Raw genomic sequence first — 144,179 nt, 5'->3', positions numbered from 1 at the left:
CTCTGATCTATAGGTGGTCCCTGTCCCACTAGCTCCCTTCATGGCTTAGTGCTCATTTGCCTGCATTAAGGGACACTGTTCTTAGTGCAGCTTAGAGTTGGGCGGTGTTTTGGGGGTGGGTATGTCCTGGGTTCTCTGAGTCTCTGGCTTATGTCTTTCATGTGCGATTATTGTGGCACATTTTATTTCTTGTGCTGTCTTAGTGTTTCTATTCATTCCAGTCTGATTATGAGCTGAAGAGCCAGGTTTTAAGTGATTTTCTGAATTTGACGTGGTCCTTTGTGTTACGTATTTCTTTTGAAAGTGTGTTCCATGTTTTGCCTGCCAGGTGAGAGGGTGACAATCTTCCAAGATTTTTTCTTGTCTTGTGTATGGTCTTGGTTCCAGGCAGATATCATTGATTGATATGAGGTTTCTTGTGGGTAGGTAAATGATTATCTTCTTTTGTAGGAATTCTGCTCCTTCACCATGAATAGCTCTGTGCGTAATGCACATTCATTTGAATGTAATTCACTGTTTGATTAGCAGCCAATGTAGCATTGTTAGCGCTGAGATGATGTGGTATCTTCACGATAGTTTGAGGAGAAGTCTAACTTTTTTGTTTTGGATACTTTGAAGGTTCTTCAGTAGATTTGATGGCATTCCGAGGTAAAGGTTGTTGGCATAGTCTATCCTGGACAGGATGAGTTGGATGATGGTCAGTATTTTATGAGTGAACAAGAGGAATGGTAGGATTATTTTTAATATGTGTAGGAGGAAGAAGAATTCTTGATAATTGTTTTTACTTGAGGTTCTCGTGTCAGCGCGTTGTCCATTTGGACCCTCAGGTTTTTGACTATTTTGGATAGTGTGGGTGCTGTTCCTAGTTCTCCAGGGCAGGGGAGGTACTGGCTATTTTCCTAGTTTTTGGAGACACTCATGATTTCTGTCTTGCCTGGATTGAGTTTGAGGATGTTTATGTTCATACATTTGTAGAGTTATTTTAGGTAATCCTCTAGTGCTGTGTTCTCTTCTTGTGGGTCTTTGATTTTATACATTATCTGTGTGCCATCAGCATAGTTGTCGCAGGTGAGGATGTGCCTTTTGATGAGCTGGATTAGTGGGGTCAGGTAGATATTAAAGACTAACAGGGATTGGAACGATCCTTGTGGTACTCCACAGTCAGTGACTCATGAAGGGTGACATGCAGACTGTTTCCATTCTATCAGTTAGGAATGATTCAATTCAGAGCAGGGCTAATTTGGCTATTCCTATTTCTTCTAGCCGTTTGAAGAGAATTTCATGGCTGACTGTGTCGAACGCTGCAAACAGGTTGAGTAGTATCAGGGCAGTGGTTGTGTCGGAGCCTGCATTGTTTTTTTAAGTCATTCCATATTGATAAGAGAGCTGTCTCTGTTCCCCCACGTGGGTCTAAAGCCGACTTGAGCTTGGTCCAGGTGTTGGAATGTGATAGTTTGTAGATGTAGGTTTCTAGCTGTTTCGGAGAGGTCTTCCACGTCGCCTATCGTGTCCTTGAGGAGAGGTTTAATGTATCCCGAATGGAAGGATTGTGGTACGTCCCATGTTGCAAGTGACAAGTTAAAGAGGTTTCAGAAGGTTCCAATTGTGTGCCCTGTGTGATGATTGATTTGTATATGTCTGGAGGGCATGGATGCACAGGGCAGCATGCTGTATTGTTATGTTGTACCATCCTGATGAAAGTCTCTAATGATTTTTGTTGGAAATATTTAAGTTTATTCTGTCGTTTCACTGTCGGTGGCATGGGTTGTGCAATTTGGTTGGCTGGTCTGCTTTGTATGATCCAGTGGATGACGCCAATTTTATTCTTGAAGAGGTCTGCAAGGTCATTGCATAGGTTCTGTGAGTGTTCTGGTGCTTTTTTGCAGCAGGGTGGGTTCCTCATTTCATTTATAATGTTGAATAGATCTTTTTGGGAGTTGGTGGCTTTGGTTATTAAGTTGTAGTATTTCTTTTTTGCTTTTTGAATTTCCTTTTCGCAGGACCTGATTTGTCGTTGGTAGTGCAATTTTTTTGTCTCTTCGTATTCTTTCCTCCATTCAATTTCAAGTTTCTTGTTCTTTTTCATTGTGCTGAGGAGGGAGTTTGCAATTGTTCTTTTTCGTGAGGGGGTGAAAATCTATTATGGGAAGATGCTGTTGATTGTTTCAGTGATCCATCTATGTTATATATCTGTTTTTCTGTTGAGGTCACTTTCTTCTAAGCTGTTGATCAGTGGTTTTGTCATTTCAAGTTGTTCTGTTAAGTTGCTAGCTTTTATGATCTTCCAGTTTCTTTTGACGATGGTCGGGAGTTTTCTGGGATGTTGGGCCAATTTGGTTGATGATAAGGTGGTCGCTCCAGTGTATCTGTATTGACTGTGTAGTGTGATAAGGTTTTTGTTGTTGAAGATTGCGACAAGAGTGTGTCCTGCTGTGTGTGTTGCTCCTTTAACCAGCTGGCGTAGTTTCATTGTGGTGAGTTGCTTGGTTAGAGATTTCTGCATCTTAGCTTTTTTCTCTTCAAACCAGATGTTGAAGGCCCCCAGTATTATCAGGTGTTCATGTCCGATGGCTAGGTTGGTGATTGCTTCTATGAAGGTATAGAGGAGCAGGCAAATGCCTCTGCAGTAAATCCTGCCCCTCTCCTTCCTATAGGCTGGAAGCCAGTAATCACGCCATGCACAACACCAGTGGTTATGACTACTCTGCAGAGAGTATTTGAGAAAATGTATCTACAAAGAAAACCTCATCTGATGTATCCCTGTAGAGATCATTATCTCCTGCAAGAGGTCCTCATAGGAATATGAAGATGAAAGAAAGAGAAGATGATGACATCACAAGAAGCAAGCGAGACACACTGAGAAGACTAGCTGACAAAGAGAATATTTGGACCTCATAGAAACTGATGATGACGTAAAGAATTGAGTAAACTTTCATATACGAGACAAGGTTTGCACGTGTGAAGAGCACTGCAGAAAATGCAAGTCATTTTATAACTGTACAGATGAAGCAACGTAAGTAGAGTAAGTAATCTTAGAGGCTAGCTATATGTAGTTAATAGACTGCAGGCATTGCCGCCATTATATAGAAACTGGACATAAGTGTCACAATTTAGTATGTTCAAACCCATGGATAAAAGGCTGAAGCTGTGTCGCAGCAAACAACCAGCTAAAATTGTGGAAAGGCAGAGAAGAACTGCCTGGCCTGGTGTCAAGACCGAAGCAGCCAAGAACTGGTTATCTATCCCTGAAGAACAGTGAGCATGAGACGCTGAATCATACCTTGTTAAGGTGCAAAATGGGAACACCATGTGTGCCAAGTTTATTCATTTAATACAATTAAATGCTAGGAAAAGGGTTGAATTGCGGTCTCCTGTCATGTGAGCTAAGGATGGAAATAGAAGTTGGGCATGCAGTCCAGAACCAAGATAGCATGTGCTCACACTCCCATATATTCCCTAGAGCAATGATACTTTGAAAGGACAAGTTAAAACACAATTTGCATGGCAGAAGTCAAAGGTGATGAGAGATGTTGGGCTAATTGGGTGGGGAGACATGGTCAAGTCTACCCCTTGACACCTGATGTACAAGCTTACGTGCTGCTAGAGAGCGGAATGTTCTAGAAGGGCACAAGCATGCCAACCAATCATAGAAAGCTACACATAGAAGACCATTATAGTTTGATAGCCAATGGTGAACCTTGTATCTGTTTACTAATGAAGATGACTTGAACTAGGGATGGCCATGCGTTAACCATCTGACTGTAGAGACACAATCACAACTCGATCCCTTATAGAAAGTATACTTAGATGTTCCCCCTAAGCCAACCACAACCCCCCGTAGGTTTTTCTTATTTGCCACATAGTATGATGTCTCATACTACAAGATTTTGCTATACAAATGTTTTTAATACAATGCTTTGAGAGATATGCTGTGCGACGTCCGTTGATGTCCGTTGTAACTCCCTATTTTAGATAATTGATAATAAAACAGTAAAAAACACACTTTGCCATCTTCCTGAGTTAGTTTGATTATTTGGTGTAAGAGCTACTCTGCATCCCACCTACTGCAATATATGCTACCTATAACGGGCCATAAATTCAAAGGTGTCAACAATTGCTGCATCGTATGTCAGTGGTCTGTAAACCAGTATAAATTTGAGGTTTGTTCTGGGGGGTTATTGTCAGGTGAAGGATTAGGCATTCAAAGCTTTCAATGTTTAAAGGTGTGCCTGTTCTTATTTTCAGATGTTCTTTGTATGCTTCTGATAATCCTCCTCCTCTTTTCTCTTTCCTGTTTGTTTGTGAGCACTTGAAGTTGTTGGGTAGGCAGCTGTGAAGTGTGATTTGTTTGTTGTTACCTAACTATGTTTCAGTGATGAATAAGACGTCTGTACCGCTGTTGCATAACAGGTCATAGATCTCTGTGGCATGCTTAGACATTGATATTCTGTTAATTAGGTTGCAGTGGATTTTATTGGCATGGTTTTGTTTTTTGTTAGTATCAGCTTTGTCTTGGGATGTTGTGGGATGGTCTTTTTCATCGTTGAGTAGGTCTGATAGGTTGTGTGTTGGGTTTGTGATTTCTTCCATTTCTTCTTCTGTATTCTGTTGTATTTGATGGAGATGTCCCTGTGTTTTTGTGATATATGGAGTGAGGGTATTGGTTTTGATGTTATCAGAAAAAAAAACAGAGCTAAGGAAGTATTGAGCCATCTGAGGGGCAGTAGGCAGTTGTGGCATATAAGGAAAATTATGCATTTCTGTCAAGGAATCTATAGTAGCCATAACGGTGGTATGCCCTGAGGAATGTGGTAGGTCTACAATGGAATCTTTACAAATATCCTGCCAAGGAGCGGAGGGTAAAACAGGCTGCTGAAGGAGACCAAAGGGTAGTTGCTTGGCCTCATATTCTTGATTGGAAGACACACAGCACATGCTGACACATAATCAAAGACATCGTTCTCCAAACGAGGCATCCAGACATGCCTGGAAATCAACTCTGTGATAGTCTGTATGCCCCTGTGGCCAGCCATCACAGAGTCATGTCACATACAAAGAACTTCTTTCTGCAGGTCTTTCATAGGAATATATAACCATTGGCCACGAAACAACAAGCCTTTTGTTCAGGTAAGATCATGCTGATCGCCTTTGTGGATGTCTCTACTGACTGCATGTACCCGTTGAAATACATCAGTTACACAAAAGTTAAAGGTAGCTTTAGGAAGTATCTTCTCTGGACTGTTGTACAGTATTTGTGGGACAAAGTAGTCTTCCCAGGAACAAACTACAGCCCAGAAACAGGTAGTATACTGTGCCCCCTGTCTGATTTTCCCTGTGAAGGCCATGAAGAGGAAAAACAGAGTGAAGGAAGTAGTCAGCTATCTGAGGGGCAGTAGGGGGTTGTGGCATGGAAAGCAAATGAGCCATTTTTGTCAAGGAATCTATGGTAGCCATAATGGTGGTGTGTCCTGAGGGATCTGGTGGACCTACAATCAAATCCGTAGAAATATCCTGCCAAGGAGCGGAGGGTAAGACAGGCTGATGAAGGAGCCCAAAGGGTAGTTGGCTCATGTTCTTGGTTTGAAGACATATGGTGCATGCTGACACGTAATCAGTGACATCGTTCTCCAAACAAGGCCACCGGAAATGTCTGGAAATCAACTTCATGGACGTTGTTTCCTCTGTGGCGAGCTACCATGGCGTAATGACACATATGAAGAACTTTTTTCTGCAGCTTTTCGGTAGAAATAATAACCACTGGCCATGAAACAACAAGCCTTTTGTTCAGGAAGGATCATGCTGATCACCTTTGTGGATGTCTCTACTGACTGAAAGCTCCTGCTGAAGGATGTCAGTTACGCAAAAGACAAAGGTAGCCTTAGGAAGTCGTTTCTATGGACTGTTGCCTTAGGGTTTACTATGGTATTTGCGGGACAACGTGTCAGCCAGGATAATAGTCTTACCAGGAATATAGGTAAACAGGAGATCATACTACAAGAAAAAGTAGGTTCAATGGGCCTGACGGCTGTTCTGACATTCTGAATGCAGCAGTACATTAAGGTTTCTATGGCCTGTTCCAATTTCTACCAGGAACCGGGGCCCAACGAAAGGTACCACCAGTCTTTGCATGCTTGTCTCATAGCCAGTAACTCTTTGTCCAGTACCGTATAGTTACCTTCAGAAAATGTCAGAGACCGGCAAAAGTAAGCAATGAGATTTTCCATTCTGTCTTCTTGACGTTGCTTTATTACTGCTCCAATTGTGCTGATGGAGGTGTCTGATACTACGATGTATGGTTTCAGAGGATCTGGTTGTTTTAATAGAGGTGCAGTAGTAAACGCCTTTTTTTGGTCTAAAAAGGCCAGGTTGGCAGCATCATCCCAGAAGAAATGTACTCCTTTCTTTAATAACTTGGCTATGCGCTGAATCTTGTTACAGAAACCCAGAATACATTTCCAGTAAAAGTTGGAGAATCCCAGAAACCTCTAGACCTCTTATACCGCCTTGGGTATAGTCAGTTACCACCCTGATCTTCTTGAGGTTCCTTGAGGTCCATGCTAGTTCCTTCTGCTGAAAGAATATACCCTAGATAGGCAATGCTGCTCTGAGGGTAGGCACATTTCTCCAGTTTAGCTAGTAGGTGGTAGCTTCGTAGGTATTTCAATGACTCTCGGACATGCTGTTTGTGGTCCTACAGAGATTTAGACATTACTAAAATGTCATCTGAGTAGACCACTAGTGTAGAAGGAGATATGAAAAGATGTGGTCCATAAAACGCTATAAGATGGATTGTGCATTTGCCAGTCCGACACAGTACTCATAATGGCCAAAGAGAGTCTGAAAGGCCATTTTCCATTCATCCCCAGGGCGCACTTTAAGTAATTTATATGCGCCTCTTAAGTCCAACTTTGTGAAGAATTTAGCACTGCTAACGGCCTCCAAGATGCCAGGAATAAGAGGTAAGATGTACTTATCCATCACAGTGACCTTATTTTGACCACAGCAGTCAATGCGTGACTGTAATTCAGAACTGTCCGTCTTCAGGACGAAAATAAATAGAGAAGACCCGGCTGGTGATTTTCACTCTGAGATTAAAGCGCTATGTAGATTGATCTGCAGATACTGATGGAGAGGTTGTTTTTCTGGTCCAGAAAGGATATACGTCTTCCCAAAGGGAACATTCGCTTGTGGTATGAGTTCGATAGTGCAATCATTCAGTCGATGAGGGGGCAATTCTTTGTGGTCATAGTCCAAAAACGCATCCTGAAAATTAAGATACTGGTCACATTTTATATGGATGGCGTCCACTCTCATTATGGATGGAGCTTTTTCATCAGTGCAGGTGGGGGAATGCAGCCCAATGGCTTCTTAATGGAGATATTGTGTTGCACAGTGTTCAGACCCTAAGAACAGAGTACCGACAGTCCAGTTGATGAAGGGGTTATGTTTTCTGAGCCAGGGCAATCCTAGTATAAGAGTGTAGTGAGCGGTCTTGTTGAATTGAAAGGACTTCTTGTGGGAAACAATGGCCATGGTTAAGGCAAGTGACTGTTTTTTTTATAGGGCCAGAAAACAAGTGGTTGTCTATCAGCCTCTTCCACGGATATGTCGTGTATGCTAGGTTTTTATGGTATCTCGCAGCATTTGGCTAAAGCATCGTCCAGGAAATTGCCTGCGCTTCTACAGTGTACAGAAGCCAGAATGTTTGATAATATCAAATTTTTTGTTGAATTACGGCACCTTAAGGACTGCTATCATGGCCTTTTCATTGTCTGAGGTATCAAGTAAGGGGCTAGAAGTGGAGTCCCAAATGTTCACCTGTGTTATGACCAGGATGTGGAGTTTCCTGTGCAGTGAGAAAGAATAATTGGGCTATCCCAGAGTATTTGTTGCTGAGATGCGCAATATAAGCTTAGGCCTTGCGCACGTCTGTGATACCATTCTTCTGATGAAAGTGGACCCCGGGTGGCTCTAACTTGCATGGGTTATGGTTCATTCGAAAATTTCCCTAAGGCGTGCACTGTTTCAGGGACTGGTCCTGAGGCACAGTTCTTCTTTCTCTCAGTGTGCTGTTCCTGAATGCGGTATTCCATTTGCATGATGACAGAAATCAATTCTGGCAGGTTGGTGGGACAGAGACCTTGTGCCATGTCATCTTTCAATTCATCGGTGAAGGTCCTTCTGAACAGAGCCATCAGGGTGTCATCAGGCCAAGCAGTATCTGCTGCCATCTGGTTAAATAGCGTTACATAGGACAAATGTCTCGAGTTCCTTGTTTTAAATCCAAAAGGGCTTCCTGTGAAGAGATAGTCAATTCCATTCGACAATACATTTCCTTAATGCTGTACACAAATCCTTTATTACTATCGAGGACCTGGTTATTGGTCATAACGAAGGTAGTAGCCCTAGCCAAGGCACTCCCTGAGAGGTTGTAGATCATGTTTCACACCTTAGTACGGTCTGAAGGGAAGACAGTTGGTATGAAGGTGAATTGTTCCATACAGGCATCAAGGAATTCCTTCAATTTTTTAGGGTTTCCATCACACTTCCCTCCATGAAGTGGGCCAGGAATTACCTCATGTGGAGGTGCATTGCGATGAGCAACCATCTGTCATAAGGCTGTGTTTTCCATTTTGAAGGTTTTGACCTCAACGGTCATGGCTTGAACAACTAACTGCCGTAATTGGTTCATAGCACAGGATGTGCTTACTGTTGGACAGGCACTGAGCTGTGACAGCTGAACTGGAAGACAGCAGAGAAGAATGGGTAGAACGGCAGGATCCACTGATGATTAGGAGGTCACCTAATCAGAACATGCTGACATACATGGACTAGGCAGGTTGTGTTCCCAAAAGGGGACTCCCAAGGGAAACCACTGAGGGGGACGAAAACCCTGAGGAGAAGACAGTGTAATTTTAGCAGGATCCGGATGGACGATCCAGGTGGAGGGAGTCATGAGGAGGCAATCCACAAGCAGCATGTCCCAGAAGAGCAACACATAGAGGAGGAAGACATAGAAGGCAAGAAAAGAAAAGGGAGATAAAGAAAGGGCCGGAACCAAGAATGGATGGGCAGAAAGGAGAACACAGAGAAGCATCAGGCTCACCTGAGCAAACCAAATGCAGAAACCAGCATTTCACAGGGCTTAAATGCTTTTGACTCATGGCGGCCATGTTCCCAACTGATCCGTCAGTGGCTGCCATCTTTTGTAGCTCAACATCATGAGGAACGTTGAGCAGGTAGTCTGTGCGAGGCCCATCTTGGTTTGGGCAAAGACAGTTGGGGAAGTGACACGAGCACCAGCATTACCAGAGGGACCAGGACCATGTCAGGACTCTGACAGTGATACCTGGTGAAGGTTATGACAGGTCCAGTTCAGGCATAAGAGCTATCTCATTCATTAAGAAAACACATGCAATAGATCCACTAAAACATGATAGTAGTCACAATGTCAACCATCCAACCTAGATGGCAGTCACCATTAGACTACAAAACCCCCAAAATTCTTATGTCTGCAAATAAAAAATGTTTTCAAACAAACTTCCTTACCTACTGCACAGAACCAAGTACCTCTACAACATGTTTTTACTTTCACATTTTACACACCGTACTTACACCATCCCACACACCCATGTGTAATTTAAGCCCCATGCAAATTCAGAGAATACAACCAAAGTGTTACTCGAGATGTGTGTCAACCATTAGCACTGCCACCTCACTGACTCACCCACAAAGCAGAGAATACACTCTCCAGACACACCCCAAAATCATGGACAAGCCAACAGACAGGATCTACGTGATCCGACCACGGCTGATTTTCCTGCAGCCGGAAAGCTTGCATGAGAAATGTGCGAAGCACAAAAGGTTTGCACATTTCCCATGCAAACACACGGACACAACCCCTACATACCCATACCCCCCCCACACCCACAACACACCCATGACACCCCCCCACCCCCACCCATACCCTCAACACACGCCCACCGACATCCCCAACATAAACATACCCTACTTACCTTTTGCTTCACGCTGAGTCCCCCGCGGCACCAGTTCCCTTTCACTTCCGTGATCGTGAACCAGCACCACAGGGTCCTTTTCTTTCTTTCTTTTTTATACGGGGGCTGCAGGGGTTTCCCCACAATCCCCACTCACTATACTCAAAAGTATAGTGAGCGGGGTGTTGAGGGGGACAACCCTGCAGCCTTTTTTCCTTTTTTAGGGTGTGCTGCGGCGGTGTCCCCCGCAACGCCCCACACACTATACTGTAAAGTATAGTGAATGGGGTGTTTCGGAAGGACACCCCAATAGCCCCCACAGTCTTTTTTTTGTTACTACCTACCTACAATGCTACCACCAAAGGTTCAAACATTTGGTGTTCGGACCTTTGGTGGTAGAATGTTTAGGACTTTTTGTACATGCAACCTTTTGGATACGGTCAAATCGTACAATACCAACAGACAAACATGGAAAATCAAGGGCACACTCACACTTACACCCTTTCTGGGTGATTGACAACACCAACAGCACAGGGGAATCCTAATTTGCTGAAAGGAAAACGTGCCTTTTCACACTAACGGGCATACATTAACCAAATAGGTCAACACCTGTTTCAAGTATATTTCCTAGATAATGCAATTCTCTAAAGCTAACCTGTACGATCCATGCACAGCCCAACAAGCATACCATCAAACATTCACACTTTATGACTCCAACGCTACAGAAGCCACAAGTTAGAGCAACTGCTTCTGTGATTCTGTGATGGCTAGTGAACAGGATTCACCAAAAGCACTCCCAGGTGAAACAGAATCGTACTACGGCTGAGCAGGACAGCCTAGTCAAGTTTTACCTGGAGAACAACACATAACTCTGCAATCTGCTAGGACACTGACCAATCGTCAAGCACAGGGTAACTGACGAGGTCAATGTCATGGGGGACTCCAGACCCTTGCACTCCAATCTGGAGAGGCTCATCACCAGGGAGCAAGACGTCATGGCTCTAATTCTGGATGAATCCAGATTGAGGATAAGAGGCACTGACAGCAGCAAGCAGTTCAAAGGAAAGCAAACATAACTGTTGCATGACCTTCACCACCACTAGTCTTGTTACTGTGACCATGCCATAATGCTTGTACATATTTCACACAGAAGCACACATACAGATATGGGATTACGGAAGACATTGAGTTGAGGACCTGTCACCTTTGCATGCACATCAAGTACAGCTGTATGCGTTCTTCAATGTGTGTGTGTGGGGGGGGGCGGTCAACAAGGCACATAACCACATAGCAAAATCATGGTTTATGGCATGCCACTCCTCCTTACACCTCTGCATGCAAAGTTCAACCACGAGATCAAATGAGACAGATACAAATCAGGCACAATACCAGACATTCGCAAATTGAAAGGCAATTTAGTATAGAAAGGCCCCTAACATGTAGTGTGAAGGTTAACTTTAGCAAATCGACCAACTGTGCAAGTGCTACAAGGCCTACTCACACCACATGGGTGAAAATGAAATCTTGTATTCACACAATCATGCTACACACAAACTAGCTTTCAGGCCTTCAGTGGAGCAGAGACCTGAAGTCCCAGTACACAATGTCTGACAACCCCACCAGTCAGTTTGTTACAGGAGACTCGTAAACCAAAGCGATATGTGCACAACATGACAGCTTCACATTCTCCATCCACTCCTACTTCTAAGTTCTGTCGCACAATGTGCAATATATCGCCTTCTCACAAGTCTCTCAGTTCAGTGTCTAAATGCCACTGTTCCTATTGTTCCAGCAACTCAACACTCCCTCAATGCCAAAGGTAGCTTCCTGTCTTTTCTCTGCAACCTCAGTGACCTTTGTCCTCTTGCGACATGCACACACAACAAATACATTTTCACAATGATCAACAGAACTAACTCGGCCTGGCCTCCACCAAACCCCCTGATCATACAAGTATGCAAGATGTGCGCCTGGTAGCGTCTGCTTCACGGTGCAGGATCATGTACCACATTTGTAAGGCCAGGTTGGAAATAAAAGGGTTGCAAGGACATGGCGCCACTAGACAATAATTGATGTCACATTGGTGTTCTCACTAGAAATGGATGCATCTAACTAAGTTCACCACAGAGTGGAGTGTTCAGTTAGAAAATAATGTGAAACCATGAAAGGCACAGATTGTATTCATCTGATACAACACTAACAACATACCCACAGGTATACATGCAGGGATCTAGTGTGACACTCAAAGCCTACTCGGACACTGGTCCAAGCCACAAAATAAGAAATGAGTCATGTTAACTTTAGCTCATGGAATATGATTGCATTTGCAAAAATGATAGCCCAGCCCTGCACAACAATCCAGAGGCATCAATGTAATCAGATATAGAATAAAATTGAGAGGCAGTTTCAACATAAAACACACACCCACATGCACCACACACACACACAAATAGGATAATAGAGAATACACTGGGATTTAGGACAATAAGGGGTGATGACCTGTTACCTTTATAGTTACATGAAATACATGTTCACACATTCCGCAATGTCTGTGAGCGTGGGTGAAAAAGGGGCATCAAAATCATAGGTTTTGACACACCACTCTCCCTTACACCTTTTCGGCCAAATTGCAATCCTGGGGTCAACTGAGCCAGATACAAATACAGGCACAATACCAGACATTTACAAATGGGAAGGCAATTTATTATATTAAGGGCCCTTACATGTAGTGTGTAGGTTGGCTCCAGTGATGCCATCAACTGCTCAAGTGCTACAAGGACTGCTCTTACCAACTCCTATTCCACAGTCCATCCTACATAGAAACGAGCCGTCAGACCTTAAGTGGGGCAGGGCCCTGAAGTCCCAGCACAAAATGTGTGGCAACCTCTGCCAGTCAGTCTGTTACAGAATGCAACTGTTGAACTGGGAGCCAGATGAATGCATACAATCTCCAGCCATTACCTGTCTCTCCATTTTTGTCTGGACACTCTACCTTTCTGTTCAGGCACTGATTCACAAAGCGTTTTCCAGTGAGATTGTGCCATTATAAAACACATCTGTGATTCAGGCCCTTAATGTTTTTGTTTGCATAGATCCAGACTGGTGCGTAGGCAGCATCTTGACATCTGGATGTGGAGAGTTGTGTCCTGGGATATTGTGAGTGACACCCTCACTTCCTTATGCTTGTAGCAGGTTACTGCTGATTTAAGCATCGCATCTCCCTCATCACTTCAAGGCTGTCTGGCAAGGGCCAATGAAGAGATGTAGAGCTGGCAATAGGGTTGCTTGTTCGTTCACAATGGAGCTGGGTGCACATCAGAGCTGGGATGTGTGTGTGTGTTTCATGTTGCTTCTATGAGAGAGGGTTGGTGGAGGTCAGGCCGAAGAAGCTCTGTTACTCATTGTGAAAGTGTCTTTATTGTGTCTCTGTACTGCAAGCGCACAAGGCTCACTTAGGTTCCAGAGGGCTGAACGGAAGTGACATCTGGTACTGAGGGAGTGTTCAGTTCATGGAAAAATTGGAATGGTGGTATGTGGACAAGAAAGTGAGAGACATGTGAAAGGGAGATGGGTGGCACATTGTGAGACAGAATGGGGAAACAGGAGTGAATGGAGAATGTGGAGTTTGCAGGTTTTGCAAGTTTTGCTATGATATGATATGATATGATATGGCATTTGTAACGCACCTATACACAAGTGTTTCAAGGTGCGACGAGACAAGTGAGGGTTAACAAAGGGAGGATGGATAAACGATCCTACTTTCCAGGCGTCATTTAGATTGTGTAAAGTGCATGGGAAGGGGGCAGGGACAGTGCAGTACAATGGTATAAAACAATAAGTAAGTAACGGCCAGCAAGTGGCAAGTGCATGGGTAAGGGCGGACAACAGGTGTCGAGGGCAGGTAGGGGGACTGTAGGGATAAAGAAACAAGCCCCAAGTGCGGGTGTTGCCTGGTGGGCAGTGCAGGTGTGAGATGCTGGCGGGGGAGGACATGGGACCGAGATCGAGAGGGGGGTTCCAGTAAGCCAGTGCAGTTCCGGTTACAGCCAGGAGGTCAGCAGAGGAGAGAAGGAGAAAAAGCAAAAGCAAAGAGAAAGGTTTTGAGGTGCTTCCGGAACCGGAGATGGTTCTCAAATTTAAGGGAGGCAGGGAGGCTGTTCCAGAGGTAGGCACCAGCTGAAGAAAGAGATCTACCACCAGCTCGTTGCTTGGAGAAGCGACTGACCCTGAGGGAGTTGGATGCGGAGGAGCGAAAAGCTCGAGAAGTAAGATATTTAGGAAGAGAGAGTTAAAGGTATTGAGGCCCCAGGCCCCAGAAGGCCTTGTGGACGATGCAGAGGGTTTTGAACTTAATCCTTGCAGCCACTGGGAGCCAGTGCAGAGATTTCAGTCCTGGAGAGATACAATCCCTGGGCTTGAGGCCAAGGACAAGTGTCGCAGTCTTGTTCTGAATAAGTTGCAGAGGGCAGAGAGTAGAAGCAGCTAGATTTAGAAAGAGGCTGTTGCAGTAGTCCAGCCCAGAGAGAACCAGGGCTCTGGAAACAGTAAGCTTCTGGGGGAAGGAGAGGAAAGGAAGAATACCTCTGAGGAGGTGCAGCTGGTAATGTGACTTCTTAGAAACTTCAGAGATGTGAGGAGAGAAGGAGAGTGTGGAGTCAAAGATGACCCCAAGATTTTTAGCCTTGCAGGTGGGAGCAGGAAGAGGTCCAGGAAGCAGAATGTCACCTGCTCGTCAGACTTCTGTCTGTGCTCCAGGTTGACACAATAGATTCTGGGACGCCTACGTGTGACTTTTCGAAAATCACCTCCCTTCAACTTCTACTGGGGAGCTTCAAATCCAACTCCAGGGCAGCTCTGGGAAAAACTGACATTTGGTGGTAGCCTGGAAAAAAATAGTCCCAGTTGGAGGACAATTGGCCGAGACACGGATGCCCCTTCATTTACTGTGAGCAAAGCTTTCCAGTATGTCTTTCATTTGCATGGACCTAAGAACGATTAATCTAGGTCTAAATCCATCGCATTAAGAGGATCTGGAAACCATGGCAGGACTCAATTCACATTTCGTTTAACACTATGCGATATTTAGGGCGCTAGATATAACTATGCACAATCTAAGAACATGCATCTTTTAGCACATCATTAAGCAATGGGGCATACAACTCCCATACTGAGCACAGACAGCACTTGTATGCAGCAAGTTTCTTGACAAAAAACAAGCCCTATATACAGAATATATCCAAAAAGACTGCAAGATGCCTTCACATAGCTATATGGAAGCATGGAATATTGTCTCTAGCGCTGTTGTCCACGACAAACATCATTAGCACATCGGCATATCCCCATTGCAACATTTCCTAAGGCCACTTTTTGCCGATTCATCGAAACAGTGCCTCATAGCCTGACTAGTAATACCATGTGTCCATGTGGAAAATCTGAAACGAATTGCAGTGTTCAGGCACCAGTCAAAACATATCATTGTTGTCTCATACACATAGTGATAAACTCACTTGTACCCTTCTTCATGGAGTACTTCCCATGACTGCATAACCGGCCACACTTTGATTGGGTCCATCCTTCCCAAAAAACACCACACACATAACACATTGCATCAGGACTATGTGACACACCGGTCTGGAAGGTAGGGTGGAGGACTGTCCAGATATGACCTTGGTCCCACCCCCTGAGCCCATATTATTCCAATGAACCTTCCCAGGAGCTTACCACAACCATTCCTGGATCACTCAAAGGTTTAAGCCCTCAGAGTAAACATATGCCTGAGGAGAGCGGACTAGAGCATGAATGCATTCAGTCTCAGTTACTGGTTGTGAGTTGCAGGTGCCGAGGTCTCAACTTTCAAGAAGGCTGTAGACTGGATACTGGTGGTAAAAGTTGAGGCTGCAGAGATGGCAGAGGCTAGAGAGGTGGAAGGGGATGGGGAGGTGGTGGCAGCAGAAAGAGTGGATAGGACAGGTCTCCTAGAACATTCTTGGAAAGGTTGCCATACCACTCCATTGATGAATATCTCAAATCCACATACCACACACACACACACCAAACAATAGAACAGTGCTTTCTGTGCGTAATTCACTTAATAAAAGTCCTCAATAGCATACTGCCATGGATGATCGACTTCGCACAGCTGCAACATGGATGTGTGAGCATTTGTACATAATAAAATAACTGCAGACCTGCAGGTTCATTTGATTCATGCACTTTTACTTATGCAAACACCTTCTGCATTCGCATGACAGTTCACAACATTTAATACAGAGGTCGCATCCCTTCCAGAAATACTGCTCTCATGCATTTTACTACGTCCATGACAAGCACTGTCAGTGTTGATAGTACTCTTTCCTTAAAGTTCTGTGTTAACCCAGAATGCAATGTCCCGCCAGGTTCCCCTTCCCCTGGGACGATGCTCTATACTATATGGCCTACATTTTGAGTATATCATTCACATGATAATGCAATATCTGCAGTGAAAATTTACTCTTCTCAGGTCCTCCACATTATGCATGAATAGGAATGCCAGAAACATAGAGCCAGGTGCATGAGCGTGCTTGTGGCTCTAAAATGTTGTAGCCGTCTCACAGTACCGCCCTGTAAGACCACACATTGCATCATGTAAAATTGGATTGGCTTGCTCTGTGAATTTGTGGCTATGCCAGTGCCAAGTGGCTATCAATCACTACGAGCTGCAGACAAAGTGGCTGCTCATTATACACCATTTTCATCTATTGCATCTCCTTGCAGGTTGGACCAACATGGCCCCATGTGCAACTTTGTGGCAGAGCAATGCCACATCATGCCCGATTGAGGATATCAATGATTGGTGGTTAACACATTTCTATCAAAAATACCAGCTGAACATGAATGAAAGTCACGTCTATACTATGCATGCCCACTGTCATAGACTACTACAGGGAGATCAGTGAATGTGAGTGCCAGTGAATTCGAGGTAAACTATACCACACACACAGCCACTAACCCATGGTAGCTACTGACACCCAAGGTTCGAGTGGGGAAGTGACACACCAGCAGAGGCCACGTTCTTTCAGCAGATGAGGGCACAGAGAGTCTTTCGGTCAGCACAGTGCAGCAAACAGAGACCGTGGAAGTCAGAAAGCAACTGAGAAAACACAACCAATGTGCCAATCTAACCAAGACGCAGAGGGATATAATACCACTGGATTATCAGGCCCTGGGCTGGACAGTTCAGCTGCTTGGTTAAAAGCAGGCACCTACTGGAAGCGAAAACACACAATTCTGTATTCATGATCTTCACAAAACCCACCTTCTGAGGAATGTAACCCCACGTTCAGCTACCAGGAGGTTTAACCCATTGGGACAGATTTCATGTACTATAATATTCCTAAAATGGTGGGGCATATGACCCAAAGATGTTGGGGAGTGAGCCAAGACTGGCTGATCCTTGCTAATAAGGTCAACACCATTGTTGTTTATTAAACGCAAGGTCTAGGCATGCAGGAAGAAGTGGACATATCTTTCCTGCAGCCACGGGGGAAGAAAAAGGATATCATTGACTACGGAAGAAAATACCCCATGCAGGGCCACATAATTGCATTCATCAGACCGTTCAAGCTGGAGGTACACACTAATATGGCCTTAGACACATACAACAAGGTTTCAAAAAAGGTAGCAGGCATTCCTCTCCAAAATGAACATGGCATGATAACCTGTTCAGAGATGAGAGTTTGCAGCACACGCTCCCATTTGCATATCAGTCTTTGTCCCGCCCAGGTGGGCAGTCCAGCACTGAAATGCTGTGGCAATTCCTCTCTGAACAAGAATACCAACAGCAATCTCATACACGTGTTTCAGCCTTGTTGGGCCTCATCAGTGAGGTGAAGCTGTGCCCTTCTGAGCATAGAGAGCATGGAGTCCACGTCTAGTTGCCCCCAGGTAACTCAGGGTGACCAACCCCAAGTTTCTTGCAAATATTTCAAAAAAGGTAGCAGGTCCTCCTCTTCAGAAAGAATATGGCATGATAACCTGTTCTGAGATGGGAGTTTGAGGCACTCGAGTTTTGCTCACTGTACCTTTCACAGATGGGAAATATTCATTTGCATATCAGTCTTTGTCCCGCCCAGATAGGTAGTGCCGCACCAAAATGCTACGGCAATTCCTCTCTGAACAAGAGTACCAACAGCAACCTCATACACCATTCACTTGTTTCAGCCTTATTGGGCCTCATCAGTGAGGTGAAGCTGTGCCTCTCTGAGCACAGTGAGCAGGGAGTCCACGTCTGGTTGCCCCCAGGTAACTGAGGGTGACCAACCCCAAGTTACTTGCAAATATTTCATAAAAGGTAGCAGGCGCTCCTCTCCAGAAAGAACATGGCATGATAACCTGTTCTGAGATGAGAGTTTGCAGCACATGCTTTTTGCTCACTGTACCTTTCACAGATGGGGAATATCCATTTGCATATCAGTCTTTGTCCCGCCCACATGGGCAGTCCAGCACCGAAATGCAGTGGCAATTCCTCTCTGAACAAGAATACCATCAGCAACCCCATAAACGTGTTTCAGCCTTATTGGGCCTCATCAGTAAGGTGAAGCTGTGCCTCTCTGAGCACAGTGAGCAGGGAGTCCACGTCTGGTTGCCTCCAGGTAACTCAGGGTGACCAACCCCAAGTTCCTTGCAAATATTTCAAAAACGTTAGCAGGCGCTCCTCTCCAGAAAGAACATGGCATGATAACCTGTTCTGAAATGAGAGTTTGCAGCACACGCTTTTTGCTCACGGTACTTTCACAGATGGGAAATATCCATTTGCATATCAGTCTTTGCCCCGCCCAGATGGGCAGTCCAGCAACGGAATTCTATGGCAATTCCTCTCTGAACAAAAGTACCAACAGCGACCCCATACACATGTTTCAGATTTTTTGGGCCTCATCATTGAGGTGAAGCTGTGCCTCTCTGAGCACAGTGAACAGGGAGTCCACATCTGGTTGCCCCCAGGTAACTCAGGGTTACCAACCCCAAGTTCCTTGCAAATATTTCAAAAAAGGTAGCAAACGCTCATCTCCAGAAAGAAGATTGCATGATAACCTGTTCTGAGATGAGAGTTTGCAGCACCCTCTTTTTGCTCACAGTACATTTCACAGATGGGAAATATCCATTTGCATATCAGTCTTTGTCCCGCCCAGATGGGCAGTCCAGCAACGGAATTCTATGGCAATTCCTCTCTGAACAAAAGTACCAACAGCGACCCCATACACATGTTTCAGATTTTTTGGGCCTCATCATTGAGATGAAGCTGTGCCTCTCTGAGCACAGTGAGCAGGGAGTCACGTCTGGTTGCCCCCAGGTAACTCAGGGTGACCAACCCCAAGTTCCTTGCAAATATTTCAAAAAAGGTTGCAGGTGCTCCTCTCCAGAAAGAACATTGCATGATAACCTGTTCTGAGATGAGAGTTTGCAGCACACACTTTTTGTTCACTGTACCTTTCACAGATGGGAAATAACCATTTGCATATCATTCTTTGTCCCGCCCTGATGGGCAGTCCAACACCGAAATGCTATGGCAATTCCTCTCTGAACAAGAGTACCAACAGCAACCCCATACATGTGTTTCAGCCTTGTTGGACCTCATCAGTGAGATGAAGACGTGCCTCTCTGAGCACAGTGAGCAGGTAGTCCACGTCAGGTTGCCCCCAGTTAACTCAGGGTGACCAACCCCAAGTTTCTTGCAAATATTTCAAAAAAGGTTGCAGGCGCTCCTCTCCAGAAAGAACATTGCATGATAACCTGTTCTGAGATGAGAGTTTGCAGCACACGCTTTTAGTTCACTGTACCTTTCACAGATGGGAAATATCCATTTGCATATCAGTCTTTGTCCCGCCCTGATGGGCAGTCCAACACCGAAATGCTATGGCAATTCCTCTCTGAACAAGAGTACCAACAGCAACCCCATACATGTGTTTCAGCCTTGTTGGACCTCATCAGTGAGATGAAGATGTGCCTCTCTGAGCACAGTGAGCAGGTAGTCCACGTCAGGTTTCCCCCAGTTAACTCAGGGTGACCAACCCCAAGTTTCTTGCAAATATTTCAAAAAAGGTTGCAGGCGCTCCTCTCCAGAAAGAACATTGCATTATAACCTGTTCTGAGATGAGAGTTTGCAGCACACTCTTTTAGTTCACTGTACCTTTCACAGATGGGAAATATCCATTTGCATATCCGTCTTTGTCTCGCCCTGATGGGCAGTCCAGCATTGAAATGCTATGGCAATTCCTCTCTGAACAAGAGTACCAACAGCATCCCATACATTTGTTTCAGCCTTGTTAGGCCTCATCAGTGAGGTGAAGCTGTGCCTCTCTAAGCACAGTGAGCTGGGAGCCCACGTCTGGTTGCTCAAAGGTAACTCAGGGTGACCAACCACAAGTTCCTTGCGAATATTTCAAAAAAGGTTGCAGGCGCTCCTCTCCAGAAAGAACATGGCATGATAACCCGTTCTGAGATGAGAGTTTGCAGCACACGCTTTTTGCTCACTGTACCTTTCACAGATGGGAAATAACCATTTGCATATAAGTCTTTCTCCCGCCCAGATGGGCAGTCCAGCACCGAAATGCTATGGCAATTCCTCTCTGAAGAAGAGTACCAACAGCAACCCCATACATGTGTTTCAGCCTTGTTGGGCCTCATCAGTGAAGTGAAGCTGTGCCTCTCTGAGCACAGTGAGCAGGGAGTCCACGTCTGGTTGCCCCCATGTAACTCAGGGTGACCAACCAAAAGTTCCTTGCAAATATTTCAAAAAAGGTAGCAGGCGCTCCTCTCCAGAAAGAACATGGCATGATAACCTGTTCTGAGATGAGAGTTTGCAGCAAACGCTTTTTGCTCACTGTATCTTTCACAGATGGGAAAAATCCATTTGCATATCAGTCTTTGTCCGCCCATGAGGGCAGTCCAGCACCGAAATGCTGTGGCAATTCCTCTCTGAACAAGAATACCAACACCAACCCCATACACATGTTTCAGCCTTGTTGGGCCTCATCAGTGAGGTGAAGCTGTGCCCTTCTGAGCATAGAGAGCAGGGAGTCCACGTCTAGTTGCCCCCAGGTGACTCAGGGTGACCAACCCCAAGTTCCTTGCAAATATTTCAAAAAAGGTAGCAGGTTCTCCTCTTCAGAAAGAATATGGCATAATAACCTGTTCTGAGATGGGAGTTTGAGGCACACGCGTTTTGCTCACTGTACCTTTCACAGATCGGAAATATCCATGTCCATATCAGTCTTTGTCCCGCCCAGATGGGCAGTGCCACACCAAAATGCTATGGCAATTCTTCTCTGAACAAGAGTACCAACAGCAACCTCATACACCATGCACTTGTTTCAGCCTTATTGGGCCTCATCAGTGAGGTGAAGCTGTGCCTCTCTGAACAAAGTGAGCAGGGAGTCCACGTCTGGTTGCCCCCAGGTAACTGAGGGTGACCAACCCCAAGTTACTTGCAAATATTTCAAAAAAAGTAGCAGGCGCTCCTCTCCAGAAATAACACGGCATGATAACCTGTTCTGAGATGAGAGTTTGCAGCACATGGTTTTTGCTCACCGTACCTTTCACAGATGGGGAATATCCATTTGCATATCAGTCTGTGTCCCCCCCAGATGGGCAGTCCAGCACCGAAATGCTATGGCAATTCCTCTCTGAACAAGAGTACCAACAGCAACCCCATAAACGTGTTTCAGCCTTGTTGGGCCTCATCAGTAAGGTGAAGCTGTGCCTCTCTGAGCACAGTGAGCAGGGAGTCCACGTCTGGTTGCACCCAGGTAACTCAGGGTGACCAACCCCAAGTTCCCTGCAAATATTTCAAAAAAGTTAGCAGGCGCTCCTCTCCAGAAAGAACATGGCATGATAACCTGTTCTGAAATGAGAGTTTGCAGCACACGCTTTTTGCTCACGGTACTTTCACAGATGGGAAATATCCATTTGCATATCAGTCTTTGTCCCGCCCTGATGGGCAGTCCAGCGCCGAAATGCTATGGCAATTCCTCTCTGAACAAGAGTACCAACAGCAACCCCATACAAGTACAACAAGGTTGATTACTTTGAGTGGCCCAAAGCTATTGCTGGTGAGATTCACAACCAAGTCTCAATGTTGTTTCAAAGTCTACTCACTGCTGATCCCCAATGTAGCATTTATGGATTGGTTGGATACGACAGACTCAAGTTTTGATCATGGTAATATAATAGTCAGACAATGATACCTATTGAGTCCTTATATAGTGCTTAATGTCGGACACCTCCAGTTTATAGTGCTAACACAAATGGTATTATTTTCCACATTTTGGATGCCACCTGATTTATTGGCATCAGAAGGATACAATGCTATGTTGGTCATGTCACTAAGGCACTGTGGTGGGGGTGGATTTCCAAAGAGTCCTCTTAAGAAGATCTATATGTGTGTGTGTAAAGGCAAAGCAGGAAGGTGCTGTGATTCAGAGTCAGTACAAGGATACTTATATCAGGAACGGAAACCTAGGATCCTGTGCAGGTTCTGCATGGCCCTCACCCTCACTAGACAAACTGTCTAGGGCTTAAACACATGTGTACAAGATGGTGTACTGGTGACAAATGTCTCTTCTTTCGGGACCTGCCTTGCTACAGGCTCTGCAGCACAGGTGGCATGCTCATGGGTGCTCAGATGTTAGCGAAGAAAAGAGAGAGCATGAAATGTCAGTCTGAATTTGAAGGGCCTATGTTCACAACTTGTCTTGCTGTGCAGATGTAGGAAATATATTTGTGCATGACCTGTACATGGCTACTGTGCGGTACAAGAAGAAAGACTCAGACTACAGTGGGTCATGATTCATGGGTGTTTATTATAATAAAAGAAAAAGGTGAATCTGGCCCTACCACTATAAGGGAAGTGCCCTGTCTAACAAACTAAAACTAATAGTGCTCATCAAGTCCCAAACGAACATAGTCTTCAGTCTGAATCCTAACGACTAACTGGCCCTACCACTTAAGAAAAACTTACAAAGAAGAATGCCATGGAAATTACCTCTGTCATTGGCTTCTGGCTGACCCAGTGCTAGAGATGACTTACCTTCAGTCTCCAAAGATAATGATACAGTTCACAGTCTTTTTATAGATTCTGTTGAGTAAAAAGACAAACATCCTCTGCATTTTTGTATCTTCTCCTTGAAAAAGAAAGGGTCTCCTTAGATAAATGTTCACATTTTTGCAGCTTTTTATCAAGTGTTAAAATCCCTGCAGCATCTCTTGTAACACAGTTCTCTATGCCCAACCTTCGAGGAACTTGGCCTCCCCAAAGGTTTATAATAATTGGTCTTTTATAATGTGCTTAATACCAGAGATTGGTTTCTAAGCATGGGATCGAGGTTCAAAGCTGTGTTGTGCTGCATTGTCTTGCTTCCAATACAAATATGTTGCCCCTGAGTTATCTCCCTTATGACTCCTTGGTAGGCATACTGGGTCTCAGTCAACTTAATACTGTGGGAAGTGTGTCCACTTGGGAGTGCTAGGTTCCAGTAACCTAGTTGGCATTTCCAACCTTGTTGCAGAGTGTTTTTACTCTTAAATGAAAAGAAGACAAATAAAGATTAAAGTCTCCCAAAAGGTTAAATGGAGTGGTAGAAGAGAGAATAAAAGAAAGCAATGTGTCAATATCTCCACAAACAGACGATAAACAAGTAAACGTGATTAGGTGTAAGGCTTAGAAAAGAAATAAACGAGAATTCAAATGGAAGAGACAAAACAGTAAGTGCAAGTACAAAAGAAGAATGGCAAAACATTCTACCACCCCTGCGAAGAGCAGATGGGCACTGAATTTGAGAAAAAGAAGCAAGAGATGTAGAGAAGGAAGCAGGGGTTGCAGTATTAAAGATGTGATCCAGGTGTCAGTAATACAAAGAAAATGCAGGAATAAGTCTACAACATAAGAAAGCTTATTACAAAGAGATCAGGCATTCCATAGAGACAGGTCAATGGAAGGAAAGTGAGAGGTGCAAGGAGGATTGAGAAGATTAGAGTATTTTCGAGAAGAAGCAGAATAAGAACGACTGTCAGAAGAATAGGCAGAAAATGCAGGCGGCATAACATTGATTTGATGAAAAGCAGAATAGACAGAAAAAAGGAAGAACAATGGTGCGAGCACAACAATGGTAAAAAAGTAATAACCTGCAGATTAATATGCTGGATGTGCTGCTACTGAAAGATCTGGTAGAGCTACCAAGCACAGCATAAGGGCTACTAAAAGATGACTAGACAGACAGCTGCAGATAGCAGTGGGAGACTTTGCCGGACTTTGCCAGAACTTCGCCGAGGACCAGACTTTATATAGAAGTCCTGGGCTGTCAGAAAGGCTGTACTAGGGGGTGTGCCAAGACTTCTTGCATTTCTGTCGGCGTTTCCACCCTTGGCATAAGGTTTTCGTATCTCTTTCGCTCTGTTTTGCATAGGGTGTGAGTCTGTTCTCTTCCCTCAATCGCTGGTACTTTTATCGACTTTCCTAGCCATGGTTCTCTACATTCGTGACACTCCAATCTCCGTAAGCTTGTCGGTTTTACAATCTTGAAAAACAAGGTTCGTAGACCTCACTGGCATTTTTACTGTGGGAGCGTTCGCTTCCCTCATGGTTTTCGTATTGGTGGCAAATGGTCTTGCCCTGTGGAGCTCGGGACCCGGTCTCCCTTCGTTCTTCTGGACTTGGCATTGGTTGCCGGTTACCATGCCCACTATTGCCCTCCCATGGTCATTCCACCAGCTAAGACAGTTATGCTTCCGTCTTCATCCTTCTACCGATTGGAGCCTCTCGCTCGGTCAGAACAGCTGCCTTTCATCCTCCAGGTAGCAGCCCTCTCTTCCACTATGCCACCAGTGGTTCCACAGCCGAGTGTAGCACCGCCCCTCCAGCACCATGTCTCTGCAGAGGCTTGTTCCTGCTTAAGGATTTCTCTCCTCCCTTCGTAGGAGTCTTTTCCTGGGTCACAGTCCACTTGCCCCTTATGTACATCATCAGAAATAATATAAAAGTGTCTGTCTTCTTTGATGATGGCTTTCAGAAGACTTTCAGTATTACCTGAAGCCAAAGCAGCGAAAGAATGCTCCTTGTTTGTTAAAGTCATAACGTGAGAAACCAAAGTCTTTCCAAAAACGATATAGGTAGAACTTGTGTTTTGGACTGGAAGTTCTGATTGGAATGGGAGTACTTGTCCCCAAGACAAGAGTCACTACCAGTGAGGTGCAACTTGCCCCTACCCCTGGGGAGGGTCTTGCTTAGTGGTCTCACCTCCCTAGCCTCAAAGGGGGTGTTTCCCATTCGGGGAGAAGGGACGAATTGTCTAGATTCGTCAGACTATGTATCCTAGTGTTTTTGGTCCTCTATTGTGAAGTGTCTGCCCAGACATGCATGAAGTGCTCATTAAAATTTCACTAATGGGCTGACGTGTGATAAGTGGGCATTGTACTGAGTGGCCTATCAAACTCCTTCAAAGGCTGGCTGTCACCATGTTAGAATATATTTAACCCTGGCTAACTTAGATGTATCCCAGGTTCATGTGACATGACAGTGCTGACAGGGGTACAGACAGTTGGAACATCCACTAAGCACATTCTTGCTTACCATAAGTTCACAGGCTTCCAAACTTAAGGTATTCTCAGACGATAATTGCTGAGGAGGATCAAAGGGTATCCTGTGATTTTAACGAAAAATGTGTTAATAAAGTAAGTTTTACCGAAACCAAAATACTGAAAAAATACAGAAGTTAAGTGGTTAAAACAGTTTCGGAGGGGTTGGGATGGGTTAAAGAAAATGGGAAACAGGGATATGGGGATTTGAGCCCCCCAAATAATAAAATCGCTATTTGTTTTTTGTTTTTTTGTCTTTGGTAAAAATGACCTCGATACAACCGGATCAAAGTGGTTGCAACTTTTGTTCCCCACCCATCATGATGGCATAGGGGTGAAGCAGGCATATTTCCCAGCATGCAGCACAAAACTAAATGGTCTATGCATGGTTCTCTACCCTGCTATGTCTAGGATATTCCACCATACCTTATACTGCTGTGCACAAATTTGCACATGGTGTATCTGGCTTGCTTTTCGCAAGCAGGTCTACTAGATATATATGCATTCAACCTGGGGTGTATGATATGATATGATAGATTATTTATAACGTTTCTATGGCTAACCCGGGGATCAAACCTGTGTTGCGCCATGTTGTCTTGCTTGAGCACGTTGCAGCTGAGCTATCCTCCCAATACTGTGCACACTCACACACTTGCAGACACATTTTCAGATGTACAATTCAATGACGAGCATGAATCGGCCAATGTTGCGCCAGAAGTAGTCTTCTAAAATTAACAGGTTGTGTCTTTGGTGTACCTCTGCATAGGCCAGTGGTCTTCAAACTGTGGGGCTAGTCCCCGTGAGGGGGCCCTGAGGATGTCTGCGGGTGGTGGAGGGGGGCGCGAGGCATTTCCAAAATGCAGTATGTTGACTGATTTTAATAGAAAATATAAGCAAGTGGGAGTTCGGCATAAAGAAATAAAGAATATCACTGGCATAGGCTATACCCATGGTTGAGTGCACATCATACACATATCTCATAGCTTCTATGTGCACAGTTATTTTCCATTCCAGAGCTTTGGAAGCATCGGTCTAAAAATGTATGCCTGACAGCAGCTGAGGAACAGCTGAGGAACACCGGATTTGTCTTTTGTGACAAACCCATCCTTGATGTAGAGTGTTGAATGTAAAACTGTCAGGATGTGCCCTTGTGTCACATTCGTGATGTGGAATAGTGTAAGAAGGGATGTGTTGCTGAATGGCAATGTTGCACTGGTTTACATGCGGAAGATACATTTTTCACTTTGATGTTGTAACTGTGATATTGCTAAAATGCCTGTCGTGACTCTGACAATGACGGTGTTGGTTGACATGTTTTTTGGGATTTGGGGTGTAGGTTCAAGACAGACCTTGTTCGGGGTCCACGTGAAGAAGGGATGCATGAATCTGCAGCCAAGCTGACACATCACCCCAAGAGGGGCAAGAGATACAGAGTGGGGGTTTAGCATACATCATCAGAATTAAAGGAGAATTCATGGGATGAGCTTCAGCAGCCATTCCTGTCCACTGCAACATCTGGGTCACCAGTGGATGCCACTGAAGAAAGTAAATCAGCACTTCCTAACATCTCTTCTCTGTGCCTCTTGTTCCCCCGCATACCCACATAGAGTTGTAGAGCAACGGCTCTGATATAGTAGTACATTGCCCTGCCTCTGCACCTGGTGGCCTCATAAACACAGACCCGCATAGACCCCATCATCACAGAGAGGCATAATCGCATGCTTTTGGACACAAATCATCAGGACCTGATGTGGCACCTTCGGATGGAGGTGGACATGAGAAAACCTGATAAAAACAAAACATTCCTGAGCTGGCATGTGCCTCTAGAAGGGACATAGAGCCACTTACTGCCCCAGTGGTAATAGTGGCACCAGCATTCAAAGACTGTCCGCAGGACTCTGCACCATGGGTGCCACCTGGTGATGGCTTTGGTCATCATCTATCATTTGCTGAGATTTTTTTCTGATGCGCCTGTGAAAAGTGGCAATAAATTACGATCAGCCATTTTACCACCAAGTCCAGCGTGAAGGCATTGAGGGAGGGAGTGAGGAAGGCAGGATGTAAAACTGTGGAAACTGTGAAGGAGGCAGGGTGAGAAAGTGCAGTGACAGTGAGGGTGGTGGGGTGAGAAACTGTGGTGAATGCAAGGGAGATAGGGTGAGAAACTGTGGAGGTTGTAAGAGATCACATTTCAAAGCTCTAGTGAATGTGAAGACTGAAGGACAAAACACGGTAGCGGGTATCGCATCCTTTCATCACCAGGATTGTTTACGAAGTCATTTATTTCAGTGAACTTACTTCAAAAAAACTCTTCGAAATATATAAAGGATTAAGGGGGGTGAAAGTGGTCTGGAGGGGGATGGAGTAAGGTTAATAATATATGCAATGGAGGCTTGGGGGCGAACCCCCAAATAGAAAAATAGTTTTAAAGAGTGTTTTCGAAGTAATTGCATTGAAAACAAAATACTTCTGAAAAAATTGATTGGTGAAGCGACATTGAGACGTTGTGTCGGCATCCACCATGGTTGCAAAGCATGAGTTCAGAGGTTTCAGGGAGAGTATTGCAGTGATTAGTGGTGAGGTGGGTGAGGGGGAATGAGGCTATGTGTGGCCTAAAGTCTGGAAGGGCTGGCCACAGGAAAACGGCAGAGTGGTATGAATAGCCCATACTTTATGATGAAAACAATGCCTCTGGTCAATTAACCTATGGAAATATTTTGCCAGCTACATTTGGGAGCTGTCTTTGCCAGCACCTAAACCGGTGGGTCCCTGTGGTGTGATGCTAGGAAGTTTGGAGAAAGGTGGCTGATTGATTCTCCTTCACCCAGTTACAGAACGTAGTCAAAGAAGGGAGATTTACATGTGAACTTCCTGCGCGTATCATAGATTGTCATGGAATTGACTTTCCAAAGATAAGACACTATTGCTGGGATACTTGTCCAACAATTGAACAAACGGTGCTCTGCCATTGTTGGGGGAATCCAAAAGATGCCATTGCATACCCTCTAGTGGGACGTCAAACACTGCCCTTAGTATGTTGGAAATGGCCCCAAACTACCTTCATGATCAACAGAGTACCCCAAAAACCTACACTCTCATTGTCAATTTAAGGACCTTTTGTAATCATATATAATGTGCAGTGTGACCCGAGATTTGAAGCCCTCGCACAGCTCTTTATTAACAATGGTTACACAATGTAAGAATACAGGGAAAGGATCTGTGATGACCACGGGGAATGGGTTTTATTTAACCACATCACAGTTAGTATTTCCATGATACATAACGTGCAAACATTCTATTAACATTATGTGATATATGCAGCATGAAGGGATCTCGTTTTGTGTAAAGTTTCTGGTGAATTGTAAGCCAACATGTATGGCTTTGCACAGATAGCAAGAATTACTTAATGAAACCCGCACATGAAAAATATAAAATGCCTTACCAACTACATTTGCAAATCCAAGCCAATTAAATTTGCCAGTGCGTTTTTAATGTGTACCTGGGGCCTGCACCACACACTTAGTCCAGGCCATATAACAAATGCCAGGGCCCTATCACAGAATCTGCACAGGTTACAGTGTTAATTATCCTCAAGGTTGTTATGGATTAGCACCATTTCTCATCATATATAATGTATAGCCAACCAAAGGTGTAGGCAGTTCCAATTTTGACCTACAATAATTCTTATTTTGTAAATGTTAACCACATTCATTAAAGGTAGCAGGAATGTTATATCATTGTCCAAACATGGCATGTGGGATGTATTGACCCACTCTGCTATACTATGCGGCCTCACCCTGCTACCTATGGGGCAAGAAACATTAACGTGGTTGCAACACCTTTGTGCGTGCCAAAACCTCCAAAACCGCTTTTTCAACACACAAAGAGATGGCTGCACAACCTGCCATTCATGGTGCATGTGTGGTGGAACAGAGCAGACGCTGCAGAAAAAGTGCCAGTGGGCTCCATGACGAGCACATATAGAGTGCAGAGGGAGCAGCAGCACTTTGCAAGTGAAACTCCAAAATGTGCCTATAATGACATTTACTTTGCAAGTAAAACTCCAAAATGCTTGTACATAACACTTCCCACACTCAAAATCTTGCTTGGCGCTAAAATTCATTTAAATTAAGGAAGCACTGTGAATGTACAAAGCCCTGAAAGGTTAAGAGCAAAACATTTTTCAGCAAAACTGGATTGCCTGTGAATGACAGTTCTGTCAAATGGTCTCTCCTGATTAGACTTTAAAGTTATCTAAACTAAAAGCTTGCCAGATTAGCAACTATAAAAGTATGGTTGCTGAAAGAAACACAGATTTCAGTTGTTTTTGATCCCACATGTTTAAATCTAAGAAAGTAATTTATCTATGTCATTTGATGCAACAAGTTTGTTTTCTGCTGGATTTTAAATCAAGAAATTAAGAATAAATTAGCCTGGCTGGGCTGCAAGAAGTGGAAAAACAGGTTACCCCTAAGGGGAGGGCATTCCTCTCAGCAGATACTCACTGACATATGATAATTATGTGGTGGGACAGACTTTTGTCTGCAGCCAGAGACTGAACAATGGCAGATTCTCCAGGCCAGGAAATGGATGTGTGAAGAGGTCATAAACTTGGCTTGTAGAAGGTTCCCAAAGGTGGGGGCTACTCCATGAGCTACAGGGAGAGACAAAAGGCAGACAATTTGCTGCTAAGAACGTATAATGAACAATTTTAGTGACTCATAACTTGTTATCAGGAATGGTGAAAAATATAAAAAGGGCAGATGTGTTAGTCTAATTTTTGGCGCTACATTTCAAGATGCGATGGAGCTGTGTAGCATATTCGGAACAGGAATGGCAATATATGTGGTTTTATGGAAACTGTATTAATGCTAGAATTGTTAAACTTTACACACACATCCCTATGGTAAACACACATGTTTGTGGAAATTTGGAGAAAGTTTAAAAAATGTTTTCATGGAGAAATGGACAAAATGCTGCAGAAAGGCGAAACAAGATCCCACAGCTGCGGGATTTAGATGAACAGATACTCCATAAAATATTGAATCCTTGTGTGTAATTTTCATAGAGGTTACACATATGTATTTAGGACAACATTCCATTTTGATACTAGAGGCTAGGGGAGGTCTCTAAGGATGGTAAAAGCCAAACTATAAATGTGACATCATCTGTCTTGGATCCAATCACTCGAATGCAAGGCGGAGATGAGGCTCTGATCCAATTCCGGTCCATAGGGGCGAGTTTAGTTAAGCCGGCCCATACACCTATTTTTGTGATGTCATTTGAAAGGATAAATAGAGACAGCTGACAACACATAGAAACTCCCTCTTCTGATTCCAGCGAAGCACTCTGATCCAGCATTCAACATCCAGCATTCAACATCCTTCCAGATCCAGATGCCAAGGACCAGGCCAAGCAGTAGCTGAACCATTTTCAGCAAGACCTCAATCCTCAAACAAATTCTTACAACCCAGTGAAGCGTTGTGGTGTGAGAAAGCATCCTGAAACTAGCATCCTGAAACTATTTGGCTTTTTTATCACAAAAGCTTGTCTGATGAACTCGCCATCATGCTGATTTGAAATACCCAGAAATAAGAAGGGCATATCCTGTGCAGTTCCGGTGACGGGCCTTGCTGATCCAGTCCCACGCCTGATGTGCTGTCTTTCCTTGATAGACCTAATCCATTGACCAGAACCGTGACTGTCCAAAAATCTTAAATTCCAGTGGATTGTGAGTATTAACAGGATGCTAGAGAACTATTGTATACCTTGCCTGAGCTTGTTCCAACCCAATCTCTGAATTACTCTTACTTTCATAACCAGTAACAGTGCCAAAATCTTTAGTGCTATCTTATTCTGTCAATTTGCCAAAGCGTCATTTTCATAGTCATTTTTTATTTGTGTACCTCTCATCCAAAAATCCCACTTCGAGTGTGTGGACTGGTTTGGCCGGGGAAGGTGCTGGGGATCTGTTACTGAAGTCATGAATCAATCTCAGGGCTTACTGCGGCCCATCCTTGTTGTCTAGTCTGCACGCTCTAGTGTTGAGTAGAAGCATAAGCCATATTTTCTGGTTTTGAACTGAAGTTTTTGTCCAAATGTGTTTCTTTATTTCTGAAAAAACATGTCTTACTAAAACCTCCATAACTCCCTCAGTTTTAAAGATATCAATTCCCACTAATACTTAACATCCTTAGCTACATCCACAACTCAACACCGCAGTGCACAACTGTGCGATTGACCCATTTTTATCAAAAATCGCATAGTAAAAGTTTGCTGCAAATTTACATTTGCAAAATTTTTAAACGTGTGAATTGTCTTTAAATTATTCCCTACTTTGCATTTGAGATTCCAAATGTTTTTTTTTGATTAAATCATTGCTTGTGCTTGCTTGCATCTGTTCAAAGTGGCTCCCATAAAAATGTATAATAATTTAAGCATGTTTGACCAAATGTAGTGTTTTTGCTCAGCCAGTTTCAAAGCCAACCTGACAGTTGAAAAGTCAAATTTGTTTTTCTCTTGTGTTTAAGGGGAAAAGGTGGGAGTGATATTCTTTTTGTTCTGTATTATTCCATAGTACCTGCTCTCTCCACAAATCTATTTAAATTGTCTATTGGTGGGTTGTGGGGTGTTGCAGGGGGAACCTCTAACCACAGTGCTATCTGTTCCAAACCAACCCAAAAGTAATCTTTTCTGTGCTGCATTCTTTTTGTGTTCATTACCTGATTCCCAGTGCATTTAAGATATTATTGATTTTTCTTGTCACCCATTGGTGATTGTTGTTACCTATTAAACATATATTGTGATTTTAAATTCTAAATAAATCAATATTTACCATTGCATACTAGCCTGATTCCTGGTTCAGTGTGACCATGGGGGTATTTTGAGAAGGGTGTGATATGAGTGGTATATCATTCAGAATACTGAACTTATAGATAAAAATAAATAAGGGTTTCATTTGCGCACTACATGCTGGGTGAGACGTGGGTGTGTACAGCTTAGGGGCTCAGGTCCAGGACCCTGAATTTCACCTACCACTCGTGACAGTCTAACACAGCATACTAGCTGGCAGGGTACATACACCTGGTTGGGTTAGCATGCTGTGCTAAACTGTACAAGCTCCCCTCAAAAGAAATACTCCAAAGAATTGGACCCGTTTGCAAAAGCAAATTAACCCAGAGATAAGTCAGAAGGAAATTTATATTTCTGAGATGGCAACCCCAGTGGAAATTTATATTGCTAGGGAACACTTCCTGCACAAACTGCTTGTCAGTGGGGAGTGGCCAGAACAGGATGAACAGGTATGGTTGCAGGAAATAAAACAACAAGTCACTGCAATCGATCTTGATACTTGGCAGGACAAGGGTCCATTACATCAAGCGCTTAGCGAATTGTATATGGCCACAAAAATAAAAGAGGAGCAGTGTAAAATTGCCAAAATAGCGGCCTACCTGTACCTCCACATAGGAACCATACAGGAAAAGCATGCAGACAATATAGATTTGACAAAGAGGCAAGGGGAAGGGGGGGCGCTGTTGTGCACATCGAAGATGGCTGCCTAGTGTGAGAGCTCCAGCTCGGACATAATCCTTTTTTACCAAAGAATCCTGTCAGGAGCAACCCAGACTCTACTGGAAGCTACAGTCGGGTGACGGAGGTTCCAGCACACATACTGGAAAAAAACAGTGGAAAACCGGGACCGAGGTGCAGAGATATCCTGCTCGGCATTTCCAGTGGCTGGCGGGGTCCTGCGGGGCTGCCTGTGGGATCCGTGGACGCCTGACGGCGAGCCGAGGAGGGTGAGGGGCTCGTAACATCCTGGCCACGAAGAACAAGGAGTTGAGCGACCGCCCGCCTAGGGAGGACTGCAGCTCCGGAGACAGGGGCCTGCGGGAGTGGGAAGGAGAGGCTTCGAGGCCGTGGACTGCTTCCTGGCTGGCGGAGCAGTGGCAGCTGCTTGGCCCCACTCCCGCCCGGCGGCTACTTGCGGTGCTATCCGCGGCTCCACGGAGGCCGCGTGCTGCTCCTCTGCTGAGGGGCCCGTAGCTACTGCTTGGCCCAGCCTCCGGCCCGTGGCTCCTTGCAACGGGGCCTGCAGCTGGCCACGGCCCTAAATGGGGGACGCGGGCTGGCCCCGGGGGCGAGTGGGGCTGGAGCACGCACCCCCTCATCCATCGAGTAAGTGACTTTGGGCTGTGAGGGGGGCCCCATGCTGGAGGGGTGCGAGGCAGATTGAGGTGGCGCACGGCCCACCGGGGATAGCCACAACAGATGGGGCCCTGCATTGTGCACCATAACTACAGATTGGGCCCTCTAAGCTTCGCCCCCATGGGCACGGGGGCAATAAACACTGAACGGGGGCGGCGGCCCGCATCCCTACTACACCCTGGGTGACACCAGCTCATCGTAGAGGCCCACCAAGACATACTTATGTGGAGGTGAAGGGACATACATCCTTAAGTGTGCAATAATCACCCGTGACCTCAGGCCCTGGACCGCGCAGGTGCAGCGGGACTCCCATGTTACTTCTGGGCACAGCTGGACGCTCCGACGAAGCCCTCCAACATATGATCCGGAGTGTTGGTCAGGGGGGTTCCCGCCAGTGCAGAATTGCAAGATTCATTCCTGTACATTGGTAGTGCACCATATGGTAAAGACGGAAAAATAAAAGAACACCCCCTCTCCATACCTGGGCCACCTTGCAGGGCTCTGGGCAACAATACGTGGGAGAACACAATCCATCCTTCTCTGGAAGCTGCAACAGATGGGCCGCACCGAGAGGAAAGGGGCAGGTAGGAAAAAGATTGGCCCAATGGACACCTTCACCAGCTCACAACCGCAGGGGGCGGCTGGGGGGGGAACCACCGATACCTGATGGGCAGGAGACTGACCCAATGGAACGCCTAGCAACGCTGGTGCAGAACGGATTCATGGCTGTGAACGTAAAACTGCATGACATAGTGGCGACGATCGGATCCCTGAAGGCACGTGTGGAAAAGGAAAGCACACGTATTACAGAGGCGGAAAACAGGATAAGTGCAAGTGAAGACACGATATCACAACACAGTCGAGACATAGCCCACCTCCAAACAGAACTACACAAAACTCAAGTGCGAGGACCTTGAATTGAGATCCCGGAGAAACAACATCCGGATTGTTGGGGTATCGGAAAATTTTGGCAAAGGTCCCATGGAGAGACAAGTGGAGTCCCTGTTAAAAGACATCCTAGGTGCCGACTCCTTCTCGGATCACTTTCTGATTGAAAGAGCCCACCGCACCCTAGCACCGCACCTGAAACCAGAGGCTCCCCCTCGTACTATAAGTGCATGCCTCCTTAATTATAGGGACAGGGACACTATACTCCGGCTGTCTGGAGAAAAAGGAACCTTATATCACGAAGAAAACAAAATTCACATATATCCAGACTTCTCAACCAACGTGCAAATGCAAAGGAGATCCTATGAAGGGGTGAAAAGACAGTTACGCATGCGAAATGTGCCCTATGCCCTCATCTTCCCGGCGAAAATGAGAATACCACATGGGGGAAGGGCTCACTTCTTCGAGAATCCCACAGATGCCATGTCATAAGTGGAGACTTGCATCCCATTACCCCCAGGAGACTGAGTGGCGAACCAAAATGCGAGACCACAATCGAGAGATGACAGGAGAGACCCAACAGAGTAAAAAGTGGGGTTGAGGATCGACCAAGTTATGCAACGGAGACGAACTGAACAAAGGCTGTTGGTTTCCGGGCTGTGAGCCTCAGTCTATAGCGCGCAAGATGGCTGCAACTAGTGACCCTCAGGAAAGCTCCACCTGTTTAAGGGAATGTTTTTTGTGGGGCAGCATTGCCAAGTTGGGGTAGATGATGTGGGCGGGGGATTAAAGTATTGCAGGATGTTTAGCTCCGTTGAGCGATGTGGGAATGACCGTGGGGAGTTGGAATGTTGGGACTCAGTTGGAAGAGTCCTACAAGTTTTTAAAAATGTGATGACAGTGCAGTACAAGAAACGTTTATGAGTAACAGTGAGATATGGGGAGTGATGTGGTCCTACAGACATGGCTAATCCCAATGTGACGGCCCGAGGGTCAAGGCTAAATCTCCTTACATGGAATGTACGTGTTCTGAACAACCGGGCCAAGTTAAAAAAGGTGGGGACCTATGTCAGTCGACACCACCCCCAGATAGTAATGCTCCAAGAAACGCATGCACTTCAGAAAGTTAACACTGAGCTTTTGAAAGGATAGGGCCCACAAAGATACTATACTGAATACTCCTCACAGGCGAGAGGAGTGCTCACCCTTATCCACCCCTCAGTTGGGTTTCAACATGAAAAGAGTAAGATAGACCCACTAAGTCGATATGTGATAGTGTGGGGAAACGTAAAAGGGGAAGAATTAGTACTGGTGAACATATACGGCCCAAACTTAGATGATCCGGACTTCTACATGAATGTAATACAAGAGCCGGGCTTCACTGGTGGTGAACACGTGGTGGTGGGGGGGACTTTAACACCATTCTGAATGGTACACTGGACCGCTCCACCTCCAGACACAGAAACCCCACCAAAACCACTATTGTCCTGCACCAAATCCTATCGCAACTCACGCTAGTGGACGCTTGGAGAACTCTTCACCCCCATAAAAGGCAGTACTCCTTCTATTCCTCAGTGCACAGAGTCCTGCATAGATTACTGGCTGGTGTCTGTGTCCCTTATGAACCAGGTTGACAGTAGTGAGATGCTCCCCCGTACTCTACTTGACTACTCCTTATCCTTTTAGACATGACACTGGAAAATGTAAAGCCCCTGGCCAGGAGATGGCATATGCCAACCGATATTCTGAGGGATCCCACGGTGGCAGAGGCAATACACTTAGAGGTGGAACTCTTCCTTGAAACAAACAAGGACTCAGTAAATAGAAATGCAACCCTATGGGAGACGTCTAAGGTTTGGATGAGGGGGATGCTGATCTCCAAGTCCACGGGGCTATTAAGGGCGGCCAGGGTGGAATTGGAGCAACTAGAACAATGGCTGGGCGAGCTGGAAATGCGATATATACGACCGCACATGAGGATAGTGTCCTGGCAGACATTAATAATAACTTACAGGAATTTAACAGACAGTCCACTAGAGAGCTGCTGTACATGGCAACCCCAGTTAGGGTGCGCAGATATGGCGAGGGGAACAGAGCAGGTCACACTCTAGCCAACTTGTTGAAGGCCAAAAGACACTTTACCAGAATTTCTAGCATAATGGCGGGGGATGGTACGGTAACAACAAATGAGGAAGGTATAAATAAAGAATTCACCCAATTCTATACAGACCTGTATGCCAACCATGATATGAAAACACCACTTCAGGTTGGAGACTTAGATAATAACATGCTCCAGAGATTGTCAACAGAACATAAACTGTTGCTTGTTCAGGCCATAACGATCGATGAAATAAAGGAAGCGATAAAATCACTAGCTAACGGGAAGGCACCTGGCTTGGACGGTCTGGGGGCTGAACTATACAAGGAACTTAGTGAGGAGCTAGCCCCGGTGCTCCTGTCTGTGTGGGAGGAGGCCCTGGAATCAGGGACGCTCCTGTCGTCCATGAGAGAGGCTATAATAACGGTGCTCCTTAAACCCAGATGTCCGTCAAACGAGATGTCCTCATACCGGCCCTTATCCCTCATAAATTGCGACGCACACATTTTAGCTAAGATCTTGGCTACGAGACTCCTACACTACATGCCTCAGCTGGTGCATCCGGACCAGTGCAGGTTTATTCCTACCAGGTCCACAGCTCTGAATCTCCGCAGGTTGTTCGGCATCATGGCTCAGATTAAGATGGAGGCCCAGGCAGTGGCTGTGTCACTGGATGCCGAGAAGGCGTTTGATTCAGTGTCATGGAGCTACCTGTTCAGGGTGCTCGAGAAATTTGGACTAGGTCCATACTTCCTACAAAGCTTTAAGCTACTATATACTAATCCTGGGGCTAGGGTATTGACTAATCACACCATGTCTGAATGGTTCGAGCTGGGAAGGGGCACGAGACAGGGCTGCCCGTTTTCCCCGATATTATTCGCTCTCACTGTGGAACCGGTTGCAGCATCAATTAGAGAACACCAAAATAAGAGGGGCATACGGATGTTGGGCTTGACCCAATCCATTTCCCTATATGCAGATGATGCCCTATTATATGTCAGAGAACCAGACACGCACCTGGGGCCTGTGTTGGAAACAGTGCATGAATGTGCAGAATATTCAGGATACAAAACCAACCGCTCCAAGTCAGAGATTTTTCCCTTAACCGCAGCCACCAGATGGCCGATAAATACACACACGGTTTAAAATGGTCCCCTGACGGGATAAGATACCTGGGTGTGATGGTATCGGGAAACAAAGCATCCCTACTCTTGAATAACCATGATTCCCTTTAGACACTATGGCCGCTAAACTTCGTTTTTGGGCCAAACGTCCCATCTCTCTTATTGGCCGGGTAGCCGTACTGAAAATGGTCATACTCCCCAAGTTGTTGTACATATTTACTAATGTCCCGATTTGGTCTGGTAGGCAATTCTTTGATAAACTCAGGTCCATGGCAGTGGAGTTCGTCTGGAGCGGAGGGGCGGTCAGGATGAAGTGGGAAAAAATGGTTGAACCCTATAACAAAGGGGGAATAGCAGCGCCAGATTTTGAATTATACTACCTGGTGGCACAGGCCCAGTTTGTTAAACACTGGTATGATGAGCAAGACTCCTCGCCCCATATTTGCTTAGAACAACATGCAGCACACCCAACCAACCTGAGGTCCATCATCTTTAAAAACAAACATAAGGACGAATGCCCATTTGACCCAGTCAGCACAACAGTACATGCATGGTCCAAGATTTTTCGCAGGATTGGGCTGGAGACAACTTACCACGCAGAGGCCCCGTTCTGGAACTTCCCAGGTATAGCACCCACGTATGATACAGATGTGCAAAAAACATGGGATCCAGAGAAGCAATTCAAAATCAAGGACATATTCCCTATTGGTAAATGTATAACAGTGGAGGAATTCAAAACAGGGATGGGTAGAGATCAATTGATGGTTTTGCAATACTATAGAATGAGAATGGCGTTTAAGTCCAGATGGCCCCCGTTCCATGATGAGCCCCCACCGCACCCGTGCCTGGTGGCCCTGTCTACTCGATCGAGAACCAGTGTTTCGGGACTTTACAAGACTATACAAGCCAATACTCCAACGGTGAACATGATAAGGACTTCCTGGGAATCGGACCTGAGTGCCACCATCACCGATGGGTCCTGGGAGAGATACTGTGAGCTCACTAAGAGGGTATCCATGAATGCAGGTCTCCGGCTGATCCAATTTAAAGTACTGAATAAGCTACACTACACACCTCAAAAAATTGCAAAATTCACACAAAACGACCCAGGCAGATGTCAGAAATGCGGGGACGACCAGGCTGACTCATTCCACATGTTTTGGAGCTGCCCACACATAAAGATATACTGGGGGGAAGTGGCAACAATTCTAGAAGAGGTAACGCAGGTACCGGCAGATCTCACACCATTAGAATACCTATTTGGGGATATAGGAAAGAGATCTGAGGTGACCAGAAGGCTCTTTAACATTGTGTGTGCGATAGCCAAAAAGTGTATCCTGCAAAAATGGAAAAGTGCACAGGCACCACAGGTGAATCACTTTCTCAAGGAACTGATGTACGTAAATGAATGTGAGGAGTATTATATGATGACGCTACCAAGCCCATGTAAACCAAAAGACCTCTGGGCCCCGTTCAGGGCGTACCTAAGTAAAATGGACTCAGCTAACAGTAGCCCGGCAAGGCCTGATAATATTACTGCTCTGTAAATAGCACATGTTATGTTGAAAAGCTGTATCGACTATGCATGACATATGCAAGCTTTAATTGTCATGTTGCTGCACTGTTATGTACCACATCTGTTAAATAAAGTTAAAAAAAAAAGAGGCAAGGGGAAGCACTGCAGAAAATCCAGACTTATCTGGACTCTGCAGAGTAAAGGCTCCAGGAAAGCAAAGAATCAGAAACAGAGGCTAGGCAGTATATCACCAAACTCCAAGAAGATCTGGCTCTCTTGCAGCAAAAAAATGTTGAACAAGATCTCAAATTACAGATATAATCCTTGAAAGAGGAAAATAATAAATTAATTATTAAAGACATCCACTCTCAAGAGGAGTTCCATGAGGAGTGCCAGAAATCTAGTGCATTTAAAAAACCTGACTGAGCAGAGGGGCACTCTAACTCAGGAGAGGGATGCCTTAGGCCAGGAAGACAGCCATTTAAAAACAAAGTTAGAGGAAAGAAAGCTAGCCCTTCAGGAGTTTAGTGAAATCAAAACTGATTATGAAAAGCTACTAGAGCACAACAGGTGTGTGGAGGATTCTCTGCCAAAGAACGATTAGACCAATAAGGACCAAACTCAGGAGGTGAGTCTCCTGCAGCAAAAAGTGGACCAATATTTCCAAAATAGGCAGGAGGCACAGAGAGACAATGAGGCTCTCTGTGAAAAGAATGAAAGGCTCCACAGATAGCTGTGCAGGAACAAATCATTGAGACCAGTAAGGCCTTAATAGAGGAGCAAAAGGGTCAGATTTTGGCATGTTATCAAGGAAAAGGGGCTGAAAGAGTTGAGGTGAGATGGGAAAGAAAAACGCCTGAGCATAACCTCAGGACCCCTGTCATCAGGGACTTTAATCCCTTTAATTTAGGGGACTCTGCCACCCTCATGTCCACTGGCTTATATGAGCCAAGGCCCACGGGGATGGTAGACTTCAGCACAATGGGAAATATGGGACTGACAGATCAGCGCCTCCCAGAAATGGATGGGCGGGCATCACTGTACAGATTCCCAAAAGTGAGGGCTAGCCTGTCTGATCAGGAAGACTCCAGTGAGGGGAGAATTAGAGAAATGAATCCTCAAAAACAGCCATAGTTGATTTCAATATGACAAGTGGACATTTTTCCCTGAATACTCCAGCTTCTTTGTGGGGCTGGAGGATCAGAACCACTCAAGATGGTCCACCTATATGGCGGCCATCTTAAAGCATTTCTCTATACATAGAAACCCTGAGGAGGCCTGCAAGGCGGCCTACAATCGGCAATGTGGGGAAGACCAGGCCCCAAAAGAATTTGTACAAGTGTTGAAACGTGCCTTTGTGCAGACCACCAGGAGGGTGCGCACAGACAGTAGGGAGTTCATCAATACCTTCTTTCATGCACTCCCTAAATACATAATGACCCAGCTGGTGAGGGACTTTCTTGAGAAGAGATCACTAGACTGGGTCATTGAACAGGCAACTCGCAATTTATGAAGTGTAGAAACCAGTAGAAAATAAAAGTACCAATAAAAACCCCAAACCAACCAACACCCCTGCTGCTGCTAAGGTGGCGGAGGTGAAGGTTACCCCTATTCTAGATCTGAAGATGCGGGGGGGGGCATAAAAACATTCCTGTGCCAAATCCTCCTAACCAGAGACCCAGAAGGCCCTCAGGCCAATCCCAAACAGGGAGTCAGGGAGGAAACCCCACAAATGGGACCCCTAACTGTTCTGACTATATCAGCCCCCGTTACAAGGGCAGCAGACTCATCCTGGGCTATGTGTGGACTCCCCCTGCCCAAGAGGGGGGTCAAACCAAGCAGCTGCCCATCCGGGAAACTTCCCTCCTAACTTCCACCAGGAGAGCAGTAATCCCCCAAATGCTGGGTTGAGTTTCTTTCACCGGTACCTGCTAAACATCAACCCTCAAAACAACACTTCTTTCTTTCTCCACTTTCCTGAGCCCAGACAGCCCAATCCGGGAGAGGGGAGGCCAAGGGTAGAGGGGTACCAGAATTATCCCAACCAAGGGTATTATGGGAGAAGGGACAGTTATCCTTCCCATGATAATCCTAGGATGGACCAGAGAACCCCGTACCAGCCAGAGCGGGTGTCCCAACTGGAGCTCCAGGTCCAGAACTTGGTACAGGATCTGGGTCGCATGTTGAGGGCTCAGCAGAACCCTCAGATAAACATGGCGGCCCAGAACTCCTCAAATCAAGGGTCTGGTACTCCAGAACAATGATGGGGAGAGAACCCCGACAACCCACCGGTTCCCAGAGAGGAGGCACAAGTGGAAGGGGGTATAAAGCCTTAGAGGAAGATTCCTTCCCACTTGTGAAAAGCCCCTGGAAAACCATGAACCGGAACCAAAATCTCCTGCCCCCAAAAATCTGCAACCTATGGAACAGAGGGTGGGTAGGAGAAATAAAGGGCCTAAAAAGACCCATTTTGTGGAGGAGGTTAGAATCTTCCAATTTGAAGTATATGGGTCCTCAGAGGATTCTGGGAAAAGGATCTTCTCCTTCAAGGATGGGGGAATGCCTCCCGAAGAAAAAAGGGTCCTGAGAGATCCTAATCCAGACTGGATAAATGTGGGGACTGAGTTAAAGCCGCCCATCATTGAACCCCAGAATGACCAGCCAGAAAATCACCTGGCCCAAACCAATTCTGGTGACTGCCTCCAAAAAGGGGGGGGGGGCAGGTCAGAATCAGAACCAGGGGAGTCCATAACTCCCCTCATATCCAACTGTCACTTTTTTCTTACAGGTTCCCAAGATCCCAAACAAAATCCTGCCCAAACTACCGCCCTGTCAGAATCCAAAGTAAAGAAATTAACCCACCAATTGGCCGAAAATGCGCATTATCTTTGCCCCCTTGAGGAAAAGGAATGAAGATTTTAGGCCCTGATCCAAATACAGGGTTAATGTACATTTTTGGCACTGGTGGACACTGGATCCCAAGCCACCCTTCTGTCAAAAGGGGCCTTTGATCATCTGAATTCGGGAAGGGGGGAGAAATACAAAATCCCTCTCACCCCTCTTCCTGGACAACTTCAGAACTTCAATGGAAAGGAAATTCCTGTTGAGGAGACTGGGGATTTAGACATTAAAATTGGGCAACACAAGGTGAAACACCCGGTCATAGTTGTAACTCCAGAGGACACACCATGTTTACTAGGGAAATACATCCTGCGTAGATTGTCTCCCCTCATAGATTGTGTAAACAAGGTCATCTGGACCCAGACTAACCGACCAATACAATTAAAACATAGTGTCAACCATGTTAGTTCAAATGGCACATGCCACATGGTTGAACGAAAACCTGACCAAATTGAATTCCATTTCCAGAACCACCAAATCCCTGACGTGACATTAATTGCAGTAGGACATAAAACTGGGAATGGGAAGTCCTCTCTATTTCTGAAAATCAGCCTTCCATCCATTCTCATGTGGTATTCCACACTGGACGGGAATACTCTGAAAGTCTACACAAATTCACAATCAGAAAATCCCACTGCTATAGTCGAAACTGATGAGAAACCAGCTCAAACCTTGGCTGACCTTCAGAAAATTGGAGAACAGTTGTTCATCCCTATTCAGTTAAATGAGGGGAAGGACCCTGTTCTCGCCCGAGTGTGCATGAACAATGGTAAGAGCTTCATCAGCGAGGCCATGTTCTGAAAACTCCCAAAAGATCCAGCCATTCCGACATTTAAATTGATAGACAAATGGGAAATGGACCTGGAAACGGTTGTAGGTCAAAGGTTTGAATCAAAAGGATCTAAATACAATAGGGTCGAATCAAAAGGACCTTAAACAAAAGGGTCTAATTTTTTTTTCTTTTTTTTGTGAGGGTCCCCCCGCAACCACTGTTTTTGCTGTAAAAATCACTTTTTTTTCTATACGGAAACCCCCAAAAATATATACATTTAAAATTTTTTTAAAAAAACCTTTTGTTTTAGGTCCTATTGACTCGACCCTATGGCAATCAATCCTTTTGCATTCAAACCTTTGACCGGACACCCCTGGAAACACCCAATTCCAAACATCTCCTGCCTAGCAGGTGTATGCTCAAAATTTCCATAGGCAACAAGAGCATAGTCCATAATTGTTGGGTCGTATAAAATGTCCCTGCTGCATTTAATTTAGGCAGTGACATTCTCAATCACTTTGCCATTAGTTTGGACCTAATAAACTTCAAAGCCTGCTCCCTATTAGCAGGTAATCCCATTGACTTTGATGACCCAGAGAAAGCATTTTGATAATCTCAATTGCTGACATATGCAGTTGAAATTCAGATTGAAGAGGAAGTCACCATCCCAGAATGAACCCGACAATTCACACTTAAAGTAAAAAATTAAAAGAGGACAGAAACTGAACAATCCTGACACATATGTTCACCTCAATGCCCATTTCCAACAGCAAGGGTTGAGGTTAAACCCAACACCACTAGTCAATACAGGACACACACCATTCCAATAGTGGTGGATAACAACAACCTCAGGAGTATCACTCTGAGTGCAGGCACCCTTATTGGAATGGCGGTTGATGACCGACATTTTTCCATAGATTTAGGTAATGAACTGGTAGGACCAATCCCCAATGACTGCTTTGACAGTGATAGCGATAATGACACAACACCAGACAGGATCTTCACCCGGCATGGGGGGAATTTCCTGGTGTACTCTTCCTGCCCCTCTGGTAAGGAAGATGTGACCTGTGGCTTCAGGAGAGATGAGGTGATCTTTCAAGTCCACCAGGACTGCCTTCCCCACCTGAAGCCATCAGTCCAAGTCAATACTTTACCAGGGACCTCTCCACCCAGCTGGAGGAAGCCACTGAGAAGCCACTGAGATAGCCAGACCAGAAGTTTTTCCGGGCTTCAGGCAGATAGTTGAAGGGAGAGTCAACCTAGCTGATGCCTGACGCTGGAGCACAAGAAAAAATTGAAACATGTTTTCTTAGATTTTCAAGATGTCTTTGCGGTGGACTCATATGACTGTGGTTGCACCGACATCCACACAACAATTCCCACGGACCCTGGAATGACTCCAGTGTTTGTGAAGCAATATCGCTTGCCTCTCACATCAATGGAGTCCCTTACAGAAATAATGAAGAATATTGAGTCCAATGGGATAATTCGGCCAGTCCACAGCACTTTCAATAATCTGGTGCTGGGGATTTTGAAACCAAACGGCCAGTGGAGAATCTGTGCTGACTTAAGGGAGCTCAACAAATGGGTCCACACTTCCCAATCGCCTCTTCCCTACATTGACCAAGGGCTGGCCCATATCCAGGGGTCAAAGGTATACACTGCCATTGACCTGACCAATGGGTACTGGACTGTACCTGTTAGTAGGGAGGACCAATACAAGCTGGCCTTTACCTTCGGGGGGCAGTAGTACACTTGGACCCAGACTCCCTTCAGATACATCAATTAATTTAATATCTTTCTGCATAAGGCCATGCCCGACTTTGCTAAAAGGGATAACCTGGCCTATGTAGATGATGTTCTAATCAAAAGCTCAACTGTGGAGATACACATAGCAGTGATCCGTTATGTTCTGACATATTTGAGGGCTGACAGACCAACACTCTCTTTCCAGAAGGCACAATGGTGCAGGACCCGTCTCAACTTCTTGGGGCACAAGATAACCCCTGAGGGCTTCTGTTCCCAGGAAAAGAAAGTAGAAGCACTCCAGAAACTAAAAAACCCCATAACTCTGCGGGAACTAAGAAGTCTCCTTGGACTGACTAATTACAGTAAAATGTTCATTTAGGATTACGCAGAAATCACAAGACCCCTGATCCATCTGTTGAAGGGGGGGTCAAGTGGGAGTGGGGTCCAGAATAAGCAGCAGCAATTAGACAACTCAAAAGAAGCCTCTCACAAGCACCTTGCCTAGCTTACCCTGTCAAAAGCAAGGAGTTCTTCTTGGAGACAGGGTTCTCAATTACATGCTTGACTGCAGTATTATATCAAAAGCATGACAAGGTCAATAAAGTCATCTCCTATGCGACCAAGACTTTGGGCCTCATTACACATTGTGCGGTAGGGGATTAACGTTACCGGTAAGGGAATACGGTATCGTTAAATACCCATGCCAATTACGACCTGGATGACTGCTATTAGCGGCACCGCTAAGTACGGTGCCACTAATAGCGGCTAGTTCGCGGATGCGCAACCCTTCATCCCCTAAATAGCGGCATGGCGCTAATAGCACACCATCACAAGCCATGCGGACATGCAAATAGCGGCATGGCAAAGCCCCAAAAACCCCTTACCGGCATGGTGCTGATACCAGCATCGTGAACCACCCGTTAAGAGAACTGAGCAGTGTTCCCACCTGCCACAGGTGGACACAATCAGCACAGGTGGAGGCAATGGGGACTGTGGCAGCACAAAGGGAGCACACCACACCCCTTCACACACCCCTTCCCACACCAAGATGGTTCCAATACTAGCAGCATTACATGGGCTGGAGGACATGATTGTAGTGCAGCACCAACAACAACAGGCAGCACAGAGGAGAAGCAGGAGGAGGAGGAGGAGGGGGGCAAGACAGGCGCAGCAAGCACCACCAGGGCACCTAGTAATACCACAGAGGCAGCCACCAATCCCCAGGATCAGAGCCAGTTCATTTAACCTAACCCCTGAGCAGATACACACCCTGTACCGTCTGGACGGGGATACCATCACCAGCATCGTGGACATGACACATGACAACATTGTGAGCCTCATAGACATCAGAACTACCGTCCCACCTCTACTGAAGGTGGTGACTGTGCTCCAATTCCTGGCCACAGGCACCTACCAGCATACGGTGGGGCAGATGCATGGCACCTCACAAACAGTATTCTCACGCACGCTGAACCAGGTTCTCGATGCCCTCCTCAAGCATGCACGTGAACACATATTCCTGCCACGGACTGCCCAGGAGATTGCAAACACCAAAGTTGGCTTCTATTCACTGGCAGGCATCCCAAGTTGCATCAGGGCCATCGACTGTACCCATGTGGAATTGGTGGTCCCACATCACAATAAAGTAGTCTACCGAAACAGAAAGCAATTCCACTCTATCAATGTCCAAATGGTATGTGAAGCAAACAAGATAATCACACATTGTTGTGCCCGATTTCCCAGATCAACCCATGATTCAATGGTCCTGCAGAACTCAACCATACCATGCTACATGGAGTGACAAGCCGGACAACATTCGTGGCTACTTGGTGAGTAGCAGGGCGAGCGCATGGCAGTGTGATTGGGGGGGAGATACATACTCCACCTCGGTGTGATTGGTGGGGGGAGAGATACATACTCCACCTGGGTGTGATTGGTGGGGAGAGATACATACTCCACCTGGGTGTGATTGGGGGGAGAGATACATACTCCACCTGGGTGTGATTGGGGGGGGGATACATACTCCACCTGGGTGTGATGGGGGGAGATCCATACTCCACCTGGGTGTGATTGGCGGGGGGAGATACATACTCCACCTGGGTGTGATTGGGGGGGATACATACTCCACCTGGGTGTGATTGGGGGGGGGGAGATACATACTCCACCTGGGTGTTGACTTTCGTCCGTAGGACAAATGTACATACAGATGTTCGCCAATGTCCATCAGGGAAGGCCACAATGTACTTGAGAAGAACCCACATGCAATTTGTAGGTGCACAACATTGAGAACAATCCAGGTTTCCAAATATGACACATCCATCCACATGCACATTGCACATCATGCCACACCACATATTACACAAATCAGCAACATGGCGTCAAGACTGTAATACAGAATTAGCGCAGCCTAACATCAATACAGCTATGCGCCCTTGAATGCATGCAAAGGGATCACCCCTAGCCATAGCACTGACCCACAAACCTATAGCACCACCGAAGTGATGCTTCACAGCATGGCAACATCAATGTCAGAATGGCAGTACACTAGCAGTGTGGTACCAAATTTGTCTGGGCCCAGGGACACCAAAGACCTGGCCTCACCCAGGACATGTCAATTACTGTCGGAGGCATGCATCGGGCATGTCCACTTGCAGGGACGAGCTCACCTTTGCACATTGTAGTCACAGAGATCGTCTGCATGCATGCTGGGAATCGTGGATGTCAATCACAATGCAAATTCGATTAGTGTGATATGTACAGCCGCACTTGAGGTGAACAGTAACAGGTCCCCATTCTTCCACCCATACAGGTGATGCTGGCTATTCCCTGAAGAGGTGGCTCCTTACCCCTATTCGGAACCCACAGAACAGGCACGAAGAGGACTACAATCGTGCACATACCCGTACCCGCGTCGTGATTGAGCAGACATTTGGCCTTTTGAAGACACGGTTCCGGTGCATAAGCAGGTCAGGTGGGGCTCTCCTGTACGGCCATGAGAAGGTAGCCAAGATCACCATGGCATGTGTCATGCTGCACAATATGTGTATCAGACGGAATGTGCCACTGCCCCCTGACGTTGAAATGCAACCACCTGATGAAGATGATGATGGAGATGAGGACGGAGGGGACGGGGATGCTGGTCATGCAAGAGGCGATGCCCAGGAGGGACGCGATGTGCGACAGCGCCTGATCAACCAAATATTCTGAGACACATGGTTCAACTCAGTAGGATGGATATGGGTATTAGTGCACTGGTGTCTGTGGTGAAGCGCACAATGGACCCTGTCCCCAGTAAAGTACATACACACAATGACGAAGTCCAAGCCTTTGTTTTAACTAGTCACCAGTGTATTAAGGTATAATGATATGAAAAAGTGCATGTCCACAATTATCCCACCACCCTTTCCCCCACCCCTCCCTCCACAACACTCCTGAAGCACCCTTTCCCCCCTCCCACCACAACACTCCTGAAACACCCTTTCCCCCCTCCCCCCACAACACTACCGAAACACCCTTTCCCCTCCCCCACAACACTCCCGAAACACCATTTTCCCCCCTCCCCCACAACACTCCCGAAACACCCTTTCCCCCCTCCCCCCACAACACTCCCGTGACACCCTTTCCCCCTCCCCCCACAACACTCCCAAAACACCCTCCCCCCCCACAACTACCCCATGTGTGGCTTGCACAATGTTGGTGTCCTGCTGCACACATGCCAGCTAGACCCTGCTGTCCCTAATTCCCATTGCCACCACCACCATTAGGAGGTTGGGAGGGTCTGCGCCTCGTGGTGCACATGGAGCGGCGGAGGGGCTTGTCTGCCTTGAACTCGCAGATGATGAGGTGGCTGTTTGTCCCTGTGGTGGTGGTGGGAACTGGCGGTCCATCGCGTCCCCTATGCGTGTGAGGACCTGCCCCAGTTGGCCAATCTCCACACACAGCCTGTTGGTACAGGCTTCCATCACCTCCCTCGATTGCCTAGCACTCTCTGTGACCTCCCCCCTGAGACGGGCAACCTCTTCCACATGCTGCCCAACCAGCTATGTAATGTCCTCCTGGCGCTGCCTGATGGTGGGCAGGTCATGGCCACTCTGGCCAGCTCGTGTTGTGGCTGCTGCACCTTCCTCAATGTCCCGGACATCAGGTGAGGCCACCGGTGGGCTCCAGCACCCTGCCGTGTTCTCCTCACCAGACTGGCCATGGATACTGGATCCTGGTGTTGGCCGTGGAGCTACTTCTGGGCTTTCTGGGGGCTGTGGGGGTGTGCATTTGCATTGTGACCTGACTAGGATCCTCCACATCTGACAGCGGCACTGTGGCTGCTGCCTCACCAGTTGAACTTGTGGCAGCGCAGAGTGGGCCCTCCGTGGGTGTAACCTGTGTTGGGGGGTTTACATCAGTTGGTGTGGAAATTGTTGCTGGCGTAGATTGCGGTATTGGTGCAGTGGCGCTCTTGCAATGTTTTCCCCTCTGCACGTGCTCACTCCTCCCTGTGCCCCTTGATGTGGTGGGGGTGTCTCCTGTCTCCTGTGCCCTGGGTTTTTTCTTGGCAGGGGGAGCCTTAGTCGCTGTGGCAGGTTCTTCGCTGTCTGTATGTGAGCCTGTGGGGGACAAAGAGGGGGGTGGCATTGGTGATGGTTCAACGTGCTTCATGCAGATTCAGTTCATCATGCGGTTCTGTGCATTGGGACTTCATTAGTGGGCATTCAGGTGATGGGGCTGTTGAGTGGATCTTCCATGCATGGGTCTGTGTGGTACTTGTCATTGGTGATGTGTGAATGTGTGTGTGCTGGGGTGTGACACTCACATGGGCAGGGTTGTGTGCATGTATGTTTGTGGCCGCATCCATGAGGTGAATCTGGGCTCACATTTGAGGGGTGCCTCACCATTCACAGTGCATTGTTTCATGTGTACACTCACCTCCATCTGATGTCGTGGCCATGCCATGCTCCATGCTCCTGACTCCCTCGATGGATTCCACGCCAATCATGCTGGCGCAGGTCTCCTCCCACTCCTTCAGTTTAATTGGTGAATCAGCGCCACCTCCTGTGGCCATGGCCAGCTTGCGGTTCGCAGACAGTATGCTGCGGACCCGGAGGCGGAGATCGTCCCACCGCTTCCTGCACTCCCTAACGATGTGGGTGGTGGTGCCCACCGCACTCACTTTCAGGGCGACCTCTGCCCAGATGGCCTTTTTCTGGATCAGGGTCTCCCGCCGCATGTCATTGGCAAATACCACATCAGAGTTTGCTGCAAGGGTCTCTGTCAGCATTATGAGTTCCTCATTCATAAATTTCTCTTTACGCTGGCGGTCTGTGTTTTTTTTTTATGGCCTTTGGCATGGTGAGTGGATCCTTGGGGCTTAGGGATGTCGCTGGTGTCGAAACAGTTCCTGGGGGCAGAGGATGGCAATGGATTGTGTTTTTAAAGATGGCCGCCATGCTCTTTCCCATTCCTGTCCGATGACACTATTTCCGGTTCTGCTATTTAACGGTGACCGCTAATAGCGGTGACCGCTATTTACGTGGTGCAGGAGGTCAGTAGTGCTATCAGCGCTTTCGTCGGTGCCGCTAAGGGTTTTTGTTGGGGTCTTTAATGGCATGGCGGTAGGGTCATGGCGCTATGCTTGTGTCTGTGTACTCATAATGGTACGCAATTAGCGACCTCTTGCCAAGGCGGACACGTTAATAGCGCCATGCTGGTAAATGCCGTTTTTTTACCGCGTACCGTGTAATGAGGCCCTTTATCCACTGTGGAGAAAAAATTCAACGATTGTGAGAAAGCACTCCTGGCAATGGTGTGAGCATTGAAGAATTACCACCCGTTTATCCAGGGGAAACACATCATAGTGGGGACTCCACACAAGCCTCTGCAATATCTGCAAAGTGACACAATCTGGGCCAGAAATGTGAGTAATTCCCAAATTACTTCATGGATTCTGTCAATGTAAGGTTTTCCTGTCAAGGTCAGATATGGCCAAAACAAGAAGAGTCCTCTCGCGCAAGGTCTGGCTGACTCGCATGATTGTGCCAGAGAAAACTGCCTCGAGGACGAAAGTCTTAAAATCAGGGACAACATAGAGGCATACCTTAATTCCTCACACAAAGTATATGAAGATGACCAGTGCAAGGGAATGCCCACTGTCTATGTGGATGGGTGCTCCTACCATGTTGACAACAACGGGGAAAAGGAACTTGTGGTTGGTGTGGTAATGCATGGGTGAATGATGCCCCAGAACCCGCTGCTGGGTACAAAATCGGTCCCGTAGTAGTCAAGTGGCAGAGCTGATGGCTGTGCATCAAGCCATCCTCACTGCTGTCCAACACCAACTCCACAAACTGGTCATAATCACTGATTCAGATTATGTACATAACAGGTTCGTGGAGCACCTGGTTAACTGGAAAACCAGAGGCATGCTATGTGCTAGCAATAAACCACTAAAACGTGTACAATTAATGCAAAGTATTGTTGATCTGGTCACCTCGAATGGGATGATCATCTACTGGAAAAAGATTAAGGGTCATTCTAAAGTAGAGGGACCAGATAAAACTGGAAATGACCTAGCTAATCAGCTGGCCAAAACCAGTGCCATCCAAGGGGAGCTACTTGAGATCGAGACACTGTTGGGAGAAATCCAGGTCACTGCTATCACTAGGTCCCAGGCAAATGCTCACAATGAACTCTCAACTGCCCAATGGAGTAAGGAGACCCCAGATGCTGATTTGATTACGGCTCAAAAAAGGGATCCAATAATTGGTAAGTTTTATCAACACATTCAGGACCCTGAGAACTTCCCCTGACAGATACCGATTACGTTGGGAAAGAGGATCTCAGAGTTTTGATGAAATGTACAAAAATGTTCCGAATCTAAGATGGTTTGTTGTTGAGGAGATCCATATCTGGCCATGACCAGTGGGTGGTCCCCACCTCATTCAGAAGCATGATGCTAAGTCACGCCCATGATGCGCCCACAGCTGGTCATCAGGGGTTTCATACAACATTAGAAATCTTACCAGAGGTTGCATACTGGCCACACATGGGGCAAGACCTCGAACAATACTTGAAGGGGTGTCTTGTGTGTGCACAATTTCAGCCAACATCACTCACACACTGTGCTCCCCTACAAAAGAGGGGGATGACACTGTCTTGGTCAGATTTGCAAGCTTATTTTATAGGGCCCATGATTCATTCCTCTAGGGGGAACAAGTACATGTTGACCGTTACATGCTTGTTTACTAAATGGGTGGAATGTCTCCCGGCCCCAAATTGCAAGACAGAAACAGCAGCTGCCCTGATGATCAATCACATTTGCTCGCGTTTTGGACTTTCCCAAATGATTGAGTCAGACCGAGGTCGCCACTTCACTTGCGAAGTGATGACAAAGACGTGGGAGATACTTGGGGTAAAAAGGAAACTACACATTTCCTACCGGTTGTCCTCTAGTGGTGGAGTTGAGAGGTACGATAAAACAACTGTGAGCATATTAAAAGAAGTCTGTGGCATTTTCTGGTCTAAGTTGGAAAATTTTATTACCCCTTGTCCCGATGGCCATCAGATCTACCCCTTCTTCTGCAACAAAAATGTCTCCATTTCAGCTGATGACTGGACGAAGGATGGTGCTACCCCAGCATCTCCTCTACAGAACCCAAGAGCAGACCTTGATAATTGCCTCCACAACTCATGGGTATGTTGAAAATCTGAGAAAACACCTTCAACATGCTTTTGCCTATGCTCAGCGGAATCTAGAAAGATCTGCAGGCAGTATGAAGACCCACAATGACCTTAAAACAACTAAAAAAGAATATCAAGTAGGAGACCGGGTTTACTTGCCAATCCAAAGAGTGCAAATTCCTCCCAACTTGGTGGGGTCCTTTTGAAATTGTGGACCGAATCTCACCAGTCACCTACAGAATCTGCATCCCCATGGGTAGTTTGACAGAAGGGGAAGACAAGTGGGTCCAGCATAAACCAGCTAAAGAGTTGCCACCCCAGGCATACTTTGCAGCAGATATAAGGACTTCCCAGAAACCCAGAGAAGGAATTCCAGACACCTAGGAAAACGATTAAATATTCATTTATTACACCTAAGAAAATGAGTCAATGATCACTGAATAATAGGTGGGGAGTATTGCCACTTGTTAAGGAATGCAAGTGTCTTTCCAACTGCTGACATCCCCCGAAGATGTGTAGACACAGTAGTGGGAAAGTTTCCATAACCATGCTATGTTCTGTTTTCTAGCATTCGAACTAAGAATCATCCCAACAATCACGAAGGAGGACCACTCAGGGACCGGGAGGAAAAACCCAAGGAATCTGGTGTATCGTCCCATGCCAACCTGAACCGCCGAGGAAAGCGTGTCGCCTCAATCACTGACGGGAGAAGCTACTGAATCTCTCCACATAGACAGAATAGAACATCCCAATCACTTGACTCCCTCTTGACTGGAAGTCAAAATAAAGTCATGAGGGGGGATTTGTGTGGATGTATTGACCCACTCTGCTACACTATGCGGCCTCACCCTGCTATCTATGGGGCAAGAAACATTAAAATGGCGGCAAAACCTTTGTGTGCACCAAAACCTCCAAAACCGTGTTTTCAACACACAAAGAGATGAATCCACAACCTGCCATTCATGGTGCATGTTTGGTGGAACAGAGCACACGCTGCAGAAAAAGTACCAGTGGGCTCCATGACAAGCAACCATAGAGTGCAGAGGGAACAGCAGCACTTTGCAAGTGAAACTCCAAAATTTGCCTATAATGTCATTTACTTTGCAAGTAAAACTCCAAAATGCCCGTACATAACACTTCCCAACACTCAAAATCTTGCTTGGCGCTAACATTCATTTAACCTAAGGAAGCACTGTGAATGTACAAAATCCTGAAAGGTTAAGAGCAAAACTTTTTCCAGCAAAACTGGATTGCCTGTGAATGACAGTTCCTGTCAAAAATCTGAGTGCAGCACACTGGGCTACCTGTGAATGACAGTCCTGTCAAATGGGCTCTCCTGATTAGACTTTAAAGTTATCTAAACTAAAAACTTGTCCGATTAGTAACTATAAAAGTATTGTTGCTGAAAGAAACACAGATTTCAGTTGTTTTTGAACCCACAGGTTTAAATCTAAGAAAGTAATTTATCTATGTCATTTGATGCAACAAGTTTGTTTTCTGCTGGATTTTAAGTCAATAAATTAAGAAGAATTGGCCTGGCTGGGCTGCAAGAAGTGGAAAAACAGGTTTCTGCTTAGTGGAGGGCATTCCTCTCAGCAGATACTCACCGACATATGATAATTATGGGGTGGGACAGACTTTTGTCTGCAGACAGAGACTGAACAATGGCAGATTCTCCATGCCAGGAAATGGATGTGTGAAGAGGTCGTAAACTTGGCTTGTAGAAGGTTCCCAAAGGTGGGGGCTACTCCATGAGCTAAAGGGAGAGACAAAAGGCAGACAATTTGCTGCTAAGAACGTATAATGAACAATTTTAGAGACTCACAACTTGTTATCACGAATGGTGAAAAATATAAAAAGGGCAGGTTTGTTAGTCTAATTTTTGGCGCTACATTTCAAGATGTGATGGAGCTGTGTAGCATATTCGGAACAGGAATGACAATATATGTGGTTTTATGGAAACTGTATTAATGCTAGAATTGTTAAACTTTACACGCACATCCCTATGGTAAACACACATATTTGTGGAAATTTGGAGAAAGTTTGAAAAATGTTTTCATGGAGAAATGGACAAAATGCCGCAGAAAGGTGAAACAAGATCCCACAGCTGCGGGATTTCGATGAACACATATTCATAAAATATGGAATCCTTGTTTGTCATTTTCATAGATGTTACAAATGTATAAACATGTATTTAGGACAAAATTCAATTTTGATGCTAGTGGCTAGGGGAGGTTTCTAAGGATGTTAAAAGCCAAACCATAAACGTGACATCATCTGTCTTGGATCCAATCACTCGAATGCAAGGCAGAGATGAGGTTCTGATCGAATCCCGGTCCACAGTGGCGAGTTTAGTTAAGCCGGCCCATACACCTATTTTTGTGATGTCATTTGAAAGGATAAATAGAGACAGCTGACAACACATAGAAACTCCCTCTTCTGATTCCAGCGAAGCACTCTGATCCAGCATTCAACATCCAGCATTCAACATCCTTCCAGATCCAGATGCCAAGGACCAGGCCAAGCAGTAGCTGAACCATTTCCAGCAAGGCCTCAATCCTCAAACAAATTCTTACAACCCAGTGAAGCGTTGTGGTGTGAGAAAGCATCCTGAAACTAGCATCCTGAAACTATTTGGCTTGCTACCACAAAGGCTTGCCTGATGAACTCGCCATCATGCTGATTTGAAATACCCAGAAACAAGAAGGGCAGATCCTGTGCAGTTCCGGTGACCGGCCTAGCTGATCCAGTCTCTTGCCTGATGTGCTATCTTTCCTTGATAGACCCAATCCATTGACCAGAACCGTAACTGTCCAAAAATCTTAAATCCCAGTGGATTGTGAGTATTAACAGGATGATAGAGAACTATTGTATACCTTGCCTGATCTTGTTCCACTCCAATCTCTGAACTACTCTTAGTTTCATAACCAGTAACAGTGTCAAAATCTTAAGTGCTATCTTATTCTGTCTGTTTGCTAAAGCGTCATTTTCATAGTCATTTTTATTCGTGTAACTCTCATTCAAAATCCCACTTCGAGTGTGTGGACTGGTGTGTTTGTGTGGACTGGTTGCACCGGGGAAGGTGCTGGGGATCTGTTATTGAAGTCATGAATTAGTCTCGGAGCTTACTGCGGCCCAACCTTGCTGTCTAGTCTGCATGCTCTAGTCATGAGTATAAGCATAAGCCATATTTTCTGGTTTTGAACTGAAGTTTTAGTCCAAATTCGTGTCTTTATTTATGAAAAACATCTTTCACTAAAACCTCCATAACTCCCTCAGTTTTAACGATAGAAATTACATTTCAATTCCCACTGATACCTAACAATCTTAGCTACAGCCACAACCCAGTACGATTGATCTTCTTTTTTATCAAAAATTGCATAGTAAAAGTTTGCCGCAAATTTACATTTGCAAAAGTTTTACACAACTCAAAACTAGTGCGAAACAGTACGATGGACCTGTTTTTTTATCAAAAATTGCATAGTAAAAGTTTGGCACAAATTTACATTTGCAAAAGTTTTACACGTGTGAATAGTCTTTAAATCATTACCCACTTTGCATTTGAGATTCCAAATGTTTTCTTTTCATTAAATCATTGCTTTTGCTTGCTTGCATCTGTTCAAAGTGGCTCCCATAGAAATTTATAATTATTTAAGCATTTTTGACCAAATTTAGTGTTTTTGCTCAGCTAGTTTCAAAGCCAACCTGACAGTTGAAAAGTCAAATCTGTTTTTCTCTTGTGTTTAAGGGGAAAAGGTGGAAGTGATATTCTGTTTGTTCTGTATTATTCCAGAGTACCTGCTCTCTCCTCACATCTATTTAAATTGCCTATTGGTGGGTTGAGGGGTGTTGCAGGGGGAACCTCGAACCACAGTGCTATCTGTTCCAAACAAACCCAAAAGTATTATTTTCTGTGCTGCATTCTTTTTGTGTTCATCACCTGATTTCCAGTGCATTAAAGATATTATTCATTGTTCTTGTCACCCATTGGTGATTGTTGTTACCTATTAAAAATATATTGTGATTTTAAATTCTAAATAAATAAATATTTACTGTTGCAAACTAGCCTGATTCCTGGTTTCGTGTGACCCGGGGGGTATTTTGAAAAGGGTGTGATATGAGTGGTATGTCATTCAGAATATTGAACTTATAGATACAAATCAATAAGGGTTTCATTTGCGCACTACATGCTGGGTGAGACTTGGGTGTGTACAGCTTAGGGGCTTGGGTCCGGGATGCTGAATTTCACCTACCACTCATGACAGTCTAACACAGCATACAAGCTGGCAGGGTACATACACCTGGTTGGGTTGGCATGCTGTGCTACACTGTACAAGCGCCCCTCAAAAGAAATACTCCAAAGACGAGACTTTGGTGTGTGCCTGATTGAAATCACTTACAGCTACCCCCTGACTCCTTCCTTCCTTCTTTTCCTCCCTCTCTCCCTCCTTCCCTCCCTCCCTCCCTCCCTCGCTCTCTCCCTCCCTCCCCACTCTCAATGACATTTGTGATGTCATCTTTGATGTCCTGGGTGTTAGTGTTAGCAGTGCACGGTGGCGCGAGTTATAGTTGCTTATCTTACCATAACTGCCGAATTTCAGGGGTTTTTCGGTTTTACTTTGAACCATAACGTCCCTTTAACAAAGTTTTTTTACTGAATTTGATAGGTTTTTAGTAGCGCAACTTAACCATAACGTCCCTTTTAACAACGTTTTTTTGATGAATTTCATAGGTTTTAAGTAGCTCAACTTTACCATAACGTCCCTTTTAACAAAGTTTTTTCACTGAATTTCATAGGTTTTTAGTAGCGCAACTTAACCATAACGTCCCTTTAACAAAGTTTTTTTTACTGAATTTCATATGTTTTTAGTAGCACAACTTAACCATAATATCCCTGACTTTATATACATGTAACATAGAACATACTTAACCCCTAGCTAGTGATTTTGATGTCCGCGGACTACCGCCATGTCCGCGGACATATCGAAAATCTGAGCGTGGTGAATGTAAATTTAAATAGTGTGCCCCATTTCCCCTTTGAGGTTGGCTCTGAAAAGAGCCGTTTTTTTTTTTTTTTTTTTTTTGCAGATGCTTGACAGACACCTGTTATTTTGTATTTTTAATTTTTTATTTTTTATTTTTCTTACTTTACTCCTAAAATCTTCACATAACCTTCTCCAAAGAAACCCTTACATTCCAAAACAGAATGGCATTTCCCATAAAAGATAAGGAAATGACATCTTCTTTAAAATAAACAGCATTACTGGAATCAATATTCTCATTATTACAGAAGAACATACCAGCTCTAAGCATGAAGGCACACATGCCTCGGTTGATTACACACCTAGCATTGTTTTGCTGAGGACAAAAAACAGAACTATTGTCCCATATTGCCCTAGGTACTAATCCAGAAAAAATTACTTTGGCATTTGGAAGGATGTTCATTACTGCTTGAACCAAGTGTTCCAAATCTACCAACAAAGTAGGGGCACTGACATAGCCCAAATGGAAAGCACCATAGTGCAAAACTACCACATGGGGACTGTTGATCCAGCCCATATCTTCACAAACTTGTACAATTCCCTGTATATTGCAATCAGGCACAGTGCTCCACACCACCTCCTCTCCTTTAACATCGAAACTCTTTGCAACATGCCTGCATTGAGCATACTGTTGTAAACCATGCACAAACATATCTCCGAGCAGCAACATCCTGACTTTCTCCACTTCTGCCATCTTCACTACGCACAGTCTCTTTGAACACAAATCGACAACCTCAACATCTGATTGGCTGATCCCTACAGTCTTCTTTCCATGCTGGATTTGCTGGAAAACCCCGGATGTAGCACGCCCTATCCGTGGACCGCATAACTCTTAGACAGCCCTTCTACCATTTCCACTTCATTCTCTGTGCCATTCCATCATTGGATACAGCTAAGCAGGCACACAATATGGAGAACGTCCTCAGAACAGCCCCATTTTGTTTATTTTCGAACATTTCAGGACACCGCGAGTGTTCTTAGAACACATTCAACTTGCCAGCGAACAATACGGACAACGTCCTCAGAACACCCCCATTTTCTTTATGTACGAACATTTCAGGACACCGCGAGTGTTATTAGAACACTTTCAGCTTTGCAACGAACAATACAGACAACGTCTTCAGGACACCCCCTGCGAACATTCCAGGACCCCACGAGTCTTCTTAGAACACTTTCAACTTGACACTGAATCCATTCTGTTTATTTACGAACATTTCAGAACAGCCGTGTTGTCCGCAGAAAAATAAAACACAACAAAATTGTCTAGCACATAAAACAACAGGACATTGAACCTATCTCATACTCCCCCACCCTCCCCAAACACTCTTACACACCAACACACTCCACTAAATACAATTTTTAATCCAAGTTTCACCGCGCTGTCCGCGGTCGTCCGCGAATGCAAGATGGCGGCCGCCACAGAAAATCTGACGCGCTTCATGCACCACGCCGTCCAATCAGCGAACACGTCGGATGTCTGCGGACATCGCGCAAGCCGCTCGGCCAATCAGGGCACTGTCCGCGGAGCGAACCAGGAAGTCTGTCCGCAAAGCGAACCGAGATATCACTAATTTTTTTGCCTTACATTTTGGTCATTTAAAAAAAAAACTACTGGACGGATTTACACCAAATTTGCAAAAGCACGCTTTCGGGACCAAGCCCCCACTCCTGCCGCAAATTTGTTGTAAATCCGTCCAGCAGTTTGGGCTGTAGGCGTGCGCAAAGGTTTTTCCCATTATGTCTATGGGAAAAAACAAACGTTTTGGCACCCCCCTATAACTTTGCCCCCCCTGGACCAAACCTCTCCAAACTTTGCAAAAAAATTCAGAGTTGGCCATATACTTTTTTTGCACAGTTTGGTGAGGATTCGCCCAGAGGGAGCGAAGTTATACGCCACCCAAAAAATGCTCTTCCTATGGAAACACCAACTTAACCATAAGTACATGGACGCTACCGCGTCCATGTAATGTGTATGTACATGTACAGTGCACAAGTGCGTGTGCATTTCATATAGGAGATGAATATTCATTCTATGTATGTATGAATGAGATATAGGTACCTTTTAAAGCCTACAATTTTAAAATTGCCCAAGTAATTTCTTAAAATGCACGTGCACATGTAATTCATTCACCTGTTCATATGCTCAAACACTTCATAGATGTACATATAAAAACTCACATCAAATGAGTGTATGTTGCATGGTTAATTAGTGTTTTGTATATGAGTGTCTGTTGTACATACTAGTGTGCAGCATATATGTGTGTGATAGATGTGTGCTTCACATATGAGTGTGTGAAATATCAACATTTGGTGCTTTTATCTCTCCTATAAGTATTACAATTCACATTAAATGCAGTTCTGCTTTTGATGTGAGTTTTCATATATATAGGACACATATATGAGTGTACATTGTGTACGTGTAGAACATGTACAACTCCTAGATGTCTCCAATAGGCATAACAGCTACATTTTGTGGCATGTGAGTTTGTGCTATATGAGTGTATGGTGTATGAGTGTGTTTCAAATTAATGTGTGACATATGAGTGTGTGGTGAGTGAGTGTTTGGCATATGCTGTGTGAGAGTTTGGTGTGCAAATGTATTGCATGTGAGTATATGGCACATTAACATATGAAGTGTGAGTGAATGGTGCATGGTTTGTGCATGGTTTGTATGCCATGTGAGTGTTTGAATGAGTAGTATCATATGAGGGTTTGTTTGAAAACTCATATGAAATGCAAAAGTCCTATAGATCTACTGTACATATCAAAATTCACAACTAAGACTGTCACAATGTATTTCACATTTCATAAACAAGATATACATACATTGTGTGCACGCTTGAGATTTGGATCAATCTTTTAATCTGAATATCTAACAATTGCCAAGCTTGACATGTGAAATGTGCATGTGTATGCACATTTCCTACATGTAGACATACATTTCATCAAGAAGTTGCAATTTTATTTTTTTAAATGCATGATAGATGGATAAACTTTAAAACTTGAATATTCATTGGGCAGCTCAAATGGTTTTGATGATACAGATCCTGATGAGATCAAGGTACATCCCAAAAATCAAAGTTGACAATTTTGAGATATTTGAGCTGAACAAATGTGTCTTTTTCCTATGGGAAAACCCTTGATAAATGGTGTCCTAAATGTAATTATATAATGTATATATATTTTTATGCAACCATCCATGACAAATTAATTTGGCATTTTTCCATGGAGAGTTAATTGCTTCTACCATTTTTTATTTCAATTATTCTGAATTGTATGTGGAATAGTTAAATACATTACTGGCAAATGTTATTTTCTGAAACCCCTTACATAATTCATCAGGCCTTTAACCTATGCCATGAACATATTTGATGAAAAATAATATTTTCGGGAGTAAAACAAGTTTGCTTTTGACCTAATTTTCATACCAACAAAGCCCATGTGATTCTGAATTAATGAACTTGAGGTGAATTTGAACTTGGCAGGTGTGACATATGGCATGTCATAGTTAAGGTTAAGATGATGTTCAGAAAACATATTTTCTTAATAACTCATTCCATAGTAATGCTTTGAGGTAGCAGACACTGAATGGAATTTTGTGCAGATCTTTCATGGATTGCTTCATGTTTAAAAAATGTTATTTTTATTGTGTTTTAACATTATTTGAACATAGAGTTCTCTTAGGCAACAACCACCCACCCACGAAATTCCCTGCATGGATTATTAAGATTTTTAGCATAAACTTAGATATTATCAGCAATTGGTTGCATGAAATGTGCACATTTCAGGGATATAAATCTTTCAAAATGTATCTATATATTATGCATGTACAATGACAATTATGTTTCCAATGAAAATGTATGTTATAACAAATATATTGTTTTATTGTATGCATGGACATGTATTACATCACACGCAACAAAACATGCAGAAAGGACATACATACATACAAACAACTTTAAGAGTTTAAGGATACAGCAACTGCATACACACTACAACACCAACTACCCACAGTCTAAACCACACACAAAATCTACCCAACAATACATAAGTGAGGAAACATGTATAATAAGAAAACATAATCATACTACCAACATCAACTGTGAACAATTTTGAGCACATACAAAATGTCAGCATCTAAAAGACAAACTGATCAATAGCAATTATAGCAAAACCTTCAAATTGCATTCAGTACACAAGTAGTGAATGATGTATAAACATGAATGTGATAAATAATATCTGTGTCCAAAAATACATACTACAGACTATAAATAGCAAACATAAATGTACTACACAGAACACAAAACTATATTACGCAATAGAACAAAAACATGCACAACACATAATTGAAACACACATATTGAAACGTCATGCACCATAAGGGCTTAACATGTTAAGATTACTGCAATACATTACCTATACCTTCAATATGTTTGCATAAAATATTGCCGTCATTGGTTAAATTTACTTTTTCAATTTTGAAAATGCATGAATTGTTACTTTTGTGTAATGTTGAAATATACTAAGTAGTCCATGTTGAAGCAAAAAAAAGTGGGATATGAATATATTTACAGTCATTCTAGCACAATGTGTGCATTTTAATTTAATATGTAGCTACTTTAATTTTATGGCATAGCTACATTTAGTGCATAATGAACCAGCATGTACTTACGTTCATAAGTTAACTTACAACTTAAAAAAATACACTTTCCTCATATGAAAACATGCTCATCAATGCCACAAGCTAACTATGTTTACTGTATGAAAAATACACAGCACATATTTAAAATATGCAATTTAAAACAACAAACCAGTACAATGGCATACATTTATTGTATTAAAGTACACACTCACAATTAATAAAGAACTATGCCATTCATATTTCAAATTACTCATAATGCTTAATGAACACAGACTTAAGTTGTTGTTACACGACAAAATAGGCATTGTCCCTTGTTTATTAGCATATGCAAATAAGAACAAAAACAAGTGCGCATGTACACTGTATACCATTCCCATGCTTCTACATAAAAGAAACAAAATGTACACTGAAATGTACGAACTGTCTATCAAATAAATATGTACACTAGATGCTAAATTATGCTAATACTGTTTAACTAAAACACTGGTGGTCCGATTACACTACAAAGTACTATGCTGCACTTGTTAATCCACATATGCATGTGAAAACAATAAATAACTGCATATGCATTCTGTATGCCTTTATTTATTTATGCATGTATTTATTTGTAAACATTACTGAAAAGCAGTACATTTTTGGTACAAACATTATTAAAACATGTACCATTGACAAAAGAGGAGAGGACATGGGTCCTTTATAATTGGGTTAGAGAATGTGACTTGAAGACCAGATATTGCAGATGAGGGTGCAACATAAACCAGGGGACAGGGACAAGACAAAATGACATAGGAAATGGATGTTGGAGGAAGTGATAAAATAAGGATGGTGGGATGATGCAAAAGGGTTGTAGGGTTGTCTGTGAAGGGTAGGGAGAGGAAACCAGGGCGATGCAGTAGCGTAGAGTGCTAAGCAACAGGTACTTTAGAAAGGAGGGCTTTCAGGTTGGATTTAAATAGTGCTAGAGATGGAGTAGGACAGAGAGGAAGATCATTCCAGAGTATGGGACCGAAGAGAGAGAGAGAGAGCAGAAACGAGAGGGAGCACAGGGGTTCGAGTTGTGGCAAGGAGGTGAGCCGAGCTTGAACGTAATGGGTGAGGCGGAGATTCAGGAGTGAAATGAGCAGATCGGCAGGGTGAGGCAAGTCCATGGATAGTACGGAAGAGGATGAGAAGATGTTTATCCTTAGCCCTTTGTTTCATAAATACCCAACCAATCTGGTGACAAGCAGAGGAGGTTTGGTTGCCTGAGAAAGGTTGAAAAGGGTGCACACTGCGAAGTTGAGGCATTTGTCCAGTGGTGAAATAATTTTTTATTGTTCATTTTTTACAAGACAAACGAGTTGCCCCTCAGATATCCTTCAGCCCCAGAAGGAGGATATTACTTATTTAGCAGTATTGAAAGGAAGAAGATGGCAGATTTTTTTGATATTGAGAGTAAGGAAAGGAAGCAGGCAAGAAGAGAAGAAGAGGGGGAAAGGAAGGGATAAACCGGCTGGGAAGTAGAGAACTATAAACTATGATGTGTTGCTATAGAAACATTAACATACGGTGCTGCAGTGTTTACACTGTAATTTCGAAAACGATAACCTGCAACCTGCTGAAAATGACAACCATTGAAAGGAAGGATTGCTCAGGGGCAACAAGTTTGTCTTGGATGCAAGACATTGCAGTGCAACACAGGTTTGAATCCCAATCCCGTGGTTAGAAACCACTCGTTGGCATTAAGTGCGTAATATATGAAAAATGACAACAATTATACATAAAACGTTATGCAACACTTTTTTTTCAACAATGTATGTGCCATTTATGTGTACAAATATGCCCGCAAAGAAATGTAACAGTTCACTCAAACAGATCATAACGTGCAAATATTACACTGAAAGTGTAAATTCCATATTTCTGTTTAATTGCTGTAAATTTTATATAGGCTTAATTGGAACAGCATACACCTACTTAACAGAATTCATGTACGTATGCTGTTAATTGTGCAATTTTTCATAAATAATGCATACACTTGTGCATGGATATATAAATTGTACATTTCATGACTTCATTAATGTAGGCACTCATTCTGTTTAATGGATGCAATACATATATGATTTATTTTGTATAAGGACAGCTATTTAAGGTTTAATAGAAGCTTTTATTCAACTAAAAAGTCAACTGAAATACAAATATTACTTTTTAATAGGAACAGTTTTCATGTAACCATAAAGGTTGTACATGGTACTTTACAATAAAAACTGTTTTATTCACAAATAAAGAACAACATTTTTACAATTTAGGAATAATATGTGATCCAGCAGGTTGGATCTGATATTATTGCTACTTGCACCCCTGGTTTGTAATCCAGAAACCTGGGGTGCTAAGAGCGAAATAGTAAGATTCAATGATTGCCTTTCCCGTCCCGTTCTTTGAATCAAAAGACTTAATAAAGATGGCCATGATGGATCATGAAGCAAAGCTCCATAGGGAGCTCCTCTTCCATTTCCCTGGCAGCCACGGAGCGGCAGTAGAAGCATCAGTGGTGGTGGTGGGTAGCGATGCTGGTGAAGTAAGCAGGTAAGTGGAGATGGGGTGGGAAGGAAGGGAAATTTCAAGTGAAGGGAAGGGAGGGTGGGGGAAGAGGGCCAGGAGGGGACAGTCGTCACGTTGCATGGAACACAGGCTTGGCACAGACACTGCCCAATGACCTGTTCTTGGGTGCATGGCCCCTGTGAGAGTCTCAACCAAGTCTTTAGCTCACTGTCCCTTTCGAAGAGGAGAAATATACCTGCATATCAGTCTTTTTCCTGCCCAGGGGCAGTCCAGCACCGAAATGCTAGGCAATTCTTCTCTGAACAAGAGTATCAACAGCAACCCCAGACACATGTTATGGCCTTGTCAGGCCTCATCAGTGAGGTGGAGCTGTGCCTCTCCAAGAACAGTGAGCTAGGGGTCCACGTCTGGATTCCCCTGGGAACTTAGGGTGAGTCCCAAAGTTATTTAATATGCAAATCAAAGGGGGGTCTGGGAGTCTCTCTACCAGCACAAACACAGCCCAATGACCTGTTCCTGAGTGGATGGCCCCTAGGAGAGTCTCAACCAAGTCCATAGCTCACTGTGCCTTTCAAAGAGGAGAAATATCCCTGCCTATCAGTCTATGCCCTGCCCAGGGGTAGTCCAGCACCAAAATGCTAGGCAATTATTCTCTGAACAAGAGTACCAACAGCAGCTCCAGACACCTGTTTTGGTCTAGTCAGGCCTCATCAGTGAGGTGGAGCTGTGCCTTTCTAAGAACAGTGAGCAAGGGGTCCACATCTGGATTCTCCTGGTAACTTAGGGTGAGACACAAAGTTACTTAATAGGCAAATCAAAGGGGGGCCTGGGAGTCTCTCTACCAGCACAAACACAGCCCACTGACCTGTTCTTGGGTGAATGGCTCCTGGGAGAGTCTCAACCAAGTCTTTAGTTCACTGTTACTTTCACAGAGGAAAAATATCCCTGCATATCAGTCTTTGTCCTGCCCAGGGGTAGTCCAGCACCGAAATGCTAGGCAATTCTTCTCTGAACAAGAGTACCAACAGCAACCCCAGACACGTGTTTCGGCCTAGTCGGGCCTCATCAGTGAAGTGGAGCTGTGCCTCTCTCAGAACAGTGAGCAAGGGTTCCACGTCTGGATTCCCCTGGTAACTTAGGGTGAGACCAAAAATTACTTAATAATCAAATCAAAGGGGGGTCTAGTAGATTTCAATGGTGAAAAGTTTTGTTGTAAAGGGAAAAAAAAACATAGGGCCTGATTAATAGAAGCATTTTATAATGGTGCAATCCCAAAGGAAAATGCTATGTTATTCAGGCGCATCATTTAGCTACTACAGACAATAGTACCACTTTAACAGTGACATATTAATTGGTTACTACTGTGTCTGGTACTATTTTAATGGTACAAAGTGCTACTAATGCTATTTCAACAGTATTACTCAATTTGATTGAATATTATTGAACGAATGGTACTTCTGACCGAATTCGGCCACTACCATTTGATTGATTTGATTCGATCAAATTGGGTAATAAATACTGCACATAGGGAGCAGGGGTATTTTTGGCCTTGGGGGACTGCAGAGGTGTTATCCTACAAGAAAATCACAAATCAATGGCCTAGTACTGCTATTAGTACTATATGTCAGTGGTTCAGTGCCTGTTTCTGTTATCAGCTATATTCCTACAGTGCAAACTCCTGCTGTGCAAAAGTGAGAAAAGACACATTTCCTTCTACTCCAGTTCAAGTGTTCTTAGCACAAAAAAGTAAGCAAAACTGTTATGCCAACCACTGGCACAATTCCAATCAGAATTTTTGGTGTCAGATTACTTTTAGGCTCTAGAACCAGCTGATGTTAGAAACATGACCAAAGTGTATAGTATAGAAGGTTCTACTATATTGAGTTCAAATGGAAAACATAAAGAAATAAAAAACATATTGAAGCTCATTACAAAATGTACATTACATTGTACATTTAAAGGTAACAAATAAACATATCACGTGGGTGATTCTGTGGCACTTCCAACTTAGTAAATATGAAGAATATGCCAGCTTCTTTTCAGGATACTTAAAATGTGGTACAAATATTGCTGTAGCAGCAACACATTCAGTTACAAGCCTGCAAAAATGTATGTATCACAAATTGAGACTTGTTAACATTAAATTAATAGCTGTGAAAAGCATATTGGGCACTAGACAGTTATCTACTGTTTACAGGTTCATGTGGACACTTTAATTATGTGAAAACAACATAATAGTGTTAAGAACCATTTTCAGGAACATTATCTGTATTTACTGTTTCTCTTCCATTTGCACACATTACCCACATTACCCACTTCAGTTATCTAAAAAGAACATGATTACATTTCCGATAGAACAGACCTCAATGAGCAGACAATGGGCAATATCAATATTAACTTCTGGATTGCAGTGTCAGGACCATTTTATGTGCAGGACACTTTGGGGAAACCAAAACGAATGTTTCTTAAACTTCAACCCCCTGGGCATCAATGTTTAACACTTTACCTGCATGGATGTGCTGCTTGGAAAAGATATGTTCAGTGACTGTGTTTTTAAACAAGTGGATTCAAAGTCAATACTATCTTCAATGTTTGATAACATTTTGTTATACTGGGCATATCTTGGCACTCCCTTGTGCTTCAAGTCCTATGCTTGCCAAAACAGGACTGCTTAGAAATGGGCTTGATGCTGTAATATAATCCAATGTATAAAAGAAAATACATGGGCACCAACTTTTGGATTCAATAGTCATTTAATACGCCTCAACTAGCATGTTTTAATGTATAAACAAACAAAAAATGTGACTGATACCCCTTTCCGATTTTTTCTCATGATCTGGCAGGACATGATAGTCTGTTTATAGTATCGGACTGTAGTACTTCATTGCCACTGAATTGAGACAGTCAAAACTCCTGGGCCCTACCCAGAAAAGCTTCCAGTCTGTTTTATGCACACACAAAAACTCCCGTCCCCTGCACACTATGTAAGGCAGCCATAAACTATTATGTCTAGGTTTCAAAGAAAATGTATACCGTTTTGTGGCTACAATGTCATTTTTAGATAAGCAATTTAAATTATACAACTTCACTAGTAAATTCAAATAGTCAGAAGCAATATTCATTGTTTCTTTTTCTTTTAATGTGTTACCCAACGCATTTGGAGTGAAGCCGCTCTTCATGAGGCGGTCTTTATGTACAGAATTACAAACTGCATTAGGAAATACGAGAAGGGAAAAAAAAACATAAATTTGCTGTTGACTTACCAATAAACATTAATTCATTAATTAGTCAATGACCGTCCATAGTAAAGTGAATCTACTCATAAATGTGCATTCATTTAGTCATTACTATTCTCTTTCACTGACATAATGAAAGACTTACGTTTGCCAGGAGGATGAGCTGGACACTTCAGCCCTTCTATCCTTGTTAGGACATTCACACACAAGATTATAGATGACAGGCTGCCTTTAATTCAGATTTATGAGTAGATTCACTTTACTATGGACGTCCATTGACTAATCAGGAGTTATTTAATTTTTGCAGTCATTAAGACCAATGGTAGAGCACACCTTAGAGGGAATTATTCTGGGATACTCCATAATAGCAATTGACCGAACTCTCCAAAGACAAAAGGTGATCTAACAGGCTTTGGATGACCCTTTCTATGATGTATGGAATTACTGTTCATTGGTATAAGTCAACAGCACATTGACATTTTTTCCCCTTCTCTTCTTTTGTAAGGCAGTTTGGAATTCTGTGCATAAAGAACCCCTGATGAAGAGCGTCTTCACTCGAAACGTGTTGGGTACCAAATTAAAAGAAAACACCCTTTTCAATGAATATTGCTTCTGACTATTTGAATTTACTAGTGAACTTGTACCATCATGACTTGGATACTTTAAAATTGCTTATCAAAAAATACATTGTTGTCACAAAATGTTATACATTTTCTTTGAAACCTAGACATAATAATTTGGCTGCTTTACGGCCTTGGACAGTGTGCAGGACACGGGAGTTCCCACACATTGGGAACTTGACACCTTTTGCTTCGTAACAGGCATTTAGCCAATGTTAATGGAAATGGGAGTCTTGTTTAAATTTCCTTTACAGTGCATATCAATCCGTATTTCTTTTAAAGGATTTGTACGTGGATGAGCTTAATTACAAATGTGATTGAGAGCTGTAATGCTAGGGGCTTTGTTAAAAAGTGTGTTTTAAGTGGAATAGTATTGCATAATGTCCTTAGTTTATTGTTCATTATGTAGTTGTTTACGTTTTCTTATGTTTATTGTAACATATAAACTAAAACGTGCCATTATGTCACCTAAATTATGATACCACCGTGTGAAAAATGCCCACACCTGTGAACAAACACATACAAACTTCATATGTATACATTTAGGGCCTCATTACGACCCAGGCGGTAAGTTACCGCCTGGGTCGTACCTTTACCACCATGGCGTAAACTACGTTTACGCCATGGTGGTTGGCGGACTTACCGCCCCATTCCGAGGTTGGCGGGGCGGTAAGTCCCCAATCCCCATTTACCCTTCCCCATTCCCATTTTTGCCCCATATGGCATAATGGGAGTGGGGAAGGCGTTAATTACGCCACCGTAAATTACGGTGGCGTAATTAACATCAAGGTCCCTTAGCGCCATGGATTTTAACACCTGAAAGCAGGTGTTAAAACCTCCATGGCGCTAAGGGACCTCGGAATCAGGCGGTAAGGGTCAGCGCTGTTTACGCCGCCGTAAACCCCTTACCGCCTGAGTCGTAATGAGGCCCTTACTAGTCAAACATGCAGCATACGGTGCATGTTAAATGGCCTAGATGAACATGTTGTACTTTTGCATTTTCTCTGATATTACACCAAATGATGCTGCTTTTGGTCAGCACACGACAGAAAATAGTTCATGGCCTGTATGTTTGTTAGATGAACAGGGTCGTTTTCAAGGCTTTCCAAAAGGCAGCCAGTGAGGGTTCAGAGCGCAGGGAGCTAAGGAGGGTGTTCCAGTGTATGGCAGCGAGGTACGGGAAGCTGGAGCCCCCTGCTCTGGCTCTTTTTACCCTGGGTACTGAGAGCATGCTGGCATAGGGTGACCTAGTGGGTCTTGCGGAGGAGACCGGGTGGATCCTCTGGGAAAGGTACATTGGGGCGGCAAGATGGACACATTTGTGGGTGATGCTTAGTGCTTTGAATAAGATCCTTTCCTTTATGGGGAGCCAGTGGGATGCTTTTCTGGCAGCGGTGATGTGCTCTCTCTTGGCAATGCCTTGTGCAGCACGCAGGGCACTGTTCTGTATTACTTGGAGCTTCTCAAGGTTTTTGTTGGAGGTCCCTAGGAAGAGAATATTGCAGTAATCAAGCCGCGAGCCAGTTATGGCCCTGGCTATGTTAGTGCATGTTTCTTTTGACAGATAAGGTCTGATTGCGTTAAGGAGTTTTGCATGGTAACCAGCAGAGGAGGCGATGGCGTTTTCTTGTCTGGTCATGGATAGGTTGGAGTCTAAGTAGACGCCTAGTGTTTTTACTGTGTCTAGTACTGGGATCCTGATTGAGTCAATAGTGAAGTGACTAAACTGTGCGTCAAGTTTCTTGATGGTGTCAGGGGAGCCTATGAGTAGGAGCTCAGTTTTGTCGGAGTTAAGGCAGAGGCCGTTGATAGCCATCCACATTTGGATTGTGTTGTAAATGTTGTTGAGGGTAGCAGAGTCCATGTCATAGTCGCCTGTCAGAGTGAGAAGGATCTTTGTATCGTCGGGGTAGTTGGTGTAAGAGATGCCCATGGCATCAAGGATGAGGAAGAGGGGGCGGGTGAAGATGTTATAGAGGGTGGGGGAGAGGCAGGAGCCTTGGGGCACCCCACATAGCATGATGGAGGGTGATGCCGTGGCTAGGTCAGAGAAGACCTGCATGGTCCTGCCTTGGAGGAAGGAGGTGATCCATGTGGTGGCTTCTTGAGAGAAGTTGGCTGTGGAGAAGAGGTGGTGGCAGAGGATGTCGTGGTCTACAAGATCAAAGGCTGCCGACAGATCCAGGAGAAGGAGTAGGACAGGTTTGCCTTGGTCCCTTGCGTCGTCCATTTGGTTTTTGAGGTCGAGTAGGGCAGTCTCTGTCCCGTGCCAGGGGCGAAAGCCGGATTGTCTCAGTCCAAGGAGGTTCTGTTCTTCAAGGAAGTGCTGGACCTGCAGGTAGGCTGCTTTGTCTAGAATCTTGAGGAGGAAAGGGACAGTGGTGATGGGGCGGTAGTTATTAGGGGAGGTGGGGTCAAGTGTGGGTTTCATTATGAGGGGTCGGACCCATGCTTCCTTGAGGCATGCAGGGACTCTCCCTGTGGTGAAGGAGGCGTTGACAAAGGCTGTTAGGAAAGGCGCCAGGGTGTCTGCGCAGTCTTTGATGATGGAGGCAGGACAGGGGTCGCCTTTGCAATTGGAGGGTTTTATGTTTTTCATGATGTTGATCATGTCTTTTTCTTGGATGGTTTTAAACGAGAAGGTGGGTGGGGCCTCTGTGGGTGAGGGGGGCGGTGGTGGCGGGGAGGGTGTAATGTGGGTGGAAAGTGTTGGTTTGGTGTTCACGATTTTGGCTTGGAGGGAGCTGATCTTATTGCGCATGGCTGTTTGGATGTTGTCACACCATGGGTGGGTGTGGGGGTCTCAAGTTCCCTGAATATGGCGAACATTTCCTTGGTGTTCGATTTGGCCTCCGTGATTCTATCTTCAAAAGATTTAGCTTTGGCTTTAATAATGGCTTTCTTGTAATTATTTGCAAGGGATTTGAAGTTGAGTTTGTCTTTATCATCCCGGGATGTTTGCCAAAGAGCTAATGCTGCTCGTTTGTTGATGCGTAGTTTTAGAAGGTCTTGGGTGAACCACGCATTAGCGTGTCTAGTGGGTTTGGTTTTGCGAGGTTTAAGTGGGGCGATGGTATTGATTGCTGCCGTGATGGCAATATCATAGTTTTTGGCCAGGGTTTCTGGGTCGTTGGAGAATGGGGCTCTGAAAGCAGGTCCCTGTAAGAAGGGAAAGAGTCTGTCTTTGGTCAGTTGATGGGCACTCCTTGTAAGGGCTGGAGGTAAGGGTAGAGGGGAGTGGGAAGTGGTTGTCGTGGTGGGGATGTTGAAGGTGATGGTGTGGTGGTCAGACCATGGGGTGGGGGTGTTGCCTGTGACTGTGAGGGGACAATTGTGGTGGGCGATCCAGTCTAGTGATCTGCCTAGGGCGTGTGTGGGGTTAGTGATGGTGTTGACGAATCCTAGGGTGGCTAGGGCTGTGTCAAGAGCTTTGGCCGCGGGGTCTTTGGCGTCATTCAGGCCAAGGTTTATGTCTCCAAGGAAAATGGCTTTGGAAGACTTTTTAAGGTTGTCCACCGGGAGGTGGGTGATGGAGGCCTGGAAGGGTCCCGGTGGTCGATAGATGAGGTGTAGGGTGATGGTGCATTGGTGAGAGATGGTGAGTTTCAATTGAAGGTAGTCGCTGTTATTGTTAATAGTTTTGTCCGCCTTTCTGATGGTGATCAAGTCTTTGGCTATGAGTGCGACACCGCCTCCAGTGGTCAGGAGATCTTGTCTCGTGATGGCATAGCCAGGTGGGAGAGCGAGGGGTAGGGTGGGGCCTGAGGCTTTGTGTAGCCAAGTTTCGGTGACCATTAGAAGATCTAAATCTGGTGTGGTAATGAGGTCGTGGATGTCTAGCGCGTGCGCATTGATGGATCGGGCGTTGATGAGGGCACATTTGAGGTGCGGTTCAGGGGTGACATTGATGGTTGAGGGTGGCACATCCGAACCAGTGGGGTGCGCATTTTCTGGGGTCATAGACACAGTTAAAGTGGCATTTGCATCATTAGGTAGCATGGCAGTGGTAGAAAAATTGCAGATTGCGGTAATTACATACAGACCAGTGGGGGGCATATTTCCTGGGGTCATAGACACAGATAAAGTGGCATTTGCATCATTAGGTAGCATGGCAGTGGTAGAAGAATTGCAGATTGCGGTAATTACATTCAGACCAGTGGGGGGCATATTTTCTGGGGTCATAGACACAGATAAAGTGGCATTTGCATCATTAGGTAGCATGGCAGTGGTAGAAGAATTGCAGATTGCGGTAATTACATTCAGTCCAGTGGGGGGCATATTTTCTGGGGTCATAGACACAGATAAAGTGGCATTTGCATCATTAGGTAGCATGGCAGTGGTAGAAGAATTGCAGGTTGTAGTGATTACATTCAATCGTGTGAGTGACACGTTATCCTGAGTCTTAGACATTGTATCCAATGCAAATGGGTCAAGGCGATCCTTAATTAGTGGGCTCGGTTTCGCTGTGTGGCTAAGTCTACGGGATTTATGCAGTACTGAGGAAGGAGCCTTTAGGTTGGTGTCAGATTTCATGGTTCTTGACTGTAGGCGTGTATTGCGTGCACTTGTGGGGATGGGTAGAGCGAGCATTACGCTCGGGAGAGTACGTGTGCGTAAACGCTGTTGCCTTTTTGCAAGTGAATTGAGTAGTTCAGGAGTGCGGGACGTCTTACCTTGTGATTCCTGCAGGAATACTACAGGGATCACTCGTGCAACACATACCTGGTGTGAATATGCCATTATTCCTTTCAATCATCTTCTTCAGCACTGCCCTTGCATTGCTGAGATATGGCCACCCAGTGGAAGCATGCACCCACATGCCCAAGAGTCCGCTCCAAGACCCTCAATAAACCAGTGCATCTCCATTCAATCTTCCTGTTTTTTTTCTACTGACAAAGGTGACGTGGCTTGGATTGCGAACACTTTCCTGGTGCCTGCCAGAAAGGGATATTTAGGATTTCAAGAACTCTGAAGTAGAGATATGCTATAATAAGCTGCACTGACAATTCATTAATGAATGCATGAGTGATATGTAACAGAAATATAAAAACCATTGAGTAATGGGTACCTAATCACTAATTAGTGTATAATGTGCTCATATCTGCTGGGTGCTGGGGCACTCTATACAGGCTGAGTGATTCACCAGGGTCAAAGAGGAAATCTCACATGGTTGCCTCAAGGTCAAACTGGTAGTCCGCAAATGCCCCCCTTTCGATGTGTATTATGTGTAGCTCAATATAACACAGCATTCGTGTCACCGGCACACTTTGCAGTTGGGAGGTACACAAGATTTAACTGACAGAGTGAAAAGGAATTATTGGAGTCTCAAGAGTATGCTTTTGATTCAACTAAGTGGGAGGACATCTTCAAAACTGGAGAATTACTCATTCTGTATGGAATGACGTCAGAGCCAGTGGTATGCATTAAGCAGTAGCTAGTAATTAGTTATGTGTCAGTATGAGCATCGCTCATAAGGATACAGCCACGCCGTTTTGTAACGGCACGCACACGGCGGATGACAATAAGGAGGCCCACACAGATCGGTCCGGTCTGAACTCCAACTTTATTATAACTCCCCGACCCCTTCCTGTTCTCTGTCACTTCCCCTCCCTTGGGTCCCACCCCCATTCTAACCCAACTTCCACACAACGATGTGGAGAGAACTAAATGTCTGAACATGACAACCTTCCCCCTTTTTAAACACTTAGGGCCTCATCACGAGTTGGGCGGTAGCCCCGGCGCTATTTACGCCGGGGCGATTAGCGCTACCGCCAAACCCCCCGGCGCTATTAGTGCCTGATCACGTGTTTGGCGGAACAGTTGGTTCCTATTCCGAATTGGGCCCATTCGGGAATTCCTCATTCCCCATTGGGCCCCATGGACAATGTTCACGCTATTGCCACTGGCGGATTTCCCGCCGGCGGTGATAGCGCCAAAAATTAGCAAATTTGGAGCGCCCATGATCTGGCGAACCCTTAAATGTGGCAGTAATAGCGCTACCACCGCATTTAAGGGTTACCACCAGACTCGTGATGAGGCCCTTAGTCTGGTACTAGCCCATCTCCTCAATGAGTCTTATGGGTTTAGTCTTTTCCCGCATTGGGTGGCTTGCTCTTGGCAGTTCTGGGCTGTACAAGAGTGGTTATCTGTAAACCAGTCACCATAATCATCTGCGGCCTCACCACCTGAGACTTCCTCAACTCCCCAGTATGGCTCATCAGAATCTTCCCAAGCCCATGTGTCCTCTCAGTCTTCCTGCTCCACCACCAAGGCTTCCCAGGGTGTCACTTCACTGCAGCACTCCTTGAAGTGTGACACATTCCTTGTCATTTCTCGACCTTGCAAGTCCACAGCCGTGACAATGGTGCTTTTCACTTTTGTGACTGTGAGGGGGCTGTGTGCGAAACAGGAGTCTCCCTTCCTTCCTTCTCTGGGTCTGGCGTACCAGCACCCTGTCACCTTCCTCCAAGCTGTGTTCTCTGGCTTCCCTTCATCCGATCTCCTCATCCTCCGGTGTGGTGTTGCTCTCCCGGGGACTTTGCAGCAGTCTTGTCTGGAATGTACGGCCAAACAGGAGGTCTTCTGGGCATTTGCCTGTAGTGCTGTGGGCAGTGTTGTGGTTGTCGCATAGTAGCTGGTACAAAGTTTGTTTGAATGGTTTGTGGGACAGTTGTCCCTCCTGTAGTGCTCTCTTGAGGTTTCCCATGAAGTGCTCAGCAATGCAAATTGCCTTGGCCCCAGCGAGGTGTAATATTCCGGTGTTTGAAACCCATGTACTAGGCAACATTTGCAATGTCCAAACTGGTGAACGGTGGGCCGTTGTCAGATTTGATTGTCTAAGGGATGCCATAGGCCGTGAGTATGCGGTCCAGAATGGGAATGACTGCTGTCGCTGCTGAAGACGATACCATGTGTACCACCAGGTACCTTGAGTACTCATCAATCACTACCAGGTCATACGTGCCCTCTTGGAGGGGTCCAAAAAAGCCAACCGCTAGCTCCTCAAATACATCCCATGGGAATGGGGACATTTGTAGTGGGTTTGGGCGTGGAGCTGGCACTTTGGAGCTGCAAATTGCACTGTTTCTTGGGATGTTCTCAATTCATTTGTCTAGCCCTGGAAACCACATTTTCTGCCTCAAAGGTTTCTTCATCGAGACCACACCTCAGTGTCCCTCATGGGCCAGATCGACCACTTGTTGGTGCAGTGACTTTTTGCAGGACGATTCAACAGCCCTTCATAACTTTTTGATCTTTGGTGTTGGTTGATTCCTCTTGAACCAGCAATACTGCTTCTATGTCATTGTGCAAGGACTCCTCTAGGTGTTTTGCTCTGTCCCTTGCATGTCTCAGTTTACCCTGGCTGAGGCATTGGGTGAGGATGGCTAGCACTGGGTTGTTTGCTGATTCAAGCTGCAGTGTCTTCCATGCTATTGGAAAAGGTTTTAGTTGGTGGATGATGTATTGCAGATATGCATCAGCATTTGAATGTTCTGGGAGTGATGGTCCCGTGGGGTGACGGGAGAGGTAGTTGGCTGTATTGTTGTCCTTGCCCGGCCTGTGGCGAATGGAAAACTAGTAATCCTGGAGAAGGAGTCCCCATCTTTCTATCCGTGGGGGCATCCAAGCCTGGGGGTTGCCATAAATGGTGAGAAGAGCTTGGTGGTCGGTGACCACTGTGAATGCTTTTCCAAATAGAAATAAATGGAAGTGCTTGCAGGCCCAGATGACCGCCAGGCTTTCCTTCTCTGCCTGCAAGTATTTCTGTTCAGTGGTGGAGAGGCTGCGGCTAGCATATGACACCACCTGTGAAGGATTCTGAGGCCCTGTCATCCATCATCACCTCTGTGTCTTTGCCAGAGCTGAAGCAAGCCATGTCAGAGGTCGAGGCAATGCCAGCATGGATGTCTGCGAAAGTAGCCTCGCATTCAGTGGTCAAGAGGAATTCTAGGTTATTCTTAGTTCTCTGAGTGAGGGACTCACTGTTGCAAAGTTTTCCAAGTAGCGCAAACAGCAACTGTCGAGCACAAGGAATGACCTGAAGTCCTACACATCCGTTGGGTGAGGGGCTTCCTGTAGTGCCTTGACCTTCTCTGCGTCTGGCCGCATGCCTTGGTCTGAAAATATGTGGCCAAAGAATTTGAGGGTTTGTTTTCCAAATTCGCACTTGTTCTTGTTGAGTGTGACATTGGCTGCTTCTAGGACCCTGCAAACCTTGTGTAGGTTGTCGTTGTAGCGGTACAGCCCCATGTGAGTCACAAAAGTGGCGATGTACATGTACTCCTGGGCTAGCTCCAGCTGATGATAGCCCTTGTTGAGATTGCGCTTCAAGAATATGGTTGCACCATTGAGGAGACTTGGTGTCGCTCTCGCTGGATGGCCATGTTGTGTTGGCGCATATCCACGCATATCCACGCACAGGCGAATGGAACCTTCCGACGATTTATTGGGAACCAGTACAATCGGGGAGAACCATGGAGTGGACCCCATTGCAGGATTGGTGATGTGTATTGATATTGATATTGATATTTTATTTTTATCGCGCTCATACATAAGTGTTTCAGAGCGTGACAAGGCAAGGGAAGGGGAACAGAGGAGAAACAAAAACAACATCTTACTAGGCCCATTGACATTGAGAACACGCAAGTGCATGGTAGAGGGGGAGAGGGAGAAGTGCATGGAAGGGGGAACAAAAGGAGGAAAAAAACATAAATAATAATAAATAAATTAATAAATAAAAAGTCAACAAACAGAGGGAGTGCAGCCAGCAAGTGGCAGTGCTGGGTTTAAGGCAGCAGGCTGGGTAGGTCTGACAAGTGCAGGAAGAACAAAACAAATGGGTGGGGGCTGTATGGGTACAGATACAGACCCCAGTACAAGGGGTGGCCCGAAGGCAGTGCGTGCGGGTGGCAAGAGGAGCAGGTACCTGGGCCCAGAGGAAAGAGGGTGGCCAGGTGCATGGTGCCGAGGGAGAGTAGAGTCAGCAGGGGGGAGGGAGGCAAAGGCAGAAGCAAAGAGGAAGGTCTTGAGGTGCTTCCGGAACCGGTGTGGGTCTAGTAAGCATCTCAGTTCCTCTTCCACCTGCTTTTGAATGTTTATCAGTATACCCCTGTAGAGTTGGGCAACTGACTTGCCTTCAAGATCGATGTGAAGACTCACTTTGCAGTTGCACAGTTTACTGAGACCTTTGAAGAGGTTCGGATATGTTTTAGTGATGTCTCCTTCAGCGGCCATATATTTGTGGGCCATCATGTTGTATAAGATGTGTACGAGTCAAATGTCAAACGCTGTTTTCAAGCTCAAAAGGCATCTAATTTAGAGTTATGTGGAGAGGACATGTAGTCGTATGTGGGCTGTGTGTGATTTGTGTGCGCAGAACATGGTAAAAGTGCCCTTTCAGAGCAGGGGTGCGTTTGAGCCGTAAGGGAATATGTTGAGCTGTGAAGGCCGCAGTTTTGGCTTGTGAGTGAGGAGATTCTAGGCCTCTTCGCTCAGAACATTGGCGGTTGCACCTGTGTCAATGAGAAACTATGTAGGTGTGTTTTGTACTTGGAGGGTCAAAATGGGGCTGTGTTCCTTTGCTGTCTCATTTCCAAGTGCAACACATATCCCTTTCTCCTTTGACTGTCGTGTGAGGAAGAGGAATCACTCCCTGATGGTGAGCGTATCTCCACATAGTAAATGCTCTGTCGGGGCCTGTGAGTGGTTCTCCTGTCTGGACACTGGAGTGATCTTCTGGCCAGTTGACAGCTGCTCTCGCTTTCTCCGGGGCGGCATTTTCTGTGCTGGTGGCTCTATCTCCTGTCATTTGGTCAGTAATTGGGATGGTGCCTGCTGCTCCTGCAATCTTGCACACTTCTGGCTGAGAGCCGGGCATCTGCCTTCATGGGGAAACTCCTAGCCGCACCTGTAGGACAATTTCATTGACTGAGCGGGTTTTTCAGGCTGTGCTGGCGTTAGTTACTTGACAACCATCTGATCTCTGGTGTCCGATGAGATCTTCACTCGTCCTAGACCGACCACCTGCTGCATGACTGCTGAGTTGGTGCAGGCCATCGCTAATTTTTTTGTTGAGGGTCCTCTGCTTCTGGAGCAATTTCCATTTGAATTCTGTGGATTTGCACCCCATGATGACTTGCAAGTGTAGGGATTCGTCATTTGAGTATTGATGGAAGGGGCAGTGATTCATGCGAATGCCCAGCCATATGACTGTTTCCATGGTTTCCCCTTTCTCCTGCATGGTCGCATGAAAGATATGCCTCTCATAGTCCATGTTGATGTGTGGGGCAAAGTAGGTGTCAAGCTCCTCTCGAATTTCCTGGTAGATCGCCTCTTCCTCGTCAACCAATTCGTAGAGGATGTCTCTCGCAGCGGCCCCCACTGCTAAGGTAAGAATGTTTTGGGGCCCATCGCCTCCATGTACACCTTGAAGTCCATCATCAATCAGACCCATCTGGGTCCCAGGTTACCTGTGTCTCTGAGGTTAAACACCTGGGGTAGTTGCCACGGGGTTGTGTCACCCTGACCATGTGGAAAAACCTCTGAAATTCTTGCAGGCACAGTGGTCGGGATGTCCTCCTCCGACATTGTTTTTCTTACTGCTCTTCCCCCTGCTGTCTGGAATGCTGATATGTGCTGGTAGCACATGTGGGTTGGCTTCACCTCTGGACCTGCTTGCCGTGCCCACAGATGCGTGATCTCCAGGGGCGGGGGTGCTTTGGGCCAAGGCTCTTTGCCTCCCTCTGTTTTGTGTCTTGACGCTTATCCCTGTATGGCCACTGGGGGAACAACATAGGCCATGTTGCATTGCTCCAAGCGGGAGAATGAGGTTTCGGGAGGACCGTGCCGGGTCTGTCTTCCTCGTCGTCAGTGTCATTATAAGCAGCCCTCATATGATACAGCCACGCCGTATCGTAACAGCATGCAAACAGCGGCTGACAATAAGGAGGCTCACACGGATCGGTCCGGTCTCAACTCCAACTTTATTATAACTCCCTGACCCCTTCCCTTCTCTGTCACTTCCCCTCCCATGTGTCCCACCCGAGTTACACATAACGATGCGGAGAGAACTAAATCTCTGAACATGACATGAATTACTGAAGTTTTCGTACACTGTTGCTTAATTATTTATTTGTTAGTAAATGTTTCATACACATTAGTTGTATATTTATTATAAATTCATAAATGCAATGTTTGTGTGCCTTCCTATACAGTGATATCTCTTTTATTTCAAACATGAATGTAGCATATGCCAAGCAGTTTACTGTTAACAAGAGTGTAGATTAGCTGCTGAATGGAGTCATCTTTTATTAGGTCAAGTAGGCTGAGAATATTGAAATTGAAATCCAGGAATTAGACAAACAACCTCGGGTACCTTTCGCCAAATTCTTTGCCAGGAGAAGGTTTACTTTGATGTGACACGGTAAAGTTGATCCAGAGATTATGATGACATGTGATTACTGTCATTTCCAGACCTCTATGTCCTCGTGCGGATTGTTACATTTTTTACACATGTGTATGCATGTTAACATTGTTGCTTTCAGATCATAAGTTAGCCCATCCACCTTTGTTGGTGTTGTGGATATTAAGGGAGAGGCAGGACATGCTGAATTTTAGCTTTCATCCCTGAGACTGTGATTTTATCGTCTCGAGGGTGTCAATATTGCATGCCCAGACAAAGCAGAAGCCACACCATGCCTCAGAAGCAAGAAATAATAAAGCATGGCATTTAGGAGCGTTTGGAAGAATTCCGCGTCTGCATCAGGCAGAGTGGTAGCACGCACTGACCCATAGTCTAGCAAGTCTAGCGAATGGGAAACACGAATCATGATTTCTTCCATGTTTGGGAATTTTACATCAAACTCAGTGACAAAGCGCAGTTTTGGGAAGTGAACTACAATTGCAACTTATATTTGTGCTCCGTGAGTAATTGACTGCCCACGCAATCCTGCATGTGTCTAACACATCTTCTGCTGCACTGCTCTTTTGAAAAGATTGCCTACTTATTCATCTCCTTTCAAACTAGGAGTGATAAACCGGTATGCTGATTTTCCATGACAGGGTATTAAATGGCTTTATACAGCATGTGTGTTCAAACATGCAGAAACCGGATTTTTTTTGCAAGCTTTTGATAACATCTTGGATCTGACATCCTTCACGAATTACTGTACAGCGTGGGAAAATTGAAGGCGCAAATTATAATTAACGTCTTCGAACTTATGCTCATGGAAACGTGAACATGATAAAAGCACCAATCAGGCTCCCTAAGCAGTGGTAAGAAGTATAAAAGCAACCGCGTAAAACAGCTTTCATAAGGAAAAGATGATTTGTGTGCACATCTGGGTTGTGGCAGGCAGAACGAAGCGCTGTAAGAGAGCAGCAAATTCTGCTGTGCCAGGTGGGTCCAGAAATTGAATACTTCCAGGCCGATTCATGGAATAATTAGCACGGCGCAAGTGGCCAAAAACGTGCGATTCGCAGTGGAATAGCGAAAATCGCAGTGCAAGTGCGAAAATTGCACGAAAAGCAGCACACATCGATTCATGGAAGGGCATGCGCGAGAAAACCATTGGATGTGCGTTAAAAAAGTGCGCGGCGCACTTTGGCGCACAGGCCATCTAACGGCGTGCGCCAGGTCACAGCGAAAATCGCACAGGCCACAGCGAAAATCGCACATAGCGCGGCGCACACAACAAAAGTAGGCGGAACACTGGGCGTAACACTCGGAATGGGGAACAACTTGCCAAAATGTGGGCGTCACGGGGAAAGTACAGGGTGCAAGTGCGCGGAACGCCCACACGCTCGCCTACAACACGTATTCATGGAATCGAATAGTGCAAAAAAGCACACGGTCAAACCAGCGCACAGGCACAAACACGACCGCCACAAGAAAGCAGGCGGTAGTGTCTCTGCGCCTGTAATAAATGTGCGCCAAAAGGTGCGCCATCAAATAGCACCTATATACAGCTATGATGAATGTCCTATACTGTGGCCCTCCAGGACAAATGACATGCAAAGGGGTACCCACAAACACGGACACCTGCTGACTGAAAAATAACGTGTGCGTGTATTGCGGGGTGCGCGGGAACTTTCGCACGCGATTTGGCAGGGTACGTGGATTTCAGGGGCGCGCAGGAAGTTCCACACGCGATTTGGCCGTGTACGTGCGTGGGAATTTCGACACGCGACTTGGCTGAGTACGTGGATCTCAGGGGTGCGCGGGAAGTCCCACACGCGATTTGGCAGGGTACGTGGATTTCAGGGGTGCGCGGGAAGTTGCACACGCGATTTGGCCGGGTACGTGCGCGGGAATTTCCACACGCGATTTGGCTGGGTACGTGGATCTCAGAGGTGCGCGGGAAGTCCCACACGCGATTTGGCCGGGTACGTGCGCGGGAATTTCCACACGCGATTTGGCTGGGTACGTGTATTTCAGGGGTACGCGGGAAATTCTACACGCAATTTGGCTGTGTGCTCCCAGGTATTCCCTGTACACCCTCCACGGCCCCTGCAGGCAGCCGACACCACAGGGGACTACCCTGCACACCTGCTCATGAAACCCAGCACCCCCACCCCCCAGCAGTGTGGGGCACCCTCCACCAGGCCCCCACTCATGTCCAACTCATGTCTCCCACCACCCCCACCCCTCAGCAGTGCAGGGGCACCCTCCACCAGGCCCCCACTCATGTCCAACTCATGTCCCCCTGCACCCCCACCCCCCAGCATCCAGGGGCACCCTCCACCAGGCCCCAACTCATGTCTCCCATCACCCCCACCCCCCCAGCAGTGTGGGGCACCCTCCACCAGGCCCCCACTCATGTCCCCTATCACCCCCACCCCCCAGCCACCATGGCCAGCCCCCACCAGGCCCCCACTCATGTCTCCCACCCACCCCCCCAGCCACCATGGGCAGCCCCCACCAGGCTCCCACCCATGTCCCCTATCACCCCCACCCCCCAGCAGTGCAGGGGCAGCCTCCACCAGGCCCCCACTCATGTCTCCCACCACCCCCACCCCCCAGCCACCATGGGCAGCCTCCACCAGGCCCCCACTCATGTCCCCTATCACCCCCACCCCCCAGCCACCATGGGCAGCCCCCACCAGGCCCCCACTCATGTCTCCCACCCACCCCCACCCCCCAGCCACCATGGGCAGCCCCCACCAGGCTCCCACCCATGTCCCCTATCACCCCCACCCCCCAGCAGTGCAGGGGCAGCCTCCACCAGGCCCCCACTCATGTCTCCCACCACCCCCACCCCCCAGCCACCATGGGCAGCCTCCACCAGGCCCCCACTCATGTCCCCTATCACCCCCACCCCCCAGCCACCATGGGCAGCTCCCACCAGGCACTCACTAATGTCTCCCATCCACCCCACCCCCCAGCCACCATGGGCATCCCCCACCAGGACCCCACTCATGTCCCCCTGCACCCCCACCCCCCAGCATCCAGGGGCAGCCTCCACCAGGCCCCCACTCATGTCTCCCACCACCCCCACCCCCAGCAGTGTGGGGCACCCTCCACCAGGCCCCCACTCATGTCCCCTTTCACCCCCACCCCCCAGCCACCATGGCCAGCCCCCACCAGGCCCCCACTCATGTCCAACTCATGTCTCCCACCACCACCACCCCTCAGCAGTGCAAGGGCACCCTCCACCAGGCCCCCACTCATGTCCCCCTGCACCCCCACCCCCCAGGCACCATGGGCATCCCCCACCAGGCCCCCCCTCATGTCCCCCTGCACCCCCACCCCCCAGCATCCAGGGGCACCCTCCACCAGGCCCCCACTCATGTCTCCCACCACCCCCACCCCCCAGCAGTGCAGGGCACCCTCCACCAGGCCCCCACTCATGTCCAACTCATGTCTCCCACCACCCCCACCCCTCAGCAGTGCAGGGGCACCCTCCACCAGGCCCCCACTCATGTCCCCCTGCACCCCCACCCTCCAGCCACCATGGGCATCCCCCACCAGGCCCCCACTCATGTCCCCCTGCACCCACACCCCCCAGCATCCAGGGGCAGCCTCCACCAGGCCCCCACTCATGTCTCCCACCACCCCCAGCCACCATGGCCAGCCCCCACCAGGCCCCCACTCATGTCTCCCACCCACCCCCCCAGCCACCATGGGCAGCCCCCACCAGGCTCCCACCCATGTCCCCTATCACCCCCACCCCCCAGCAGTGCAGGGGCAGCCTCCACCAGGCCCCCACTCATGTCTCCCACCACCCCCACCCCCCAGCCACCATGGGCAGCCTCCACCAGGCCCCCACTCATGTCCCCTATCACCCCCACCCCCCAGCCACCATGGGCAGCCCCCACCAGGCCCCCACTCATGTCTCCCACCCACCCCCACCCCCCAGCCACCATGGGCACCCCCCACCAGGCCCCCACTCATGTCCCCCTGTACCCCCACCCCCCAGCATCCAGGGGCAGCCTCCACCAGGCCCCCACACATGTCTCGCAAAACCCCCACCCCCCCAGCAGTGTGGGGCACCCTCCACCAGGCCCCCACTCATGTCCCCTATCACCACCAGCCACCATGGCCAGCCCCCACCAGGCCCCCACTCATGTCTCCCACCCACCCCCCCAGCCACCATAGGCAGCCCCCACCAGGCTCCCACCCATGTCCCCTATCACCCCCACCCCCCAGCAGTGCAGGGGCAGCCTCCACCAGGCCCCCACTCATGTCTCCCACCACCCTCACCCCCCAGCCACCATGGGCAGCCTCCACCAGGCCCCCACTCATGTCCCCTATCACCCCCACCCCCCAGCCACCATGGGCAGCCCCCACCAGGCCCCCACTCATGTCTCCCACCCACCCCCACCCCCCAGCCACCATGGGCATCCCCCACCAGGCCCCCACTCATGCCCCCCTGCACCCCCACCCCCAGCATCCAGGGGCAGCCTCCACCAGGCCCCCACTCATGTCTCCCACGACCCCCACCCCCCCAGCAGTGTGGGGCACCCTCCACCAGGCCCCCACTCATGTCCCCTATCACCACCAGCCACCATGGCCAGCCCCCACCAGGCCCCCACTCATGTCTCCCACCCACCCCCCCAGCCACCATAGGCAGCCCCCACCAGGCTCCCACCCATGTCCCCTATCACCCCCACCCCCCAGCAGTGCAGGGGCAGCCTCCACCAGGCCCCCACTCATGTCTCCCACCACCCTCACCCCCCAGCCACCATGGGCAGCCTCCACCAGGCCCCCACTCATGTCCCCTATCACCCCCACCCCCCAGCCACCATGGGCAGCCCCCACCAGGCCCCCACTCATGTCTCCCACCCACCCCCACCCCCCAGCCACCATGGGCATCCCCCACCAGGCCCCCACTCATGCCCCCCTGCACCCCCACCCCCAGCATCCAGGGGCAGCCTCCACCAGGCCCCCACTCATGTCTCCCACGACCCCCACCACCCCAGCAGTGTGGGGCACCCTCCACCAGGCCCCCACTCATGTCCCCTATCACCCCCACCCCCCAGCCACCATGGCCAGCCCCCACCAGGCCCCCACCCATGTCCAACTCATGTCTCCCACCAACCCCACCCCTCAGCAGTGCAGGGGCACCCTCCACCAGGCCCCCACTCATGTCCAACTCATGTCCCCCTGCACCCCCACGCCCCAGCATCCAGGGGCACCCTCCACCAGACCCCCACTCATGTCTCCCACCACCCCCACCCCCCAGCAGTGTGGAGCACCCTCCACCAGGCCCCCACTCATGTCCCCTATCACCCCCACCCCCCAGCCACCATGGGCAGCCCCCACCAGGCCCCCACTCATGTCCCCCTGCACCCCCACCCCCAGCATCCAGGGGCAGCCTCCACCAGGCCCCCACTCATGTCTCCCACCATCCCCACCCCCCCAGCAGTGTGGGGCACCCTCCACCAGGCCCCCACTCATGTCCCCTATCACCCCCACCCCCCAGCCACCATGGCCAGCCCCCACCAGGCCCCCACCCATGTCCAACTCATGTCTCCCACCAACCCCACCCCTCAGCAGTGCAGGGGCACCCTCCACCAGGCCCCCACTCATGTCCAACTCATGTCCCCCTGCACCCCCACGCCCCAGCATCCAGGGGCACCCTCCACCAGACCCCCACTCATGTCTCCCACCACCCCCACCCCCCCAGCAGTGTGGGGCACCCTCCACCAGGCCCCCACTCATGTCCAACTCATGTCCCCCTGCACCCCCATGCCCCAGCATCCAGGGGCACCCTCCACCAGGCCCCCACTCATGTCCCCTATCACCCCCACCCCCCAGCCACCATGGCCAGCCCCCACCAGGCCCCCACTCATGTCCAACTCATGTCTCCCACCACCCCCACCCCTCAGCATTGCAGGGGCACCCTCCACCAGGCCCCCACTCATGTCCCCCTGCACCCCCACCCCCCAGCCACCATGGGCATCCCCCACCAGGCCCCCACTCATGTCCCCCTGCACCCCCACCCCCCAGCATCCAGGGGCACCCTCCACCAGGCCCCCACTCATGTCCAACTCATGTCTCCCACCACCCCCACCCCTCAGCAGTGCAGGGGCACCCTCCACCAGGCCCCCACTCATGTCCCCATGCACCCCCACCCCCCAGCATCCAGGGGCACCCTCCACCAAGCCCCCACTCATGTCTCCCACCACCCCCACCCCCCAGCAGTGCAGGGCACCCTCCATCAGGCCCCCACTCATGTCCAACTCATGTCTCCCACCACCCCCACCCCTCAGCAGTGCAGGGGCACCCTCCACCAGGCCCCCACTCATGTCCAACTCATGTCTCCCACCACCCCCACCCCTCAGCAGTGCAGGGGCACCCTCCACCAGGCCCCCACTCATGTCCCCCTGCACCCCCACCCCCAGCCACCATGAGCATCCCCCACCAGGCCCCCACTCATGTCCCCCTGCACCCCCACCCCCCAGTATCCAGGGGCAGCCTCCACCAGGCCCCGACTCATGTCTCCCACCACCCCCACCCCCCAGCAGTGTGGGGCACCCTCCACCAGGCCCCCACTCATGTCCCCTATCACCCCCACCCCCCAGCCACCATGGCCAGCCCCCACCAGGCTCCCACCCATGGCCCCTATCACCCCCACCCCCCAGGAGTGCAGGGGCAGCCTCCACCAGGCCCCCACTCATGTCTCCCACCACCCCCACCCCCCAGCCACCATGGGCAGCCTCCACCAGGCCCCCACTCATGTCCCCTATCACCCCCACCCCCCAGACACCATGGCCAGCCACCACCAGGCCCCCACTCATGTCTCCTACCCACCCCCACCCCCCAGCCACTATGAGCATCCCCCACCAGGCCCCCACTCATGTCCCCCTGCACCCCCACCCCCCAGCAGTGCAGGGGCAGCCTCCACCAGGCCCCCACTCATGTCTCCCACCACCCCCACCCCCCAGCCACCATGGGCAGCCTCCACCAAACCCCCACTCATGTCCCCTATCACCCCCACCCCCCAGCCACCATGGGCAGCCCCCACCAGGCCCCCACTCATGTCTCCCACCCACCCCCCCAGCCACCATGGGCAGCCCCCACCAGGCTCCCACCCATGTCCCCTATCACCTCCACCCCCCAGCAGTGCAGGGGCAGCCTCCACCAGGCCCCCACTCATGTCTCCCACCACCCCCACCCCCCAGCCACCATGAGCAGCCTCCACCAGGCCCCCACTCATGTCCCCTATCACCCCCACCCCCCAGCCACCATGGGCAGCTCCCATCAGGCCCCCACTCATGTCTCCCACCCACCCCCACCCCCCAGCCACCATGGGCATCCCCCACCAGGCCCCCACTCATGTCCCCCTGCACCTCCACCCCCCAGCATCCAGGGGCAGCCTCCACCAGGCCCCCACTCATGTCTCCCACCACCCCCACCCCTCCAGCAGTGTGGGGCACCCTCCACCAGGCCCCCACTCATGTCCCCTATCACCCCCACCCCCCAGCAGTGCAGGGGCAGCCTCCACCAGGCCCCCACTCATGTCTCCCACCACCCCCACCCCCCAGCAGTGCAGGGCACCCTCCACCAGGCCCCCACTCATGTCTCCCACCACCCCCACCCCCCAGCAGTGCAGGGCACCCTCCACCAGGCCCCCACTCATGTCCCCCTGCACCCAGGTCCTCACAATCCCCAATCATGTGCGTTATGGTCAGCCTCCACAGCCAAAAGGCCCTACCAAGTAACCCATTCACCCACATGGAAATGGAAATTACATGTTACACCCCCAATGTTCATAAAGCAAATGAACCCATGTTTGTCACACACAATGGTTGCAATTGAATGGGAAAACACCCAACATGACATGCATGAAACCAATGAGATGATACCACACAGTGAAGTATGAAAACAAAATTGTATTAAAAAAAATTGAATGCAAATGAAATGAAACAAACTACAATGGCAATGAAAAAAAGATAAGCTGCATGTCCATCCAAAAAAATCAAAACTACAAATCCAAATCCAAAAAAATGTTGTCCAAAGTCACATTAAAAATAAAATCAATCCGAGAGAGAAAAATAAATGCAAAGACCATTGCTCCATGGTGAATAAATAAATAAATAAATAAATAAAACAATCCAATGAAGAACTATGGACAAAACATCCAAGGGTCCATGAGCCCAACTGAACAAAGGAAACCTACAAAAAACCCTAACTAAAATGCAACTATATACAAAAAGTGGAGCAGTGTCCGTCGACTCCAAATCATAAGAAGAAACAAAGGAAACCTAAAACTAAAGAACTATATACAAGTCCAGCGGCTCACTCCGTGGTGTTCCGGGCCAGGGCATCATCAAACTCCTCGTCTATGTCCCGGAGGCGGTCCTGTTCCATGGCCCCGAAGGTCCGCAGGGACGCCGCCATCTGCTCCTCCAACCCCCTTAGGATTGCCTCGAGGCACTCGGCCCGCCTCAGGGCCCTCCGCATGGAGTTCTCCGCCCTGACCATCGTGAGCCGCGCCTCTTCCACCCGCCGCCGCTCCGTACCTATCTGCTGGCCCAACCGCAGCCACACGGAAGACACTTCCTGTCCTGGGTCCTCCTGCCCTCCGGCCGATGCCTGCCCCTCCGATGTTGATGGCCCCGAGCCATGATGCCTCCCACGTTGACTCTGCTGCTGCCTCCAACGCAACTGCCTCTGCCAGCACGACGGCATCCAGGCTGATGGAATCCACCGACGCCGTTGTGCACGTGCCCTGCATGATGATGCCGGCACATCCTCCATCTGCTGGGGTACAGTTGCTGTGGTGTCCACCCCTGCTGGACCTCCGACTCCCGATGGTGGCAGGGATGGGATCCCCACCAAGTTGGGTGCATTGGTCAGGGCAGGGCCACAGGGGGCCCTGGTGGCATCTGGGCCAGAAGACGGCAAGGAGAACGACCGGCTTATAGCCTCCACAGAGGAGGAGAGGGCCGCCAGATTGGCCGACACATGCAGGAAACCCCCGAACAGGGAATATCCCAATTGGGCCATTTCGGCACGGTGCTCTTCGTGATGACGTGCGTGCTCCTCCCGGGAAGCACGCACGTCATCACGAATTGCACCCGCGCGCATCGCGACCCCAATCAGGACCTTCTCCATACGGCCACGGGTCCCCTCGTCCACAGGTGGAGGGGAGTCAGGTGACATGGACATCCCCTCTACCTGCGGATGGGCCTGGGACGGGGCATCCCTGCTGGTGCATGGTGGTGCACTCACAGGGTCAGGGACAGCAACATGCACAGGCCCCTCCGCGGTGACCTGTGCTGCCTCCTGCCCCTGCCCCTGGACTGCACCACTTGCACCAGCAGGGATGCCCTCACCAGGCCCCATGTGTGCCTCAGTGGCGGCCTCCTCCTCCTCTGTGGAAACCACCAACCTGGATGGCTCCTCACCGTCTTCCGCCGTATTAGGCCCCTGTGGGGGCTCACCCACCCCTTCCGCTGCAGCCGTGGGGGCATCCCCGCCGCCTTGCTCCACAGCGCCGTCTCCGCCCTCTTCTTCACTAGCCGCTGCGTAGAGGGAGACATAGAACACTGCGTAGAGGGAGACATAGAACACAAGCATCAGGGTACTGTACAATGGTCCCCTAGACAGGAAGCAATAGCAGATGAGTACCACTGTCAAAGTACACTTCCATCATGTCCCTCCACAACACATGGGTCAGTCCAGGAAAAACACACACAGTAACAGGCATGGTGCATGCCATGGACATTTCCATACATGTCCAATGGACTCTTGAGACATACAATGATATGGAACTCACATGCATCATGGGTCATGCCTATCACATGCACACACTTCACCTCAGTCACATCCATCTGGCCTCATACACCCCAAACACAGCGGATACAAGGATAACTAGGCTGCATCAGTGAATCTGTGCATTGTCACACACATGTGGCATGCATCCATGGCCTTCACAAGTCACAGACACGCAGGTCAGGCACACAGACATGGCTACCATATATGTACCTGGCATCAGCACCCATCCCTCACCCCCACCCATGTCCAGGAACAGAGACTGGCATGCTCCCATGTGTAAAATCTGCATAGGGCTCCCCATGTCGCATTTAAACACATGCAACAACCATGTGGTTCACACATCACTGGTCGCACATGCATTACCATGATGTCCCTGCACACATACATGCATATATGGCCTATGTCACTCATACAGGCAAGTATCAGACAACCAGCACACTGCAACATGCCCTGTCTCACCCAGCAATGCTTGGCCACTTACCGCTCAACTCCAGATGGGTCTCCCTCTCAAGGATCTGGGCGTGGACCGCTGGGCGTACGCGTTCCAGGACCCTCATTGGATGGAACTCATGCGGCCCCGGCCCCCCTCCACGAGGCTCCGGGCCTTCACGAGGGTCCTGGACCTCAAGTCCTCCCAGCACTTCTTGATCTTCTGGACGTCGCGGGTTGCCACCCCCTGCGCGTTGATGGCAACCACACAGTCGGCCCAGATCCTCTCCCGTCCTTCCTTGCTGACGCGGGACGATCCAAAGAGGGCATCATACTGCCCCAGGACATGCTCCACCAGGACACCAACTTCGGTGGCAGTGAAGCTGGTGCCCCTCTGCCCCTCTGGCCTGGGGTTGCCACTGGTGTCAGATGTTGAAGTGCACGACATGGCAACCCCAGAGGCAGGAGTGGGTGGGCAACTGGGTCCTGGGGCTGGGCTGTGGAGCGATGTTATCCCAGTCGGGAGTCTTCTGTTCCAGCAGGGGTGGACACAGCAACTGGACCCCTGCAGATGGCTGATGTGCAGGCACCAAATGGCAGGGCACGGTGGCAGCAGGCAGGCAGGCAGGCAGGCAGCAGCAGATGGCACTTGGGAGGCTGCTCGGGGCACTGGGGGGCAGTAATTCTGCCTTCTGGGCAGGAGCGTGGTCTTCCGTGTGTTTTCGTGTGGCCAGCTTGATACGGAGTGATTTGGCATGTGAAAATCATGCATGTCAGCGTGAAATTCGAGGAAAGGCCCTTAGCGCGTAATTGCGTCAGCACGCATACGCGATTCTATTGGACCAAAGGCCCTCAGCGCGTAAGCGCGTCAGCACGCATACGTGATTCTATTGGACCAAAGGACCTCAGCGCGTAAGCGCGTCTGTGATGTGACCCGCACGGGTGTTTCCCTCATAGCATGTGATGCTGGAGCACACGTGGAAAGACTGCACGTCAGAGTGTCATTGCGTGTAATTGGACAAAAGTGCGCGTACACGCGATTGGCCTATGTACGTGTATTTCAGGGGTGCGCGGGCACTTACACACGCAAGTACATCAGTGCATGTGTATTCCGGGGTGCGTGGAAATTTCCACACGCTATTGGCCTGGGTACTGGATTTCAGGGGTGCGCGGGATGTTTCACACGCTCGCCTACAACACGCGCAAAGAAACACGTACGCCAGTAGGAAGCAGGCATACGTCGACCCGCGATGCATAAATTTGCGCGCAAAAAACTAACAAGCTCAGACGCCAGGATGAATATACCGTTCCTAGCAGCAGTGGCCGTGGGCTACCAAAGGAGGAGGAGGAGGATAGTCAGGGCCAGAATTTTCACACCCAGAACCAGCCTTTTTGGGATGCCTGATGACCAGGTGTATGGGAGGTACAGGTTTCCACAACACATAATACTGGACCTGGTGAGTGAGTGGGAGGATGACCTCACATCACCCACCCTGTGCTCCCAAGCACTCAGCCCCTTGGAGAAGGTCCTCAATGTACTGCACTTCTTAGCCACTGGATCATTTCAGCGGACAAGTGCCATAGTGGGTGGGGTGTCACAGGCCACGCAGTCACGCTGCCTACACCAGGTCTTGAACATCATCACTGCACGCCCATCAGTCCGCAGGCACATATACCTGCCCAGAACACCTGCAGAAAGGCATGCTGCCGCCCTGGATTTTTACGGTGTGGCACGATTCCCCAAAGTGCTAGGTGCCATCGACTGCACCCATGTGGCTCTACGTCCCCCCAGGGCATCTGAGCACATCTATAGGAACCGCAAGCACTGGCATTCCATCAATGTGCAGGTAGTATGTAATGCCAAGGGAATCATCACCTCAGTATATGCCAACTATCCCGGGTCCACCCACGACAGCTTCATTTACCAAATGTCCACCCTAAGCCGGGACCTAGAAGCTGGGCGGCATGGCGATACATGGCTGCTTGGTGAGTATGAATGCCACTGCACATGCATGCATGTCAGATACTGAGCAAGGTCACAACCCCAACAATGATACCCATCACCACCTCCACAGGGGACAGTGCCTACCCTCTCAGCCCCCACATGATGACGCCAATTCGGAACCCCACCACGCCACCCGAGGTAAGATATAACACAGCCCACATTGCAACCCGGGGCATAGTGGAGCGCACATTCGGAGTGCTTAAATCACGCTTTCGCTCCCTTGACCGTTCTGGCGGGCAGCTGTTATACGCTCCCCCAGTAGTGTGCAGGATCATAGTGGCAGCATGTGTCCTGCACAACGTTGCAACACGCCGGGGCCTGGCCGTGGACATGGTGGTGCCCCCACATCCCCAACCACATGCACGCCCGCTGTGCATGGGAGGGGAAAGGGCACGGGGGGAGGCAGCCCGTACACAGCTAGTGGCTAATTACTTCACATATAAATCACACCACTGTGGAGTGCACACTGCCCTGGCACATACCATCTTACAATCAATGATGACTCAACCTGACACTGATCCTGAATGTCTGGAGAATCAACCGTCAAAACCATATCAGCCTGAGATTGTTCACCTGGAAGTGTTACAATGTGTGCATCCCTACCTACACAGACACCACCAATGCAGTTTCGTGAAAAAACACATTCATGCAGCTAAAATGAATACCCACTTGCAAAATGCAACATGAGGACAGTGCCATGTCACCCAACCCATCCCCAGCACCGCCACACGACACACTGTGCCATGTCATGCTATGTGCAGGTAAACAAAGTAATCCCCATAACATGACACAAGTGTCACAAAGTACAGTGTCCCTAATTGAAACTCGCTACACCTGAAATGCTCACAGTAATGCAGGACCAACAACACACTTGAGCAGGTATTTAGCAATAACACTTATCAGCTACTGACCCTCAAAACTACCATTAACATGACATTACGAATGTAAGGAATCAGTAGTCTCACCACTTGGAAATGCCTGCACTCCCACCACTTCCAACTGTACAGTGTTGCCGCCATGTAGAGTTGTCGGTGCACTGCTGCCAACATGGACCCCATCTACAAAGTAGAGGGCCTTGTGTAGACATGAGGAAAGAACCTGCAAATTAGGAGGTAGACATGGATGATGAGTTACACATCAATGCAACATGCAGTGTACAACACAACAGCAATATGCACTAGGAATGTATACACAGTATTGACTAGACTACCCACACATGTAGTGGGAGTCCAATGTCACCATGTACGTCAATGTCACTTGGGCACACCCTTTGCAAGCCCATGGAAACGGGAAGCAGGAGGGGTGTGTGTGACAAAAACCCAAGCATCTGAACCAAATACATGACAAGCCTGCATGTGCCCAGCCACAATGCAGCGTATGCCCACGGGAGCCACACAAGGCAACACACTGTCTTAAAAAAATAAATATAAAAAATAAAATAAAATGGCCATTAATGGGCCCGGGGGGGTTGGGGAGGCCACCCAGGAGGTCCGAGGACAGGGTGCACACCAAAACCCACCTGTGTGGATCTTGCGAAAAAAAAACACCTCCATGGGCTCATGGCCCACACGGCTCCCCTATTGTGGGAGTATCACTGCTGTCGCTATTATCACCCTGTGCAGCTGCATCCGGAGGTGGTGGCACTATGGGAGGCAGCCCACGCAAGCCCCTAGTCTGTTCCTCCATGGTTGCAAGCAGCATGCGGATGTGGTAGGTCTCGTTCTGGAGGATGAGTGTGCGGAGGTCCCCATGCAACAACTCACGGGATGCCCGGACCTCCGCCCTAGTTGCCTGCATCTCAGCTGAGAACGTACGGGTGAGACGCTCCAGCTGCTGTTCTGTCCTTTGGTTTGTTGAAGCATCAAGCTCAACAAGAGTCGTCCTGAGCTGAAGGAGTTCCAGCCTCAGGGCTTCCCTGTGGCCCTGGGATTCTATGGAGATGGCTTCCTGCAGAGTCGCCAGTGCAGCCCGCCTCTCCCTGTTGGACGCCAACATGTCCTCCCTGTGTGACTGGCAGATGGAGTCGGTTGCCTGCTGTAGTCGCTCCATCAGCCTTTTGGGGGTACAATGGAAGTGGCCACCCTATCCATGGCCTGAGCCATCATCTCTGATGATGCTGCCTGTTGGGTTGCCATACCGTAAATGGATTGCTCCCATGCGGTATTGCCAGGTAGCGTACGGCCACCACGTCGGCGGGCACCACACCTGTCTGGGGCAAGGCCAACTGCGCCTTGCTGTGCCGGCACTGCCTGAGGCTGCAGGACTGCATTCCCCCTCTGATCTGCTGGCCCAGGAACAGGATCAGATGTCGCGGAGTGTGACCCTGCATCCGTAACCACCAAAGGCGTAGCTGCCAACACTGACATCCCCATTGAGGGTTCTGACCCTGGTGCAGGTGGGTGGGACAGAACAGAATCCCTCCCAGGAACACTCACCTGCGACGGCACGTAGGTCTCATCATCCGAATCAACACCTGAGTACAGCTCGGGGGAGGTGCAGCCAGAGACACCCCTTGAGAGTACGACCTGCAGCAGTTGTGGGTTCTCACCCACCACCACACCACGTCCCTCACTGGTGGTCGGTCGGCCCTCGGACCCCTCCTGGGTCTGCACCACCTCCACAACCCCAGCAGTATCAGGTGCGTCTTCCCCTGCAAAGAGATAAAAGCAAACAAATGGAAACAGGCATTAGCACCATGGCACACAATGAGGGCCGAGAAGCAACAGAACCAGTTCTTGATTGACACATGTCCCACATGACTAAAACCCTCCCATGCATGCACCCTGACTGCGTATGAAGGGTAGGCAAATGGCACACACTGATGACACCAAGATGGAAGATGAACAAATGTTCTGCATGCTGCCTGGCAGTGGCATCACACATTGGCCTGTGATTGCCAGGTGAAATACACATGCTATCACACAGATGGCATGTACCATTGCTATTGAGTGAAGATGGAGAGGAGGGCAGCACTTATTCATTCAGTCCAGTTCCCTCATGTAATAGCTTTTCTAATTCAAACAGGTCTGATTTTTCACCTGGAGCTGCCAGTCCAAAATGGTCCAATTGCACAGGGACATGTCTAAACAAATGATATCCAGGTAACAAAGTCACTCCACTTTACCATAGCCATGTCAGACATGTGACTAGAGGACTGAGAAATGCCTAGTAAAAGTGGTGGAATGCAAACAATCTGCCTGAATAAACAGAGAAAAATAAGCAACAATGTTGTGGCAAGGTGACACTTCAAGGGCAAATGGCGTGCTGTTGGGCTAGATGTCTACTGTTGGCAGATGGGATACTGCTATGGCCAAATGCTGCTGCGCAGAATGTATTGCATGAAGCACATGGGTGACCCAAACGACTCAGGCGCACACACCCTCACCTGGCACACAAACAGAAGCCCTCACACACACACCATGCACATGGATGACACACACATGCATGTGCACTCACCGGACAATGCCTCATAATCAGGCCGATCTCCCACGCCTTGGATCTGTTCCTCCGTGACGTAGGTCCCAGCAACTGACTCATGTGGAGTGAGTTCCATGTCTTCTACTGGAGACCCACCTCCAGTCACTAGAGTTGCGGCATGACTTGAGGCCAGCTTATTCTTTGCCCTGCGCTTTAGGTCATTCCAGCGCTTATAGCAATCATTGGCTGTGCGCCTCACGATTCCAAGGGCACTTACGATGTCTGCAACGGTCTGCCAGTGTGCCTGGCGTTGTGCAGGTGTGGTCTTGGATCCTGCAACAATGATCATTTCGTTATCATATGCGGACACATACTCGACAAGTGCATTTAGTTTGGCATCCGTGAAGCTGGGCTTCCTCGACGGGCCGGACTGTGTAGCCGTGTCTGGGGCATCAGCCTGTGCCGGACGAGCACTCTTCCTCTTCCGCTTGGAAGGTGGTGGTGATCCTGAGTGTCCTACGCCGCTCTGGACACTAGGGGCAGGAGCCCTGGTGGACTCTGTATCAGGAGTGTGGGATTGCACACTCAGCATGGGAGTTGGTGCAGGCATTGGCTCAAGTGTAATGGTGTCAGGGGGAATGTCAGCAGGATGGACTAGGACCGACACTGTCCTGGATGGGTGTGTGAGAGCTGGGGTGGATGAAGCCGCAGCTGCCCCTGCAGCCTCTCCACCCTGCCTACTTGGGGCAGCAGATGACCTTGCTGCGCCTGATCCACGTGGCCTGATGACATCAACGTGCACCAGCGCACGTGTCATATGCCTGCTGACCTGGAAGTCAGCCATGGAGTCAGCCAGGTCTGGTGCCACAATGGGCTGGTCCAACAAGGGCTGAGCATGGATGGTGTCAGCCACATCAGCCTCAACCACGGAGGGTGGGGGGGGGGATTATGGGTGCCCTTGACTGGTCCTCCACACATGGGGGGACAGGGTCACCCTGCAAGTAACGACCACGTCCCCTACCGGATCCACCACGGCCACCACTTGTGGCTCGTCCACCTTTGCCACCTTTACGGATTCCTCGCCTCCCAACCATGGCACTGATGTTAATGTGCGTATGGGAGTGTAAACTATTGTCCTGGGCAATTGGGGGTCAAAGGGGTTGGGTACCAGATGGTAATTGTACCCTAGTGCTCTAGCAAGGCTGAATGTGACCCCTGGGGAAAGATGACGGGTCATGCAACGCACAGGAAGCCCAAAAAAGGGAGATGACGTGCACGCAACCCCTCCTAGACCACGTGTGCTGAAAAAATAACCTGCACTACGCTGTGGCACCCAGTAACACAAGAATGAACGTATGCATGTCACACGCTGCCTAGATTGACCTCTGAAGGGGTAGGCTACACCCGGGGCAAGCACAGATGTTAGATACATGCGTGACTCACCGTCTGCCAGGAAAAAGAGCGTGAAAAAGAAGCACGTGTGCACGTTGGCAACACGCCCGCCAAAAGAAGAATTGTACTCTGTCTGAGGAGACAGGACAACAGTAGAAGGGAACGCTGTTTGAGGGAACAGGCCCAGGAAAACCAGAAAAAGAGAAGAAAGAGAAAAAGCTGTCAGACGTAACAGGGAGTATGAACTTGAAACGCTGTGAAGTAAATCGCGTGTGAAATGACAAGAAGTACGGATTTCACCCACTCGCTCTCCACGAAAAGCATGTACAAGGAAATCGTGTTCTACACGTACCTTTTATGCAGGCCCACACGTCCAGCGTCACTTCCGCGTGTACGCGCTAGGGCCATTTCCACCAATTACACGCTTTGTCACTTCCGCGTGTACGCGCTAGGGCCATTTCCACCAATTACATGCTTTGTCACTTCCACGTGTATGCGCTAAGGCCATTTCCACCAATTACACGCTTTGACACTCGGACGTGTCTTTCATTTTTTTTACACGCAACATTTCAAACGTGTGCCATATTCAACGTGCACGTGACTTCATAGACGCGCATACGCTGGTGGCCTTTGGGCCAATGAATGTACAGACATGTGCTGACGCGCTTACGCGCTAAGGGCCTTTCCTCGAATAACACGCAGACGTGCTGGATTTTCACGTGTAAAATCACTCCGTATCAAGCTGGCCACGCGTTCACACACGGAAGACCACGCTCCCGTCCCAGAAGGCCGAATTACTGCCCCCCAGAGCCCTGAGCACGCTCCCACCTGCCAATTGCTGCTGCCTGACTGCCTGCTGCCCACGTGCCCTGCCATTTGCTACCTGCACATCAACCAGGGGTGCTGTTGCTGTGACCACCCCTGCTGGAACCGAAGACTCCCGACTGCTTTTCCATCGCCCCACAGACCAGCCCCAGGACCCAGTTGCCCACCCACTCCTGCCTCTGGGGTTGCCATGTCGGGCACTGCAACATCTGGCACCAGTGGCAACCCCCGGCCAAGGAGGCAGAGGGGCACCAGCTTCACTGCCACCGAAGTTTGTGTCCTGGTGGAGCATGTCCTGGGGCGGTATGATGCCCTCTTCGGAAGGTTGCGCGCCGACAAGGAAGGACGGACTCGGATCTGGATGGACATCGTGACTGCCATCAACGTGGAGGAGGTGGCAGTCCGCGACTACGAACGTGTCAGCAAGCGCTGGGAGGACTTCAGGTCCAGGACCCTCAACAAGGCCCGGCGCCTCCTGAAGGCAGCGGATGCTAAGGGGCACCGGGGCCACTTGTCGGAAGATCAGATGAGGGTCCTGGAACGCATATCCCCAGCGCTCCACGTCCAGGTCCTTGAGAGGCAGACCCGTCTGGAGTCAAGCGGTAAGTGTACATGCATACTGATTGTAAGCTGTGCGTGTGGTGTGCCAGGAGTGTGCAGGTTGAACATGTATTTTTATGTGGGCAAGTAGGGGGGGGGTGTACAGGGCCGTGAGGGTGACACATGCGAGGGGTCTCATGTGTGACACATGGATGGTGCTTGTGTGTGTGGGCTTGCATGGCACAGGATGTGGAGGAATGATTGTCAGGTGTGACATGGATGTCGATCGGAACACTGCGACAGTTGGCGGAGGTGTACACATGCATGCAAGTTTGGTGGTGTGTGTGCATGTGTAGTGTACTCCCTATGTTGCATGTGATGTGTGGATGACCTTTGGCTGCTCATGCTGTTGTATGTGAATGTATGGTGCTGGCTGTTGCAATATGGCTGTGGTATGGCTCATGTGTGCAAGTTGAAATGACATGTGTGTTGGGGATTGTGATGCCATGTCTGAGGTTTACCAATGCCACTCATGTATGACTGTCATGTGTGTATGAGTCTATTGGACAGTGCCCTGATGCCTGTGTTTTCTTTCTCCCTGTCTGCAGCGTCAACTGATGAAGAGGGCGGAGAAGGTGCTGTGGAGCACAGCGGCAGGGGTCGCACCACCAGCCGGAGACGCAAGGCCCGGATCCCCTCCCAGGTTCTGATCTCGTCGGGGAGTGAGGAGTCCGGTGCTGTGTCCCAGGCCGCAGCTGCCGAGGGGAGGTCCAAGAGGCGGAGGTTGGAGTTGGACTCCTCGGCAGCAGAAGGGGCAGCTGGGACCCCACAGGGCCCAACAGAGGAAGATGGCATGGAGTCATCCAGGTTGGTGGGGGGTTTGGAGGAGGAGGAGACCGTGCAAGCGACAGAGGTGGGGTCTGGAGGTGGGGATTCCACTGGTGCTAGTGGTGCAGTGCAGGATCTGGGACAAGAGGCAGCACAGGCCGCCGCGGAGGTGCCTGTGTGCAGTCCTGTCCCTGCTCCTGTCACTGCATCATCTTGCACCAGCGGGGATGCCTACCTCCAGACCCGTTCTCATGGAGGGGATTGGCTTACAACACCTGGCCTTCCTCTCCCTGCGGATGTGGCTATCCTGCACCAGGTTGAGCCTGTCCAGGGTGGGGTGGCGTTGCGTCAATGGGCCATGCGAGCTGACCTGCAGTCTTTTCATGATGAGTCTGCACGTCTTCTCGCATGGCTCGTTGACTGCGTTGGCCCACTGGGACAGCTCACCAGGGCTGGATTCCTCCGTTTCCTGGACCTTGTTCCGACTCACTCCTCCACTGAACCCCCTATGCCCCAGTCGTCCTCCATGCCATCTTCCCACCCATGTGTCACCTGGGTGCCCTGTGGAGCTGCCTCCGACCGTGCGGCCAGGCTGGTGGACAACAGATCCCTGCCACAGTCGGGAGTCGGACGTCCAGCAGGGGTGGCCACATCAACGACTGCACCCCAGCTGGAGGAGGATGTGCAGGCACCATCGGACAGGGCACATGGACAGCAGCAGCTGCAGCAGCAGGAGGCTGTAGGTGGGAGCCACGATAGCTCGGGGCCTTCAACATCGGAGGGGCAGGCATCGGCCGGAGGGCAGGAGGACCCTGGACGGGAAGTGTCTTCCATGTGGCAGCGGTTGGGCCACGCCATAGATGCGGAGCGGCGGCGGGCGGAAGAGGCGCGGCTCACGATGGTCAGGGCAGAGAACTCCATGCGGAGGGCCCTGAGGCGGGCCGAGTGCCTTGAGGTAATCCGCAGGGAGTTGGAGGTGAACATGTCGGCGTCCCTGTGGACCCTCGGGGCCATGGAACAGGACCGCCTCCGGGACATAGACGAGGAGTTCGATGATGCCCTGGCCTGGAACACCACTAAGTGAGCCGCTGGACTGGCCCGCCGCCATTGTATATAGTTATTTAGTGATAGGTTTCCTTTATAGTTTATTTTTATTTGGAGTCGACGGACACTGCTCCACCTTTTGTATATAGTCCCATTTTAGATAGGTTTTTTGGTAGGTTTCATTTCTTCTGTTGGGATGATGGACCCTGAATACTTTGTACATAGTTGGACTTTTGATTTGGAATTTTCTTTTTACTATGAATATTTTTTCCCATGGAGCAATGGTTTTCTATTTCTTTTTCCCTTCATTTCCTTTTTATGGAGTTGAACTTTGGAAGACATTTTTTTGGATTATCATTTATTGATTTTAATTTGAAAAGGGACAGCCATCTTAATTTTGTTTTTTTTTTACTTGTGTATTTTGTTTAATTTTGTTTGCCATTACTGTTGTTATTAATACATTATTTGGATTTTTTAATTCTTCGATGTGTGGTTTCATCTCATTGTTTTCATGCATGTCATGATATGGGTTTTCAGGTTCACTTGCAACCATTGTGTGTGTGTGTGACACATGTGTTGATTTACATTGTTTCCATTGGAGTAGTATCATGGGCGCATGTAATACTTGGTTGTGTCTTTGGGCTGTGGTAGCTGGCCATGAGGCCCATGCTTGAGGATTGTCAGGGCCTGTGGGCAGGGGGACATGAGTGGGAGCCCGGTGGGGGCTGCCCATGGTGGCTGGGGGGTGGGGGTGATAGGGGACATGAGTGGGGGCCTGGTGGGGGCTGCCCCTGCACTGCTGGGGGGTGGGGGTGATAGGGGACATGAGTGGGGGCCTGGTGGGGGCTGCCCATGGTGGCTGGGGGGTGGGGGTGATAGGGGACATGAGTGGGGGCCTGGTGGAGGCTGCCCATGGTGGCTGGGGGGTGGGGGTGGTGGGAGACATGAGTGGGGGCCTGGTGGAGGCTGCCCCTGCACTGCTGGGGTGTGGGGGTGATAGGGGACATGGGTGGGAGCCTGGTGGGGGCTGCCCATGGTGGCTGGGGGTGGGGGTGGGTGGGAGACATGAGTGGGGGCCTGGTGGAGGCTGCCCATGGTGGCTGGGGGGTGGGGGAGATAGGGGACATGAGTGGGGGCCTGGTGGGGGCTGCCCATGGTGGCTGGGGGGTGGGGGTGGGTGGGAGACATGAGTGGGGGCCTGGTGGAGGCTGCCCATGGTGGCTGAGGGGTGGGGGTGGTGGGAGACATGAGTGGGGGCCTGGTGGAGGCTGCCCCTGCACTGCTGGGGGGTGGGGGTGATAGGGGACATGGGTGGGAGCCTGGTGGGGGCTGCCCATGGTGGCTGGGGGGTGGGGATGGTGGGAGACATGAGTGGGGGCCTGGTGGAGGCTGCCCCTGCACTGCTGGGGGGTGGGGGTGATAGGGGACATGGGTGGGAGCCTGGTGGGGGCTGCCCATGGTGGCTGGGGGGTGGGGGTGGGTGGGAGACATGAGTGGGGGCCTGGTGGAGGCTGCCCATGGTGGCTGGGGGGTGGGGGTGATAGGGGACATGAGTGGGGGCCTGGTGGAGGCTGCCCATGGTGGCTGGGGGTGGGGGTGGTGGGAGACATGAGTGGGGGCCTGGTGGAGGCTGCCCCTGCACTGCTGGGGGGTGGGGGTAATAGGGGACATGGGTGGGAGCCTGGTGGGGGCTGCCCATGGTGGCTGGGGGTTGGGGTTATTGGGAGACATGAGTGGGGGCCTGGTGGGGGCTGCCCATGGTGGCGTGGGGGTGGGTGGGAGACATGAGTGGGGGCCTGGTGGGGGCTGCCCATGGTGGCTGGGGGGTGGGGGTGGTGGGAGACATGGGTGGGGGCCTGGTGGAGGCTGCCCATGGTGGCTGAGGGGTGGGGGTGGTGGGAGACATGAGTGGGGGCCTGGTGGAGGCTGCCCATGGTGGCTGAGGGGTGGGGGTGGTGGGAGACATGAGTGGGGGCCTGGTGGAGGCTGCCCCTGCACTGCTGGGGGGTGGGGGTGATAGGGGACATGGGTGGGAGCCTGGTGGGGGCTGCCCATGGTGGCTGGGGGGTGGGGATGGTGGGAGACATGAGTGGGGGCCTGGTGGAGGCTGCCCCTGCACTGCTGGGGGGTGGGGGTGATAGGGGACATGGGTGGGAGCCTGGTGGGGGCTGCCCATGGTGGCTGGGGGGTGGGGGTGGGTGGGAGACATGAGTGGGGGCCTGGTGGAGGCTGCCCATGGTGGCTGGGGGGTGGGGGTGATAGGGGACATGAGTGGGGGCCTGGTGGAGGCTGCCCATGGTGGCTGGGGGGTGGGGGTGGGTGGGAGACATGAGTGGGGGCCTGGTGGAGGCTGCCCATGGTGGCTGGGGGTGGGGGTGGTGGGAGACATGAGTGGGGGCCTGGTGGAGGCTGCCCCTGCACTGCTGGGGGGTGGGGGTAATAGGGGACATGGGTGGGAGCCTGGTGGGGGCTGCCCATGGTGGCTGGGGGTTGGGGTTATTGGGAGACATGAGTGGGGGCCTGGTGGGGGCTGCGTATGGTGGCTGGGGGGTGGGGGTGGGTGGGAGACATGAGTGGGGGCCTGGTGGGGGCTGCCCATGGTGGCTGGGGGGTGGGGGTGGTGGGAGACATGGGTGGGGGCCTGGTGGAGGGTCCCCCACACTGCTGGGGGGGTGGGGGTGGTGGGAGACATGAGTGGGGGCCTGGTGGAGGCTGCCATGGTGGCTGGGGGGTGGGGGTGATAGGGGACATGAGTGGGTGCCTGGTGGGGGCTGCCCATGGTGGCTGGTGGGTGGGGGTGGTGGGAGACATGAGTGGGGGCCTGGTGGAGGCTGCCCATTGTGGCTGGGGGGTGGGGGTGGGTGGGAGACATGAGTGGGGGCCTGGTGGAGGCTGCCCATGGTGGCTGGGGGGTGGGGGTGGTGGGAGACATGAGTGAGGGCCTGGTGGAGGCTGCCCATGGTGGCTGGGGGGTGGGGGTGGGTGGGAGACATGAGTGGGGGCCTGGTGGAGGCTGCCCCTGCACTGCTGGGGGGTGGGGGTGATAGGGGACATGAGTGGGGGCCTGGTGGGGGCTGCCCATGGTGGCTGGGGGGTGGGGGTGGTGGGAGACATGGGTGGGGGCCTGGTGGAGGGTGCCCCACACTGCTGGGGATGGTGGGGGGTGGGAGACATGAGCAGGTGTGCAGGGTAGTCCCCTGTTTTGTGGGCTGCCTGCAGGGGCCGTGGAGGGTGTACAGGGAACACCTGTGAGGACCCACCCATCCTAATCGCGTGTGATTATTCCCGCGCACCCCTGTAATACACGTACCCAGCCAAATCGCGTGTGATAATTCTCGCGCACCCCTGTAATACACGTACCCAGCCAAATCGCGTGTGATTATTCCCGCGCACCCCTGTAATACATGTACCCTGGCTAATCGCGTGTAAAACTTCACGCGTACCCCTGTCATACACGTACCCTGGCTAATCGCATGTAAAACTTCCCATGTACCCCTGACATGTACGTTACCCGCTTTGCGTTCCTTGTTTGGCAGCCCTGTAAACTGGTCCAGGGTTAGCGCAGCCCTTTGCGATGATTTAGCGATTTTGATGGCTTTTCCTTGCGCGAGGGCGTTCTTGGGGGCGTTACTGGCGCTGCTGCAGGGTCGCTGCGATACTCTGCGCCACGGCTGGTTTGGGTGCCTAAAATCCATGAATACGCTGTGCGCGGAAATCGGTTTTGGCGCACGCGCCTGGCGCAGACAATCGCACGCGGACACTCTGCGCCAGCCGCTTGCGACACTTTTCTGCGAAATTCTATGAATTACCCTGTTCGTCTTTATCTCACAACATCCTACATTTTTCACTATTGCGATAAGTGATGAATAGAAAAAAAAATCTGGTTTAAAAATATGTACAAGAAAAATGTATGCGACCATTTGTACTTTAAAGCGACTGCTGGCGGGTTCTCCTTTGCAGACCAATTTCCTTACTTTTGAGGAGACTCTCAGAATCCCACTTATTCCTGACATCTGAATGCTCTCCATTGACTGGCAGTGTAGGTGCACCGCCCTGAATATGAAAATGCAGACTCAGTACTTCTCAATGCAGAACAAATCCACAGCGTTGATATGTTCAAATGTATGCTGAGTGTCGAGAGGACATGCCAAACCACATTGTGTGCAAAAAATAGGTCTTACACAGGCCATGAACACCTGCATCCTGGATGGTTAAGGGGTTAAAAGAAATGTCAATCCATTTCCATCTCTGTTTTGAGGATGGAAATTGGACCGTGTACATTACTTGATATCATCTGTGCATTGCATTGTAAAGGGGGTGATGGGGCGGAATTAGCAGGAGATGGAGGAAGTGATGGAACATGGTGAATTAAAATGAAATGGGAAGGAGGGTGAAGCCAGGCAAGGGTTACATAAGGTAGTGGGATGGTCTTGATAGAGTGTAAATGGAATTATACCTAACCCTCATTGACTCTCACTCCAACCATCCTCGGCGGCTGCAGGGCACCCTGAAATCACTCCTCAGTCCTCACTCTTCATAAGTCTATGACTATTGGCTACACACTCACAGCTGATGAACTAGCTGAATGCTTTGCTGCAAACTTTTCCAAAATTAGAGCCTTTCTCCTGACATTCCCTTCACTCCTTCCTCATACATTCTACACTCTGCCTACTATACCATCACCCTCTGCCTTTATCTTCCATTTTAGTAACACTAATACTGATGAAGTGCTATCTCTACTGATGAAGGCTAACCACTCGTATGCCCCATCGGACCCTCTTGCTCCTCAGCTAGTTAAGCTTAATGCCTCTTTAGTGGCCTCTCAGATTGCTGAACTCTTCAAACTATCCATCGACTACTCCTGCTTTCCATCTGTTTTCAAAACAGCCACGGTCATACCTGGCCTAAAATGCAAGGGGCTGACCCACACCTAATGGCTAAATTTGCCCTGTGTTTCTCCTTCCACACTACTCCAAAGTGCTTGAAAGGGTTCTTTTTAACTGTCCAATATTTTAGACATCTACAACATTCAAGACCCCATTACATGTGTGTATAGGTGAGTTATAAATGCCCTATCATATCATATCATAAGTAGGTTTCCGGTCATTTCACTCCACAGAAACTGCCATCATCAATGTGTCCAACTTCATAACCTCTGCTAAGCACCCCAACCTATCCTCTATTCTAATTCTCCTTGATCTGTCTGCTGCCTTTGACACTGTCATTCACTCTGATCTCCTTAATGCTCTTTTTTTCTTGTGATTCAAGGTCAAGCCCTTGCCTGGATTGAATCCAACCTTGCACCTTGCCAATTCTCTGTTTCCTGGAGCAACACAACCTCTCAAATCACTACTCTAACTGTTGGTGTTCCACAAGGCTCTGTCTTGCGTCCGCTCCTCTTTACACTCTACACCTCTGCTCTTGGGCCACTCATTTCCTTCTTTGGGTTCAGGTACCAACTCTTCATAGACAGCACCCAAATCTTGTTCTCTTTTCCTCAACTCTCCTCTGATCCCTCCATCAAAATGTCCAACTGTCTGCCAGTAAATATTGGATAGCTTCGCACCATTTGTTGTTAAACTCAAAACAGAGGTGCTCTTCATCCATGCCAAAATTATCTCTCTTTCATCTCTTCCTCTGATGATCCAGTTCCCACATGATTTGGCCTCATCTATCACCCTTCTCACACCTTCCCTACTTTCATCTAAAAAATTGCAACAGCAGCTCACCTCAACGTCCTAAATATTAGGAAAAACAGGCATCAACTTGTTTTCGATAACAAATCACTACAAATAAAGCATTGTTTACTTGACTTTCATCATTGGGCCACAGAGTAATATGAGTATGCTGGTGCTTCTTTGCCCTAGGCACTATCCAACAACCTTCTAATCTCCACTGATTTCACAACACTGACACTGCCCCAGGAGCAGATTGTGAACACCACTAAGGAGAGCTGCCAATATCACCAGATGAAAATGCAGGGCCCCCCTGCGACTGATTGGACATATTTCCCCCTGATCCTTACAATAGAGCTGCCATTAACTGTTAACCATGTTTGAATTGATCAGAAAGCTCGACAAAGGACACTTAGCACATATTTGCATTTTGTCTGTGCTAAACAAGAAAAACACACCTCAAGCATTGCCAGTGTAATAAACGGTATTACCCAAATTGTTTGTTTACAATTGTTCGAATGACCAATTGACCGAATTTAAAGGGTCACAATTGACCTTTTCACAATTGACCGAATATATATATATATATATATATATATATATATATATATATATATATATATATATATATATATATATATATATATATATATATATATATATATATATATATATATCGGTTTGGTTATTACATGGCCACGGTAGTGGCCATGTAGTTATGGTTAAGTTGCTGTTTCCATAGGAAGAGCACTTTTTGGGTGGCTTATAACTTCGCTCTCCCTGGACGGATCCTCACCAAACTTTGCAAAAAAAGTAGTTGGGTCACTCTGAATTTTATTGCAAAGTTTGGTGAGGATTCGTCCAGGGGGGGTCCCAAAACTTTTTTTTTCCCATAGACATAATGGGAAAAAACTTTGCTCACGCCTACAGCCCAAACCGCTGGACGGATTTACACCAAATTAGTGGCAGGAGCGGCGGCTTGGTCCCGAAAGCGTGCTTTGCTTTATTTGGTGTAAATCCGTCCATTAGTTTTTTAAAAAATGACAAAAATGGAAGTGAAAAAAATTTGTGATATCTGTGTTCGCTTCGCGGACACACTTCCCTGTTTGCTCCGCGGGCAAGACGGTGATTGGGCCAGCAGCTTGCGTGATGTCCGCGGACATCTGACGTGCTCTCTCATTGGATGCGTGGAAGCGTGCAGTGCGTCTGGCTTCAGAGACGCCCGCCATCCTTGTTCCTCGCATGAGAGGCTTTGTATCCCGCTTGCACAGTAAGTCCCCCACCCCCGCTCATGCCCGTGTCTGTCTCCTGTTCCTCCCACCCCCCACTCATGTCCGTGTGTCTTTCTCCCTTACGCCCACCCCCCCGCTCATGCACCGCTCGTGCCCCGCTCGTCTCTCCCAACCGCCCACCCCCCCCGCTCTTGCACCGTGTGTCTCTCCCCACCCGCCGCCCGCTCATGTCCGTATGTCTCTCCCCACCCGCTGCCCACCTCCCGCTCATGTCCGTATGTCTCTCCCCACCCGCCGCCCACCCCCCGCTCATGTCCGTATGTCTCTCACCACCTGCCGCCCACCCCCCGCTCATGTCCGTGTGTCTCTCCCCACCCGCCGCCCGCTCATGTCCGTATGTCTCTATCCAGAAGCCGCCCACCCCCCGCTCATGTCCGTATGTCTCTCCCCACCCGCCGCCCACCCCCTGCTCATGTCCGTATGTCTCTCACCACCTGCCGCCCACCCCCCGCTCATGTCCGTGTGTCTCTCCCCCTCCCACCCACCCCCTGCTCATGCCCCGTGTGTCTCTCTCCCCCACGCCCACCCCCCGCTCATGCCCCGCGTGTCTCTCCCCTTCTCCCACCCCCCGCTCATGCCTCGTGTGTCTGTCTCCCTCCCCCCCACCCCCGCTCTTGCCCTGTGTGTCTGTCTCCCTGCCCCCCACCCCCACTCTTGCCCCGTGTGTCTTTCCCCCTCCCGCACACCCCCGCTCTTGCCCCATGTGTCTTTCCCCCTCCCGCCCACCCCCGCTCTTGGCCTGTGTGTCTTTCCCCCTCCCGCCCACCCCCGCTCTTGCCCCGTGTGTCTTTCCCCCTCCCGCCCATCCCCGCTCTTGCCCCATGTGTCTTTCCCCCTCCCGCCCACCCCCGCTCTTGCCCCGTGTGTCTTTCCCCCTCCCGCCCACCCCCGCTCTTGCCCCGTGTGTCTTTCCCCCTCCCGCCCACCCCCGCTCTCTTGCCCCGTGTGTCTTTCCCCCTCCCGCCCACCCCCGCTCTTGCCCCGTGTGTCTTTCCCCCTCCCGCCCACCCCCGCTCTTGCCCCATGTGTCTTTCCCCCTCCCGCCCACCCCCGCTCTTGCCCCGTGTGTTTTCCCCCTCCCGCCCACTCCCGCTCTTGCCCCGTGTGTCTTTCCCCCTCCCGCCCACCCCCGCTCTTGCCCCGTGTGTCTTTCCCCCTCCCGCCAACCCCCGCTCTTGCCCCGTGTGTCTGTCCCCCTCCCGCCCACCCCCGCTCTTGCCCCGTGTTTTTTTCCCCCTCCCGCCCACCCCGCTCTTGCCCCGTGTGTCTCTCTCCCTCCCCTCAACCCCGCTCATGCCCCGTGTCTCTCTCTTGTTGCCCCCCACCGCCCCGCTCATGCCCCGTGTTTGTCTCCTGTTCTCCCCACCCCCTGCTCATGCCCGTGTGTTGTTCCCCCCACCCCCCGCTCATGCCCCGTGTCTGTCTCCTGTTCCCCCACCCCTTGCTCATGCCCCGTGTCTGTCTCCTGTTGCCCCCCACCCCCGCTCATGCCCTGTGTCTGTCTCTTTTGTTCCCCCCACCCCCCGCTCATGCCCCGTGTCTGTCTCTTTTGTTCTCCCCACCCCCTGCTCATGCCCCGTGTCTGTCTCCTGTTAACCCACCCCTCGCTCATACCCCGTGTCTGTCTCCTGTTGCCCCCCACCTCCCGCTCATGCCCCGTGTCTGTCTCCTGTTGCCCCTCACACCCCGCTCATGCCCTGTGTCTCTCCTATTGCCCCCCACCCCCTGCACATGCCCCGTGTCTGTCTCCTGTTGCCCCCCACCCCCTGCTCAAGCCCCGTGTCTGTCTCCTGTTGCCCCTCACCCCCTGCTCATGCCCCGTGTCTCTCTCCTGTTGCCCCTCACCCCCCGCTCATGCCCCATGTCTGTCTCCTGTCCCCCCCACTGCCCGCTCATGCCCTGTGTCTGTCTCCTGTTGCCCCCCCGCTCATGCCCCGTGTCTGTCTCCAGTTCCCCCACCCGCTCATGCCCCGTGTCTGTCTCCTGTTGCCCCCCACCCCCCTCTCATGCCCCGTGTCTGTCTCCTGTTCTCCCCACCCCCCGCTCATGCTCCGTGTCTGTCTCCTGTTCCCCTCCACCCCCTGCTCATGCCCCGTGTCTGTCTCCTGTTGCCCCCCTGCTCATGCCCCGTGTCTGTCTCCTGTACCCCCCACCCCCCACTCATGCCCCGTGTCTGTCTCCTGTACCCCCCCACCCCCCCCGCTCATGCCCCATGTCTGTCTACTGTTGCCCCCCCGCTCATGCCCCGTGTCTGTCTCCTGTTCCCCCCACCCGCTCATGTCCCGTGTCTCTCTCCTGTTGCCCCCCACCCCCCGCTCATGCCCCGTGTCTGTCTCCTGTACCCCCCACCCCCCCGCTCATGCCCTGTCTCTCTTCTGTTGCCCCCCACCCCCTGCTCATGCCCCGTGTCTGTCTCCTGTACCCCCCCACCCCTCACTCATGCCCCATGTCTCTCTCCTGTTGCCCCCCACTACCCCGCTCATGCCCCGTGTCTGTCTTCTGTACCCCCCACCCCCCGCTCATGCCCCGTGTCTGTCTCCTGTTCCCCCCACCCCCCGCTCATGCCCCATGTCTGTCTCCTCTTGCTCCCACCCATGCCCCGTGTCTGTCTCCTGTACCCCCCCACTCCGCGCTCATGCCCGTGTCTCTCTCCTGTTCCTCCCACCCCCGCTCATGCCCTGTGTCTTTCTCTTGTTGCCCCCACCCCCCGCTCATGCCCCGTGTTTGTCTCCTGTTGCCCCCCACCGCCCGCTCATGTCACGTGTCTGTCTCCTGTTGCCCTCCACCCCCCGCTCCTGCCCCGTGTCTCTCTGTTGTTCCCCCCACCCCCCGCTCATACCCCGTGTCTGTCTCCTGTTGCCCCCCACCTCCCGCTCATGCCCCGTGTCTGTCTCCTGTTGCCCCTCACCCCCCGCTCATGCCCTGTGTCTCTCCTATTGCCCCCCATCCCCCGCTCATGCCCCGTGTCTGTCTCCTGTTGCCCCCCACCCCCCGCCTGTCTCCTGTTGCCCCTCACCCCCTGCTCATGCCCTGTGTCTCTCTCCTGTTGCCCCTCACCCCCCGCTCATGCCCCATGTCTGTCTCCTGTTGCCCCCCCGCTCATGCCCCGTGTCTGTCTCCAGTTCCCCCCACCCGCTCATGCCCCGTGTCTGTCTCCTGTTGCCCCCCACCCCCCTCTCATGCCCCGTGTCTGTCTCCTGTTCTCCCCACCCCCCGCTCATGCTCCGTGTCTGTCTCCTGTTCCCCTCCACCCCCTGCTCATGCCCCGTGTCTGTCTCCTGTTGCCCCCCCTGCTCATGCCCCGTGTCTGTCTCCTGTACCCCCCCACCCCCCACTCATGCCCCGTGTCTGTCTCCTGTACCCCCCCACCCCCCCGCTCATGCCCCATGTCTGTCTCCTGTTGCCCCTCGCTCATGCCCCGTGTCTGTCTCCTGTTCCCCCCACCCGCTCATGTCCCGTGTCTCTCTCCTGTTGCCCCCCACCCCCCGCTCATGCCCCGTGTCTGTCTCCTGTACCCCCCCACCCCCCCGCTCATGCCCTGTCTCTCTTCTGTTGCCCCCCACCCCCTGCTCATGCCCCGTGTCTGTCTCCTGTACCCCCCCCACCCCCCGCTCATGCCCCATGTCTCTCTCCTGTTGCCCCCCACTACCCCGCTCATGCCCCGTGTCTGTCTTCTGTACCCCCCACCCCCCGCTCATGCCCCGTGTCTGTCTCCTGTTCCCCCACCCCCCACTCATGCCCCATGTCTGTCTCCTCTTGCTCCCACCCATGCCCCGTGTTTGTCTCCTGTACCCCCCACTCCGCGCTCATGCCCGTGTCTCTCTCCTGTTCCTCCCACCCCCGCTCATGCCCTGTGTCTGTCTCTTGTTTCCCCCCACCCCCCGCTCATGCCCTGTGTCTGTCTCCTGTTGCCCCCCGCTCATGCCCCGTGTCTGTCTCCTGTTGCCCTCCACCCCCGCTCCTGCCCCGTGTCTCTCTGTTGTTCCCCCCACCCCCCGCTCATGCCCCGTGTCTGTCTCCTGTTCCCCCCACCCCCTGCTCATGCCCCGTGTCTCTCTCCTGTTGCCCCCCACCCCCCGCTCATGCCCCATGTCTGTCTGCTGTACCCCCCACTGCCCGCTCATGCCCTGTGTCTGTCTCCTGTTGCCCCCCCGCTCATGCCCCGTGTCTGTCTCCGGTTCCCCCACCCGCTCATACCCCGTGTCTGTCTCCTGTTGCCCCCCACCCCCCTCTCATGCCCCGGGTCTGTCTCCTGTTCTCCCCACCCCCCGCTCATGCTCCGTGCCTGTCTCCTGTTCCCCCCCACCCGCTGCTCATGCCCCATGTCTGTCTCCTGTTGCCCTCACCCCCCGCTCATGCCCCGTGTCTGTCTCCTGTTGCCCCCCACCCCCCGCTCCTGCCCTGTGTCTCTCTCCTGTTGCCCCCCACCCCCCGCTCATGCCCCGTGTCTGTCTCTTTTGTTCCCCCCCACCCCCTGCTCATGCCCCGTGTCTCTCTCCTGTTGCCCCCATCCCCCTGCTCATGCCCCGTGTCTGTCTCCTGTACCCCCCCGCTCATGCTCGTGTCTGTCTCCTGTACCCTCCCACCCCCCGCTCATGCTCCATGTCTGTCTCCTGTTGCCCCCCCTGTTCATGCCCCGTGTCTGTCTCCTGTACCCCCTCATCCCCCGCTCATGCCCCGTGTCTGTCTCCTGTACCCCTCCACCCCCCCGCTCATGCCCCATGTCTGCCTCCTCTTGCTCCCACCCATGCCTCGTGTCTGTCTCCTGTACCCCCCCACTCCGCGCTCATGCCCGTGTCTCTCTCCTGTTCCTCCCACCCCCGCTCATGCCCTGTGTCTGTCTCTTGTTGCCCCCCACCCCCCGCTCATGCCCCGTGTCTGTCTCCTGTTGCCCCCCACCCCCGCTCATGCCCCATGTCTGTCTCCTGTTTCCCCCCACCCCCCGCTCATGCCCTGTCTGTCTCCTGTTGCCCCCCACCCCCTGCTCATGCCCCGTGTCTGTCTCTGTTGTTCCCCGCACCCCCGCTCAGGCCCCGTGTCTCTCTCCTGTTGCCCCCCACCCCCCGCTCATGCCCTGTGTCTGTCTCCTGTACCCCCCACCCCCGCTCTTGCCCCGTGTGTCTGTCTCCCTCCCGCCCACCCCCGCTCTTGCCCCGTGTGTCTGTCTCCCTCCTGCCCACCCCCGCTCTTGCCACGTGTGTCTGTCTCCCTCCCGCCACCCCCGCTCTTGCCCCGTGTGTCTGTCTCCCTCCCACCCACCTCCGCTCTTGCCCCGTGTGTCTGTCTCCCTCCCGCCCACCCCCGCTCTTGCCCCGTTTGTCTTTCCCCCTCCCACCCACCCCCGCTCTTGCCCCGTGTGTCTTTCCCCCTCCCGCCCACCCCCGCTCTTGCCCCCTCCCACCCACCCCCGCTCTTGCCCCGTGTCTTCCCCCCTCCAGCCCACCCCCGCTCTTGCCCCTTGTGTCTTCCCCCCTCCCGCCCACCCCCGCTCTTGCCCCTTGTGTCTCTCCCCCTCCCGCCCACTGCTCATGCCCCGTGTGTCTCTATCTCACACCCACCCCCTGTGTGTCTCTCTCCCTCCCCCCACCCCCGCTCATGCCCCGTGTGTCTCTCCCCTTCCCCCACCCCCCGCTCATGCCCCATGTCTGTCTTCTGTTCCCCCGCTCATGCCCCGTGTCTGTCTCCTGCTCTCTCCACACCCCGCTCATGCCCCATGTCTGTGTCCTGTTCCCCCCACCCCCCGCTCATGCCCCGTGTCTATCTCCTGTTGCCCCCCACCCTCCCGCTCATTCCCCGTGTCTGTCTCCTGTTCCCCCACCCGCTCATGCCCCGTGTCTGTCTCCTGTTCCCCCCACACGCTCATGCCCCGTGTCTCTCTCTTGTTGCCCCCCACCCCCCCTGCTCATGCCCCGTGTCTTTTTCCTGTTCCTCCCACCCCCCGCTCATGCCCCGTGTCTGTCTCCTGTTGCCCCCCACCGCCCCGCTCATGCCCCGTGTCTGTTCTCCCCACCCCCCGCTCATGCCCCGTGTCTGTCTCCTGTTCCCCCACCCCTCACTCATGCCCCGTGTCTGTCTCCTGTTGCCCCCCACCCCCCGCTCATGCCCCGTGTCTGTCTCCTGTTGCCCCCCACCCCCCTCACATGCCCCGTGTCTGTCTCCTGTTCTTCCCACCCCCTGCTCATGCTCCGTGTCTGTCTCCTGTTCCTCCCCACCCCCTGCCCCGTGTCTGTCTCCTGTTGCCCCCCACCCCCCTCTCATGCCCCGTGTCTGTCTCCTGTTGCCCCCCACCCCCTGCTCCTGCCCTGTGTCTCTCTCCTGTTGCCCCCCACCCCCGCTCATGCCCCGTGTCTGTCTCTTTTGTTCCCCCCACCCCCCGCTCATGCCCTGTGTCTGTCTCCTGTTCCCCCCACCCCCCGCTCATGCCCCGTGTCTCTCTCCTGTTGCCCCCCACCCCCTGCTCATGCCCCGTGTCTGTCTCCTGTTCCCCCCACCCGCTTATGTCCCGTGTCTCTCTTCTGTTGCCCCCCACCCCCCGCTCATGCCCCGTGTCTGTCTCTTTTGTTCCCCCCACACCCCGCTCATGCCCTGTGTCTGTCTCCTGTTCCCCCCACCCCCCGCTCATGCCCTGTGTCTCTCTCCTGTTGCCCCCCACCCCCTGCTCATGCCCTGTGTCTGTCTCCTGTACCCCCCCAACCCCCGCTCATGCCCCGTGTCTGTCTACTGTACCCCCCCACCCCCCGATCATGCCCCATCTCTGTCTCCTGTTGCCCCCCCTGCTCATGCCCCGTGTCTGTCTCCTGTTCCCCCCACCCGCTCATGTCCCGTGTCTCTCTCCTGTTGCCCCCCACACCCCATTCATGCCCCATGTATCTCTCCTGTTGCCTCCCACTACCCCGCTCATGCCCCGTGTCTGTCTTCCGTACCCCCCACCCCCCGCTCATGCCCCGTGTCTGTCTCCTGTTCCCCCCACCCCCCGCTCATGCCCCATGTCTGTCTCCTCTTGCTCCCACCCATGCCCCGTGTCTGTCTCCTGTTGCCCCCCACCCCCTGCTCATGCCCCGTGTCTGTCTCCTGTTGCCCCCCACCCCCCGCTCATGCCCCGTGTCTCCCTCGTGTTCTCCCCACCCCCGCTCATGCCCCGCGTTTCCCTCGTGTTACCCCCCGCCCCCGCTCATGCTCTGTGTCTCCCTCGTGTTCCCCCCACCCCCTGCTCATGCCCCTTGTCTCTCTCCTTTCCTCCCCACCCCCGGTCATGTCCCGTATGTGCCCTGTACCCCCCCGCTCATGCCCTGTGTCTCCCTCGTGTTCCTCCCCACCCGCTGCTCATGCCCCGTGTCTCTCTCGTGTTCCCCCCACCCACCGCTCATGCCCTGTGTTTCCTTCCTTTTCCCCCCCACCCCCTGCTCATGCCCCATTTGTACCCTGTTCCCTCTCACCCCCCGCTCATGCCCATGTGTCTCCCCTGTGCCCCCCCAACCCCGCTCATGTGCCGTTGTGTTCTTTATACACCCCGCCTTCCCTTTCCATGGTGGCCATCTTGGTAAAAGATTTTAGTTTTTTTTACCACCCGGCATTCCCACTTTGAGGACATAAGATGTTAGTGGTCTTCATCTATTGAAAAGGATGTTATGGTCACGTTGTACTAATAAAAACCTTTAAAATTTAGTAAAAAAAAAATGTTACAGGGAGGTTATGGTTAAGTTGCACTAATAAAAACCTATGAAATTCAATGAAAAAACTTTGTTAAAGGGACGTTATGGTTAAGTTGCGCTACTAAAAACCTATGAAATTCAGGGAAAAAACTTTGTTAAAGGGACGTTATGGTTAAGTTGCGCTACTAAAAACCTATGAAATTCAGTGAAAAAACTTTGTTAAAGGGAAGTTATGGTTCCAAGTAAAACCGAAAAACCCTTGAAATTCGCCAGTTATGGTAAGCTAAGCAACCATAACTCGCGCCACCACCGTGCACTGCTAAGACTAACACCCAGGACATCAAAGATGACATCCGAAATGTCATTGATGACATCACTGATGACATCACATGTGTATGTACTTCTCATGAAATATGTGTAGAAGGGATTCTTATTATGTTGCGAAAAAAGTGTCAAGAATCATTGCAAGAAATATACCCTAATAAGTGCATTGAACGATGCATTGCTATAAATAGCATCCTATTATGGGGTTCTATCTAGTATACTAAGCTACTCATACAGAAACATAACATTGTGTGCAGCGTACAAGATGAAGGTATGATATTCGTAATGCTAATATGTTGAATAATGCAATGATAATTGTTTTCTTAATAGATTTTTGTGTACTGTGAAATATGTAATAAGTAGTTAATAAAACCCATGTATTACATAATTGCATTACTATAGACAAAACACAAAGACACAAGAACACATACCAATATGGGTATATACAGGGAAAGTGAAGTTAGCAAAAAAGCACAAGTAGTAGCAGAAACAATTCATAACGTAACTGATTAGTTTCATGCAAATAAATGATTGCTCTGTTTCAAAGCTGCTATTTACCCTATGTATATGTATCACTTGATGTGATTGGACTCTAAGGAAAGTAGTGTGAGTATAATGTATACAAATATGACCATATACAGGGAAAGTACAGCCATAAAAAAAAAAAAACAGAACTATCAGAAAGTGCTCATAAGTCTAGTGATTATCTTTATGCACAAAAAGGATTGCTGTCTTTCAAGCTTGTGTTTTCCCATGTGTATATGTTTCATATGATGTGACTGTACTCTAAGGGAATTACTGTAAGAACCTACTAGAAGGATATGTCTACAAATAAAATAAAATTCTTAGTTTCTGACTGTTACTGAAGAAAACCATGTGGCCTAGATATGTCAGCAAAAGAAAAAATAGTGAGCCAGACATGTGATGTCATCAGTGATGTCATCAATGACATTTGTGATGTCATCTTTGATGTCCTGGGTGTTAGTCTTAGCAGTGCACGATGGTGGCGCGAGTTATGGTTCCTTAGCTTACCATAACTGGCGAATTTCAATGGTTTTTCAGTTTTACTTGGAACCATAACGTCCCTTTAACAAAGTTTTTTCACTGAATTTCATAGGTTTTTAGTAGCGCAACTTAACCATAACGTCCCTTTAACAAAGTTTTTTCACTGAATTTCATAGTTTTTTAGTAGCACAACTTAACAATAATGACTTTGACTTTATATACATGTCATATGGAACTGACTAGATCTCTTCTTATGAACTTGATGTCCGCGAACATATTTAATGTTCGCGGACATGTTCGGAGAACAGTACCACCACCTAAAAACTCTGGGGAGGTATGATGTGTAATAGTTATATCATAACATAGGAACATTTAACAAATTCACAAAGCAGCACACATACAAAGTATATGTAGTAATACTTAAAAAATGTTACCCATATACGTAAAACACTAACCATTCATGTAAATACAATATGTTTTAAAATGGAATATACCAAAAGAAGATAAAGTGGCTTCCACCATAATTATCTCACAGACGCTCCACAACCAACAGCAAGACCAGACGTATACACTACTGATTACATATCTCACCAGACATAGTAAGTGCACTTCTTTTTACTCATATATTCATAAACTTTCTATATTAGAAAAAAAAAAACATATTACTTCTTTGTTTTCTCACAGAAATGTGTAGTACTCTGGACTGGCTAGAGGATCATTTCCCACGAGACGAAATGTTAGAAGATAGTCCACCTAATGGTACACACTTTACTGTATAAACCAATTGATAAATATTATTTTGTATACATTCAACATATACATTTTTTTTACAGACCCTACAAAAATTGCAACTTCCAAAGAAAAAGAAGTGGTGGATAACACTCTTGAACACATTACCCACAAAATGGACCAACTTATGGCAAATTTTATGGATTTAAAGAACTTTGTCGAAGATCACCTAAAACCACCAACAACATACCATTGTCCCACCTGTACTTGTCCCCCCTCACCATATCCCATTCATTTATCCCCAAACTCTCTCCATGGACCACAACGTTTTGATGAGATTTCCATCCCTTCTTCACCTGATCCCACTAAAATTGAAAACCCTAATTCTCCTGTTTTTGTTTCCGTTTCTGCCCCACCTTCTCAGTCATAAATTGTTTATATATGTTAAATAAAGTTACTTTTTTATATTGTGTTGTAATTACTTTCAGTTCCTTGTAATAAAACCAATTTCGGTGTCCACGGACACCTTGATTGTTCGGAAATGTTCGTAAAGAAACGAAAATGTAACTGTCCTGATGACACTACATCTGTCCGTAATGTTCTCATGCAAGTTCAAAATGTTCTAAGAACACTCGTAGTGTCCTGAAATGTTCGTAAATAAACAAAAATTAAAGTGTTCTAAAGAACACTATATCTATCCGTAATGTTCGCTATCAACTTAAAACTGTCCTAAGAACACAATTGGTGTCCTGAAATGTTCATAAATAAACCAAATGATGTGTCCTGAACAACAGTACAACTGTTCGTAGTGTTCGCTACCCAATTGAAAGTGTTCTAAGAACACAATTGGTGTCCTGAAACGTTCGTACATAAACTAAATTACACGTGTCCTGAAGAACACTATATCTGTCCTTACTGTTCGCTACCAAGTTTAAACTGTTCTAAGAACACACGCAGTGTCCTGAAATATTCGTTTCACGTGTGACGCACTTTTAATTTCTTCAGAACCCGAACAGTGTCCGTAGGACATCAATGCGCATGCGCTAACCAATCTCCGTGCACTTGGTGTCCTGCGGACAGGCGCTTCCTTTGCAGACTAGTTCGCAAACAGATCATATGACCGCGCCTACGCTCATCGTGTGTCCTGAAATGCGGACACTGTTCGTGTCCCCGAACAATTTAAAAGTACATTTTCAGTTAATCCATAATATTTTTCAATAAAATCTCACCATGCCACAAGTCCCACATAGCAATCTTGAGTTTCTATATACCTTTTGAAACTTTCCGATCCTTTTTTTGTGTTCGATCTGTCCGCGCAGAGTGCGCATGTCGGCGGCCCGCGCACAAGCTCCCCTATAAAAGACCACGCCCAAGAGCTTATTCCCATTGTGTTTCTGGCTATTCTTTAGAACACAGTGATTTTTGCTGCCACCTGCAGACTACACCATCATCGACATGGCATCCTTGGCTGCTGAACTGCCACTTAGTGCTGCACCTGCTTCAGCACCACCACCACCCCCTCCACCACCACCACCTCCCCAAGGGCCTGAAGAGGGGAACAGGACTGAGGATGCGGAGGAGGAAGAAGAGGATGATGAGAATGAGGTAGAGGAAATCCCTACTACCCGCACTAGGCGTGAGTCTTGGGTGTGGCGGTTATTTACCATTCATGGGAATGGTCCTAAGGCTCGTGCGAACCATGTTACCTGCAATGAGTGCAAAATGATACTCAGTCGCGGGAAGCATGGTAACTACAGCTTTGGGACCACTACTATGAAGCGACACCTAAGGTCATTTCACTCTGGGGCTATTCGCAGGGTTGTACCTTGCGAAGAACGTAGCAGGTTGATTTCCTCTCCTTCATCCTCTGTTTCTGATCCTGTCACCACAAGGACCACCTCTGTGGGACAGCGTCTTTCTCAAGCTGCCTCACAGGCCATACAGAATGCTGATGACCCTTACCTTTTGAGGGTCACAGTTGTATGTATGTACTGTGACACAGTACTCTGCAGGGGGGAGCGACTTTGGAGTGCTTTTGAGACTATCGTCTCAGAGCACGAGAAGACCTGCTCACTACCCAAATAAAACCCACTCTACATCTTCCTCTCTCAGCTCGCCCTTTCTTATCCCTGTGGTTGGTGTCCCCCCTTTACCCTCCTTTACCCTCCTCTCCTAGTGTGTCGTGTCTGAAAAACCAAAAAAAATACAAAATTACAAAAATCAAAAAAAAATAAGGCTCTTTTCAGAGCCGCCTTTCCCAGTTAAAAAATAGAAGTGAAAATAAATGAAGCTGGGCTCTTTGTATTTTTTAGAAGTCCGCGGACAGTTCGCGAACATTAAAAAAATTGGGTTACTACTCCATCACAAACATTGTAATTTTCTCTGGAAAGAAGTGGTGGCTCTGAAAAGAGCCTTTGGGTGGTGTTTGTAAGTCAAAAATTGTAAATGCTTAACATCTACTTCAAAATCGTTGTTGTAATTCCAAAAAAGGTCGCAATGCATTTTGTACATTTCTCAGAAAAATCTGATTGCCAGCATAAGTAAGATGGACTCCATCTCTGCGAAAAATGTATGTACTACAAAACATAATATTTTCATTGTGAAAAGAAGACGTGCCAAAATCTCTTAGAAAGCCACAAACAGCCTTATTAACATTGCCCCTTGCTTTTTCCATTTGTGGACCAAATGAAGAAGAACGAAGCCACATTTGTCTCTGCGCAATCCGTGAAAATATCACTTGAGAATTAGGAAACATGTCCATAACCTTCCTCAGTCCTTCTTTCATAGCAAATTGCAAAAAAATTCCAGTCACATGCCCTAAACTGGTCCCTCCACAATGAATTACAATTATGTCTGGATGTTGCTCTGTCTCCAAAGTAGCACAGAGAGGTAGCAAATCCAACCACTTCATTCCACGTACTCCATGCCAGTGTACTTTCACATGTGGGAATCCAAGATCTACAGCTACTCCACAGCTTTATGCATGCACCTTCAACCAATGTATCCACGAATCTCCTAAAATCCAAACAATCTGTTTTTTGAAACACACAGCCATAGCTATCTTTTGTTCTCTCAGCAAAAAAAGTATCTCAGAAAATCTCTCCTGGCACAACACACCCACCAAACTTTCCTGACCAATCCCTTTCAGTGCTTATTCTCATTTGCATGACTTCTGAACCCAAAAATCCCCGGATGTAACTCCCGATGTCCGGGAACTACCGCCATGTCCGCGGACATATCGTAACATGAACAGCCCTTCTACCATTTCCACTACACTCTCTCTGCCATTCCCTCATTGGATGTACCTCAAAAATCACATAACCATGCACCAAAGGTCTTGAGATGTAGAGGTCTTGAATGTGATCATTCAAGACCTCTACATCTAACTGCATCATCATAGATCAGCACTGCAAATGTACTCTGAATCTCTCTGAGTACAAGTGTCATATCATTGGCAAGCAGCATCTACCACAAATACTGTACAAGTCTTCAAGATTTCTACTTGCAGCTCCATGCATATCCATATGCATGAACACAAACTTCAGGTATGCATATTTCCTGTATAGTAGATGACATAGCTCTCAACCATTTTTGTTTTACAGGCGGGTGAAATCACCCGATTTTGTTTTTGGCGGGTGAGACGCCCATTGGAATGAATGGGCGTGCAGGAGGCTTGGCGGGTGAGTCTGCCCTTTACAAGGCGTGTGACACCCGCCAAAAGCGTGTGAGTTGAGACCTATAGTAGATGAACACATTTTCAAACAGACTTTTACCTTGTAAAATCTGTAAAATGAATTTACTGTACTTTTTTCAATTTCCTAAAATCAACTATCACTTATACACCTTTATACTTTTTACTTTCTTTATACACACACACTCAAATCATGTTAAACTAACATTTTTTAAATGAAATATATAGACTACATATATTCAAACAAAATTGCATGCAAACACAATCTATGTTTAAACCTTTATAAAAATACTTATACAATTTCATATTTTTTGTTTTTATTTATGTATTTACTTAATTACTTTAAATTAGACATGACATTGAGGCGCTATTACCTAGAACAGTTTACTTACAGAAATAGTGGTATTCACTAATATATTATAAATGTCACAAGACATAGTAAAGATATTTTATTTTTGCTACAGTTAGTCATTCAATACAATTTGTTCATTAAGAACATATCATATGTACTGAACTGATGCAATGTATCTTATGTAAATAAATTAGTTTAATGGTTTTACAAAAGGCACTGAGGATTTCAATTAAAAAAATCAATATCTAAATTAAAAACAGTGTTATATACAAACAAAGTTACTAATTTGAAGCTTTTACAGTTGCAGTGAAGACCAGTTTCCTGAAAAGAAGCAGCCGAATTCGAAGAAGAAAGAAAAACTAAGAAGTTACCTGTTAATTTTTTTTTAAAAAGTAAGTAAAATATCACCATAATATTTATATTATTAATCAAATATACTATAACATTAATACCAGCTATTTTGGTTTCTTAAAATAGAGATTTTGTACCATTTTGTCCAAAAATTTCCATGTCGAAAACAGCGATTTACAACTAGAATGGCCCACAAATTTCTATTTTTGGACATACAAATTAGCCAACTGAACCACTACAATTTTCATATTATAGAACAAACAACTGTTTTAATTGTATACATTAGATTTACTATTTGTACTTTTCCACACCACTAGCTTACTTTTTTTTGGTCATCTGAACCCCAGTCTAGTGACACATAAATTCAAGAATACCTATCCCTACTAGTTTTAGTTCCCAATGCACAATCACACACCATTACATACATCTTTATCATCTTACTCAAACACTCATGCCCACAGCACACATACATTCCAGAACACCCCAACCCATATCTTCTTTATTTTTTTCAACAGACCCTAAAGAATGCCTACCAAAAGACAACTCCGTAGAAAGCAACGCAAAATTAGAGGAAATGAAAATAAAGGTGTCCAACATAAGCATCCATCTCTAGCAGAATTTGTAAAAAATTTGAAACAAAACAGCTAATACAATCATTTAGTGAAACACAAGAAGTTTCACGTACAACAACTTCGCTTCTTCTATCAAAATGTAAAACAAACCAAAAAACAATTAACAGAAAATCAGCTATCAGTACAGATAAAACTACTTCTTCAAATTTTAATATAGTGCAAATTAAGCATACCAAGAAAAGTATTTTAGCCAAAATATACCGTCACAAAGTCCTTCAAAATCTTATAAAAACAGGAGAGAAATCAGGTTCAAAGCTTAAAACCTATCGTAGGAAATTAATCTTAGAAGCATTGATGGACAGTGCAATTCTTCTCAAAAGAAATGTATTTATTTTACTGTTAAACAAAATGAAACCACTAACAAAACTAATAACTAAATTACAAAAAAGTCTTATCAATAAGCGAAATGTCAACAGAAAGAACTTCTTATGTATCTGCGGAGTTGAATGGAATCACACTACGAGCACAGAACCATATTTTAATGAAGAAGCGTACAAACAAAAGCAAACCAATACAATTGCCATAAATAGCAGTGGTCGAGGTTATGAAAAGGTGAATAATACCATAATGAAACAAGAAGTACTCCTTACAAAAATATACCCTGAAAACTTAGAATTACCCCTCCATTCAACTGAATCAGAACGTCTAGTGTACAAATGGCCATGCACGTCAATGTGTAACATTCCCAAACAATGTTTCAAATCTTTACGCCAATTCCTCAATAAATATGTAAAAAGCAAAGACAAAATCAAAATTAAATTACTGCAAAATATAGATACCTGTCCAGTGCGCAAGTACAAAGGACTACAAGGACATTCATTGGCCTGCAGCATTACAGGACCTACTTGTAAAAGCACTTTCCATGATATCAAAAGGATATCAACACATCATTCAACTATAAGAAAACTAGTCTATAAACTGTACTATGCTAAAAGTCCTGCTTTAGCACTAGCAAAGTTAAATAACATCCTTCTACATGGTACAGCAAAAGACCTACTTGAAGAAATTCACTATATCCAGAAAAAATATTTTGGAAGTGAAAGCCATTTACAGAATCAAATAGCTTCAAACCAATTAAGCAACAATTCTACACATGGCAACCTTTTGCTAAACACATAAAAGAAATACTAAAATTTAAAAGTACATCAGCTGAAGTACCAAACCATGTATGTGTATGTTGCCGTAGAATTTTTTATGAAAGTAACACAAAAACTGTGGACCTATCATACAAAATAGAAGACAATGAAGATTCTAAATGGTTTGAATTAGCTCTCTACCTTGTAGCAGAAAACAAATATGAAATAACTGAGCCCTTAATATTTTGCAGTTATTCCACTACAAAACTTGACAACAAACAAACTCCTTCACGTTCTATCACAAATAATTTGGAATTATACCCAGTACCAAAACCTCTACAACAACTTAATTTACATGAGAGAATCATAATTCAAACAGTACACCCATTTCAAGCAATAATACGCATTCAACCAAAAACAGCAAAATTACCTCCCTCTGAATTGGTAAAAGGCATTCGTGGAAAAGTAGTTTATTTACCATTAAATCTAAAAGAAAATGTGCATACTCTAGGAGTGCAACGTCCAATGCAGCAATCTTTAATTATATTAGTAAATGGAGTACCTACAAAAGACAAAAAAATATGGCAACAGCTGGTAGATTTATATAAAGTTAGACAAGCCTTCCAATATCTTAAAGAGAATAATGAATATTACAAAGAAATTAATATTGAAGAAAACTTGAAAGATACAACTGAAATAATTCAAGAAACACAAGAAGCTGGTCAATTTGAGCTACTAGATCCTGCTACAATATCAAATACTTTAGACCATTATACAATTCATCCTTTGCACTGTAATGACACCGTACAAGATGTACTAGAAACTTACCAAATACGTCAAACAAAAGGATCGCCAATCAGTATATGGGAAAAAAGTATAGAAGCACGTGCTTTTCCTCTACTCTTTCCTACTGGCAAAGGAGGAAGGTATGATGATAGACCTATTCAAATATCAGCTTCAGAATACCGCTCATTACGGATGTATTCTGAAGATCCCAGATTTAGACAAAATGTGGAATACATATTCCACCTACTCTTTGAAAGTGAACTAGCAACTTTATGTTACGGAGTTGCACACATATTACAATCAGGATCACACTTTCAAAATATGACAGCTACACAATTATTAGAGAAAGTGCAACAAAAGGATGAGGTTTTACAATCAAATATTACAAATCTATTAGCAAATATGCGTGGTACTAAAGAGTACTGGTTTCGACGTCATGGAGATGTACGTTGTATGATCAGAAACCTTGGCCCATCCAATTGGTTTGTTACATTAAGTTGTGCAGAATATGCATGGGAAGATTTACATGATTTCCTACGCATATCAAATAAAAACAAAACAAACATAGATATTCTAACACCTAGAGAACTTTGTTCTTTGGATCCTGTTAATGTTTCAAGATATTTTCACCATCGCTTCATTGCTATGCTACATTTTATTTGTAATAAAACTGTTCCTCCCCTTGGAGAAGTGCAACACTTCTTTTGGAGAAAAGAATACCAAGCCAGAGGAGCACCACATATCCACATGCTTTTATGGATTAAAGATGCTCCTAAATTTAGTCAAGACAGTGATGCCACTGTTTTACAGTTTATTGAAAAATATGTCACTTGTGAAATTCCATCAAAAGCCACAAATAGTGATCTTCGTGCAAAAATTTTACAATTTCAAAGACACAAATGTGGAAAATATTGTCGTCGCAAATACAAAAACAAAGGCAAATACTACACCAAATGCCGATTTGGTTTCCCTAGACCAGTTACAAATACAGGTCAAGTAAACAACCTCATGTCTTCAGTTAGACATACTGTTAAAGGAAAGTCACCTAAAAATACATATTACATAAAAAGAAAAGAAGAAGAAAAATATATCAATGATTATAATGCAATCATTGCCCACTTATGGAATGCAAACATAGATGTGCAGTACATTGCAGACAATTCTACTGCAGTTGCACGATATGTCACAGCATACTTGACTAAAGCAGAAAAGACAGAGCTCCAAGACCTCTGGAATGACCTGTCATCAGATAAAACAGTATCTCAGAAATTATACAGCTTGGGCATAAAAATGCTCACCCATAGAGAATGTGGATCTTATGAAGCAGCTGATCGTTTAACTGGTACTTCATTGTATGGTAAATCTGAAAATATAGTATGGCTAAGTCTTGGTCCAGCTAAATCTAGAAAAAGAGTTCTAAAATCATATGAAGATATAGAAACAATAGCCAAACATGATCCCAACAGCCAAGACATTTTAAAAAACAATGTATTGGACACATACTACCCAAACAGAAGTAATACTTTGGAAAACATGTGTCTATACCAAATAGCCCAAAACTACACATACAAAAATAATATGAAACCCGATGAAAAAAAGGTAAATATAGAGTGACAGACTGTGAAGGCAGCTTAGTTAAACTCACTAAACCAAATTTAATTAATCATATCAAATTGTCATTGAAGACTCCTCAACATAAAGAAGTATATTACATGTCCCTGCTACAACTCTTCAAACCATGGAGAAAAGAAGAACAATTACTAGATAACTATGACTCATATGAGGATGCTTTCAAAGCAAATGAAAGCACTATAACTGATGTAAACTTTACACAGTACAAAACAATGTTGCACAATGAACAGCAACATGAAGAAGAACTCCAAGCCCAACTAGATAAGGATACTCCTGACAGTAGTCAACCTTCTGTAACAGGAAGCCAAGAACCACTGGGAGAACCACTAATAACAGATGAGGCAGAATTAGCTATGATAGAAGTAGAAAACACCATGTGTCAGTATGAAGATAAGGAAGACTTAACTATACTACAATCAAAACTAAACAATGAGCAAAGTAGCATTTTTCAAGAAGTAACAAAACAAATTGCACATGGTGTAAAACATGAAAATAAAAATGTTCCTGCCATAATTATAAACCTATACTACTATACGTCAGTGCTGAAGCTGGTTCTGGCAAAACATTCCTAATCAAAATCATTAGTAAGTTCCTTCAACAATTGACAAACAACAAACTGTCAGCTGTTGTCACTGCCCCCACAGGTTTAGCTGCCTACAACATAGGTGGTGTTACATTACACCGATTACTACTATTACCAGTAGGACACCAGAACAAATTAGACTATTACAAACTTTCTGCAGAAGCTGCAATGGAATTACGCAGAGTATTGAAACAAATGAAAATGCTACTAATAGATGAAGTGAGCATGGTCTCCAACCTGATGTTAGCTTTGATTCACCTCAGATTACAAGAAGTACTCAAAACGGACTATGAAGAGCTCTTTGCAGGAAAACACATTATTGTTTTTGGAGATCTGCTTCAATTAACACCAGTAAAAGGTGAACCTATTTTTAAAACATTAGGGCACAAACTCTGCCGTAAAACTGTTGGCAGCATTGGAAATGTCAACCTTTGGCAACATTTCCAATACAGAGAATTAACAGAAAACATGCGCCAATCTGCAGATCTAATTTATGCCAACATTTTAAAAAGTTTGAGAGTTGGTATACTTTCTAAAGAAGCAGAAGCAACTTTGAAAACCCGGCACATTAATGTACTTTATGGCGATAATGCATGTGCTACAGATGTTATGGAACAATTAGCCCACAAAAATGTCAATTGTATGGCCTTAATGCCAACTCTTGCAAGCTGTTTCAAATTCAATGACATCATGCTAAGTAAAGAAATGCAACCAATAATGGAGATTAGCGCCACAGACAAACTAGATGTACATGGTATGACACTACCCATGTGTGACCAAGCCACAACAAGACTAAATAATTTAGAAAAATCAATCTCAAACACAGCAGGCTTAGAAAAGATGTTAAAATTATCCTTAAATTGCAGAGTAATGCTTAAACGTAACCTTGACGTGGACCAAGGACTAGTTAATGGAGCACTGGGTACAGTTGTTGGCTTTCAAACATACCCACGTGACAACAAAATTCAGTTTGTCAATATACTCTTTGACAAACTTTCAGAAGTAAAACGGATAGGACGCTCAACAGCTAGATTCCTTCTCTTCAAAGATATGTATGTACGTAGAGAACAATTTCCTCTAACTCTTGCATACACAGTCACAATTCATAAATCACAAGGTCTTACCCTAGACAAAGCAATGATAGATATTGGTAACACAGTCTTTAAAGAAGGCATGAGCTACGTAGCACTATCACGCTTACGTACACTTGATGGTCTATTTCTAATCAACTTTGATGCAAGTAAAGTAAACGCTGATATTCCTTGCATTTTAGAATATAATAGACTTCGCTCACTATACACTCCCCATCTAAACACATATTCTGTTCCACAAAAACTAAAACGTTGTAAAAGAAAACTAAATGAAACAGAAATGCAACAGGACGTCACTGCAAATCCTCCAAAGAGAGTAAAAGAAACTAATACTTCATCAAGTACCACAAACAAAAAAGAATCAATTAGAGAAAGTAAACCGGGTACTTCTTTAAAGAAGGAAGACAAACTCCAAAAAAAGCAGTTAGATACAGAACTACCTGGACCATTTAAATTCTCAAATATAGTTGGTGTAAGTTGCTATGCAAATGTAGCAATGAATATTCTATTTCAATTACCACCAATTGTTGACAACATTTACTCACACAGTACAGACCCATTGTGTTTGCAAATGTTAGTACTTCACAGAAATGCAGCAAACAATCCTGACAACACATATAGTGTTTTTGGAATAAGACGACAATTGGACTACTGTGCTGGAATGGTGAAATTCACTATAAACTCACAGGAAGATCCACAAGAATTTCTAATGTACTTACTACAAGTACGGGAAAAAAAAAACATACCTATAAATGAAATCTTTCAGATTTCATACATGTGGAAACATACATGCACTCTCTGCAACAATGTGACACAAGAAGAAATCCCCAATGAACGCCTCATATATATATCAATACCAAATTGTGAATCCATTCCATTTCAGCAACTTGTACAAAATGCAAACCATGGTAGATTATGCTCTACCTGCAATTCAGATAATCGCTCCACGTTAGTAATACAAACACATAGTAAATACGTAATACTAATGCTTCTACGTTACAATGCAGATGGAACTAAAAACAACTGCAAGCTGACTGGATTCACACATGGTCAAATATCACTTGGTAAGAAAACCTTCACAACAATAGGTATAATCTACCACTCAGGAGCCACAACCAATTCAGGGCACTACACTGCATACATAAAAAAGAAATGTGGATGGTTTGAATGTAATGATAGTACCATTACACTAAAGCAGAGATTACCAGCAAATCTTACAAATGCTTATTTGATGTTCTTAAAACCAAAATTTGATAAATAAACTGTATTTAAACCTTTAAGTAAATTTGTGTTACAAAAATATAAACTGTTAGAATACTCCAAAAGCTATCTAACTGCTCAAAGATTCTACAACAACTAATCAGATAAATGAATACCACTAAATTAGACCAAAAAATACACAGTTAGAATACGCCAATTGGTATCTAACTGTCCCAAAATTTAACAATATCCAAATAGGTAAATCAAAACCACTAAAATATATTAAAAAAATAGACAGTTAGAATACGCCAATTGGTATCTAACTGCTCCAAAATTTTATAATATCAAAACAAATGAAGAATCTGTTACTGCTCCAAAAAAAATACAACAAAGCAAAGTATAAAGCATTGGCCAGAAACAACAAGTGAACACTGAAAACAAACAAACAAATAAACTGTAGCATAACAGAAAAAGGTTTTTTCTTTTAATCCAACATGGATTTTTTTTTCTCCCACAGACCCAATGATTTTAGCAACAAATACAGAAACTGAGCAAATTGCACAGTACTCTGATTTGTACTCTACTAAATATGAGGGTCGAAATAAAATACAAGTATATTGCTTACAATGTAATAAGTCATTACAAAATATTAATACTAACATGCTATTTTCTTTTATCACAGAAATGAAGAAGAAAAACATGGACTCCCATTACTAGACCAAACAGTAAGTATACAATAATAAGGACAACCATAGCAGCATATCACATCCATAGTATCTAATACCTTTGTTCCTCTACATTTGTTTTTCACCCAAAGTTATAAGCAAATATGAATGTGATATGCTGCGGTGGTTGTTGCCAGGGCATAGAGTCTTGGGTGCATGGCCATCCATAGAGTCAAACATTTCAACTATGAATGTACAAACAAAAGCAAACCAATACAATTGCCATAAATAGCAGTGGTCGAGGTTATGAAAAGGTGAATAATACCATAATGAAACAAGAAGTACTCCTTACAAAAATATACCCTGAAAACTTAGAATTACCCCTCCATTCAACTGAATCAGAACGTCTAGTGTACAAATGGCCATGCACGTCAATGTGTAACATTCCCAAACAATGTTTCAAATCTTTACGCCAATTCCTCAATAAATATGTAAAAAGCAAAGACAAAATCAAAATTAAATTACTGCAAAATATAGATACCTGTCCAGTGCGCAAGTACACAGGACTACAAGGACATTCATTGGCCTGCATTACAGGACCTACTTGTAAAAGCACTTTCCATGATATCAAAAGGATATCAACACATCATTCAACTATAAGAAAACTAGTCTATAAACTGTACTATGCTAAAAGTCCTGCTTTAGCACTAGCAAAGTTAAATAACATCCTTCTACATGGTACAGCAAAAGACCTACTTGAAGAAATTCACTATATCCAGAAAAAATATTTTGGAAGTGAAAGCCATTTACAGAATCAAATAGCTTTAAACCAATTAAGCAACAATTCTACACATGGCAACCTTTTGCTAAACACATAAAAGAAATACTAAAATTTAAAAGTACATCAGCTGAAGTACCAAACCATGTATGTGTATGTTGCCGTAGAATTTTTTATAAAAGTAACACAAAAACTGTGGACCTATCATACAAAATAGAAGACAATGAAGATTCTAAATGGTTTGAATTAGCTCTCTACCTTGTAGCAGAAAACAAATATGAAATAACTGAGCCCTTAATATTTTGCAGTTATTCCACTACAAAACTTGACAACAAACAAACTCCTTCACGTTCTATCACAAATAATTTGGAATTATACCCAGTACCAAAACCTCTACAACAACTTAATTTACATGAGAGAATCATAATTCAAACAGTACACCCATTTCAAGCAATAATACGCATTCAACCAAAAACAGCAAAATTACCTCCCTCTGAATTGGTAAAAGGCATTCGTGAAAAAGTAGTTTATTTACCATTAAATCTAAAAGAAAATGTGCATACTCTAGGAGTGCAACGTCCAATGCAGCAATCTTTAATTATATTAGTAAATGGAGTACCTACAAAAGACAAAAAAATATGGCAACAGCTGGTAGATTTATATAAAGTTAGACAAGCCTTCCAATATCTTAAAGAGAATAATGAATATTACAAAGAAATTAATATTGAAGAAAACTTGAAAGATACAACTGAAATAATTCAAGAAACACAAGAAGCTGGTCAATTTGAGCTACTAGATCCTGCTACAATATCAAATACTTTAGACCATTATACAATTCATCCTTTGCACTGTAATGACACCGTACAAGATGTACTAGAAACTTACCAAATACGTCAAACAAAAGGATCGCCAATCAGTATATGGGAAAAAAGTATAGAAGCACGTGCTTTTCCTCTACTCTTTCCTACTGGCAAAGGAGGAAGGTATGATGATAGACCTATTCAAATATCAGCTTCAGAATACCGCTCATTACGGATGTATTCTGAAGATCCCAGATTTAGACAAAATGTGGAATACATATTCCACCTACTCTTTGAAAGTGAACTAGCAACTTTATGTTACGGAGTTGCACACATATTACAATCAGGATCACACTTTCAAAATATGACAGCTACACAATTATTAGAGAAAGTGCAACAAAAGGATGAGGTTTTACAATCAAATAGTACAAATCTATTAGCAAATATGCGTGGTACTAAAGAGTACTGGTTTCGACGTCATGGAGATGTACGTTGTATGATCAGAAACCTTGGCCCATCCAATTGGTTTGTTACATTAAGTTGTGCAGAATATGCATGGGAAGATTTACATGATTTCCTACGCATATCAAATAAAAACAAAACAAACATAGATATTCTAACACCTGGAGAACTTTGTTCTTTGGATCCTGTTAATGTTTCAAGATATTTTCACCATCGCTTCATTGCTATGCTACATTTTATTTGTAATAAAACTGTTCCTCCCCTTGGAGAAGTGCAACACTTCTTTTGGAGAAAAGAATACCAAGCCAGAGGAGCACCACATATCCACATGCTTTTATGGATTAAAGATGCTCCAAAATTTAGTCAAGACAGTGATGCCACTGTTTTACAGTTTATTGAAAAATATGTCACTTGTGAAATTCCATCAAAAGCCACAAATAGTGATCTTCGTGCAAAAATGTTACAATTCAAAGACACAAATGTGGAAAATATTGTCGTCGCAAATACAAAAACAAAGGCAAATACTACACCAAATGCCGATTTGGTTTCCCTAGACCAGTTACAAATACAGGTCAAGTAAACAACCTCATGTCTTCAGTTAGACATACTGTTAAAGGAAAGTCACCTAAAAATACATAGTACATAAAAAGAAAAGAAGAAGAAAAATATATCAATGATTATAATGCAATCATTGCCCACTTATGGAATGCAAACATAGATGTGCAGTACATTGCAGACAATTCTACTGCAGTTGCACGATATGTCACAGCATACTTAACTAAAGCAGAAAAGACAGAGCTCCAAGACCTCTGGAATGACCTGTCATCAGATAAAACAGTATCTCAGAAATTATACAGCTTGGGCATAAAAATGCTCACCCATAGAGAATGTGGATCTTATGAAGCAGCTGATCATTTAACTGGTACTTCATTGTATGGTAAATCTGAAAATATAGTATGGCTAAGTCTTGGTCCAGCTAAATCTAGAAAAAGAGTTCTAAAATCATATGAAGATATAGAAACAATAGCCAAACATGATCCCAACAGCCAAGACATTTTAAAAAACAATGTATTGGACACATACTACCCAAACAGAAGTAATACTTTGGAAAACATGTGTCTATACCAAATAGCCCAAAACTACACATACAAAAATAATATGAAACCCGATGAAAAAAAGGTAAATATAGAGTGACAGACTGTGAAGGCAGCTTAGTTAAACTCACTAAACCAAATTTAATTAATCATATCAAATTGTCATTGAAGACTCCTCAACATAAAGAAGTATATTACATGTCCCTGCTACAACTCTTCAAACCATGGAGAAAAGAAGAACAATTACTAGATAACTATGACTCATATGAGGATGCTTTCAAAGCAAATGAAAGCACTATAACTGATGTAAACTTTACACAGTACAAAACAATGTTGCACAATGAACAGCAACATGAAGAAGAACTCCAAGCCCAACTAGATAAGGATACTCCTGACAGTAGTCAACCTTCTGTAACAGGAAGCCAAGAACCACTGGGAGAACCACTAATAACAAATGAGGCAGAATTAGCTATGATAGAAGTAGAAAACACCATGTGTCAGTATGAAGATAAGGAAGACTTAACTATACTACAATCAAAACTAAACAATGAGCAAAGTAGCATTTTTCAAGAAGTAACAAAACAAATTGCACATGGTGTAAAACATGAAAATAAAAATGTTCCTGCCATAATTATAAACCTATACTACTATACGTCAGTGCTGAAGCTGGTTCTGGCAAAACATTCCTAATCAAAATCATTAGTAAGTTCCTTCAACAATTGACAAACAACAAACTGTCAGCTGTTGTCACTGCCCCCACAGGTTTAGCTGCCTACAACATAGGTGGTGTTACATTACACCGATTACTACTATTACCAGTAGAACACCAGAACAAATTAGACTATTACAAACTTTCTGCAGAAGCTGCAATGGAATTACGCAGAGTATTGAAACAAATGAAAATGCTACTAATAGATGAAGTGAGCATGGTCTCCAACCTGATGTTAGCTTTGATTCACCTCAGATTACAAGAAGTACTCAAAACAGACTATGAAGAGCTCTTTGCAAGAAAACACATTATTGTTTTTGGAGATCTGCTTCAATTAACACCAGTAAAAGGTGAACCTATTTTTAAAACATTAGGGCACAAACTCTGCCGTAAAACTGTTGGCAGCATTGGAAATGTCAACCTTTGGCAACATTTCCAATACAGAGAATTAACAGAAAACATGCGCCAATCTGCAGATCTAACTTATGCCAACATTTTAAAAAGTTTGAGAGTTGGTATACTTTCTAAAGAAGCAGAAGCAACTTTGAAAACCCGGCACATTAATGTACTTTATGGCGATAATGCATGTGCTACAGATGTTATGGAACAATTAGCCCACAAAAATGTCAATTGTATGGCCTTAATGCCAACTCTTGCAAGCTGTTTCAAATTCAATGACATCATGCTAAGTAAAGAAATGCAACCAATAATGGAGATTAGCGCCACAGACAAACTAGATGTACATGGTATGACACTACCCATGTGTGACCAAGCCACAACAAGACTAAATAATTTAGAAAAATCAATCTCAAACACAGCAGGCTTAGAAAAGATGTTAAAATTATCCTTAAATTGCAGAGTAATGCCTAAACGTAACCTTGACGTGGACCAAGGACTAGTTAATGGAGCACTGGGTACAGTTGTTGGCTTTCAAACATACCCACGTGACAACAAAATTCAGTTTGTCAATATACTCTTTGACAAACTTTCAGAAGTAAAACGGATAGGACGCTCAACAGCTAGATTCCTTCTCTTCAAAGATATGTATGTACGTAGAGAACAATTTCCTCTAACTCTTGCATACACAGTCACAATTCATAAATCACAAGGTCTTACCCTAGACAAAGCAATGATAGATATTGGTAACACAGTCTTTAAAGAAGGCATGAGCTACGTAGCACTATCACGCTTACGTACACTTGACGGTCTATTTCTAATCAACTTTGATGCAAGTAAAGTAAACGCTGATATTCCTTGCATTTTAGAATATAATAGACTTCGCTCACTATACACTCCCCATCTAAACACATATTCTGTTCCACAAAAACTAAAACGTTGTAAAAGAAAACTAAATGAAACAGAAATGCAACAGGACGTCACTGCAAATCCTCCAAAGAGAGTAAAAGAAACTAATACTTCATCAAGTACCACAAACAAAAAAGAATCAATTAGAGAAAGTAAACCGGGTACTTCTTTAAAGAAGGAAGACAAACTCCAAAAAAAGCAGTTAGATACAGAACTACCTGGACCATTTAAATTCTCAAATATAGTTGGTGTAAGTTGCTATGCAAATGTAGCAATGAATATTCTATTTCAATTACCACCAATTGTTGACAACATTTACTCACACAGTACAGACCCATTGTGTTTGCAAATGTTAGTACTTCGCAGAAATGCAGCAAACAATCCTGACAACACATATAGTGTTTTTGGAATAAGACGACAATTGGACTACTGTGCTGGAATGGTGAAATTCACTATAAACTCACAGGAAGATCCACAAGAATTTCTAATGTACTTACTACAAGTACTGGAAAAAAAAAACATACCTATAAATGAAATCTTTCAGATTTCATACATGTGGAAACATACATGCACTCTCTGCAACAATGTGACACAAGAAGAAATCCCCAATGAACGCCTCATATATATATCAATACCAAATTGTGAATCCATTCCATTTCAGCAACTTGTACAAAATGCAAACCATGGTAGAATATGCTCTACCTGCAATTCAGATAATCGCTCCACGTTAGTAATACAAACACATAGTAAATACGTAATACTAATGCTTCTACGTTACAATGCAGATGGAACTAAAAACAACTGCAAGCTGACTGGATTCACACATGGTCAAATATCACTTGGTAAGAAAACCTTCACAACAATAGGTATAATCTACCACGCAGGAGCCACAACCAATTCAGGGCACTACACTGCATACATAAAAAAGAAATGTGGATGGTTTGAATGTAATGATAGTACCATTACTCTAAAGCAGAGATTACCAGCAAATCTTACAAACGCTTATTTGATGTTCTTAAAACCAATAATTTGATAAATAAACTGTATTTAAACCTTTAAGTAATCTTGTGTTACAAAAATATAAACTGTTAGAATACTCCAAAAGCTATCTAACTGCTCAAAGATTCTACAACAACTAATCAGATAAATGAATACCACTAAATTAGCCCAAAAAATACACAGTTAGAATACGCCAATTGGTATCTAACTGTCCCAAAATTTAACAATATCCAAATAGGTAAATCAAAACCACTAAAATATATTAAATAAATAGACAGTTAGAATACGCCAATTGGTATCTAACTGCTCCAAAATTTTATAATATCAAAACAAATGAAGAATCTGTTACTGCTCCAAAAAAAATACAACAAAGCAAAGTATAAAGCATTAGCCAGAAACAACAAGTGAACACTGAAAACAAACAAACAAATAAACTATAGCATAACAGAAAAAGGTTTTTTCTTTTAATCCAACATGGATTTTTTTTTCTCCCACAGACCCACTGATTTTAGCAACAAATACAGAAACTGAGCAAATTGCACAGTACTCTGATTTGTACTCTACTAAATATGAGGGTCGAAATAAAATACAAGTATATTGCTTACAATGTAATAAGTCATTACAAAATATTAATACTAACATGCTATTTTCTTTTATCACAGAAATGAAGAAGAAAAACATGGACTCCCATTACTAGACCAAACAGTAAGTATACAATAATAAGGACAACCATAGCAGCATATCACATCCATAGTATCTAATACCTTTGTTCCTCTACATTTGTTTTTCACCCAAAGTTATAAGCAAATATGAATGTGATATGCTGCGGTGGTTGTTGCCAGGGCATAGAGTCTTGGGTGCATGGCCATCCATAGAGTCAAACATTTCAACTATGATCTATGGGAAACTTTTAATGTCCGCGAACAATGTGAGTGTTCTTAGAACACTTTGAACTTGCCAGCGAACAATATGGACACCGTTTTCAGGACACCCCCTACGAACATTTCAGAACAACGCGATAGTTCTTACAACACTTTCAACTTAACAACGAACAATACGGACAGCGTCCTAAGGACACCCCCTACAAACATTCCAGGACACCGGGAGTGTTATCAGAAGCGTCTTCAGAACACCACCATCTTGTTTATTTGCGAACATTTCAGGACACCGCGAGTGTTCTTAGGACACATTCAACTTGACAAAGAACAATACGGACAGCGTCATCAGGACACCCCCTACGAACACTCCCCGGACACCGGGAGTGTTCTTAGAAGCGTCTTCAGAACACCATCATCTTGTTTATTTGCAAACATTTCAGGACACCGCGAGTGTTCTTAGGACACATTCAACTTGACAAAGAACAATACGGACAGCGTCCTCAGGACACCCCCTACGAACACTCCCCGGACACCGCGAGTGTTCTTAGAAGCGTCTTCAGAACAGCCCCATTTTGTTTATTTGCGAACATTTCAGGACACCACGAGTGTTCTTAGGATACATTCAACTTGACAGAGAACAATACGAACAGCGTCCTCAGGACACCCCCTACGAACACTCCCCAGACACCGCAAGTGTTCTTAGAAGCCTTTTCAGAACACCACCATCTTGTTTATTTGCGAACATTTCAGTACACCGCGAGTGTTCTTAGGACACATTCAACTTGAGAGAGAACAATACGGACAGTGTCCTCAGGACACCCCCTACGAACACTCCCCGGACACCGCGAGTGTTCTTAGAAGCGTCTTCAGAACACCCCCATTTTGTTTATTTGCGAACATTTCAGGACACCGCGAGTGTTCTTAGGACACATTCAACTTGACAGAGAACAATACGGACAGCGTCCTCAGGACACCCCCTACGAACACTCCCCAGACACCGCAAGTGTTCTTAGAAGTGTCTTCAGAACACCCCCATTTTGTTTATTTGTGAACATTTCAGGACACCGCAAGTGTTCTTAGAACACATTCAACTTGACAGAGAACAATACGGGCAGCGTCCTCAGAACAACCCCTACAAACATTTCAGGACACCGGGAGTGTTCTCAAAAACGTCTTCAGAACACCCCCATTTTGTTATTTGCAAACATTTCAGGACACCGCGCGTGTTCTTAGAACACATTCAACTTGACAGAGAACAATACGGACAGCGTCCTCAGGACACCACCTACGAACACTACCCGGACACAGCGAGTGTTCTTAGAACAGTTTCACTTTGCTTGCGAACAAAACGGACACATATTGACTCCTTAGAACACCCCCTAGTCAGTTTATTTAGAACATTTCAGAACACCCGTGATGGCCGCAAACAAATCGAACACAAAAAGAACATCTAACACATAAAAAACACAACTTTCATCCTATCTCATTCACTCCCACCCTCCCCAAACACTCCTACACACCAACACACTCTACAAAATACACATTTTGAACAAAGTTTCACCGCGCTGTCCGCGGACGTCCGCGAATCCAATATGGCGGGCGCTACCGAAAAATCTGACGCGCTTCACGCTCCACGCCATCCAATCAGCGAACACTTTGCATGTCTGCGAACATCACGCAAGATGATTGGCCAATCAGGACACTTTCCGCGGAGCGAACAGGGAAGTGTATCCGCAAACAGAACACAGATATCACTAATTTTTTTTTACCTACTTTTTGGTCATTTTAAAATAAACTACTGGATTGATTTTCACCACATTTGCAAAAGCACGCTTTCGGGACCAAGCCGCTGCTCCTGGTCCAGATTTGGTGGAAATCCGTCCAGCGGTTTGGGCTGTATGCGCGAGCAAAATTTTTTTCCCATCCACTCTATGGAGAGTGAGTATAATGTATACAAATATAAGCATATAGAGGGAAGGTAGAGTAATAAAAATAAAACTATGAGAAAGTGCTGATAACCATAATGATTATCTTCATGCACAAAAAGGATTGCTCTCTTTCAAGCCTGTATCTTCCGCTATGTACATGTTTCATATGATGTGACAGGACCCTAAGTCTACAAATATAGTACCTTTTCAATTTTTACTTCCTGACTGTTACTGAAGAAAACTATGTGGCTTCGATATGTCAGTAAAGGATAAAAAGAGAGAGCCAGCCATGTGATGTCATCAGTTATGTCATCAATGACATTTGTGATGTCATCTTTGATGTCCTGGGTGTTAGTGTTAGCAGTGCACAGTGGCACGAGTTATGGTTGCTTATGTTACCATAACTGGCGAATTTCAGGAGTTTTTTCGGTTTTACTTTGAGCCATAACGTCCCTTTAACAAAGTTTTTTCACTGAATTTCATAGGTTTTTAATAGCGCAACTTAACCATAACGTCCCTTTAACAAAGTTTTTTTAATATCACGCAAACAATATACAAACATGGCGTGCAAAAACCAACTTCTACAGATGGCTTTACACAGAATGTTGCAAAGTAAGAATTTATGCTCGTTCACAGTGAAGGTCAGCTGCTTCCACAACTTCTACAGATGGCTTTACACAGAATGTTGCAAAGTATAAATTTATGCTCGTTCACAGTGAAGGTCAGCTGCTTCCATTTTTTTCCCGGGCCCCGGAGAGGCTCACGAAGCGGACTATAAGGTTGTATTGTGTTTTGACCTTGACAGACAGAGATTGTGATGAAAGACTTCTCTTGAAGGAGTGTTGCTAAAACGTAAGAGAAGATAAAGATGAAATTTCTGAAATGAAACCACTTTTACATATTATATCACTATACGAAAGATCGTTGGCACACGCAGAGTCGTATTTTGGGACTGCACCACTCGTAGACAATGGAAATTGCAATTGTACTGTAAGTAACACTTGAGATTACTTTATACCAAATATAATTACAATAGCGTAGCATTAAAGACCGCTCAAGTTGAACTTGTTCGTTGAAAGTGGCATAATGTTTTCTACCGCGCACTATCACCGCCGAATTGATCCCCTGTCATTTAGAGGGCTCTGAAAAAGGCAGACGACACAGGGTGGGTTAATAGAAATAATTTAACCGGTCTATAGGCGGTCAAGCACTCTACTCGCTGTGCCACTTCACTGTAGCCTGTCAAGTGGCACAGCGAGTACATTGCTCGCTTTGACATCCGTGCACAGCTTGCTAACGCAAGTTTGAATCCCGGCAAGGCTAAACTCAGCCTTTCATCCTTCCGTGGTCGATAAATGAGCACCACACACCATGGTTAATAATAAGCACCGCTTACATACCTCACGGTTCTTAGCGCTATATGAATGGGAAAATATTATTATTTTATTATTAACATACTCTGTTGCACTATCTTCGATAGCAAATAGTTTCACGCCCTAATAAATAAAATGATGATTTTTAATGAAGATCGGCTGGTGAGACTAATTTATGTTTTTTAAAACAGGTACGTGGCCCCATTTTGTCTATGTCACGATTTACAGACTCCAGCGGATGGGGTCTTCAACTGCCAGGTGCAAGTCCAAATATGCAACTTCATGACCCTCACCATTTTATGGGACAATCGCCAAGGACCAATATGCCCTTACGCAGTACTAGCGGCTACAAACAACATACCAACCAATAGGGTGATCTAATGGCTTGTTGTTGGAACAACCTTCCGATTATCAGAGCGACCATTTACTGCTTTTATCATAAACCAACAGCCTATCTACCGCAAAGGAACAACGCGTGGCTCCAAATAAACTTTTGCTGATCGACAGCAGAGACAATAGCAAATCGCTGAATATTCACTAAACATTTCATGTGAAATAAATGTACTTTACCAAATGTACAATCCTGCTGTTTACTTTTAAACCACAGTTTCATATTCCGAATTGTGGCGCACTGAGTTGTAAGCTGATCTAACATTCTCTGTACCGCAAAGGAACATCGCGTGTCTCAACATGAACTTTTGCGGATCGACAACAAAGACAAATGCAAATTGCTGAATATTCTCTAAACATTTGATGTCAAATAAATGTACTTTACAACATTTACAATCTTGCTCTTTGCTTTTAAATCACAGTTTCATATTCCGAATTGTGGCGCGCTGTGTTGTGACATAATGTGTGTTGTCTTCCGGGTTCTGTGTAAAGTCGCGTAGTACTGGAGACGACTGGGCGCGTTTCATTACGCACCCTGTAACGTCACGGAGAAAGGCGGGGAATATGAATGCTTTGATAATATCAGGCTTCGGGGTGGGAGATATGATTTAGTGTCGCAAAAGCAAGTCAGCCAGGTCAATACCGCCAGTCATAGGATTATCACATAATGTTGGCGCACACCAGCCGGATTTATCGTTTCTTTAGAGGACAAAAAGTCGGTTGACGCCCCTAGGAAATTGTACTATTAGCGAACAAAAGGAGTGCTCTTAAAACAATTTCACCCTGACAACGAACAATACAAACAACGTTCTCAGAACACCCCCATTTTGTGTAATTGCAACCATTTCGGGACACTGCGAGTGTTCTTAGAACACATTCAACTAGACAGATTACAATACGGAGAGCATCCTGAGGACACCCCCAGTTTGTGTATTTACGAACAATTAAGTACACCGCGAGTGTTCATAGCTCATTTTTACCTTCCTTGCGAACAAAAATGACACATACTCCGTCCTCTAAACACCCCACCATTTAGTTTATTTACAAAATGTCAGAACATCCGTGTTCTCCACGGACAAATTGAACGCAACAAAAAGGTCTAGCACATAAAAAAACAAAACATTGAACCTATCTCATACTCCCCCACCTTCCCCAAACACTCTTACACACCAACACACGGCACTAAATACAATTTTTTATCCACGTTTCACTGCGCTGTACGCGGTCGACTGCGAATACAAGATGGCGGGCGCCACAGAAATTCTGACGTGCTCCACGCCCCTCGCCGTCCAATCAGCGAACACGTCGCATGTCCGCGGACATGACGCAAGCCCATGGGCCAATCGGGGTGCTGTCCGTGGAGCGAACAGGGAAGTCCGTCTGCGAAGCGAACGCAGATATCACTAATTTTTTTGCCTTACATTTTGGTCATTTTTAAAAAAACTACTGGACAGATTTACACCAAAATTACAAAAGCACGCTTTTGGGACCAGGCCACCGCTCCTGCCTCAAATTTGTTGTAAATTCGTCCAGCAGTTCGGGCTGTAGCCGTGCGCAAAGTTTTTTCCCATTCAGTCTATGGGAAAAAAAAAGTTTTGGGACCCCCCCTGTAACTTTTCCCCCCCTGGACGAATCCTCACCAAACTTTGCAATAAAATTCAGAGTGGCCCAACTACTTTATTTGCAAAGTTTGGTGAGGATCCGTCCAGGGAGAGCGAGGTTATAAGCCGCCCAAAAAGTGCTCTTCCTATGGAAACAGCAACTTAACCATAACTGCATGGCCACTACCGTGGCCACTACCGTTTGGCGTTGGGAGGGAGGTTGTGGGGGGTTTCCCCCCACATATATGGTACAATTGACCTTCACAATTCGGTCAATTGTGAAAAGGTCAATTGTCATTCGAACAGTTGTAAAACGAACAATTCGTATACAACCGTAGTAAACACCAAAACAACATTTTAGAGAGTCACAAACTCCTCATGAACCCCACCAGCCATTATATTATCAATCTTTAACATATCAATATGCACAATTCAAACAGAATGCCATCCTACTTCAACCCCTTATAAAAAGACGTATTACTGATTTCACACTATACCGCCCGAAAGCAGATAAACAATCATGTGTGCAGATGTTAAATGTTATTTTTATTCACAGAGTGTTATTGGCGTACAAGAACACATGCAATACAGACATACAAAGCTAGCAGAATGGTCTGGACCTGGACATACAAAATGGTTTGTTTTCCAGCTGGGGCAAATTGTACTTTTACATTCAGTCTCTCCCCTTTGCTCGATCTACCACACCCACTCCCTCTAATCTCACTAACCTATTACCCATTTTCTCTAACATCTACCCACACTTCCACAGTGTCTCTACCACACGCCCTCTCTCGCTCTACCATCCCCGCTCTTTACTTCACTACCCATCACTCTAACACACTCTACCAAACTCCCCTCTTCTCTCCACCCCCCTCTCTTTAACATGCTCACCTGTCTGTACCGCATTCACCCCTCCCTCTACTACACTTCAACATTCCCCTCAGTACTGCAATCCCCCTCTATGACTCTACCACTCAACCCCTCTCTATACCACATTCTGCCTAACACGCTCTAGGCATTATCTCTCAATCACACCCCCATCTATCATACTCCCCATCTATCTACCACCCTCCTCAATCACTGCCTACCACACTCCCGCTCCATCCTCTATCTACCACAGTCCATTCTCCTCCACTACAATCGTCTTATGCTCTACTATCCTTTCTATGTTTCTCACTCACTAGTACCACAAGCCTCTACCACACTCGATCCGCTGTCGTGTCTATCCCCTCTCCTGTCTATCTGCTCTCCCCACAATGTTTATGCTCTCTATTACACTTCCCCTTGACCAATTCCCCATTCCAAAACATGCCTCTCCTTCTACCACACTCCTCCTCTCTGTCACTCGCCCCCTATCTACTATTCAACCACTCTATTTACCAAACTCTCCCTCCCTAGAGCCCTCGCCCTCTCTCTAACACACTCAATCCTCTCCCTACTACACCCCGCTCTCTCCAACTTACTGCACCCTCTTCTTCTACTAGATCCCCTCTCTATACCACACCCCTCAACTTTATCACCGCTCGTCTTCTAACACACAGATCCATTTCTCTATCACACTCCCTCTCAAGCACAAACCTAGTCACCACACTCCCATCTTTCTGCCACTGCTCCCCTTTTTACCCATCACACTCACTCTCTCTCTACCACTTTACTCTTCTCACTACCACACTCACCCTCTTTCTTTACTGCATTTACTCTTTTTAGAATACACTCTATCCTCTCTCTTCCAGAGTCCCCAATTTCGCCACGACACACCACATCTCTGTATCAGACTACCTTTCTCTACAACATTCCACCTTCCTCATTAACACTTGACTGCCACTAATCCATTTCCACTTCTTTACCAAACTAGACCTCTATCACACCCTCTCTTTAAAAAACTCCTGTCTATCAGGCTACCACACTGCATTCCTGCTACTACACACTCCTATCTTTTGAACACTCCCTCTTTGTCACACTCCCCTCTCCTTCTACCACACTCCCCTCTCTATCACACTCTTCTCTATCCTTACCACACACCCCTCCATCTACCACCTTCAATCTCTTTTTCTACCACACTCCCCACTGTACCACAACCAAACCTCTCTCTACCACAATTTGTCTCACCCTCTACCACACTCTGTTAGGGGGAATTCTCCAGAATGGCTAATTCACTTTAGCTCCGAATCCCTCAGCAGCTTTGCTGGATTTCTAGGATTATTTATTTTCATCTGGTAAGAGTTTGATCCTTTTTTTCCCACTCTTACATGTGTTTTGCTGTGTGTGTTTAACATTTTTGTGTTCATAGACTGTGGAGCCTCACCTACTCCACAGGCATCATCTTGTTACCGTGTGTTACACAGCACCTTCAGTGCAGTGAAACAGGGTTGTCTTTTAGACTTCCCAAACTCAGACTCCATTTTCTGGGACTCACTACTGTCTCCCAGAACATGTAAAGTTGCCATTGACTTTATTAGTCTCTTTTAAATCCACAGATCCAGTACAAACTATCTTACATAGAGTACTGGAAAGGGTTAATACTTATCCCTTTCTATCTGTTTCTCTTGGAGCATTGTTTCACTCCATTTTCATCAAGACTTGGCTGGTGGCAGTGGTAACTACCCTATTTTTCCTACCGTGGTTATCATAAATAACCTTTGTATCATTTTAGGCTATCTTGGTAGCCTCAAACCTAAACCCGCTAGACCATATACTTTTTTATACAGTTCCGGCTGGGTTTATTCACCATTTTTAAAAAAAAATGTCTTTCTTGTGTTTTATTCCGCGCGCCAAACCAGATTTGGTTTTTTTGTTCACCGTCTTTTGCGGGCTTCT

The sequence above is a fragment of the Ambystoma mexicanum genome, chromosome 12 (genome assembly GCF_040938575.1).
Source record: "Ambystoma mexicanum isolate Mex_15411 chromosome 12, UKY_AmexF1_1, whole genome shotgun sequence".
Taxonomy (NCBI): domain Eukaryota; kingdom Metazoa; phylum Chordata; class Amphibia; order Caudata; family Ambystomatidae; genus Ambystoma; species Ambystoma mexicanum.
This window is presented reverse-complemented; position numbering follows the sequence as displayed.